At 47.6% G+C, this 118,068-nt stretch overlaps 2 protein-coding genes, 1 long non-coding RNA gene and 1 pseudogene across 4 annotated transcripts; 2 read left to right on the forward strand and 2 right to left on the reverse strand.

The window, feature by feature from the left end:
* Positions 1-885: 885 nt before the first annotated feature.
* LOC137894421 (transcription factor SOX-6-like) lies at positions 886-66,338 on the reverse strand (annotated as a pseudogene).
* Positions 8,738-12,192, forward strand: LOC137894422 (uncharacterized). 2 transcript variants are annotated; one of them, XR_011105483.1, is made up of 3 exons: positions 8,738-8,880; positions 10,674-10,902; positions 11,935-12,192. It is a non-coding gene; the product is annotated as an uncharacterized lncRNA (long non-coding RNA). The 2 variants fall into 2 exon arrangements; XR_011105484.1 differs by having other exon boundaries at positions 10,674-10,930; positions 11,935-12,034.
* Positions 66,339-68,416: 2,078 nt separating the features above from the next.
* Positions 68,417-70,689, forward strand: c5h11orf58 (chromosome 5 C11orf58 homolog). Its single transcript, XM_068738955.1, has 5 exons — positions 68,417-68,562; positions 69,157-69,237; positions 69,403-69,463; positions 69,660-69,769; positions 70,220-70,689. Exons 1-5 carry the CDS (start codon positions 68,509-68,511, stop codon positions 70,409-70,411), a joined length of 498 nt encoding a protein of 165 aa, XP_068595056.1. The 5' UTR covers positions 68,417-68,508; the 3' UTR covers positions 70,412-70,689.
* A 186-nt stretch (positions 70,690-70,875) lies between these two features.
* Positions 70,876-115,611, reverse strand: LOC137893544 (pleckstrin homology domain-containing family A member 7-like). The gene is made up of 28 exons (XM_068738954.1): positions 115,529-115,611; positions 115,331-115,407; positions 115,118-115,175; positions 93,315-93,398; positions 89,711-89,828; positions 88,944-89,048; positions 88,500-88,572; positions 87,286-87,386; positions 82,937-83,118; positions 82,279-82,824; positions 81,644-82,196; positions 80,566-80,649; positions 79,925-80,146; positions 79,055-79,108; positions 77,918-77,983; positions 77,030-77,110; positions 76,597-76,746; positions 76,389-76,490; positions 76,008-76,119; positions 75,734-75,864; positions 75,467-75,661; positions 75,244-75,340; positions 75,039-75,121; positions 74,709-74,918; positions 72,135-72,305; positions 71,900-72,033; positions 71,652-71,785; positions 70,876-71,385 (listed from the first exon to the last, which is right to left on the reverse strand). Exons 1-28 carry the CDS (start codon positions 115,609-115,611, stop codon positions 71,363-71,365), a joined length of 4,029 nt encoding a protein of 1,342 aa, XP_068595055.1. The 3' UTR covers positions 70,876-71,362.
* Between the last annotated feature and the right edge of the window lie 2,457 nt (positions 115,612-118,068).

Genomic DNA, 118,068 nt, shown 5'->3' on the forward strand with positions numbered 1-118,068 from the left:
TTTAAGCAAGAAAAAAAAAACTTCTAACAAATATCTTTTCCTGAAAATAACGAATTTCGAGTGGCCGTGAAACCCAGCAAATTTTCTGCGATATATATTTATAGTGCATATTTATGAAAACCCGCGATAGAGCGAAGCCGTGAAGTAAGAGGGATCACTGTAAATTATCTGCAGGTGTGAATTCTTAACGTAAAAGAGGAAAAGAAGCCAAAATATATCCTCACCTTGAACCAGATTCACAGCAGCCGCCGTCTTGCCGCATTTTGTGCACAATAGAATTGGCTGCTTCACGAAAGCACCAAAACAGTGACATTGAAGAATCGGCATCTTCAATTCTGCTGCTCTGTAGGCGTGCCAGAGCTGGCGGTTCAACCAGAGAGCTAAATGTGTGTGTGTGTGAGAGAGATAGAGAGAACAAGTGTGACAACATCATGCCCAAGCTCTGCCCTGTGATTGGGCGAGGAGGGCAGGTAAAGAGCAGTAGCTCATCAGGTAGAAAAAGCTGATTGTATAAGACTTTTTTGCAGCATTGGAAGTTAAGACTAGAGCGTCCAGAGTGAATGTCGGTTTGGCACATCTGAAATAAATCTATAGAATTTCTGGGTGCTTACTTACTTATACACTTATAAGTAAGTACCTATATTCGTATAATAATAATAATAATAATAATAGTATATAAGGGATTTTGCTCCCGTTATTTGACAGTCTGAAAAGTCTACTTTTTTTTTGTACGAAAAACAACAAACATTCACAAGCTGGCACATCATACCTGAGCAGGGCTATTACAAAACACAGTCATGTAATGTAAGCAGTTTGTCCGGAAAAACAAGTCAATGCACTGTATTCGTAAGAAACAAAAGTAAGACTATAAGATTACAATAGCTATGATTTATATTAAAACTTTCAAATTTCAAGTCCAGCGTTTGTACAGGCAGTGAGTGACCTGTCAGAAATAAACGTCTACGATAACAGAAAAAAGGGAGAAAAGCACAAAAGTAAATACATGATGATGAAAATGTAATCACTCCTTAAACATTTAAGACCAAATAGCTGTTGAAGACCAATTCCTGATGCTTCAAAATCCACCCACGCTCTTTCCAGCCCACACAGCGAAGTGTTCGTCACTCATTTGTTCTTCGTCGCACTCTCTCTCTCTCTCTCTCTCTCTCTCTGTCGTCTAGCTCTTATTCGCTCCATCTTAGATTGTCGAAGGTCGGAAACGAGTTCGTTGTCAGTTGCCCATCGTCACACTGCCTTCTCTTTCTTCCACTGGTTCTGAGCGTTGGCGCTCCGAGTCGTCTCCAGGCTCGCTCTGCATGGCGCAACATGTCCTAAACGGTTGCCTTGAAGGTCTCTGTGATAAAATGTCTTTTCAAAAAGTTATTTTCCTCTCTCTTTTTACAACGGAGACGGCGACAGCGCTCAGTTGGCGCTGATGGCCTCCCGCGTCTCGTGGTCACTGCTATAGTCTGACTTGGGCTCGTCCTCAAAGTCCTCGTACATGTCCAGGTCGCCGTCCCCGTTGGCGGGGTCGCCGTTGCTGCCTCTGCTGCCGGGCTCCGGCTTCATGCCGTACGTACTCTGGATGACCGGGATGGCCGGTTCGGGGCTGGCTGAGTTGCTGGAGCAGTCTGAGGTCAGGTGTGGGGAAGGTGTGGCTGCCGTTGCGATGGTTATGGCGCCTGGGTAAACTCCTACACCCCCAGGGCTGTTGCCGAGAGGCATCGGTGGCTGAGGCCTGAGCAACAAGAGAGCAAGCATAAACACAGATTCTTAATATTCTGCCTGAATCTGACAAGCGATATTTCACAGTCGCGTCAGTCGGACCTCCTTTGAACTGATGGCTTTGAATGAAGCGCTAATTCTCCTCTGGCCGGGCGTGTCCCAGCACGGAGGCGCTATCTAAATAACCTGCTACGGTGCAGATGGAATGAGGGTGAGTGCACATCAGGCCCTCAGCTCCTCAAACCAGCCACGTGAAGCAGGGAAGCTGCTGTCAGGTCGGACTCGCGTTCGCACGGAGGCTCCCAGTAACCGGTTCTGTTCTGGCTCCCGGGAGCTTTTTTTTAGATTGAAAGTCCAGACCCGGAGAATTATTCTTTTTGTTCCTTGCATTTGCGTGACCACACGCAGTGAACGCGGCGGCGTTCGGGCCCGTAACGTCTGCCGCTCTCGCTCTCGTTCCCTCTCAAACATCTGCTTGCATTACGATGTCTGTGTCCAATTTCCAGCGACTGCAAGCGACCAGCTTTGTCCTAATGTAATAAATGACAAGCTATTAAAAATCGCTTCTGTTCCAAGCCGGGGCCTCTGGTAAATCCATCCCAACCAGAGGCCTTTAAACGCATCATGGCTGGTTCCTATTAAGACAATGCCACTGCTTTTGCTTTCCCGGCTCTCTTCAGTGAGGATTTGGCCATTTAAACCTTTTATAATAACGGATTATGAATTACGATGGACAAACCTCTAGCCAACGGATTCATTTTTACATACCGAGGCCCAGCCGGAACAAAAGACTTCTTACAAGGCGCTTAATGGCTTGTGAGATATCTGAACGAAATGCCTCCTGGCTGAATTACCCGCAGCCAAAGAGGGTGTGTTTATTAAGAACAAGGTGAACTGAAAGGTCACAGGTGCAGCAGCCAATGAGTAAAGGTCTTCTCCTGCGATCTGAGCCGAGCGTCCTTCAATGCACGATATCCCCTCCTGAGCAACATGCAGGATAAGTGCCATCGGTCAGGGGTCCCCTCACCTGTACGCCCCATAAGAAGGATAGAAACCGGTACCGGTACATTTGGCTGAAGGGAACTCACCCCACAAAGAACTGCCTCATCTCCTGACGCCGTGACCGCATCATCTGCTTGTACTCTCCGATGCGCAGCTTCTTCCCGTCGATGATGCAGGTTCTCTTGGGCCGGGGCTTGTACTTGTAGTTGGGGTACTTCTCCAAATGGATCTTGCTCAAACGGGCCTGCTCCTCGTAGTAAGGCTGCTTCTCCTGGTTGGTCATGGCTTTCCAGCGAGAGCCTGAAGGGAAAGATTGGCATTTGAATGTTTTTGTGATTTACTGGACTGGATTCAACTCTCACTCCCTCAAGGCTGAAGAAAAAAAATGAGGCATTATCTTCTTTACTTTCTGTTTCCTCTGGTAGGATGAATGCATGAACAGAACCTTTACCTCAGGAACATCTGCGAAGCGCAGACGACCGATGACACGCTTTGTTTATCAAGGTTTATCACAAACTACTCTTCTACTTTTGTGACACAGGAAACAGAGATTTCAAGCCTGCCACCCACTCCCCAGCATCCAGCTGTGTTATTATGTTGGAGGGACATGACTTATACACACACACACACACAAATGCACACTTACATTCTGCTTTCAGCTCCTATTAGAGGCTTGACATGATAGGATAGGAAGTCTGGACGCTTCCTGCAAGCAGGATCCTGATATTTTACTCCAAAAAGGAAATCACTTTCTGACTTTATTTAGATTCAGATTCTGTCTCACATAAATGCAGGAAGCATTTCTTCAAAGACTCTTGCGTCAAGACACGAGCCCGGCTAAGAAACAGCAACGTGTTCTTGTTGCGTTCAAAGTCAGACTCCTGCGTCAGACGCTGGAGCGCCGAAGAAAGTTTCACCAATAATCTGAAACTCGATGCATCCATCACACAGCGTTCCGGGTCCACAAACTAGTCGTTCATGATGCAGCCTGCAGGTAGGAACTAGAAAAGCACGGAGATGGCAGGGAAGCCATTGCAAACCGACTTTCATCCCAGAGTTTTCCGGGGAAAGAAACCGGCACACATTCTATGAAACGAGCTTCTCCAAAAGTCCACTGCAATTTAGCCGTGGCTGGAACGCCCTACATGCAGCGCGTCTATTTCATTCGATTCAAGGTGGAACCGTGTTTACACATTTAGTCAAATAAATGGAAATAAAATTATAAAAGAGAGGCAGAAAAAAAAGACGTTTTTAAATTGCCTTTCATCACACGGATAACGGGAATCGCTATGGCTTATCTTCTCTCGAATCGCAAACATGCAGAGAGAAAGCAATGATTATGTCGCCGTAGCGATCGCCCCAGTTTTTCTCGTGGGAAAAGCAATAAACTAGAAAATGGATGAAACGGTCAAAACGAGCTGTTGCTTCATGCTAGGCAGCGTCAGCCTGAATGACTGCTCTCGTGTGCCCGTTTGGAAGGCGATGACATTGATCGCCTTCCATCTGATCGCTGGACATTGGTTCCAGACGGCGATGGCATCGATGCATCCACGGGAGACGGGCGCGTCCTTGAAGTCTCACCTAAGATCTTGCTGATATTGGAGTTGTGCATGTCAGGGAAGGTCTGCAGGATCTTCCTCCTCTCGTCTTTGGCCCACACCATGAAGGCGTTCATGGGCCTCTTGATGTGGGGCTCGCTGCTGTTCCGGCCTCTCGCCTCCCGGAACACTCGTGCCTCCGCCATGCTGTTCACTACGGGACACGGAGAAGTCATTCACCTTCACACGTCCACCTTTCATATTCTCAAGCTTTAGAGCAGGAAGTCGACGCGATGAGGAGGAGCCTTTGCTCCGTCCTTTGAGGAGAGGATGTGTAACGGAACTATGATGGGAGTTTTCGGATGCCCCTCGGAACGCACACACGATCCCTACTAGACACACCGTAGCGCGTTTACTTGTGATAGCACTCCTATGTTTACTCCTCTGAATCTAAAGTAAACCGCACAGAGCGCTCCTCGAGTCCCCATCGCCTGTAAACAGCGGTTCTTTATGAGCAGCAGGTGGGACACCGGGTCAGCGTCCTTACGGTACGTTCAGCAAAAGAGACTCAGAAGTTCACATCAAGCCAACTTGAAGGAGACTCGAGCTTCTCGTCGCGCACTTGAAGGAATGAAACTGTTTAGCTGTGGAGGATGTCCTTCACCGCAGCTTCCTGAAGAGTGCAATAAATATTTGTATTTGCTGAATACCTGCATGTTCTGGCTGTCTAGAAGATGCTTTCTTCTTTATTGTGGAGGACTGATGCCCCCCCCCCCCCCTAGAACAGGGCCGCTCCTTTGTGGGGCCCACGCAGTGTATAGGGTCATTACTATCGGTTTAGCCTCAACAGAACGTGACCTTTTGTGGTTCTTATAACTCCACCAGCCTCCTTTTATACACCTCCATCCTTCCTGCGTACAATTCTGACTTACCCCGGCAAAAACGTTGTAGACAGTTGGATGAGCGATAAAGGAAGGCTTACCGTCCAGATCCTCCGGTCTTGTTAGGTCAATGACTCGATGGACTATCTTCCCGGCATCCTCCCCGAACTTCCCCAGGTGCTGACTCAGCGTCTCGTAGTGCAGCCTCTCCTGGAACGCAAGCCGTGAAAGATTATATAGAGAGATGAAAATCCGGACCAAACCCGTGTTTGCCTGGCCGGGTCCACAGGGGCTGACTTCAACGGTGTTGATGATAAGTTGCAAAGCTGGAAAATCCAACCCGATATCTCTATCTCCCCACCAAATTTCATCCAGATCAGATCTGGAATGTGGTCAGGATAAAATATTACATTTTAACATTAAATCCCATTTATGGATTCAAGAATCAGGAAAAAATATCAACTCTGATTCACTTTGGCTTTTCATGGTTGATGTATAAAGATACCAAGAACAATCTAAAAACCCTTTGATGATCACCATGTGGACGGTGTTTATCCAGTTAGGAGGGAACGAGCTGCTTGGGGGAGGTTTGTGCTCTCCGAGTGCTTTTCTAGTTTTCTACGGAATCTTTGGGAAATGAGTTGTGATGCTGGTGAGGCGATAAACTAAGTCACAGAGCCTTTCAGGCCTCGCTAATCAGCAGAGACTTCCAAACCTGCCATCTTTATGCGCTCACTCTGACTCCTCCTGCCTGCCAGTCCACTTCTGAGACAAACGGCTTCCACCGGCAGCCTGCCGATGGGCCTGCTAGCTAAAATTACCCGACCATGCTCCCAAGCTGCGATGGAAAACATTCAACCCTCCACACAGCTACCGCAGAGCCTCGCTCCTCCTCTCCTCTCCTCTGCTCTCTCCTCTTCTCCCCCCGCCTTCCCTCCCGTCCTCCCTCTCATCTCGCCTCCTTTTTCTGGTGACAGAGGCATTTTGTTTGACGCAAGAAATGGTTACCGAGTGAAGTCATGCCGCGGTAGCCGCTGGCAGAGTTGGTGGAACTTAGGGCCCGGTGTGTGTGTGTGTGTCTTTATAGATGAGGAGTCGGTGCGGGCCAATGTCAGCACTACAGCGGGGCTGTAATCAGGCCCACCACAGAACATGTGCCTGGGCAGTGCCATGCTCACCGCAGGAAGCAACCGCCTAACAAAGGACTAAAGAAAAGAGAAAGAGGGAGAGATAGAGCGAGCCGAAGAAAAGGGAGGAGGAGTGGAATGGAAAACTGGTCCAGGGACAAGAATAAGGCCTTAAGTCCAAATGAAAAGTTCTTTTAAAGCTTGTAATGCTGAAAATATGGAGGTCAAAAAGAGGTGGTTGGACAATATCAATGTGACTGTAAAATGTTGCAGCATTATTAAATATTACAGCGCTTGATTCCAAACATCTTTAGTGGAGGCGTGCGATTGTTGCTGCTAAATGGGACGGGGCTGATGGAAACTAGCGCAGGGTCGAAGTAGGCTTTAGGAAAATGGACTGGGACTGCATCAATAGAGCTCGACGGATCCAAAATGCAGATTAACAGCAGACCTGGGTCAAAATGTGCAAATAGTCCATGCGGTTGTTCTACTTTCACTCTATTTGAACGTTCTCGTGGCAAATGCAATAAGGAGAAGTCTTTGCTTTGTTTAGTTCGGGATTGAAATCGGTTTGGCCGGTAAGGCGTTCTGGACTGGTCCTGGACGTCGGCCTTCTGGAGACGCATTACAGACAATTCAGTTTTTTAACCTTCTAACTTCTTGAGACTCCGTTCATAACAAACATCCATGTCGGAGGAGTTGCCTGATTAATGTCTTGGAGTCCCTCCAGAGAGAAGAGTGAAAATGGAGCGCACCTTTCAGGAGAACTTTTAAGCACCGTTCCTGAATTGATCCAGTAAAATCAGTGTAACCCCAATTGGAATTGAACCAAAAATAGCACTTGGCCTACAAACCAGCAAACCAATTACCAAGGTCTTAATCAAACCCGGTGGCTTGGCATGAGGTTGGTGATTAATTATAACCAGCTAGTTCACACACATAATCCTGAATGAGTCTGTATGGAATAAAAGGTAGATTTGTAAACGCAACAGTTTCGTCCCGCCAGGTCTCCCCTCGTCTTGGCGTTTGCATCTCTCGCCGTTGCTAGGGAGATGCTCCAAACATTTTTTTTTTAATACCCACGCCGTATTGAGCTCATTACCACAGCTACAACTCGCCTACTGCCAGCACGGCGTGCCTCCAGCTGACCCGCAACCGTTTACTGTCTCCTCCCGGGCCAATCAAGCTTGGCAGCCTCTTTAGTCCCTCTCTTGGTGTTCCCTCTCTCCTCCTCTCTCTCTTTTTCCTTCTCTCTTTCCTGTGCGGCGATAGAGCTGTCAGCTCGGTGCTGGTTTTTTTCCTTACTCCCCTCCTTCTCCTTTTCACTACTCCTATTCATGGTCCTTCAGTCCACCGGCGGCCCTCAAGCCAACAAGTCGGCACTCAAGAGTCTATTTGCAGGTGGCAGACATAGCTTTGTAGTGGACGTTATAAAGGATATCGCTCATGCTTCAAATACAGCAACGCCGCGTCGACCTTTAATCAATACCTGCGGGTGTTTAAGTCGTCAGTTTCACGGGATCGCTTCCTAAAAGAGCCTAACCAGACCGTTCCACCGGCAACTACAAGCATGCCGAGGCACGCCGTGAAACGGGGTTCGGACAAAGACACAGCCGTGTTAAAGACTCATTTAACTGACATAATCAAATGTAGGAGCTGTAAATCGTTTCTTCTTCTGCGTGCATGGGGAGACAAATAAGAGCTTTTGAAGGCTGGTAGTTGAGCTTTAGCTTTTCTTTTTTGTCAATAAAATAGTTTTTTCGATCTTTGTTTTATTTTACAAATCTGATTTAGATGTTATAAAAACTCCCTCTACACAGCGTTTTATTATTTAACATATTCATGCAATCAAAGCTCCTGTACAAAGCCGTGACACGTTTAAGATAACGCCCCCTGCACGCCTCTACACGTTGGCGCTCTGCATGCTAATGAGCTTTCAGCCCAACGCCGTCATATATCAATCACCCTGATGCTGGCTGTTTTCCTCTCAACCAGCATCCAGAGTGTTCTGTGGCTGTTTTGATGAAAAATATGCCCACACACACACACACCTACACACACACACACACACACACACGCACAGTGGCTATTTTGGTGAGCTTTGGCAGCCGCAGGCCAGCTGGAAGCAACGTAAGCGTAAGGCGATACTCAACAATGCCACTAACCGGCCAGGCCTCTCGTCTGTACACTCGCTATAATGACATTAACATGGCCAAGGCCAACCACACACACACACACACACACGCACACACACAGCTCTCATTTCTTGCCTTTGTCGTCGACACTTAAAACAAATGCTTTGCGATAAAAACACACAAACCAAAAAAAAAACAAATAAACATGAACACACACACACACATACTCCGACGTCACGGCGACGGCAGATCTGACTTGCATCAGCTCGAGCAATAAATAGCTCAACATCTGATCCAGATCCAGCAGGCGTCCCCTTCCCTCCCAAGGAGGCCCGATGTGGTGCGTCAGGACCGGGCGGCGCCTTGAGTAACGAATTTATTCGACAAGCAGCAAATAACACACAAATCCAAGGTAAAGAAAAAAGAGGTGGCCTCCTGAGACGGAGCGGGTGAGTCAGTCGACCAGCATCCAGTAAGTTCCATCATCGAATTGTTTAAGACAGAGCAAAGCCTTTTTTTGAGTGATTTAGAAAAACAGACACACAAACTCCTGCAGCTCGAGAAAAAAGTCACACATTTAAAGGAAAAGAGGCTTTGAGCCGCCGTTGTTAGGTAACGAATAACAAGCTGACAACAAACACCGCAGCCTCCTGTCGGCCCCCGAACCGGAAACAATTACTTTGAAACTTTCCAAATGAGCTTTTTATTAGGAGGCATGGACCTATAAACCAAATTACTGCATGGCTTTGGTTTTGTTCTTTTAGCATTGGAAAATATGGAGCTTAAAAAGCATGTAGGGATTCACCTTAATCTGTGATCGCTTCAAAGTTCACTTTGTGCAGAAACCTCTTTAAAAGCACACACTTTGTGGAGTTCATGTATTTTTTGCCAGACCTGCAGCTTATAAAGTACATTCAATCTTAATAAGCACTTTATTAGTTTAAGCTGTAGAATCATTTATATTTATGAGTTTCTCAGTGTTTACTAGTATAATGACTTATAAAAAGAATTGTCTGGGGACCGGGAAGTGAAGCGGAGATATTTATCCAGATTCTGGATGTTTTCCTCCTGAAGATGCAAAACAAACACGTCCAAAAAATTCAAAACAGCATATCCTTGGAGTGCACCAATCATGACCTACTTGGGGTTGGCGGGTTCAAAGTCTCCACCCCTAAAATATTCATGAGCTCCTCTTCCTCCTTGTCGCCCTCCTCCATGCATCGTGGGATCAACTGCACAGGAGACCCGGTTTAATCATGGTCCCCGTTTTACCCCACGTCTGATCCGTGGAATCTGTGATTGGCTGATCAGACTGATTGAAGATGTTTTGGAATATGGATGTCCCTCTGGATATGAGATCCTGGTACAAAGGCCCTGTCTTCCAGCCCAAGGGGGAGGGAGGAGGGGGGAAGAGGTGAGCATGTAGGGGGGGGAGGTCCCTGCTCTGAGAAAAGCCCTTTAATTGGGCTAAAACCCCGAGGCCGGGATACCCCCTCCAGGCCAAGAGGAGAGCTGGACTCCATTATACGCACACACACCAAAACCATCACTTGTCACGGGCCCAGCTGCTCCGTCTTCAAAGCGTTCGGATTCTGGGTGGCCGTGGAAATGAGAAGAGAAGTCCTCAAGAGCTGCAGTGCCGGCCAAACACACCAAATATCATCCACCAATATTCTTCAGCTTCGTAGACGAGCTGAGCAGAAACCTTGAACACTCGGCCAATTAGATTTAGGAGAAAATGGAAGACAGGAGTGAGGATTTGGGATTGTGTGTGTGTGCGTTTCTATGAAGGAGACACGGATCTGGAAGCTACGGATGAGCAAATCCAAAGTAGCCCCTCCCCCGAATTAGAAAATGCACTTCCATGATTTGAAGGAAAAAATAGCGGCACATGAAAATGACATCAGGGGAAACGGAAGTTTGAATTTTGTTGCTTTGTTGTTCCAATAATCATCATTTTGTTGCGTCTTTGTGAAATTCTTATTAGTGAGGCGTTAACAACATTTAAAGTCTTACCTGATCCAGGTATGGTGTGGTGGAGCTACTTTAATCTTTCATTAATCATCGAGTACTTTTAAAGCTGAACAGAGTATCTGACCAACGTAAAGCTGCTGTGTGGCATGAAACCAAACTAAGTGAGCTTTGGCGCGGCTCATGATGCTACTAGCACATCCTGGCGTCTGGGCGGTTCATGCGGACATGCGTTTTAAAAATGCATTCAGAGCACATGCGACCCATCGGGCTGACCTTGTTGCCGTTGTTCAGGCTCATGCTGCTGAGGGCGGACAGCTTGGCCTCCAGGCTCTGCTGCCCCGGCTGCTGCTGCTGCTGGTGGAGCTGCTCCCTCTGGATCTGCTCCCTCATGCTCCTGGCCTCTTGGATCGCCTTCATCACCGCGTCCTGGTCCCCAAACAGGGCCGTGGAGTTGAGGCTGGACAGGATGTCTGGAAGGACAGAACAGGAACGATGGATTTTAAGCTTTACTCAGCACGTGGTGAATATTAAACTCTTCAGACACGCCTGTACGTTCTAAGACTTTAAGTTTATCCGATAGAACTGGGTTTCAGTCTTTATGGACTCTTGCATGAGTTTGATTTTATGTTCTTCGACAATAGGAAACAAATCGTAACTGCAGAAAATCAAGCACTCAGGATGGCTGCGATCACATTTGCATGAAAGATGGTTAAAGCATCCGTGCGAGACTTCCAGTCTTATCAGGAGAAAGCGATGCCGCAGTTGTTTTCCACTTCACATGTGTCTAAACACGACTGAACCTTGTTTAAGGGCTTCGCTTCACACTTTTGGAGCCGAGCCTCATTTGAAGAATGAGGGAAAAAATAAAAATAAAAGGATACAAAGTTTCCGTCGCCCTCCCCGTTTAATTAGCAGACAAGTGGGAAGCCCTGTATGCTTGGGTGGCCGTTAAAATGGGCAGAAAATAGCTCAGCAGTGAACAAAAACGACGCGTCCTCAAAGCCACTCCAGAGGAGCTGGTGAAATTGTTTTGTCGGGGATCTAATGAGAGGGTTTAGATTGGTCTTAATAACAGATAGCAGAGGTAGGGGCATAAAAGGTCTAGCGCGAGCAGACAATGATGCGAGGAAGCTCTTAAAAACCAAATAACGTGTGCTGGGTTTCACTGCTTCCGCTGCCAGGGTTTTCATTGGGGCTAAATACAGGGCTTTGGACTCCTGTAAAAGACAAACACACACACAAATACGCACACACAGGTCCCGTTGCGGATTTGAGGTGTCTGCAATCTACCAGGGGGCTAGGCGACGTTGCTCGGTTTGTCTGTGTGTGGCGGGGAGAAGGATGCCGTTTGGGTGGGAGGTGTTTTGTTTTTCCGGTTGAGGGTGAGGGTGAGGCGCAGTCAGACATTGGATGGAGTGTGTATTTGTCTGGATGTAAGTGCAGTGCAGATGTGAACAATACGACTGTGTGTGTGTGTGTATGTGTGTGTGCGTGTGAGAGTTGACATTGTGAGTTTTATCTCGCCAAAATGATGCTGATGTATTTCCTTCAGGACGTGTAGTCTTAAAGACGGGATGGTACGGTTCTAGTCACCTACCCAGAGAGCTGTTCCTGCCCATGTTGGGGACCGGGCTCGGGATGCGACCCTTGCCCATGCCCAAGGGGCTGGTCTTGTTTCCGGAGAACATATTCTGCATCGGGGACGTCGGGCAGCGAAGCGGCTCGGCTGTCTTGGGTCTGGCTGAGAGGTTCAACGGCTGCGTGGATCCTTCCTCCTGTTGGAATGGTCGCAGCATTTGGAACAGTTTTTAGTGACATTTATTAATATAAAATGTTAATAAATGTTAATGCTTAAACCCCGTGGGTTGCTTTTGAACATGACTAATGCTATGAATTGAGTTTTTATGAGCATTTTATCATGCCGTTGCTATGTGTGAGGCACAAAGATAGACATGTTCATGGGTCGGTCACGTTCTCCTGCTATTCCACTGATGGCCATTAGGTAGCAGTAACATAGCAATGCAGCAAAAATTAACGACGCAAAAGAAGACAGATTACAAGTTAATGCAGATGTAATAATAACAGCTTTTAAATTCTTCCAAGGTTAATTTGAAAACGTATTCAGTGCATTTATACTGGCGGTCCTGGAATCCTAAGGTGGGAACGATCAATTTAAAGATAATTCTAAGTGATACCTTCAGAGACTCGAGCGGATCTGAAGCACTGTTGTCAGAAACACGTTTAAACTCAGTTGAGTAGGATTCGAAAGTCAAATCCATTTCTTGAGATTACCAAACACGATGCTAGCTGAGAAGTTTGCGTTCATGTACCGGCACAGAGCAGTATTTTGTTGAAGCTGTATTTCTGCCAGTATTTCTTTCTCTGGGTGGCAATAATGTATCTGCTCACATGATGGATAAAATACAGTCTGCCATTCAGATGCAGCGCTACTGCAAAAACAATAATCACTGCAAACATTTAGTCTATAAAGTGCAATTATATTGTAGATTTATTCAACATAATAAAGAAATAAAGAGCGAGAGTGTGAGTCACTGCGGCAGGAAATGTGGGAAATCTTTCCAGATGCATGTTTTACATAGAAATACACAAAGAGGCACATTCTACTGCTTACTGCGCTTTAAAAACTCACACACACGGCATACAACAAGCTTATTGGTTAAGCTCTCATGCTAACTTATACGTTCAGCCCGTAGCAGGGTAGAAGGAGGAGCTTGTAGCGTTCACTTGTGCTGAAAACATTTACCCTGAATACAAAATGAAAATTGATACGCACAAAAGTTATAATCTAATCCCAAAAAGTTCCAGAATTCCAGCTCAGACGAGGATTTTATCCCGTACCTGGTGACGTGACGCTCATTGAATTATTTCTACAGGAAACTATGAACCTTGTCGGACAGCGTCTCAGCAGCACCTTTATTTTTGTGATTCCTCTATTTCTAATGAAAGGTTCTCCGCTGCATTGATCCCGACAAGGAATCCCTGGAAACTTTGGTCTGAGTGTGGGCGGGGTTTAGCAGAGGGCGGGGCTCTTGGAGGCCACAGCACTACTGTTTGATTGCGGTGAGCTCTGACGCCAGTCTATTGTGAGGCCGGTTGCAGCTGTGCCCCTCACACACATGGCTTCCATTACCGCCTCGCCGCCGAGTAAAGATGAGGCGTACGCTCTCTGCAGTGAAGGGGTCTGGGTTCCTGCCAAACAGCAGCCAGCGCCAGTGTGTGTGTGTGTGTGTGTGTTTCTGTTAAATAAGCTGTTTCTAATTGACAGGCCCATGTGCAGATTGTTCTTTCAACAACTTCCAAATTTCCAAAGCTCTCACTTTAACTTGAACTGATCATAATTATTATTCTTGTGTGTTTTCCTATCATACAAACTCTGAACTCAGTTTTTCCTTTGTCTTATTATGTTGTCTGTTTCGGCTCGAGACCCGCACACCCCAGTTTGTTTGTTAGCAGGATTACGGAAAAACTGCTGGATACAAAAACATCTGGATTTTCCCATTTACTTATAATGGAGGCTTTATCAAAAAATCCTATCTTGTAAAATCTCCCTGAAATTCACTCACCAAAAATCCCAGTCATAAAGGGGTCTGATATGAACCACCATGAAACATGTCTTCTGGTTCTGATCCAAAATGAGGTCAGGAACAAATATTACATTTTAACATTAAAACCCATTTATGGATTCAAAAATCAGTTAAAAATACACATCAACTCTGATTCACTTTTACTTTTCATGGTTGGGGTATAAAGATACCAAGAACAATCCAGGTAGGTGGGCAATGAGCTGCTTGGAGGAGGTCTGCGCTTCTCCTTTTAATTTCAATCTGCAGGATGGACCGTTTCACGGAGCACGCTAACCTTGATCTGAACGGCAGGACTGGACGCTCGTTTCTCGCTCTTCAGGGCGGACGGGGACAGCGGCCTGGAGGAGTTGGGAGCCGGCAGCAGGGAATTCATCTTGGCTCCTGGGGAGATCTGCATGCTTGCTAGCTGGGCGGCATAAAGCTGCTGCAAGAAGGGCAGAAACCAAAAGCAGTCAGCTGGCGGCGTCCGTCTTTGTTTCTGTCGGTTACCCGTGGTTTTTACTTTTTCCTGTCCCATCTTGTGTGTGTGTGTGTGAACCAAACACGAATAAAACTTATTGATGTTAAGAGCTTAAAAAATTTGAGAGATAAATTATGATCTATAATTAATTAATCTAATTAACCTCTTTTTTAATCTCACTGAAACATTGCTGAGAAAGACCCTCAATTTGAGGTATTTCCATTTAAATTCATTACATTATTGTGGCAGATCAAAAGATTGATTTATAACTAAAAGTAGCTTTATAAAGTCATGTATTGATTTTAACAGACTTGAACAGATGCAGTCCATCCATTTACATTCTGCTGTATCTGCGACTCGTCCTCAGTGCTGCCTGCAACATTTAGTTTCCACCACCAAGGGGAGTATTGCTGTGTCCTGTTGTCAATCTCCAAATAATTACTGGATTTGTTGCTTTTCCTCTGCTTCAGATAATATAAAATAACAGCCCTTGTCCCGCCCACCTACAATGGGAGCCTATCAGCTTGTGCTAACCAATCCAAAATGCAATGACAGGCAATCAATGTGCACTTCAGGGTGTCACTGACTATTCCGCGCCCAACAACTCAAGTACAAAAATTCCAATGCAAAAAACGGATTTAATCAAAAGTCAATACAAAAACATCAAGTTAGAGATTAAAAATTAGATTAATGCAATAATTTGACACCCCTAATAAAACTTAACGTGGAAACAAACGTGCGTGCTCACACACGTACCTTGTTCTGATGTTGACAAAAATGTCCCACACAAAGGGAACATTTGTTTGAGAGGCGAATACGTATCCAGCAAAACATTTTATTTTAAATGACATATAATTCTTCTCTGACACTTATTCTTTTAGCAGATGCCGGGAGCAGCTTGCATATCGATTCATCGAGAAACAAATCCAGACAATAGCTAAAGAATCAGCTATCTGCAAAGAATTGGACATCCAGTACTTATTTCTGTTTGGAGATTCGTATTTCAGACAGCATAAAGCTGCTTTTCTTTATAACTCGGAGAACGAACGAAAGTAAGCCTGTATTTGTCATCTTGGTCCGTTAAACATTTTCATGTATTGGCTCTCATATGAAATTAACTTAAATTATAATAGTCAAATAGAATAACGTTAGGATAGCAAACAATAACTTAAACTTCTTAAAATAAAAAAAAGGTTACTTCTAGCTCAGACAATTGTGTTTATTTTCCCTTCAAAGTCAATCCTAAAGACAATGTGTAAGTCGGTGTAGTCACAGAGTCATTATTTCTAGGCATGAGTTAATTTAATAACACTTAGTGGCGTAAAAATATTAGAAAAGTAAGGCCTGGGAAGTAAAAGCAATCTGGGGGAGGCTTCTGAAAATTCCAGGCTTCCAAAGAAAATCAAAGAGTCAAATGTTCGCCCCGAATTCGAGGGTCTTCTAAATCACAGCTCGCTGGCCAGACAAACCGCTGCCTGCAAACTCTGTCAACTCATGTCTCAATGCATTGAAGAGTCAAAGAGCCTGTCGTTCTCTCTTTCTGCTTTCCTCTCATTCTCCCCGACTCTCACCTCATCTATACTCTCTGTGTTTCTCTCTTACGTTTGTCCTCCTCCCTTTTGATCTCCCCCTTAACTTATGCCCCTGGAATCTGTCTTCCTGTCTCCATCTCTGCTCCTGCAGTAGTGAGATATCTGATTCCTGCATAGTCAAAACTGCAAAACCTCCAGAGATCCAAGAGTAAAAGCGATGGAGAGCGAGCAGACACGCTGATAGACCACCGTCGCATCACCGCGAAGCTCGGCGGTTGGGGCGAGAGAAATTGGCTGGCCCTCTTTCCACTTCTCTCAGAGCGATATTAAACACAAACAGAAGAAGGGGCCTTGCCATTGAAACAAAGCCCTGATGTCATGCTGCTTATTTTCCTTGGAAGGCACCAGGAGTGTTCGGGCCAACCCCTGGCGATATGAGATCCCTGTAAGAATGCGGCGTGAATGGCTGGTGGGGAGGCCTCTCGCGTCAATCAAGCTGACCACAGAGTTACTTCTGGTGATGCCTGATATTCTTACAGCTCTAAAGGGAGCAGACGCACAAGTCTTAGAGGTAAAAACACAACGTTAAGGTCGTACGCCCACGGCAGACACGCCCCAGCACTGATATTATGCTGCTCGCAGCAACTCCGTCAGCACTTGCAAATAAGACAGAACTGTTGAACAAACAAAAGAATGAGAATAAGAGCTTTTACCTTGCTGTTTTATAGACACTCTGAGATTGATTAGCGACTGGGGAGGCTAATGTGCAGCGTAAACAACCCTAACCCGAGATCTTGCCATTCAGCCAAACCCCAAGGGAAGACAATGCCGCAATTTCCTAAATTACAAATTGACAAAGAGGTCCTTGAACCACGTCACAACTGTCCAGGCTGCTCTCTGATCGTCTCTACTTTAATTTCTGAGCCTCCTCGTCATCAGCGGCTCTTGCTTGATACCCCTGGCCCGTTTCGGTTGATATTTTTGTGGTCTGGGTGTGGCCATCTCCTGCAAAGCTGGATAGTATATAACCTGCCAGCAGCCTCCTCTGGGCTCAGACGGGCCAGTCCCATTAGGACTGAGTGGAGAATCCCTTGAGCTGGGCCTCTTGTAGCGTCGATGTGCTATCAATCTCAGGAGTTCAAAAAACAATTGAGGTTTTGCGGGGGGGGGGTTCCAGCGCGTTTTCAGGGGGAGGACAATAAAGAAAAAAGAAATGGCGCAACTGCAGCCGAGCCCTGCAGAGGGTGGGGGGTTAATCACATCCAAGAAACAGAGCCAGAACTATTATCACCCTTCAAGTTCTCTTTTTACGGAACAGATGCGTAGTTTGAGACGCACCATGTCTGATCATTGTCCTTTCGATGACAGAGAAATCCATTCTGCGTGAACTACTGCATGTTGGCAAAGAGGACGGGAACAAGCGCTTGTTTCTCGCCGTCATCGCTGTGCCTCAGAAAGTGAGAGACACAGCGGAGAAATGTCTTATGATTTCAACAAGAATGTCTCCTAAGCAACTGTATTTCACTCTCATTAGCCCCGACAAAGGGGGCCTTTCTTCCACTGGAATCCACTGTTTGTGAAGGGGTCTATTCCAAGGCTCTGGAAAGAATCGGCTTGATCAGGTTCACATGCGATTGTGCTATTAGAACTGTTAGACGAGCCACCATGAGTTGAATATTTCTGCTGTGGATGAGATGTGTTTTGTTTCGCTTCCTGCAAGGCCGTCTGTTTGGTTTACCTGGCCTGTGAAATAAAACTTTTTATTTATTTATTTATAATTAAAGAAAATGTCTTGCAATGTTGCAAGAAAGAGGGACAACATGAATATTGAATATTTGAATATTCAAATCCCAACTGACCTGCTCGCTAATATGCATGTAATGACTAATTAATGGTGCAACTATTAAAATGGTTGTTGACATGAAACAAGCAGTGAAGAGTTTAAAGGTCAAGAATAGAAGCACAAGGCTGTACGTGGTTTTCATGCTCGATAAACCGCCGAGGTTAGCTTAAGGATGTTTTCCAGGCTCTGGGTTTGAAAACATCCAGTCACACTAATTGTCAGAAAACAGATTTTCAAAGTCCCCATTGTCCCTCACTTCCCAAAGGCAGAGCCTATGAAGGCAGCAGAGCCAGAGCTGAGACAGTGGCCGGGGGCATTCGTATTGTGCCGCTAGAGGTGAAATTCTTGGACCGGCGCAAGGCGGACGAAAGCAAATGCATTTGCTAAGAATGTTTTCATTAATCGATGCAAATCTATCGACTCAAGTTAGTCCGGGGTTCCCTGCAGAACTTTAAAGCAGAGATGGGCTTCATTTGATTTGAGTTGAGTTGAAGACCCCACCCCAATTGTAAGAAGCGATTTCAGCAGCACAAGAGGAAAAGCCGTCGTCGACAAGACGTAGCGGTGTTCCTCAGGGAACCTGGAGGTTTCTGACTCACAAACAGCTGGCATGCACGGCGGAATCACTCCAGAATGCAAACTGTTGTATTACACCAGGCCTGTCGCAATAATGATGAGCGATCGATGGGGGGGGGGGGGAAAGAGCATATTTTCAATATTTCCCTTTTTACACCCTAACCCCAAGTCGCTCTCTGGCTTCACCTGTTAGAAGTGATGTGTGTTAAGGTCAAAGGTCACTTCAAAAAGTTGAACCATATCAGTTTTACAAAGCAAGAAGTCATGCAGGATCTTTTATTGTGTCTCTTCCTTCTGGAATCAGCCATTTCGTTTTTTGCAATGTTGCAAGCGCTAGTGTACCGTAGCACAAAGAACGCCACAGGCAAATCTCCGAGATAATTCACAGCTCAAGAAGTACAACTCATAAATCGAATCACGATTGCTTTTGGCATCTGCATTGTTGTCAAAACAATGTCCAAACAAGCGCCTCCGTCTCCCAAACATTCCTCCGATAATCAGCCTTTTCACGCTGCGCCACTCGCTCTGTCTGCAACCGGGTTTCAACCTGCACCGTGATGAGAGGCTTCCTCTTTCATTCAGGTTCCCCTCTGCGTCTCGGTCTCAGGCAGCGTTTAGACGTGAATACGTTTGCATCTCCGACATCATTCATCCTCTTACCTCTCACTCGTGTCGGAGGTAAAAGACTCTTTTGATCATTTCAAAGCCAAGAGAGGAGATAGGCTGCGAATCTCCTCGGCGCAGCGTGGCGCTCTGCTAAGTCAAAAGCCACTAATGAGGCCTCCGATGAGCAAAAAGCACAATTGAGATTGAATAAACTGAGATAAGAATTCAGGAAGCATCCAAAAGCCTTGCTGTGGAAGTGACTGACGTGATGAAGCGATATTGTTTGCCAGTGAAAACGTCTTTGAGAGATTTTGTTCTTCCCGCTGATAGAAGGTGCTGCAGGATCGTGTTGGAGAATTCAATACCGCCTTTAGGGAGCACTGATTTAATTTGTCTTTTCTTTTTGTTTTGTTTCAAGCCGGGATTTTTTTTTCTTTGTAAATATGTCCCGTGATAACCATTACGGATAAGTGCTATTTTCAAACCACAGGTGTCAAAGCAGCAATAAAATATTTGATGAATTGCCCGGACCAGGTGTTGTGCTGGTGGGGCGGAATTCCTCTGTGATTCATCAGAACAGTTTTTGTCCGACACAGCTGACAGGCTGCAGATGAGCGCGCTAGCATGTTAGCGCTTTGTCTTCAACCGAGGCGTCACGTTGGTTTATTAAAGGAAGTTAGCTTCATTCAAATCTATCGAGAAACGAGACTGGGAGCGTTAATGCACGACGGGCCTCCCGCAGCTTGCTTTTGTACCTCACACTCCGTCACTGTATATTTGTGGCAGCAGGATTGTAAAAAGAATCCAAAAGTCTTATGAAGGATTGAAATATATGTTCCACTTCCTACACCTTGCTGCAACTTATTGATCCATGGAGGAAACAATAAGATAATGGCACCGTTGCAGAGGAAAATGTAGAGTTTTATAAAAAATATATAGATCAAATCTCTCTTCTTTTTGAGTCAGCTGCACAAAAGCAGTTTAATTCTATAAAAACATTTGAGTTTTTCTTCTTTCTTTTTTTTGTTACTCGGGGTGAGGTTGGATTAAGTAGGAGTTTTATTTAGTTTGCCACTGCTCCTTATCTTGAGCCTCTTTTCTATTCATCAACCCACTTCTGTGCAATTGTCTTGGGGTCCTGGCCGCCCTCAGGATTAGATCCATATGTACATTCTCCGTGTGCAAACGCTCGACCTCTTTGTTGCTGCTGCCGAGCAGAAGCCGTTTGTTCGGTTGTGAAACGCTCATTCCAGACATCGTCGCAGATAAAGAGCCACTTCTCCAGCTTGCTTTGCTGGCCTTCATTCTGACAGTCTGCAGCTTCAACATGATGTAATCTCTTTTTACAACGCTAAAGATAGCGTGTTGGATGCATCTCCTCCAGTGTAGAAAGAAAATGCTTTGCTTGGCTCATGTTTTGAGACAAGACAGGCAATTTGAGGTTTTAGTTGTGACTAATGGTGAAACGTCTTTGCCAGTCACATGTTTCCTGCGTGCATGTTGGGAAATGAATTGAGGTAAGAGCGAAGCATATCTCACACACAAATACACTCCCATTAACCTCCACACCCATGCAGGTGTGTGTGTGTGTGTTTTTTTCATATGGTAATGACCTTACCTGTAGTTGTAACGGGCTGAGTCCAGATGCTGCTGCAGCCGCAATAGAGGAGGGAATGAACTGCATGGGGTAATTCTCACCTGTCAAAAAGACAAAACGGCACGTACTTAATGGTGAGGTGGGGGAGGAAGCATTCTGCACAAGAACTAACCTGCTCCTCACTCCCAGCCAGCGTCTGTCTGTCTCTTTGTCTCGGCCTTTTGTCTCCAGTGTTTTCCTTCTCTTGCTCTCAGGTTCTTACAATGTAATTTGGGTCACGGGCGCTTTCTAGCACTCATTTACACACTGGTGCCGAGACCAGGGCAAGCAGAGTCCATCGCGCTCTCATTGGGATGCACCCATAAATGCATACCGAGTACCGTTTTTTAACCCCCGCTGTTTGTCTCTAAAAGGCTTTTCATGTCCGAGTCTTTGTTGAAAACAGGCCAAAGTCAAGGGAGACTGTAGAATAATGGCTTTTTTTTTTTTATCTCTGTCTCCATTTTTCCCTCTCTGTGGGAATGTATGTTCATGCAGTAGGAATGAACATGGATTATTCCAAACGTGGTATGGAGGGCCAGTGGTGCGTGGCGTCAGGCGAGCACCATGCAGGATGAATGCATGGAAGAGAGGAAGGAAGCAAGCAGGTGGTGTTTCCACACCTACAGCGAGCAACCGGCGTGCATGAAGTGTGTGTTTCAGCTCGTATGTGCACGTAAGCGAACCCCGTGTGGACCGCTCACACATGCAACACGTATCCGTTTCTTAAAGGTGTGTTTTTGGGAATGCATGTGATTGGTAAGTCCGTGTCAGCCTCACTTGTAAATTGCATGGTCGGCATATAACAGGACAACGTACTTGAAGGCGTGTGTCAGTGTGTGACATGTCATGTTTCAGATGTGTTGTGAAACCGACTCGCTTTCGGCACGCCATGAAAGAGACATTCCTGTCCTCGCTGTGTCCAATGCACTGTTCCTGATGTGAATGAGCAGGGCTTGTAAATCTGTACGCTCATTTCCACAGCATTCCTCTCCGGACACACCTCATTAACATGGCCTGAGATCTCCGTGTTTGTGTGCACGTCGGTGCGTTAGCGTGTTTGAGAGAGTCAAGAGACAAGTGGTTAAACTCTTGGACAATAACTGTCAAATAGTTTGGAGTTTATCCAGAAACACTCAACAGAATCCAATGGATGTTGCGAAATTGTTTATTGCGCGTGTGTGTGTGCATGTGTTTAGCATGCTGTGGGGGTACCTGGCTTGTAGGACATGCCTGGTGGGAAGAGGAAGCCCTGCTGTGCAGCAGCAGCAGCGGCGGCCAGGGAACGCTGGTCATGAGGAAAAACCGGGATCATCAGAGGAGCCATGTGACCCTGAACCTGAGAAATGGGGAGGAGAGAAACATTGTTTTGTATTCAAAACACCTTGATTAATACAATTATTATTATAAACACATTTCAAAAACAGCAGCAAAAAGGAAAAAAGGAATACACAGAAAGACAAATGGGTGGAAAAAGAATAAAACACATGAATAAAAAGAAAGCGAGTGAGGGGAAAGAAGGAAAGAGGAAATTAAGAATGACAAATGAAAATCTCATCTCACTCCTTTTATTTTTCTTCTCTCTTGTAAAAGTGTTTGTCTCTCATGTCTTTCTCTCTGTCTGTCTTTTCACTCGTCCAAGCTGACTGATGGGCTCGTCACACTTTCAAAGTGATATTTCACATCAGGCGTCCTTCGTTATTTCAGTTGGGTCCATTTGCATCATTTAAAATAAGCACATTCATTAATATTTGGATTTCTTAGCAGCAGCCTGGAGGAAAACACGGAAGCAGGAAAAGTGATGACATGTCCAAACGTCTGAATGTATTTACAAAGACATTTTATTTTATTATAGTCACTGTCTGTTGTTTCTGTCGTTCTTCCAGTCCCTCTGGATGTTTACTATCTTCCTCTTAATTCCCGTTCCCTTCTTGTCTTTCATCACCTTTTCCCAGTTTTCCAGTGAATCTCTAAATCTCTTTCTTTTTCTTTTCTCTTCCTCATCAACGCTCCTTGACGCCTCTCTTTCTCTACGTTTCCATCCTCTCCTCCGCTCAGTGCCATAGCTTCAATCATCTCTTTTACTACCAATTCATTAACGACAAGGAGGTTCTGTGTATTCTGTAAAATATTACATTTTAATGTTAAGATGTAATATTTGTTCCTGACTTCATTCTGGATCAGAACCAGAAGACATTTTTCATGACAGTTCATATCGGACCCCTTTATGACTCTGATTTTTGGTGAGTGAATTGAATGCAGATTTTACAAGATGGGATTTTTATAAAAGCCTCCATTATAAGTAAATGGGAAAATCCAGTTGTTTTTGTATCCAGACAGGTATCCGGACTCTTAATGGGATCTAAGTTAGACCAAGACCCATCTTCAGACTTTTATTAACAAAATCCATCCAGTCTTTTGTAATCCTGCTAACAAACAAACGGCATCTGAAACAGAACCTCCTTGGCGGCAGTAAATATGTATAAATGACATAATTTATTTGAACCAATCAGAGTTCTGGATCTTGATTCTGGGGACATCTTTGATCATTTCATTGGTCCTCATCAAAGGGTCAAGGTTAAAATAAGGATCTGTGTGTGTTTGTGTGTTTGTGTGTGTGTGTCACAGTTGTCACATTACATGTGTTCATCACCTGAACAACAAGGTTTTTGATCACCCTCCACAAAAGAACGGCTTGGAAGGGACACGAACACACACACACACACACACAAAGGGAATGAAGAGAGAATAAAATCAAGAATGTGTCTGAATGGCTAAAAAAAAGGGAGAAGAAGAAGAGAAACGTGAGGGTGGGTGGGGGGTCTGTGGAAGTTATAGACTGGGACAAAATGCCCCCATTCATTGTATTCCTCTGGGAACACTGGGACTGACTGGGGCTGCTTCAACCAGCACAAACACACAAAGATCTTCTTTTACCGAGGGGAGGGGGTGCGATGGATGAATGGACTGGAGACGGTGGTGCTGCTGGGGCCCTAAGAAAACACCAGGGCCCCTTCCTCTAACTGCCCACCAAACACATACACATACACACCTAGCACCAGGAGTAGGTGTGTGTGTGTGTGTGTGCACAGGCAGACATACACTCAGAATTAACAGCTCTCTTGTGAAGGGGCAACAGGGCTGGGGGGCAACGAGTCCACAGGTCTATATGTGGTGCATCGGTATGTTGATGTGATCCAGAGAGAGGGACAAAGAAACATATTTACTCAACCGGTTGAACAGTTGGCAGGTAGACTTTGTGTCCCTTGATTTTTGTCCATCGTTTCGCTGGAGGTAGCCTCACCCGCCTCACCCGCTAGCATCCCCCTTCTGCCCCCTGGTGATCAGACTTGACTTGATGCAACTTTATTAACAAAATAAACTTTATTTGCATTGCTCAGTTTGTTCTTTGATCATCCCGCTACGCCCATGTGAGCACAACGGCGCCGGAGGCCATGTTAATTAAAACACACAGAATTACTGTATGCTTGTAGCGTCTTTCCGTGGGCTAGCACACAGGTTAATACGCTGCAGCGAAGAGTTAGCCATTCTCCATAGCTGCTGAGTCCAATCCGCGTTATGGCCTCCCACGGCTTTCCGAATCATTGTGTCCGAGGCGCTATGTGCTGACGTAGGAGCTGCGCGTCTATCTAACCGCCATTTGCCTGCACCATTAGTTCTTATGCATGTCTGTGAGTGTGTGTGTGTGTGCGTGCTTTTGTCTGTTTGCCTTTACGTAGGTTTAGGTCAGCACATTTGATGACGAGACAGAAGCGTCCTTCTTTGGTCCACGGGGGTGAAACGAAGATTAAAGAGCCCGCTGTAAACTCTAAGATGGTTTTATAAGGTTGCCGTGTAAATTGTGTCTAATGGATCATCCAAAGGTTTGAGGAGAGCCAGGGGAATATTCAGTTTGACTTGAGTTTTCTGTCGTTGGTGAGCGAGGAGTGAAATCATTGAACATGATCAATAAAACTGTCGTCTCACAATGACGACATCTCCCATGATGCCTTGCTCCTTCACTACATACGGAATCAAACTGCTGCTAGCGCGCGAGGAGACGGAATAGAAAAGCAAAAACAAGGAATCACCATGCTACTAAAAAAGAGGAGGAGGTCAGGCAAAGGAAGAGACAGAAGAGTTATAAACGAAAAACAGAGAGGAGGAGGAGGAGGAGTGCGGCTTTGCAGTCATTAATTAGCCTGTTAGCTACAGCCCGGGCGGTGCGGTTAGGGCCTGCGCCTTTGTGGGCCTGAAGGAAATGGGCCACATATGAGAGCCATTATAGGAACCGACTTAACAAAGACACATGCCTGTCAGCCGCCGGGCCGGGCCGGGCCGGGCCGCTCTGCCCTCCATCACTGTGAGTGTGTGTCAGTGAAATAAACAACCTGTATACGTGTGTGCATTGTGTGTAGTTGTTGTGTGAGTACACACGTGTTTGTTCCGTGAGTGTTTATCAGAGTGGGGCCGTCGGAAGCGCTTGTTTAACCCGTGGACGTCCCCCTGCTGTCTCTCCACACCGTTTAAAACCACATGACAGGAAACCTGGTTCACTTTGAACCCCCCCCCCCCACACACACACACACACACACACACACAGCACGCCGAAACGGCCATCGACTTTTAAACAGAATTTAAATCCAGCTTTAAATCCATTTCAAAGAAATAAATCAGAAAAAAAGGCTGACTTATAAATCAATCTTGCTGTGAAATTAAAATACATTTTAAAGCAGCAATTAATTAGCAACAAGGATGCGACAGCTGGAATGCGAGTTCTGCGTTTCTACTAAAACCCTTCCTTGCGTTCTGTCTCTCTCTCTTTCTTCTTTCTCCCATCTGGACGGCATTTGGTGTTTCAAATTATGATAGGAAGAACAACAGGAATGTCTGAAACGTGGCTTCACCACACTGAGGCCTATTCTTCCTGCTGAAACAGTAGCGTTCGGTCAGCTCCTCCGAGGATTGTCCTGAGCGGCGCTCGGGTCTGGATTTGATAAGTGAAAACAGATCGCCGCTGCCTGTGTGCTTAAAGCCAACACACATCCGACTGAGCATAAACGGCTCGAACCCCAGCGGCTAAACGCTGCAGCCCGGCCAGAATCATTCAGAAACCCCCCCTTCAGGAGATAAACCAGAGATGTTACTGTTTGAAACAGCCCAGTTGGTCCCGCCCCCAGCCGCCAGGCCTGGGATTTCGAACTCTTTCTTCAGTGGAATATAATTTCTGCTCTTTTGCAGATTTTGGTCATTTTAAACTGCATGGAGGGAAAAGCTCTGAAGCTCCCCGTGATGAGACGCTGCTCCCAGGAGCAGGAGCGTCGGAGCGTGGAAGACGATCTGAGTCGGAGCCTGTGTTTATGGGCTCGCTCTCCCCTGTGGCTCAGAGGCCTAACGAAGTCCGATCCGAGCTTTATTAAGATCCGAGGGTGGGGCCTCGCAATATATATTAAAAAAAAAACCCAACCAAGAGTCCTCGTTAGCTGGTTCTTATACCACGGGAGCACGGGGAGATCCAACGGCTGCGACTGACAACGGGGCAGAGCCCGTCGGATTCTGCTTCAATCGCAAAATACTAATTCAGCCACAAGCCGACCGCTTTGACAAACGAGTTAATAAAATACAAGCTCACTAAGTTCCCACGTGACTTTCAGCCGCAGCCACTGCTGCTGATGCACCGTAGAAATGAGCTGAGGCGGACGACGAAAGGTGAAGCACTCGGCTGAAACCGACGGGGAAGGAAGAGAGAGATGGGGAGGAAGCCTGGGGTATTGATCGCAGGGGGATTGATGCAGCGGTAAATGGTTCAGCATCAACCAGGGCAATTACTGGGTCAGCGTTGTGTGTTATTGTGTGTGTGTGTGCATGCATGCACGGCGGCTTCAATGGTGGGCAGGAATGTATTTGTTGTTTTCCAATCACCGAAGGCGGAAACACAAAGGCAGCAGAAACACAAGGAAGACGGGGACCCGAGCCCACGTCCACCTCACAAACCTGGTTATTGAATTTAGGCTCTGATCAGGTTTGGTTAACTTGATGTTCGGCTTTCATAATTAAAAGTGATCGATCCGCTTCTCTGACACGAACGATGGAATGTGGAAGAAAAAACATATTTTAGAAACAACATGGTCGAATGTGGATCGGATGTGTTCGAGATCAGAACCACGTGTGAAAGGGACTCAACCCGATGAGTTCAGAACCTGATATATCGTTAGTTTGTGTCCATGCAGCCTCAAAATAATAAACAGTGTGAGTCGAGAAAAATCTGAAGGTGAATGTGACAGAGGCAGAAAGAGTGTTTGTGTGTGTTTGTGTGTGTGTGTGTGTGTGTGTGTGTGTGTGTGTGCTTACCTGAATCTGTTGTTGGAGCGCGTTTATCCTGTGCTGCTGCTGCAGAAGTTGCTGCTGTTGTCTGGCAATCTGCACACACACACACACACACACACAGAAAGGCATGAAACAAAACATTTTGCACACCAATATCAGGTTGATTGATTCGGCACTCTTATTTGAATCTTTCTGATTTTTATCTTAATTTCACTTTTTTTTGTCAAAGAATTTCAGCAATAAAAAAATCTGTGTTCAAGTCAGAATACAAATGAATAGAATTAGACATTTCATTTTATCCATCCCGGACCCGTCGACATTCATCAGAAACGAGGTTGCTGTGTCTTCCTCTGATGTGAAATGGATCCCGCCCACTCAGAGACCCGAACTTGCGCAGCTGTCTCTCTCTTTTTCTTTTAGTCGTTTAGTATATTTATTCTGAAATGTAATTACAGGCTGCTGAAAAGGAGGCGGCGCCCCATTTGCACAAATGTCATATTTCATTAAAGGCAGATTTCTCAGGCTTTGTCTGTAGGGCATGATCCTATCAAGTCTCGACAGCCGAATGACTGGCTGATATCGGAATCTGTCTTTCTTTTCCCTCTCTCCATCTTCCCGGCTCCGTCGTGAAAGGTGGAATGTGTTGTGATGGAAGGCTTGGACTTGTCCAAACAGAGCCTGTTGTTCAGCGACCTATAGCAGCGTGCCATGAACGGTAAAACAAAGAGCCGGCGCCTGTCCGCTGCGGCCCTCTCTCTATCTTCCCTTCATCCAAAGTGACGTCAGCATCTCCGCCGTTTTCATGGTCACATTGGTGAGACTCCCAGTTTAAGTGTGACCTCAAACCGGTGCTTCCTCATAAACCGGTCTGCTGAGAGAGTTGAGCTTAAATCAGCCCTGACAGATCACAACCATGCCATGTGTACCTATATGGGAATATGAAAGGGTTCAGCTCAGGTGAACCCGGGACCCAATGGGCCTCTGAGAAGAACCGAGGCGCTTCTGAGAGCGGGGAACTCCAGGGAGTCGTCGCCTACCTGCTCCTGCTGCTGCCTCGCCAGCTCCATCTGTTGTCGCTGCTTCTCCAGCTGCGAGGCGGCCATTTTCTTCTGCTGGTCATGGGCGGAGAGGAGCTGCTCCCTCAGATTGATCAGCTGACCGATCATGGTGGAAAGCTGGCGCTCCTTCTCCTCCAGTGACTCCGGTGTACCTGCAGGGGATGGAGAGGAGCAGCGTTTACAAGAGAAGAATGGGATTAAGTGTCGGGGTGGGGGGTAGCCTAAAGCAGAGAATTGTTTATTCTCTTTATAGGATTGCAAAAAAAAAAAAAACAAGAATAAAAGCGCAGATGCCTGAACGGAACCAGATTTTCCTCTTTTGCTTGAAATCGACGGCTCCAAAACTCACATCTAAAATAAAGGAGCTGAAAAATAAAAAGCTGCCTGGTACGGAACCATTTGGGAAGTCGTACGTTCCAGGTAGCGTGATTTACCTGAGGAGACGTCTCACCTTCGTCCTATTATGAGGTCTAGTCTCGACACGCCTTCTGTGTTCATCACCGAGTGTCTGAACCCATAAACAATAAAAACACTTTGTGTTAAAGGATTTTTAACCCTTAAGTGGGCGTTACAAGCCTTGGTTCAGGTTTATGATTCAGCGTTCAGATGGGAAACGGGCCGGCGCTGCTGAGACCATGGAATTATGCTTTAATTATGGAGTCGACCTCTATCGTGGATCAAGTGGAGCGCCGCTGATGGATGTGTGGCACACGGAAGAATCGGGAGGGGGCGGGAATGTTGTCTGTTCCACAACAGTCAAAGCAAGAGACACGCGCAAAACATCAATTTATGTTAGTTTATTACTTTATTATGAGATAAAATGTCAACATTTGACTTTAGGACATTGAGATCTGCTTTCATAAAAGTTCTGGCGCTTAATTGGACCCGCTTTTCTTCAGCTGTTTGTTCTATCTTCTTGTAAAACTGGTCTCCGGGAGATTTCTGGAATGCGGACACACACTTGGCCAGAATTCTGGTTCTGATGACAAGGCCTGAACACCACATGAAAATTAATGTGTGTGTGTGTGTGTAGGTAAGGGCTTGTCCTGGGGCCATGGAGGGAGGCTGCAGGGTGGCCCCAACACTACCTGCATACTAACAGAGTCTTCATTGTAGTCCTGTCAGGCCTCCATTGTACCCCAGACCCCCCCCCCACCACCACCACCACCACCACCACCACCACACACTGCCCCTCAGCATCCCTGTATCAAAGGCAACATTCTCCTCTTCTTGTCTCTTTTTTCATGCTTTCATTCCTTCTTTATTTGTTTTTCCCCGAACATCCTCCCCATCCAATTCCAGAATCTCCTCTCCTCTCCTCTCCTCCCCTCTCTATCACTCTTTTGTCTTTAACTCCTCCTCGTCTTCATACGAGCATTGCGTTGAAGCAATGTGCTTCATTTCTGTATTTATTAAAGAGAGAGATGCATGGTTGAATATTCTAAACTCACTTCTCGTGCTGTCCTGTTGGAGTCGGAACTACGATGCAGCCAAACTCCTGGCGCTCCAAGCATTGATCCGACCGTCAGAAGATTCCCTGTGATGTTCTCGCGCCGCCGTTATGATGTGCCCACGAGGAGAACAAACCGGTATTCTAAGTCTAAGTTGTTTCTTTTTAAACACGGTTCATTACCTATACTACATTAACATATTTAAGATTTCTAACGGCTGCTTGTGATCTATTTCCTTTATTTACCAGACCTCTTTCTGTCCCAGGACGTTCAGCTTTACCTTAGCGTGTGTGGACCGGCTTATCTACGACTGACTTGTCTGTTTGAAGAGGAACTGCATGCATTATTCTGAATAAGCACCACGAAAGCAGGATGCGGGTCGGGTCGTTCTGGTTTCACCTCTGAGGGCAGCGGAAGAAGAGATTATCTATACACAAAGATATAAACGCCTCACAAGCGTCACACCGCAACCAACACGCCGACGCTTGGATTCCCATCCGACCACAACCGCAGAGACCAATAGAAGCGTGCCGTCATCTCCTCGGAGGATACAACGTCCGGTCGGACTGGCGCTCGTTCACGTTTGGTGCACACAGAAAATAAAGTTCACCGAAATCAAAGATACTGTGCAGATGATATAAAGGTTCTGCCCCAGAATAAACCCGATTCCGAAAAAAAAAACTTTGACTTTATCTCATGGAAGCAAAGAGCACATTCGTAGAATAAATGGAACGTATTGATTGAGAGTCAATTACTGAACAAGTCTTTTTTTATTATTAACATAAAACTGAACGGAGGCGTTAAACAGCTGTTTGTGTGCAACAGAGAGACGCATTGTGCATAAATAGAATACATAACTGTGATGTAATTTACGAGCATGTTGAAGTGCGTTGGTGAACGTTAATAAACTTTCCAGTAAATTGAATTTGTTAAAGAAAAAGGAAGGCGGCGGTCGCCGGTCTTCTTCACAGGTTCGGGTTGTTGTGTGAGGAGACTGACACAGTTGCGTGTGTAGTATTTAGGTCAGACACACAAAGCTTCCTCTGAGCCATCGCACATTACATCTGTGTGTTGCACAGATATGTACATACAGAAATTAATGTACCACACATCCCAGCTTCATCCCAGTCTTTAAGAAGGTTGCAGCCTAGAATTAGAAGTCATTGCCAATAATCAAAAATTAAATCGTCGGCGCTGGGATTTACCACAATGAAGATTATGTCCACTAAAGATTCCCCAAGGCGCTGTGGACCTCCAGTAGCAGTACCGCGTGTTTGTGATGTCACACTGTTACTTACAGCTGCGTGTGTGCATGTTGACTTTTGACCGATGGGCTCGATTGATCCGTTACAGCAAAGTATTGAAGGCTGATCAGTGGAATTTAAGAAGAGAGCATGTAGCTCTCTTTACTTTATTACCTCCACTGAGGAGGTTCTGTTTTTGCTGGTGTCTGTTAGCAACATAACTCAAAAAGTTACAGATGGATCTTGATGAAATTTTCTGGAAACGTTATCAGAAACAGATAATTACATTTTGGTGATGATCCAGAACAGATCCTGGATTCTGGATCACTTTGACATTTTCTGTAACTTTGAAGTCAATGGAGCTTCAAAATGTGTTCCTCAATATCTCCGTTGATTATTGACCGATATTTATGGTATTTTACACAATCATGTAGGGTGGGGATTTCTATCTTTTCACCACATTTCATCCAGATCGGATCCGGTTTGCGGAACTGAATTTATTGATGCTTTAAATCGACACCAAAGCGGTTTTCGTCCTCCTTTGATGACTCATGTGTAAAATTATTCTTATCAGGTTAGATTAGAGCGATGTTAAATAGTCGTTGTTTTCTCATTGCTTTCACATGCTAGCCAGAGAGCTGAAGCGAGGCTAAACCTGTTTGATGTTACTCATTTTCACCCAAAAGTATTTTGACATTTAGCATTTTATGTCCTCATGCAACCCCAGGAATAAAGCATTCACCATACTTAACAGAAGAACAAGGTCATATTGAGATGAGGACGGCCCACAATATGTAAGCCGTTAAGAAAGAAGAGAAGCATTCATAAAGCGACAGCTGCTGATCAGAGATCCGATTTTTAAGTACAAAGTTTCTGAATTACAAATTGTAAAAACTATTTGTCTTTCTCCCAGGTCAAAAAGCAATCCTAAAAATAGTCTTTATAAATGTCTGCAGTTTGCAGCTCCAGAAATGCATCTCACGCTTGACTTTATCTCTGCAACACAGAGGGGCGTGCATGTGGAACGCTCTTATTGCTCCTGCCTCATCTCCAGAAAACGGATCTGCAGGTGTCAGACATTTACGACTAAACATTTCAAGGGACAGAAATTATTTGGTCCTTTTTCTGCTTCTGGCAGCAAACACTTAATGTCACTTAATGTTAGCCACCATGAGGTGGAGGCTTTTCATCTTTCCTACCTTTCACCTCCCCCAGCAGCTCGCTGGCGTTCAGCCTCTCGACGCGCTCCTTCCAGTCCCTCGAGAGGAGCCTCTCCATGCAGGACGGTTCTGCAGAGAGATTTTACAAAGTGCAGTGTCATGTTCTGTCATGCAATCTGACAGTTGAATATTGAGGTTAAAAATAGAAATGTCACCAAGATATTTGGGTTTAACTTTCAATGGAAGACTTCAGAAAAGAAAGGTGTTTTGTATATTTCCTCAAGGCTGAGAATTTTCATGAATTAAAATAAAGAAAACAAAATCAGTTACTGATGGCAAGAAAAGGATGAAAGTGGGCAATAAAAGAAAGAACCGTGAAACTATATGAACTGATAATGTCCAACAACACGGGATCGCGTCCGCCCTCTTTATTCTCCAGCAGCAAACCAAAAAGCAGCAGACTCCTTGTTGGCATCTGTTTTTTCGCCGCAGGATAGCGCGCATCGGAGGCATGTGGTCTCGTAAACGGCATAAGGTCTCATTTGTTCGGTCGGAGGCCCGCTGTGAACTGGATGGAAACGATGGGAACTTTTCAAATTTTGACAGGGGGGGTTGCGCACAGCTTTTTTTTAGTTAACTCAGAATTTCACAGCCCAACTGATGGTGAGAATGATAATCGATTGAGTTTCATTACACGGGTGTCAAGTAAGGATGTTCTGGGAATGAGACAGACAGTGTTTTACCAGCAACAGTGTGCCTTTAATATTTGTTCCTTACTTCCATTGCGTTAGTAATTTAATTCCATTTAATGCACTGGGTTGCGACCGATATTTGCCAAGGCCTCTCTAATCTTTCCATCCAGTTCCTGTTCGGTTCCGTCTCGACTCAAGCAGGATCCGAGCTGCATCCCGCCACCCGAAGCTTTACCAGGAAATGATGTGGCACATTCTGGATGAGACTCATTTCACATGATGCGGACAATAACGGCATTGTTGAGCATCTTCTTTAGTCCTTTTATTACAATAACGTGACCCAACGACTCCCCTCGGCCCCGTGGTTTGAAATGAAACGGGTTTTTTTTTTTTTTATCATTAACACAAACTGTATTGATCACCAATCAGCACAGGTGGCGTCAAATCAGCCAATGATGGAATCATTTCTTTTTAACCTGCGTTCACATACCACACACGTTCACGCTCACGAGACAGCACGAGTTTGCGTGTGCACTTTGATGCCGGTGGGCACAATCATGACCGTTGGAGTCATGGTCATACAGGGGCCTCATGTCGGAGCCTCAGTCGCCAAGGCCGACAAAAAAAACACACACAAAACGGACACATTCTTGTGTGATGTGTGGAAAACATGCCCCTGAAGGCTTGGCTGATGTAAAACGGCTGAGTCGGACAATAGCTCATTTGTGGTGCCTTTATCCTGAAAAAGGCGCTGCAGGCATTCATCAGGGCGCATGGCCCGTTGTGGACGGCTTAATGCTCCGTTGGGCCCCATTGTTTGGTCAAGACACTTCCTCGCTGCGTCCATTAAAGCCTCGCCTGTTTACAGTCGGATTATGACTTGCTAATGAAGTCGCATGGGATCAGCGTAAAGATGGACACAACTTCAAAATAACAGCAATATACGATGGTGGTTTCCCATATTTAGGGAAAAACAGTGGGTATTTCCAGACGGATGGTGGTAATAAGTACAATTTCCCCATCATGCAGTACAATTTAATCCATTCTCAGAGTTAACGTGCGAGTGGCTCCGATGGCTATGTATTTGTCTACATTTGGTTCCTTGGGTTATATTTACAGCCGGTGAAAAGGGAAGCTGGAGGATGGGGTCAGGATTAGATCCAGCAATGCAGCGGGCCTCCTATAAAGCAAAGTTAGTGACGGAGATTTATGGGAGCACTTAGGGAGGAAAATACAACCTGTAAGTCCTGGATGCATCTGCATAAGTCAGCCGCTTGTACTCAGATGCACAATTTATACCCCCGATGCCGATAAACAGATCGGACGCTCGGACAGTAGAGGATTGGAGAGGTGAGGTGAGAGTGGGTTGGAGGAGAGGAAAAAAAGAAGTAGAGAGGGATGAGAAAGGGATGTTTTACCCTAGATGGCTCTCTATCTGTCCCCAAGACCAAGGAATCAAGTGCTGTTTAGATTGGAGGGTGGATAACGATTCCTTCCTTCTGAATGCCGACTCCTTTATCAAGTGGAGGAGAGGAGCAGGGAAACAGCGGATGGATGGGGCGAGGAGAGAGGGAAGGCGAGGATGAGAAAGGCATTCGGAAAGAGCGCAAGTGGGGAAATTAGAATATTCCCGATGGGGAAAAAAAGATATTGATGCGTGTGATTATGGATAATTGTGTTTAATTTCTATTGAACTGTAAAGAAAAAAAAATTGTTGGACGTGGTTAATTCCAGCAGGAAAACGACCGGGAGCGACGAGATGAGTGAGTACTAAAACAAAGCAAAGGAGATCATAAAAGAAGGTGCTAAAAAGGGGATAAAGAAAGACTTGTAAATCGGTGTCAAGGCTGCCGGTGAGCCGGCGAGTGTTTAGGGTAAACACGGTTTTATTACCTGTCTCCACGCCATCCTGTCAAGACACGGAGTTTGGGTTTATTAAACGAGCCACAGGCAACTTGCTTTGTGTGGATGTGAACGTTGGTGATGGGGTGGAGGCAGGCATGAACACTTCCACGCAACCAGAGCCAAAACCAACAGCGTGCCACAGGCTTCCATGCAGAGTCAGCCTCGCTTTGGTGTTCCACGCGCTCCATTTAAACGCTGCTAATGGAATGGAACATGCCCTTAAGAGAGAACGAGCGTATTCAGAGTTCTCTCGACGGCGTAGGGGTGAATTGCTTTTCTTTTCATCCTCGCTTAATTTTTCAGTGTTTGAGCCCCTGATGTGTCCTCAGTTAGCCTCGTGTGCAAAAACTATAATATTCAGCGAAAGGATAAATTAATATTTGTTCACAAACAGGCCTTAAAATGTGGCCTGAGTTGGAAAGGTCTGACTGCAACCATCGGCCAACTCCCTTTACTGCTTTCTGTCCTCGAACACAAGAGGCAGGCCTCTAGAGGCTACGCTACGAGAACGAGAATTCTAGTGAGCGTCGGGCGGTTGTCAGTCCAAACACGGCTGGTGTCTGAACGCCGCTACCTAATGCATGAAAATGGAAGCTGACAGGTACACTTTGCACTTCCAAATTTATGTCAGTGGTGTCGACTTCAGCTGTATACCCCACAGAGAGAGAGAGAGAGAGAGAGAGAGAGAGCGAGAGAGAGAGAAATAACAGGAATATCAAAGAAAGAAAGAAGAGAGGAAGCGCTGGAAAGACGAACAATGACAATAACAGACAGATAGGGAGAGAGAGAGAGAGAGAGAGAGAGAGAGAGAGCAGCTGCCCAAACAGCTGGCCAGCAGGATTGATGTCTCAGTGAAATAAAACTCAACATATGTCCAAACATGAGGAGACAGGCCAGACACACACACACAGATATGAGAACGCCGGTGCACTCTGAGGCCCTCGAGCGTTCGACACACACACACACACACACACACACACACACGCACACACACTGATTAAAGACGCGACTGAGACGTGTAATTGCAGGGAGTTTTGACTTTGTGACACAAACACACTTTGGATCTGCCATCGCGACTCGCTCAGCGCTGTAAAACCATTAAACTGCAGCGCGGTTAGCTCGGCTGCGTGTTAGCACCGTGTCCATTTCACACACACTATTTTCATCTGTCAGATGACACCCAGAGTCTCTTGTCCCAGAACACGGCCTGTGAAAGCAGCCGGCTCCTCCTGACGGGAGAGTCCCGTGATGCCCTCCTTTCGTTATTCTGCCCCTGCCCAGCAGCCCACCCGTAGGGGCAACGGTTCTGCTAGAGGGGGAAGAGGGGTGTAAACTGAAGGCAGTCATCAACTGGTGCGGAGACGAAGCAAGGGGAAGACTTTTATTTATCTCCTCCCGGAGTTGTATCGTCTAAAAGGCTTCATGGCTACATGGCATCCGACAACCTCCAGCAGAACTCAGCCTGTTCTGTCAGAACAGAAACGCAATTTTAGTCGGAGCTTTTCTAATTCCTGCACCTGAAATCTTTTTTTTTTTAAGAGGTGCGGAGATTCAGTCACGAAGACGCCTGATGAGCTTTAAAAACGGGAATGGCGCAGGCTTTCGATGCGGCGACAAGGCCATCCTGGATTCAGTGTGAACGTCCATTCACTGGTTAATGGCACATCCTGCATTTTTAAATAAAGTACACACTTCAAACCTTTTTTTCAATAAAGGGATCCATTAAGTGAAACGTTTGCGTTCAGATCGGATTGATTGAATCTCGTCTACCACGCATTTCAATGCTTCTTCAGATGGAGTTGGAAACCCCTCTGCTCCGCAGCCCAGAACACATTTTACATTTTTCATTTTGAGTCTGAACAAATGGAACCTGGAGTTTCTCACATGCCGGGTGGAAAACTGTCAAACGCAGGATCCAACTCACCAGTTCAAGACACGAGTTCTGGTTCCCCTTTATGCATGATATATGAAACCCCACTTAGCGCATGCACACACACACACACACAGATACAACGCAATGTGTGGTTCAGACACAATAGAAATGCTGTTGTGAGTCGGGCCCTCAGGGGAGCCGGTGGGCGGACCCCGCGGTTCAGGTCACAGAGGAGAGACGGGGAGCCGAGACGGTCGCTGGACAGTCTGTGCCGATCCAACAATTAGCTGACCAAAGAGAAAACCCGAACCTGGACCGCCTCGCCTGCGCCCCGGTCCCCGTCGTGATTCACCGGAAGTTCTTTTTGGACTGGCGGTGAATGTGAACAGTTGGACTGAAACCCGTGTTAAAGAAGAAGAGGAGCGCTTGATAAAAATCACAGTTTAAGCCGAGTCTTTTGGATGACATTCAAAACTGTTCTGGCAAACCGCGTTCCAGGTGCTCCTGCCATATGTCGGCTGGCCTGCTTCCAGAAGGAGAATGCCCCGAGAATGTCGCGTCTCGCTGGCTGTGGCCGATTATTAGCAAAGAGATCCCTATTGATTACAGAGGAAGAGTCCGACGTTTACGGTGCCACCACGTGCTTCTTCACCCGCCGCGGTGCCCTCTCACCCCGAAAATGGACAGGAGGCAAACCCATCCCAGGCCGGGCCTTAATAATAAACCAATAGCTTAATTGCTTTTCATTTATTCTGAATCTCGTCGATAATGTTTTACTGCAGCCGAGGATCAGCGAGGCGTCTATGCGGAATCAGCAGAGGACAGAAGAAGGAATACTTTGCACAGTTCGAGCAGCGGTAACGGCGGCTAGGGTGAACAACGTGAAGCCGGGCAGAATGTCTCTCCTGTCACAGAGGAGCAGGGTGACCTCCTCTTCCAGCTGTGGAACCATCCGGGTGCCCGGCTTTGGCCTCGGCTCGACTCGTGGCACGATGCAGACCGGTCCGGACCGGACGGCACAGATTGAAACACACGGAACAAAAGGCGGCGTGTTAGTTACACCGAACTGGACAGTTCGCCGCGCAGATCGAAATTCCAGATCGGACACTGTGTCTATTTTCACGTGGTGGGAGGTGTGAAGGATTCTGGGTTGTTTGGGGGCGGGGTTATATAAATACTAATGAATGCAATGTATCCTATGCTTTAGTCTGTTGCTCCAGAATTGTCAAATCTAGCGATCGTGAGTCATCAGAGGTGACCGGAGAAGTGCTCCAACATCATCTCAGACAACAACGGACCGGCCCACTTTAAGTATTGCCGGGTCACGTCGGTAAATCACACACAGGTGTCTGGAGCTCAGCGCGGCGGGAATTGAGCCCGATCTCATTTGCAATTGAAACACGCAAATTGTGCAGTAATTCCGGCTGGCTAAGTTGGCATGAATGCGCCTTGCCCATGCCAGGCCTCGTTAGCGGCGGCTCGAGGCCCAGGAGGTTCAACAATGCAGATAACGGTAATTCAGTCGTCCAAGCCGAGCGAGCTGCGTCGTACATCTGCGCCGGTCGAATCCGTCCACTCCTCCCCAACGAGTAAAAATTCAACTTCAACAAAAGAGGACGGGTTCGCAGTCGGCAGCAATGCTCGAGGCCTGTCTTTGTTTAATACAGAATTGCCTTCTCATCCTCTCTATCTCTTATTTTTAGCTGCAAAATGACAGAGGAGTGTTTCCAGAACGCAGGATGCCTGTCAGGTGCCCAAATTTCTTCTTCTGATGTTCCCTCATTATGGCCTTCAACATTTAATTCAGGAACCAGCCAACCCGTTTATTGAGTGCTAAGTGCTTAGCTCAGCACAGAGGACACGTTTTGTATGGAACAAAGGTGCAGCCCAACACAAATGCACAATAACAGAAATGACAGACCTTCACCCACTTGGCTCGCATGCAGTAAAAGTCCAGGCAGGATGTGTTTGCAGTAACTAACTAACAATATGGCTGCCTGACATAATCTCAATGATTTCTTGATAAAGCTTTTAAAAGCTGAGTTGGATGGGGGGGGGGGGGGGGGGGGCGTGTATTCCACATAGCAAAGCGAGGCCATGTCTATTCATTAGAGCTGTCGCAGGCACTTAGGGCTTCTCTGAGCCGCAGACAGCTAACAGCATGTCGGCAGGGGGCGAGCACGACGCAAAGGCTAACAACGGCAGCGGCCGCACTTCAGCTCAGGGCTGCGGCACGCAGAGGGGTCAGCCATGCTAGGCTAAGTGAGCTGAGTGGCTAATAGGGTCTGATCCATTTGATCATAGAGTCAATCTAACCCAGGAAGGATGAGCTGGCTGGACCGGTATCAGCAGGAGGCGGAGGACGCATTGTTCAGGCTTTCATGTGCTTGGAATTTTGAATGCAAACGATGAAATCCGGTCGTACAAAGAGGATTCTGGAGGGAAAATATATTCTAAGAGTCAGTCTAAGATTCTAAGTGAACAAATACGAGTGAAGAGACAGAAAACGCGTAATTAAATTGGATTTTTATGCAGAAGGTCCACATAGGAACCGGTTCAAGCCGAATTACCGGGTCGGCCTTGAACTCACTTTAAACCAGGATGTGGGCGAGGTTGCCTGATAAACACGGATGCCAAAACCGATTTCAAAGGTTTCCTAAAGTTGAATGGTAGAGAAGCAGAAATCCCATCATCACACAATAAAAGTTGTAATCGAAAAGCAAAAACAACATTTCAGTAAATTAACGAATAGCTGTTGCTTAACAGTTTTGGATGTTTGCCACTGAGGGAGGCCTCACTTAACGAAGCACTCAGCTTCTGTCGTCCATTGATCACCTCTGTTTTAACGAAATTCATTAGGGAACAAGCGGAAGCGCTCGTCGTTCTCCGTACGTAAGGAAGCCCTCAGCTCCAGATGAACTGTATTCCCTCTGCGGCGCCTGAAAGGCATTTCAGTTATTCATGCTGCAGCGCTATGATTCAGAGCGCCTGGTTATGCTGCGTGTTCATCCTGCTTGTTTTTCTCTTAGCTACGTGTCTGCAGCGTGATCAATGGCAGCGGGCCTCTGGGCCAGCAGCGCTGCTTAACCCAGCGTGAGTCGATGTTCCCTAAGTGTTTTCTGTTTTATCCTTTGTGGTGAAGGATACTTTGGAAGCGAACAGGAACATCCATTTCTGTCTTCACATGACCGGACGCTTTAAAAAGCCGATTCAAAGCGGGACGAGTCTCGTTCACCTGAAGCTGGAAGAAGACGCGGCCTTCAAGTTGACCCCGGGCGTTTCCTTTCACTCCTGTCGCCTTTGATTTGACAGGAGGGTGTCTCAATACTTTTGAACACACACATGCGTACGGTTCACCTTTCAAACCCGTTTCTCTATTTTAGATAAGAGGCAAAGATGCGTTTCTTTCAACTAAAGAAACTTGAGGCTGTGTTGCGCCTCTGGCTGTCCCACTCTGCCTCCTTCCTTACCGCGTCAATCACAAAGTAAAGGCTTTAAATGAGAGACATCAAGCCTTCCTCTGATATCGTCATGATTACTATGTGTACATAAGAGTAAAGAGTGGTGTGGGGTGGTTTTAGATCTGGCTGGCTGCGGGGCGGGATGGGGGGCGAGCTGAGGCATGCTGGGAGACTCTTTTTGGTGTGAGCGTTCCAGAGGAGAAAGGGAAACCCGTGTTTTCACTGTTTGATATTGTCATCTAACAAACGAGGGAACTATCAGTTGTAATTTTAGATGTGCTCTGAATGGAAAACATAATACCAAATACAGGTAAGGCTCTTCTGCCTTTGTGCGGCAGAGGATGCACGTCAATCAGAATGTAGTTTGTTTTAAAGCCATTTTATGGGCCAGGAAAAAAAACATCGGAGCATCGGAGCGTGGATCTCGTCTTTTCACATATTTTATCCTGCTAAAATGCAGCTTGTGTTGTTGTCACCGCACCGTCTTGTGCAATGATGCAATAACGCAAAATGCAATCAGTACAACCATTTAAAGGCAGAAGCACAAGATGATTCTAGAATGGTACGGGTCCTTCCCGGCCACATTCCCAACCACTCCATGCGGCAGTGTTCCTGTTGCCATCAGACAAACTAGCACATCCATAGACAAACAGCCACTGTTGAAGATGGACGACTCCTTTTAAGTTCCTTTTTTTTTTTACTAGAACTCTATTCTTCTCTCTTTGTGTAGTAAAATGTTCGCTGATTGCTGCTTTGTGCTATTATTCAATCTGATTGGCTGCAAAAACAAGCACTCGATCATTATTCAGCATCCTGTGCTGCTGGAGCGTCTCAATAGAAGCTGTTTAGATTCACTCCGGATCGCAATGCATTCATTTGCACTAGCGGATGCACGAAACCCGAAATCCACCAGAAGCGCACATGGAGAATTGGACCCACCGTCTTGTTCTGTCTTGGTCAGCTCCACGAGTTTCTTCTGTTTCAGTGTGTCGACCACATCCGCCAGGCTTCCTTTGCGGCGCTCCGGCGTTCCGAAGGTGAGGCCGATCATCGGCTCCCCGCGATCCCTGGAGAACTCCTCCGGCTTGGGTGGGGAGGTAGAGTTAGCCCGGTAAGAGTAGACCGAGCATCCTTTACTGCTTTCATTGTCCTGTGAGGAAACAGTACCAGAACCGGGGTCAGAACCTTTGAGGCATATCCTACCTACATGCGATTGTTTGAACTGCTATCTGTGGCCCGGCTCTCATATTTGTCCCAGGATAAATATTCCTGCTGGAGATTTATACACAGCGTTGGAAAGGAAAGATAAAGTTCTGGTGGGGTACGCCAGGAAATCTTTTTTATTCCATCCAAATTGAAACAATTCCTCTTTCAATGAGGTTAACAGGAGGCAGCTGACTGATAATGCACGGTGGACGTATTTGGAGCGGTACCGTCCCGCTGCTGTTTGCGCTGTCGGGCTACCAGTCAAGTGAGAGGTGCAGCCGTCTATATTTACCGAGAAGATAAGCCCTTCAAGACGATCACATTGTCCCACACAACAGACACTTCGGCACAGGTGCTCTAACACCGGGGTTATTTCTGGATCCTTTCTCCTCCCCTTCCAGAGCGGGGGGGATCTCCAAGAACTTTGGGAAGCTTATGTTTCAAAGACAAGGGGCTTTGGCTAACAGCAGGATCTTAAGACGCCCTTGAAACGGCTCCAGGACGCCCCGCTGTGCACTTTGTGTTTAAGCGGAAGATGCGTCGGTAATGAGGATTAGGAGACACTGTGTCACTCGTGGGTTGTGTTTTTTCAGGTCTGTGCGTAAAGACGCCCGGGACTTAAGCGAGTGGCGCGGCGTAGGCAGGGAAGCCGGATGGTCGGATCAGGTTCTGAACCCAAAGGTCACACATTCGGACTCTGCAGAAGACTGCGACCGCCCGTGTGATGTTGATTGATCCCTGACCCGGTTGGTGACTGGACATGGTCACGACTCAGTGTGAAAGACGTACATAGGGAAGAGGAAATCATCTGAGAGTCCGATGGAGTCTGGGTCCCCGCCTCGGTTATCTGTGGAGGCCGTGGACACGGCGAGGATGCTGAAATGTTAATGTGATCCGCCGCAGTGGAGCGTGGAGCACCAGGTGTGTCCAGGTACTCATGGAAATCATTAAGCTTCCATTAAGACTTGAAGTAAAGAACTGTAGACGTGAAATCTAGCTGGGTCAGGGTTAAAAAATATTAGAAGAAAATAAATAAAATAAACAAAAAGTCGAAAATTCAAATTCTTTCAAAAATGAAACAGAATTTTAACTGGAAAGTGCAAATGTATTCCTTCACAACACGGATACCTGAGGAAACTTTATTCTAGGAACTTTCCTGCTTCCTCGGAGGCAGTCAAACAGGCCTCTTCCATTCGGGACCAACACAACCCGGAGCCAGGAAACCGAGACCTCTCCACAAACACACACAGCAGTACAATAAAGGCTGTGGGGATAAGACGAACGGAGGCTACAGCTCTCTGGAGGAGAAACCTCGCTGGGCTGCCGGCAGCACTGCCTGCAGCACACACACCCACCACCAAAACACACAGCGTGTGTGTGCATACAGGCTTTCCCATGTATGTGCATTCAATTGTGCACAAGCATCACTATGCATGAGAATTGGCACACCCTGTACATTCCTGTTTGAGATGTGAGTTACAGCAACATATTTCAAGATCAGATATGGTCGATTCACTTCTCACCATCGCAGCCGGCACCATGGTCTCCCACTCAGCATCCATCAGCTTCTCCCTGATCGGCTGCAGCTCGTCCAGGGGGGGCTGCTTATGTGAAGGAGGAGACGGCGCTTCCTTCACACCTTCTTGTTTGTTGCCGGCCCAGGCGGCGCTGTCCTGACTGATCGCTTCCTCCTCCCCAGATAGAGGGTGGAACGGAGGTGTCGCTCGCATGGAAGACATCATTCTGGAACGGGAGACAGGAAATGGTTTTCATTGGGATGAGAGGAGAGGAGAGGATGAAGAAAGCTAAAGCGACCCATCAAGAGCGTCCCAAAGCTTTCACACGTATGTCAAAAGTACAGTTTTAATTGAGTTTAAATTCAGCCTAAAAGCAACTATAAAAGGACACGTTTGTATTTTATTATCCTTATGCAGTTTGTTTTGTAACTCAGATCAGCCAGGATCATACACCAACGCCACATTTATTTATTTAATCCACCAAGAAATGTTTTTTTTTTAAACGCCTCCTAGTGCACACTAAAGTAGCATGAACAAAATTGGGATGGTGAATTTGAATAGCCAGAGCCATAACTTTATTTAAAAAGCAGATGCATGAATGTTGAGGATGTAATTACAGATCAGTCGCACGCGAGCCGTTTAAAGCACATGTGTTTTGGGCATTTACTAGACTTTACGTTGCTCACACACACACACACACACACGCACACACATAAAACACAACCTGCAATGAGGATAATCCATGAATCAAAGCCGCTCGTCACTTTAGAGCAGACAGGGAAAGAAGAGTTTTCTGCTGCGAGCTCCGGAATCATCTGTTGGGAGTTCATTAATCTCCCTTAGCCTAATTTCACTGACAGGAATGACAACAGGTGTCCGTTAGAGTTTCTCAAACCTCCCCCCTAGGCAGCGGTATGAGGACACGAGATTATAAGACCCCAGACAACCAACAAACAGCACATAACTAATCCACCATTGACTCCTGCAATCCACACTGGAGCGAGGAGGAGCAGAGGAAGGAGAGGGCAGAGCAGATCCTATATTTAGATGACAATATTGCTGGTGTTGTGTTTATGGGCAGCTTCTTGGAACTGGGGTCTCACATGGCCTGGAATGGCCATCCCCATAAATCGCTGCCGCTGATACGGTTTCATCCTGCGACTGTACGGGAGTTTGTTAGTCACCTCACATGGCAAGTTCTGATTGGTCGAGAGCAGGAACACGGTAAACGTCACGCCCTCGTCATGGTAGGAATCACATTTGTGATATTTAGATGAGAAACTCTTTGGAAATCTCTAGGGGTTCATTGCCTTCTGGGCGCAGCAGAACATCTACCTCTTCCTTTTAGAAGTCGCTTTAGCGCACCTGATCTAAGCCACGCCCCTCCAAAAGAGCTTGTGGAGAACATTAATTCATCTTCTGAAACGCTTTGTCCGTTACCGGGTTGCGGATCTACTGGAGCATGGTCCAGCATGGTCCCTCACAAAGACGCAGGAGTGTTCGAAGAAAATAAGCAGAAAATTGTCTTCTGAAAACTGAAGCGTTTTAGAGATTTGGGTTTTTCGCGGGACCAAGGTTCTTAAAACCGACAGTATCAGAGACGCAGGAGAAATTAGGAATTAGAGCCGAAGGCGCAGCTGACAGGACTAATAAAATGAAATTTAATGACTGAATAATCACTAAGTGGAGTCATTCTCAGCAAACATTGACACGCTGATGAGATTCCACTGACAGTTTCTTCTCTGCACGCATCACCTTCTGCCTGTGCTCAGCAACAAACACCAACTCATCCCGCTTCCTGTCGAAGACACTTCGCCCCTCGTGGGCCAAACGGATCAAACACTGTGGAGTGTGCTGTTTGAGAAGTGAATGCTTTTTATCATTTTTATGCATGCAAATCCCATTTTGGGAATCAATCCCTGGAGGTCGGTCCTGAACAGGACTGTGTTGTCCTCCGTCCGTCCCTGCCCGGTGGAATCTTTACAGCCATTTGACAAATAAACTGTAGGTGGTGGACAGCTAGCTAAAAGTCCCTCAGACATGCAGACAGTAACTTAGAATCCCTTTGTGAGTGGGAGAAAAAGGAAAACCAGGGTCGGAATTTGGCAGGGAAGTGTTCAGATCTGGCCTGGAACCTGGCGACTTGGCAGAAACAATCGGGCATTGTGGAGCATGGACGGAGAGGGACCTGTGACAGATGAGAGTGGGAGAAAGAGGGCCCCCTCTTAGAAAAACAGGACACAAAGCCCCATTCACAACCCAGGTCCATTCCGCCACTCGTGGAGCGAGAGAAGGGCTCCAACAAAGGCTTTCCACCGGACCAATTGGGTGTAAAATCTCCAGTCGTCCCAGCTGGATGGGACTGAGGAAGTGGGAAATACCAGAGAGAAAGAAAGAAAGAGAGACGAACCAGAGGGAGGGCTTTCTTTGGAATGCTTGTCTGCTGGACGGTCCCAACAAGAAAACAAAGGAAGAGAGAAAGGAAAGGACGGAGCGTCCGTGTTAGCCCTCCAGCTTAATGAGTGGAAGGAGAACATTAGCGACGGTGTCCTCGCAAAAATAAAATATTCCCTCCTTCCCATGAGCAAGGAGCTGCAGGCGGTCTCATGTCTTACCGCTTGGATCTTAATTCTAGTTTTGCTGTCAGCTGAGAATCTTTGGAGGGAAGAAACAAGAGCGTAATATTTACCGATCGATCTAGAGGTGAAACTCAAGGTCGAACACAGTGTCATCAGCAACAGCTGAAGCTAAGTGTAAAATTGTGGGCAAACCTTTCAAAATAAGATCCAAGTTGTACTAAATTAGAACCACAGAGAAAAAAAGAGAGGTGAAACTCCGAAGCACCGGAGGCCTCGCACGTCTGATCCATCGAGCCGAACCGGCGTTTGACGGGAAAACTTTAGCGTGTAAAAAGAACACGTGTTCATTTACTTTCTCTTGATAAATACGTTTTAAAGTCTCGTATGGGAACGGCTGTCTCGGTTCCTCAATCTTGGGATTGTCCGGACTCTTATTAGATCATCAAAAAGTGCTGAAAACAGAGGACGCTGTCATAGGTCATCCGTGTGGAATGTGAACACACACACACACACACACACTGCCCTGTTTTCTCCCAGAGATTCCCTCATCCCGGCTCTTTTTCCAAAAATAGAAACACTCACTAACAGCGCCAGTCACCCCCAGATCGGCCCGTTTCGTCACCGATGGCAAGAAAATACGTTTTTGTTTTTTCTGAAATTCCGAAGCGTTAACTTGGATTTCATTGCGAAGGGGCGGCTCTGGAGCTTTGTGGCCGACAGTCAACAAGTCGCTGCTTTTTCTCTCCGATAAACAGGAATATTGGATGAGATCCCGTCAAACTGAAGAGCTCTATGTATTTACCGCCACACAAAGTATTTGTGAGGCTCTCAGTGGAGGCGTTCATTCAGGGTTAAAACTCATTACTTGATTTCTCTCGAAAATCCTGCTTCTAAAAAGGAGAGGAAATTCCTCGGCTCTCGAAACTAAACCACCTAAATATGAATGATTGTCTTTGTGCTATCCGGCGTTCAGTCTCCTTCATCGGGACTATCGGAGCAGTTCCGGGCGCTGACCACCGGAGGATTGTCGGCTTTAACTGTAGAGCTTTTGTGATTGAGTTCAAGGTGGATTTAATGTCAATGTCTCTGATTAGACGAGATCAATAATAGAGCCAGTGTGTCGAAGTCCCTTCATCTGACCAGCACCGGCCCAGTACTGTTCTAACTTCATTTCCAAAAAGAAGATGAGTTGATTAGAGCAAATGGGATCATTAATAATAAAGGAATAACACATTTATGTAATTAAGTACAGATGACATCCATAAATGCTCCAGGTGACGACGGCCTGTGTACTGGAGGAGCGTGGAGAGACACTCGCCCCATCCAGACTATTTCACCACCAACAGACATAATTAAAGGATTTTGTCTCTCATCAAACGAACACCTGGAGTAAACGTTGGGTTTTACTTCTCCATTTGTCCCGTCGATGGAAAATCTCAATCAATGCCAAAGATGGAACGCTCGGAGCACGATGAATGCGCCGCTTGTATGCCGGGCGTAAACACGCACCAATATGCTGGGTCTCTATGCCCAGGGACCCGGACCAAAACCGCAGGCCCGTGAAATCAAGAAGCGGCCCTGTTGACCAACACCCTCCCTTGTGCCTGTTATTTTTCCTGGCATGTGAACACACTCCTCGCTAACACAAGTACAGTACACATGTACATTTATCTGCTTCGTGGCACCGATACAGAGCAAACCATTGAAGCAACCATTGAAGAGCAGCATCAACACTCCGGAGCTCAAACGGCCCGTTTGTGCGCCGCCTCCCGCCCGAGGCCGTTAGACGCCGTGGTCAGTCTCTTCATGCACAAAGTGCACCGCATGGTCCGCATCGTAGCGACGTCATCGTCGAAGCAGGATTTAAAATAGAACGGATTTTAAACACTATTTAATAGAAGCAAACAATGGAAGCAGAAACGCGTATATTTGTGTTTTGGAAGTTGAGACTTTAAAAATCCTTTTGTCATCCGTGCATTCATGTTTCCACTGGCCGATCTAGAAAGTCCACTTCTAAATGTGCTAAATAGAGTAAAATTAAAAGCTGCATCAAAGAGCATCCTTCCCTCATCGTCTCTTCCTCCTCACGTCTTTTCACCCCTGATCCATATCAGATTAAAGTTTGTACAGTTCACACCTGCAGCGTGGAAGCGACACACATCCCCACGTCAAGCCGTGATCCTCATTACACCATCAATTACCTTTGACCTCTGGTGGGACGGACAAAAGGCCACTGTGATGCCCAATTAAGCTCTTTACACGGGTTTTAAGCCTCGTCGTGCTTCAACCTCTGCAGATAGATGACAGGTTGGAAACAAGGGCGAACCCTATTATCTTAAGAACGTAGGTCGAACTACGATGAAGTGTTGGCAAGCCAATCAATCAATCAATAAAACAAATATTTACTGCACTTCAAGGATTTAAGCAGATTAAGCAATCAACGCAAGTTTCAGACATATCATCGACAGTGAAGGTTGTTTCAGGAGGACGCCCGCGGCGATACAACAGCTGCCCTCACACATTTTTAAAAGGAAATTGCATTAGCCCGGAGGCTAGCATCAGAAAAAAGCTTTTAATAAGTCATCAGAGGACACAAGGGTCCCGCCACAGCGAGCAGCAGTCTTCAGACACCCGGGTTGTTCATCTCGGGCACACATTTAGAATTCAGTATATCGTTAAACCGAGGGGACGAAACCGCTCTCAAACACAGGAGTGGAGAATTTAAATGTTTACCGGGGATATGGTGAGAAAATAGGCATATTTTTATTTCGTTTGTGTCTGGATTATGTGTTCATGTCAGATTATATCTCTTCACAATGGAATTAAACAAAATTCACGTCAAACTTTGATGCAAACAAAAGAGTCTCGATCAAACGAGGAGCTCTCAGGAGGTGTCAAAGCCTTGTAATCCCAGATTAGGACTGACAAGTCACTTTGCCGGATGTCCCCATTGTAATCCCAGTTGACTGTCTGTCCTCTGACAATGATCTTTATTCGGCGTCTGAGATTTCCTCGGCTTTGTTGGCATGTAGCTGCATTATTCAGAAGAAGGGCGAAAAACAACAGATTTTTATTCAATTATTGACCGCGGTGAATCTGGGATGTGATCCGACGGTTCTGACAAGCCGCCTCAGACCGGGGTTTCCTTTCTACTCGCTTCTGATGTGTTTAACATGCACAACTATAAACGTCATGAGAAACAGATGAATGCATGTTTAAAACATTTTAGTTGTTGATGTGAAATGTTTGCACATTCAAGTACATGAAATGCAAAACTTAATCAATTTCAGATTTTTTTATCAATTTCAAAACATACAAGACTTTTTTTTTTTTTTACTATCTCCAAGGGCAGTTTCATTTCTGCGGCTTTTTTTGCACCCATATTTAATATTTTGGCGATATAGATTTCGCGACCACCAAGAAAACGCAGCACTCGGACTGAATCCGGTTAACACGGACTTGAGGGCAGCTCATAGGAGGTGGGGGAGAAGCGAGGGGGGGCAGCAGCAAGGGAGGAGCAGCGTGAAAACGTCTCCTGGTCTCCAGGAGCAGTTGTCTCGTTTGGCAGTTGGAGGCATCTCAGTGTCCCCCGGCATGTCGAGCTGTCACAATCCTTCCTAATCCTTTTCACGGCGTGTCCCCGGCGAAGGCCGGGGCCCCTCGTCTCAGAGCGTACCAGCGTGTTCAGCAGTACATATGTGTTGTGGGAAACAGGCCGGGCATTCTGAAACGGAGATGGGAGTTATGTCCGATACCGCGGTCCGGCGCTGGCCCTATGTTTAATATTTCATCTGCATATGTAGGGCAGAAATGTGCGGCTGCGTCACAGAAAACACGCAAGGGACGTGTACGAGTCGCACTCTCTCCGGGGCACACACCAACATTGCGTGTAAAAGTGCATGTAACCGTGCACACGGTTGCATGCTTCTGTTTCAAAGCTCAATTTCAATTCATTTTGCCACAGAGGCTAAATCCAGTTATGCTCAACAACAACTAAACCGACTAAAACAGGATGCCACAAACAAACATGTCAACAACAACAACGGTCCAGAAACAACCAATCAGTGACAAATTGGAAAGACGGGTAGTTCTCTCTAACTCCAACCGATTTTTTGACAAATTGAATGTCAAGTATTTAGAAAACAATTGGCATGAGGCAAACATTTCAGTGGAGGAAGGCGGGCGGCGTTTTTAATAAAGCTGTGACTCTTCATGCTCCCGTCTCTCCATCTTTGCTTCTCGCCATCTTTTTTCTTGATGCCGGCGGTTGGCTCGCGGGCACTAAATCACAATTAAGGGTTTATTCATATGGCTGATTTATGAAGACCCGGGGTTCGTCTCTGGGCCGCTAAGCTATATATTAGCTTAGATCTCATACATAGTTATGAGACATGCTGTTTACTGTATGCCACATGGGTCATATGCCAACAGACATTAATTATTGAGTAAGAGTCCATAGGTTAAATTAATAGCACCCAGATGATAAATCATTTGCTGCAATGCCTGCACAAAGCACTCCTGACTCTCTAAGGCCATACTTTTCAATAAATAACGACAAATTGGTGGCAGCATCGGAAATGTGTCCGAGGTTGGAGCGGGAGCCAAAAGATCCTAAAGCCTCGTCCTCAGGCCACGCGGTGCGTCTACCGTTCACCAACGGATGCCGGGGAGGCTGTATGCAAATCGGCTGAACTCCTGTTCCGCTTCTGCCAAATCTGAATGTTGAAGAGCATGACAACACTCAGGAACTGCAATAAATGGCTTTTATTCATCAAAACAACCCTTCAGGAACCGGGAGCGCATCCAACATCCTTTGTTTGTCTGTTTTCCTCTCTAACCTCGGAACGCCATTGGCCCTATCGCCGAACCTCCTTCACTCGAGATTAGTTACGACTTGAATGGATGAGCTCTGACTCGTTTGGGCCTTTTTGTAGTTAGTGTGAAATGCTATTGTTAATAATAGAGGCGGGATTACAGGCACAGAATGGACTGGAGGAAGAAGCAGAGGGAAAGACGGGAGAACGACACATGACCGGCAAACGTCACGTTTGACATCCGACTGAGGTGTCTGACTCTCCAACAACTATCTCGCTGTATAAATGTATTTATAGGTATCTTTTTAAAGTTTACACCATACTTTTCTTAATCTTCTTTTTAAAAAACTGGACAGAGCGAGAGTTTCATCGTCTGAGGTGGGAATCGCATCCGTTCTGCGCCTAACGATTATTAGAATATTACAATTAGTATTTCCTTAAGTAATCGATTAAATCAATTATCTAACAGACGACATGGTAAATATTCCACAATGATTACTTGAAATGTTATCAAATATTTGCTGTTTAATTGAATGATCCTCTAATATCTTCATCTCGACAATCACTTCATGCGACCAACTTCTACAATGCATGCCGCGACTGCAATTCATGTTGAGATGGCAGACGTGCAACCGACGTGCAACCGACATGTAACAGACGTGCAAAAGACGTGCAACCGACGTGCAACCGACATGTAACAGACGTGCAAAAGACGTGCAACCGACGTGCAACCGACATGTAACAGACGTGCAAAAGACGCGCAACCGACGTGCAACCGACGTGTAACCGATGTGCAACAGACGTGGCGATGCTGCCACGGCGACGCTGCCACGGCGATGCTACCACGGCGATGCTACCACGGCGATGCTACCACGGTAACCCCGGGCTGCTCGTCCCAGTGGTTTGGGTCCCCTGAGTTTATCCAGTCCTCGTTTCAAAGCCCATTCTAGAAAGTAAGCGTCCTAACAAAGTAAAAAGGTATTTTATGTTAAGGATTACTCTCCACTTCTTATCTGGGAGGATCATTGCGCCGTTGGTTTTCGGCGTGCAGCCTCTTCATCAGCGTGGCCTCCGATTGCTCGACAGCTCGGTTGATTTTGAAGCTAACCAAAAGCGATGTCATCCCGCCGCTGCCCCTACAATGGGACTTATTGGATTAAATTCGAGCAGGCTTTGTTAAAAGCTGCTGCAAATCTAATCAAGGAAGAGACATCAATTATGCTAGCATATACTTAAACAATCAGATCGCTACAAATGGAGGGGGGGGGGGGGGGGGTTGGACAGTGTAGGAATGCAATTAGCGGCCATTAAGGTTGGTTATTTCTAGCTTTAAAATGAAGTGCTCTAATGAGAAGACTGTAATTATGAGGATGTGATGTTTGTTTAGCTCCGTGAAATAATCCAAAGCTTCTGAGACACAGGTGTTAGCGCCGCAGCGAGGACAATGACGTAGAGGCGGAGATGTGTCTCCCAATCTTTCTAGTTCACTACATTTAAACAGAAAAGAAGCGTTTAAAGAAGTGTAGGGCAAACGCAACCGTCTTCCATCCACGGCACGTCGAAGAATGTCACAAGATGAAGAACTTGTGTTTGGGTGGAATAACAAACTGGATCGCCATAATCTAAGGACCAGGTGGCATCTGCCGAGATTGCAGAGATTGACCCTGACCTCTGACCTCCACGACCCGTGGCCACTAAAACAGGAAGCAATTATCCCGAATATCACCGATGGAGCCTTTCCAAGAGTCCAATCAGAATCAGAATCAGAATCAAGAGATAACAAGACTGCCAACTCTCTTTCTCGTGTGCGTCATGTGCTCCGTCGGGACCAGCGTGGAGCCCCGTCCCGTTCACGAAGAGAAATAGTTTTGAAAAGGTTGATTTTAAGCTTGTCGGCAGAGCATCGGAAGTATAAAGGGTTCACTCAGAGAGGCAGAGGAGGGCTGTCTCCTGATTACTTTTATAACCGCTCTATTACATTGTCCTTACATCACCCCACTCATTTTTTCATCATTAACATCTTAATTAATTAATCTTCAACCTAACTTTGCACCAACAGAGGGTTTTATAGGCTTGGGCATCTTCATTCACCTCAACCAATCACAGAGAGAAAAAGTTCATCTCAACATAAAGAAATTATGATGACGAGCCCTTCATCAATTCGTCCATGGACGCCGCCGTGTGGACAACCGGCAGCCCCCGCCGGTAACCTCGTAGAATGTGCAGTGGCCGCTTGCATCCCGGTCAGAGTAACCTCCCACCGGATAAACCAAAGGTTAAAATCTAGATCCGTCCTCCTCCGCTCCTCCTTTCTCACTCTGCCTCCTCATCTCGTCCAGCATTACCTCATCAGAAGAGGATCCGCCTGAAGCCGCAGCGGTCGCACAACAGACAAAAGCGCTCATCTCCAGGAAGCCGCTGCCACGGCCTGCGGTTTTGGCGAGAGGAGAAGCGAGGGGAAAGAGTGACTCAGCCCCACGGATCCTTTCTTCTCCCGCCGGCTTAGGGATAAACGGAGGGATGAAGTGCAGGCGGAGATAATATTTAGAGCAGGCCCGATTTCAAGGGCAATAGAAGAGAGAAAGTGGGGTATGAGCTTGGGTGGTTTGGGAAGTAGCCACGAGGGTCGGTCTATACCGTTACTGGCAGAGCGCCCCGCACTGTGGATTAACGTGTAAGCGGGGGGGGAAACCACCGCTGGACCGGCCCGGCCCGGCCTCAAAGCGCCGGCTGCTGCTGCTCCACAGGCCTCTTCACAGCAAACCAGATGAGCCCGGGACGGATGTCGATGAGGCATGAGTGTGCAAAACACAAACACGCATGCAAGCACAAACACAAAGAAATTGACACAGACAATCCCTGAAAAACAGCTAAGTACATAAAACACAAGCCTGCACGCCACGCTGGCGAGCCGGCACGCATCAACAAGGGTGCCGACGTGAAGGGCGACTCGCTTCGCCTGCCGTTAAAACTCCAGACCTGCAGGAACATTTCATAGGCGGACAAATCGTATGAATTAACTTAATATCCAAGCTCAAGGAGACTTAAAAGCTCACCGTTAAGATAAGGTTAAGGTTTGTTCGACGGCGGCCATTAGCAGCAGAGATCCGGCTTCCCCTGCACGGCGGCGTAGTTTAGAGGCAGAGCCGAAGTAGAAAGCAGCGAATTACATTGTTTCTATGGAAGCCAAACAGGTAACCTCAGTTAATTAATTAGCTCATTAGCTCGTTAGCCCGATGACTGCCTGCTGTCTGCTCGCTATGCTAACTGTTTGCAAATGACTGCGATTACAGCAACCATGTGTAACTCCGGAACGATCTCTCAAAGTCGAGCACACACAGTTCACCACTGCGTCGACGCACGTGACTTAACGTCCAAACTTGGGACTTCACTCCTCCAAAGCAGAGCAGCCCCACCAAACCATCAGGATCAGGATACGATCGCCGCCCTATGAACGTGTGTTTAATTCTGCCGGGAGGATGTAGTTATCATCTTAGAACATACAATGAGATTTGAAAAACAACTGCATGGTGACCCAATAATGTGATTTCAAGCATTCAGACGAGAAAATGGACTGAAATTTGATATAATTTAAAGTAGGCATAAGACGTCCGGTCACGATATAAAGTCCTCCTCCACAGCCGGGCAGAGGAAATAAAGGAAGGCTTTCTGGTTGAGTCCCATTTTCTAATTGCTGTTTAAAAAATATCTGACACCAGTTGTCAAATTAGTCCAGAGGATCCATTCCAGAAACTCCCACCCACAAATGCTTGAATTATTTATTTCTCTTGTGAACCTTTAATTGGTTTTCGACCCCCAGATTGTATCATGACATGATTTACACGAGCCCAAAATCAAGTCACTGAAAGCGAACCCTCCGGCCGACCGGCAAGCGCAGATGATTTACCGCAACAAAACGCCCGCTCCGCTCTGCCAGCAAGTTACCAGCCAGAATCAAACAGGCCACTTGTTGACCCGGCAGCGACGCGGCTCAAAGGCCGCTAGAGAGGGCCTTCATAAGTATTCTTAAACAGGGGGATTAGCCAGATGGTCAGATCACTCTTTTCTCCAAGCGCTCCCATCTGTACATTTCATGTGTGTCCCTCCTCTGCTGAAACCATTGAGACCTGCCGCCGCGACCTCGCCAGTGTAATTTGGGCTAGTGTTACCTACGGCACTGTTTGACTCCAGATATAATCTTTATTGCTCAGAGAGAGAAAGTCCATTAAAAGGCCTACTGTAGGTCCCGGCGCTGAAAGCTTCCTGGAGTGATGCCTGTGAGAGTCTTTAAAAGACCTCTTTCTTCGCCCAAGTGAAAGCAGCTATTGAGGGAGCGCAGGGCAGAATGCTAACCCGGAGTGGAGGTCTGCATTTTCTGTGAAACAAATCAAAAGCGTTCTGTATGTCTGGATGGATGGGGGAGACGGGGGGAGAGGGGCGGCGGACATGCACAGAGACAGCTACAGTTTGGCTTGCATGGACTAACACACACACTAAACCCTGCATGCCGCTCTACTAACACAATCACTGGTGCAAAACGAGGTGCGTTCAAACGACGGCAAGAGTCGCCGCGTTCTGTTCAGACAAAACAATGGCAAGTTCTGAGGTAGAGACATTATCTGAAGCACGGAGGGGGGGGGGACGCAATCATCCGAAGAGCCAGACAAGAGCAGACGCATAGGTCGGAAATATGAGTACAAGCGGCATCGTGTTGAACAAATTGATTCTGGGAACTCACAGAAATAAGAGCCGTTAATGCCGTTGCCCTCTTCTCACTCGTGGGTAGTTTTGAAATTCATGAACGTCACCTGAAAAAGAGGAAAACAAAAGGAGGCGGTTGTCACATTAAATCTTGAACTCCTTGAAACTCATGTTGAAAGCCCAACGTCCCAACCCCCCCCCCCCCCCCCCCGATGGGCCCCAGTATGACAACAGATTATTGTCAGTTTAGACACCTGAAGGGAATAAGAAGACAAACCGGGCGGCGACGGGCTTCCCAGACCTTCCATAGTCCGGGAACGTTTTTGTTTCCCTGAGAGGAATGGAGCGCTGCCGCAGGAATCGGAATGCATTCTAACCAACACTGAGCAAATTATTCACATCGCACCAACAAACTGAGGTTTGACAAAGTATGAAAATACACATAAGAATTTGGAGCCCGATGAATGCACTCTTGACCCACCTGAGTGGACGTTGAAGCCAGAACAGAGGCCCTGTGTGGAGTCCACAGCGGAGCCAACAGAGGGCCTGTGTGTTTCTCACACAAACAGCGTGCCACACTCGGCCACGCAAACATGAACAAACGACAAGCAGCGGCATTGCTGAACGCACCTTTGAGGTTGAATAGTTGGCAGTAATTGGTCTTAATACAGTTAGCGGTGGCTGTTCCAAGTTCCACTGAGAACTGGACTGCGTTCTGGACTGCGTTCTGGACCGGCCTATTAAATTAAGAGGCCCGCTAATTAAAGAAAGAAACAAACTGGATAAGGAGGGACTCGTTCAGATGTGCAGCAAAACGCAGCAGCGTCCGGACGGCGTCTCTGAACGCAACACAAACACGCCTTTGATTCCACAATTTGAGGCTAATTGAGAACAATGAAGAAGAAAGCCGACCCTGGACCCGTCTGATCTTTTATTCATGTCTTTAATCAACCAAATTATTTTCTCAAGGATGCATTTTTTTTTTCTCTCAGGGCACAATTATAGGAAATTCTGACCAGAAAAACTCAAAGGGCTCGCACACTAACATGTTCCTACCATAATAATGATGATGGCAACGAGTCGGGCAGAAACACTCGTGCGAAACGTCTCCGTAAACATTTTTGCGAGATGCACTTTTTTTTACTTTTTTTTCCATCCATGAAGCAGAACCGCCTGAACAAAATTCAACAGCCGAAGGCTCTAAAAGCCACCTTTTCATCCCCTGTGAGCAGCGTTCACACTCCACAGCTCCCGATGACCCGTCTGAACACGTTCCAAACGTCTGCAGAACCAGTTATTCTGTTCCCATTTCTTTCGTTTTTTTAAACTCTCCACTTTTCCTCCACCTTCCTCCGCTCCTCACGCCCTGCCACTCACCTGCGCACAGCAGATCTGACACCTGGAGGATGCTGGGTAATCAGAGAATAGGCCAACTGCCCGTTACAGTTACTGCAAAATGCACGCGCTCAACAACATTCACATGCATGATTTCTGCACAAACAGCCATGCATACAATGATATATAAATAAATATGAATGCTATACATATATATATATAAATATCTATCGACAAATGCATCTGGAAAGTGCACAGGGTTTGTGCATAGATGAGGGTAAAAACCTTCTTAGATAATAAAACAAATCATGCAGGAGCTGCTGAGGGTGTGGTGGCAGGAGGAATATAGGTTTCAATACTTTCCCCTGTAAATTTTCAAGCCCCTACATGTTGGTATTAACCCTCTGTGGGCTGCAGCAGCATAACATACCAGTTTAGGATGACTTCCTTTAAACCGGAGACTGAGAAGTCTTTCCAAAATCAAATAAAAGTCAGATCTGATCATCTTTTGCTGTTTTCATCCTGTGGCTTCACACAGGATCATGTGATCATTTCATCATGTACTGAATTCATGGTGGAAATAAATGATTCCATAAAACAACCACGACAAAGGAAGCCGCACGGGTTTTTGTTTCACGTACGTAAGTACGTTTTTGCTCTCTTCTGTGCTATTGTGTCGCTCATGGCGACGACTTGTGACAATGGGTTGTTTGATAAATTTATTTAAACTAGAAAATCACTCGGAGTGCACAAACCTCCCCCAAGCAGCTCATTCCCCCCTAACTGGATCTACACCATCCACATGGTAATCTGGATCAGCACCAAAAGGTTCTAGATTGTTCTTGGTATCTTTATACACCAACCATGAAAAATCAAAGTGAATCAGAGTTGATGTGTATTTAACACTTTAACTGTGATTTTTGGTGAGTGAATTGAATGCAGATTTTACAAGATAGGATTTTTTTTTTTTAAGCCTCCATAAGTGAATGGGAAAATCCAGATGTTTTTGTATCTGGACGGGTATCCGGATCTCTCTCAGAATTTAATGGATCTAAGTTAGACCAAGACCCATCTTCAGATTTTTATTCATCCAGATCCATCCAGCAGTTCTTCTGTAATCCTGCTAACAGACAAAAAGACAAACGCCGTCAGAAACAGAACCTCCTTGGAGGAGGTAAAAATGAACAAATAGGACTTTCAGTCTGAGGGGGGGGGGGGGGGGGGGGCTGACATATGAAGTCATTCCAGAGTCTTCCTAACAAATGCAGAAAGTGGCAGCTAGCTTTTGTCCGACGGTCCAACAGCTGTAAAATACCAAATGCTGTCCTACAGATGAGGCCGGGGCAAATCGCACCTGTCTAGGGCAGCGCAGTGATAGGCCGGAGACGTGTGACATCACAGCGCTGCCCTCTGTAACAACAGACATAAGAGATGCGTCGTGCAATCCGGAGACACGAGAGTGATGCCTGCACCTGCACAATGAATGCATGCATTCACACAACTAAATATGCGCAGTCCCAAATGTTGTCTGGCGGCAGCTGTCAGCACCACTTGTGCAGACGCCGACCCGCTGGAGGAAGAACAATGGAAGTCTATGAGACCCCGGCTCTCAATGAGCTTAGCGCCACATGAGGCTCCGTGCCGCCGCTTCCATGTCCGCGCTGCAGGAAGCACAGTACGCTTCCAGCTAATCATGTGGGCAATTTAGCTACAATGAGCTTCCCTCGACCCATAAGTGATTTTACAGCGGGCCCGGCCGTGCTGCTCGGCCTCGGAACGTTTCTGCTGTTGGGCTTCCCAGCAAGCGAGCTGCTTTTTCAAAATAGATTGTTGTTGTTGTTGTTTTCAGATATCAGGCAAAAATATATACGTTTCAGGCAAAAATCCTGTTTGCTATGATTCCAATCCGTTTTGTCCGTCCTTGGAATGGATGACATCCCAAAGACTAATGTTGGCATGTAACGATTTCATTAATGTCATGCCCTTAATTTGAACACATCTAATGTAAAGTGAAGCTGAGGTAAGCCTAAAGAAAGAACAAAGATTTTAGCTGAAATATTTTGCGGTTACGCTGATTTTGAAACATAAAGACACGGTTGCATAGATGCACGTGGGTGGGCAAGCTGCTACTCGGAACACCTTTACCGAGAGGAATGAGGGAAGGGGATGTTTGCATGAGTGAAAAGCCTTTGTGTTTCCCCCACAAAAGGCCGAGGTGAACGCTAAACAGGCTGAAGTGACAACACGCATTCTCTCCCAAGTCACTGTGTACATGAAGTACTGCTGAAGCAACGGGCGGGAGGGTTGGGAGAGGCAAGCGCCAGCACATGCATCTCACCCTCGCCCCTCTGCCTGCTACCCTTAGGAGATTACATTATGGCGCTCGCCATTGTCCCGCCTCTTCAAGACAAAGCCTGTTCCGCTGTGCAAACAGCGCGCCTTGGAAAGATTGTAAAAACAAGAGGTGAATGTCAAAGGCAGAGGTGAATAGGATCTCTCCCTTCTTTTGTCGAGCCGGTGAGGTATGAACAAACACACCGCTGCGTGACAGGAAAGAAAGGCGGGCCTTGTGAAGGAAGGAGCCCAGAAATGTAGAAGCATCTTCACATGAAAAGGCTGATACCGTGAGAAGCAGCCGGGCCAAGTCCCGGGTCGGGAGAAAAGCCCCTCCACAAGCACAAAGAACCCCAAAACACACAGCGCTTTGCTCTACAGACAAAACGGGAGGTCTGGAACGATGAGCCGAAGCTGCAGAGACAAGGATGTTAACGTTGAGAAACATGCTGGGTTCCAGATAGTTTTCTTATTCTACCTTTATTTAACCAAGTAAGTTAATTGGGAACTAATTGTCATTTTCAATAATGACCTGGACCTATGTTGTGTGTTTTTGTGGTGGGCGGAACCAGGAAACCCCAGAGAAGACCCACACAGACACGGGGAGAACATGCAAACTCCTCACAGAAAGGCCCCAAACTGGACTTGAACCTGTGACCTTCTTGCTGTGAGCGAACAGCGCTATCCACTGCGCCACCCTGCTGCCCAGATAAAGGCTTTGCTAAATTCATGCAGCAAAGCTGCGTCAGACGCGTGAGGACCGGACAGACGCTGCTTGAGCCGCCACGGCCCCGGCCCGAAGTCAATCCCGTCACGACCCAAACAAGGCTTTAACTGTCGGGGGCCATAATGAGGGCGACCTCGACTCGCTGTCATTTACAAGGCCAGCGCCAGCCTGTAATTAATTACTGCGTGCATAAATGTAAATGAGTCCACTGGGGGGAGCAGAGGGAGGAGAAGAAAGGATGCCGGGCCAATATTCCAGCAGGGAGCAATCTGCGAGAGAGGGAAATGATTTAGAGGACGGCACGGAGAAGGTGGCTTGTTAGGGTGAGGAGGCGGTGTCAGGGAAAAACCTGCGCTCGCAATAAATATGGAAGGTTTTAGTTCAATCCTGTCCCCAGAAGCTCCACGATCTGCATTCATAAGACAAATCAAACCTAGTTTGTCTCCGCCTGTCCGAGACTCCCCCGCCTCGTTGCATGTGCTGAAATGCTTTCCTGGACAATTAACCCACATATTTTACTTCTTCAAAGACTTTTCCCTTTACTTCATATGTTCCGTAGTTTATAATATTAGTGCATGTGTGTTGCTGCACCCAGCGCCGGGACGGACTTCTCAACCGAGCGCCAGTCCGGGACACGGCTGGCGCTCCAGAAATAACAATTGACGTCACGCGGCTGAAACGTTCGTTTCCCGTTTTAAACGGAGACGCAGCTCGCGCTCCTGGAGGAGGAGGCTGCACGGCTTTGCTGAGGCAGCAAGGTTCCATCCTGCAGCGGCGGACGCCTCCCACGGGGAACCATCGACTGGAGGACCCGTGGCAAAGGCCGCTTTTATGTGGTTACACTCCAGCTGTGTGCCAGGACGACGACATTGCAGGAGTGCATGTGACCCCAGAGGTCGTTTCCCGAACCCAAACCCTCCTGTCAGGCTGAACATGGCATTAGCTTTGCTCCCAAAACAGCCCAACAGGTGGAGCGCCTGGAATTCGTTGGGCTCATCCCGAAGCATCAGCGCCGCTGTCGTTACCATTAAGTTCATCTCGCCTTTCCTCGTGCGTGAAGCCCTCTGGCACAAATGTCAGCGGGCCGCGGGGCCGCCGCCCGTCCCACCTTCTGAAGTGTGTTGGATTACTTGGCAGAAACCCGAGGATCTGAGCTCAGTCAGCTCGATACCTGAGCCGGTGCTGCTCTTCGTCATCGCCGAACGCCACACTCAACACTTCTGCTGATCCAACAGCGTATACAGGACATAGCATGGCGCCTACAGCGAAGAGACGCGAGCCAGGCGTGATTTATGAGCGCGCTGCCGGGCCGTGGAACTTCATGACAAGCGGAGCGGGCCAGCAGAGACCCAGCATCACGCCGCCGCCATCAGAGAATCACCGGCATCTCGTGATGACGACTCGATTAAAGACTTTGTTTCATCCAGGATACCATAGCAACGGCCTACACAGACAAGCTCCGACGGGCGTGACCGACTTATCCCGGCCACAGGGTCGATTCAGAGGCCTCCGGCGGCCACGCCCCATTACTCCAAACCACTACAAGAGATAAAGTGAAGGCCTGCCAGCGGGATGGAACCAGGAACACAACGGAACAGCATCTGGCTCACCGCGCCTGCACCGGCGACAACGGAATGAAAGTCGTGATGATGATGGTGATGATGATGACCTTCACTGAAGGAACGTTTTTAACAAGAACTGCATGGGTGAAGATGAACGCTGGTTTATTATTGAGTTGAATTTATGCTGGAGCAGATTAACCCAAAGAGAAGCCGTGCGTTGTAACGTGTGGTTCTGTTTGCCTCTTTCAGCGGCTCGTTCTCAAAGAGGCTCATGGGAAAAACGCAGCGGGCCTTTTCCCCGCCAGAAACATTTCTGCACATTTCTTTTTTCTTTTTTTTTTCCGTCCTCGAACAGACAAACTTATTGTAAAATTTCAAGAAGGACCGCATCGTCCCTGGAAACAACTGGTATGAGAACGGGTTCCGCTGCAGATTCATGGCGTGCTGTAAAGTCACAGAAATGGCACCTGAGAGGATTCCTGAAACTTTAAAGACAAGCATTTTACTGTAAGGAAATGCAAATAATGTCTTGTGTTTGTTTTAACCTGCAGGGAGGGGCGGGGGTCTGTGTGTTTTAAACTCAGTCAATCACACTAGAGGCGAGTGAATGTATCTTTAAACACTTTAATTTGATTGTCGAAACGTTCAGACACTTTAATTGTCTTACGTTTCAAACCCGACCCGTTTGCAGCGTAGGCAAAATAAACCCAACCTGGAGGTGTTTGCTAACGACGCCCAATTTCCCAGAGTCGGTCCTCACATTTTGTTCAGCGCTCTCCTGGATCGTTTGTACGTGAAAGGAAAGACTCATTTGAGCTTTCCGCTGAACGATAGCCTGAAAATACCTCTCCGTCAACGCGGGGGAGGCAGAAGGACTTTGGGAGGAGGAGGAGACTCTCAAAGCTCTTGCATGTGATTTCCTTTTTCTAGTCAGGAGCAGTGTAATCGCCAAAGCATCTGCCGCAGCAGCAATCCAAGGCTGCAGCTCCTGACTGACGGATGAAGGGCCACTTGAGCAGCGGTAGCCGTGACCCGGGGGGGGGGGGGCACGGCCTCGGTGAGAATGCCACGGGTCTGTTCTCTGAACCGGAGACATCCCAACCAAAGCACTTTCAATCCACGGCAGGTTTTCTGGACTCTTTTTGAACGTCTATTTCAGTCGTTCACGGTAGTGAATAATTTCTTTTGCCATCCATTCATCCTCCTGAAAGCAAAGCAGTAAAGTAGCGGCGATGGGATTTCTCTTTTCAAATGTTAGAAGCACAATAAGGATCATGTTTAAAGAAAGCTTGTTCTTGCTTTCAGTATTCAAATTTCATTTCTACACAACTTTACTCAACAAAAGGCCGATGAAAGGTAAAAATTCATTCTCAACTTTGGGTTTTCATTTTTTTCTGTGAATTTCCAATGACACAAGACTTTTCTCACGTCGCTGGAAAGTCTTTAAAGCTCCCCTCGGTTTTTCTGACCTAATCTAAAAGAGGAAAAGATTCCCAGTGGGTTTTGGGAGCAGATTTTCCTGATCCTTTCGGCTGGGATGTAAAGTGTTTGCCGAGCGCTTGGAGCGCTGCATGACTCTGGACTTGGAGTTATTGCGACCACACAGAAGATAAAGCAGGATTCATTCTGCTCCTCGCTATTATAGCGCCACACAGTGATTCACAATGACCTCCTCTGAGGACGTGAGCATTAAGCCCGACCTGGCCTCCCGAGAGCGCTTGGGCATAAACGGAAACTTGGAAATTTACATCCAGCACATCGACGCTGAAGCATGGCGGCGCTCTGTCGTTCACAAATGACAGAATCAACAGGAAAAGAGCAAACAGGACGGCGCTGCAGGCGACATCCATCAGCAGTCAACAAGTTGGAGTTTGGTTTTCATGTGGCTTTAAGCGCCGCTTGTTATTTCTCTGCAGGCAGGCTGCCAGCTTCGTGACTGTGCTAACAGGGTCGTTTGTTGAAGGCCCTCGCGTAAACCCGCACATTGATAAATCTCGATCCTTTACAGGTACATAATGGTCATTGTTAGTGCCGCAGTCATCAGACAATGGAGACACACCCCGGAGCCCGGAGAGAAAAGGAGGAGAGCAGCCAGAAAACAGACGAGGAAGAGGGTGAACTTCGTGAACTTGAACCCTAACCCTACAGGAACATAAGCCTGACGTGAAGACGTGGACGTAAGACGGCCGAGGCTGCAGGAGAGTCGGCCGAGGGAAGGAAAGGTGGCCTGACTATTGAACGAGAGGAGAATGAAAGAGGCCCTTCATGAAGAAGAAGAACTATCCCCACACACACACACACACACACACACACACACACACCCGTGATGAGGGCCACATCATAAAACACACAGAGGAACGTCACGCCAGAGACGTAGACACGTGTACGTGCACAGGTGTTTTAAACAGCGGATTGAAAATGCACAACTCGACAGATATGAGAATGTGATCAGAAAATCCATAGGCAAACACACACACACCTAAGCTTGCATTGCGGTGGAGAAACTTATGGGCATCTGCCAGAGTGTTTCAAGTGCTCTTTCTCCGGGGCCTCAACCTTTCTTTTTCAGCAGCAAAACTGCAATTTGGGTGTGCCGTTGAGCCAGAGATAAGTATAGGGTGACTAATATGCACTTAGGACCCGAGGAGAAATACTCAGGGAGAAATGTTTAATTTGTGTTTGTACAACACATGTCCAATTTGGGGACTGGTGTCTCTTTCAAAGAGCCAGATGAAAAATAATTACCACTCTTCCGATGTGCCGCAGATTTTAAAAATCATGGAGCGACACTTTTGACATCCTGAAGAAAAACAACACGTGGAAACATTTAGATTTGCAACGCCGTGGTCAGATAGAAGATTTAAGCGTTTGACTCAGAGTCAATAAAACAACAACACGATGATGCTTCCTCAAGCTGCAATGGCACGGCTCATTCCTCTGCAGAGGTCAAAGTTCATCCTCTGGCCTCGCTCTCTTCTCTCAGGCATCTTAATCTCAGTCTTTCTAACTGCTTGTATAACTGCAGAGTAAAAGGCTGCCCACAGCGTGTGGAGAGTTAGGATAACACGTTAGCAATGGGCAGATTTCAAAGTATGAGAATCCGATCCTGGCGTCGGCCTTGCTGCGTCGACGCCGAGATCGGAGGGGAAGTAAGGCAAAACTGAAAAGTCATATTATCAGAGCAAATTCATCTAAAATAACTATTTAGATTTGCTTTCAATGACAGATTTAAAAAAGTAATTAGTATTTTTGTGCACGCCTCGTCTAAGTGGTTTCCCGTTGCTTGCTGCTGACGGGACCCCAACAACGACCCCCCCCCCCCCCCCAGAAGAGGGAGAGAATAAATGAAACCCTGCAGGGCTCCCTCAGACAGCGGAGCGAGCGCATGCAGGCCGGGACAATGTGCTGAACTAGCAGCCTATATATAAGTCTGCCATTTGGACACTCTAATGCCACTTTACCTTATGAGGGAACTTCGACCCGCAGCACCTGCTCATACAAAATGCCACAGCAGCTCAACTGCAGCGGCCCCCACAGCTCGGATTGTTTTTCAGACAGTCACTCGCTTACAGGAGCAGGGAGGGAGGGGGGGGCTATAAATTGTTCTGCTACGGCCCTGACAATTAATACAACTTATTGGAAATTGTGATTTACCGGTACTGCGCAGGCAGGAGGGGGCAGGTCCAAACTGGCAACTTGGAGCGGGGAGCTCGGGTACTTTTACTGTGAAGAGAGAAGTGCTTTGATGCCCAATCAAAAACCGTGCACGCGCAAAACAATTAAATCTGCCGCTGGGAAGAATAAAACAGGAATGATTGCGATGAGGCCTGATCAGATAAGTTATTGATAAGCGACTTGGCATTTCCTGTAGTGGCTTTCAAACTCTGTCAGCCGCGTGTGATGACTGATCTCTTCCTCCGCTCGTACGCCGCTCTCCTCTTATCTCCCGCGGCGCAGCGGCTTATCTGAGCGGGGGAGCGTGGCGCTGAGCACGGGGAACACCCTGCACCGGCTCTATCAGCGCGTCGCAGGCCGTCGTCGCGCGCCCTGTCCTCCCGTAGCCCCGGTCACATCCTCACCGTCAACCTTTCGCTCGGACCGCATGAGAAAACACCGGCCCCGCACGCATGCGTGACTCCGGTTCACACACGCGCAACTGCAGGCGCTGCCACTGTCACGCTGCCCACTAGAAAATGAAAGCGACGCATTTTATCACCCCCCCCCCCCCCCACAAAAAAAAATAAAAATAAGAGCGAGATTATTAAAGGATTTGCATAAAGAAATGGATGATTGTGTTGCAAAAGGGATTTACAGACAATGTTTAACGATCCTGTCGTACCGGAACGCCGCCCCGTGGATCTGCGACAGGGACCCGGGTCCTGCTGGGTCAGTCACCGCCGTGACCTCCAAAGGTGGCCCCTGGTCCGGCGTCCCGGTCGTGTGTGTGTGTGTGGAAACCTCCGACGCCACGGATCCACCGCGGGCCGGAGTGTGTGAGGGCTGCTGCTTGTCCGGTCGAGCGTGAGCCGTTCACGGTAACGGACAGAAGGCTACCGCTGTGTGGCCGCGGAGGAAACTACTGAGCGCGCCGTGGACTCCAGTGGGTCTAACGGGGATGACGTGAGCCCTCTGATTTATCTATCTCAACTAAAAAGGTTTTTTTTTTTCAACACTAAAGTTGAGTCCTTTAATTTTTATACTATTTTACGCATGCAAAGATGTTTTTGCGCCAACCCTCGGGAAACTTTTGAAATAAATATTTCGGGGCTCTGTGTGCGTGAGAAATCTCGCTGCGCCATTTGTGTCGATTTGTGTAGATTGTGCATGACGTGGGGAGGTTGGACACGAGCTGGCGTGTTTTTTTTTGTCTTGCGCAATAAAGTTTCTGAATATCTTTCCCACCTGGAACATTTAATATGGATTGTGACTCAAACTGGGGAAATATTTAGGATGCGTCAACAAGTGTTTGTCAGGCTGCTCATCTAAAAATGAAAGATGATGAAGATGTGTTTTTAGTCCCTCCTCATCAGTGGATGCAAGGGATGAAAAATCACAACTATTGGAAATGTTGTACAAAAGAAAAGTCAATTTTTGATCCTTCCACAGAGTTTCGTCTCGCAGCCGCTTTTCTCTGAGATTAGTTTTGTGCAAATGTTTCTGATCATTTAAATGTTGTCTCATAGAATAGAGATTATAACTCATAGCAAATTCCAACGAACTCCGGAGAGTTTGAAGTATTTTTGTTTTAAATATGAAAACTCTCCGCGGTGTATGAAACAGTTATTATTTTAGTCTTTCGCTGTAACGTTTATAAATGATCACACAGATTTTCTTTGAATTCTTTTCGGTCACACTTTCATACAATACTTTTCCTGCGTGACTTTCCGCGCGTCACGCATCCAGGTGTAATCACGGAGCAGCTTGCGCCACTGATGCGCCCCGAATCTTCTGCTGTCATCGCCGTTTGTTCTGAAGCAGAGACGAGCGAAGCGCATGCAGAAACAACCCGGAGGACGCACCGGGTGACGGTCCCGTTAACGCAACAGAACTTACCTGGATTCACTTGTTCGGCATGAGTGATTCAGACAAACTCGAAGATTGTTGCGGGCGATGAGTTTCAGTGTCGAGAACAAAGTCAGTTTAAACAGCCTTCAAATCCCGTGCGTAAAGTCACCATCGCAGCATGGAGCGCGTCGGAGACTTGGGTAACTCCTGAGTTTGCGCTCCGCCGAGGATCAAAAGTAAAACAAAAGTGTTCAGTGTTGTTGTCAGAGGTGGCGGCGAGTCCGCGGCGCTGTCATGGGGGGGGGGGGGGTAAATCTTTTGGGTTATTTCCTGTCCGGCACAATGCGGAGGTTAAGTGAGAGTGCGGGACAGTGTCGGGTAAAGAGGCAGAGCCGGATAACCCCTCCTCTCTCTCTCTCTCTCTCTCTCTCTCTCTCTCTCTCTCTCTCTCTCTCTTTCTCTCTCTCTCTCTCTCTCCGTGCGTCTCTGACTCACTTTATTTAGGTGGCCTGTCCGTTCAAATAAAAACTTTATAATGTTTTCTCCTCCCGTTTTATTTACTTTCACTTTTTCTGCTCTTCTCTGTCGGGTGTGCGTAACGACCGATAAATGGTAAAATGGCAAATGGACTGCGCGTATAAAGCGCTTTTTACACCTTCGCAGTGCCCGAAGCGCTTTACAATTAGGCCTCAATTTCACCCGTTCACACTCCAGTGGGCGACTGCTGCCACGCAAGGCGCCGCCAGACCCACTGGGAGCGTTCAGTGTCTTGCCCAAGGACACTTCGGCAAGTCGAAGTCAGAGCCGGGATTCAAACCGCTGTCCTGCTGGTCACTGGACGACCCACTACTGAGCCACAGCCGCCCCGATCACCTGCTGAGGGGAGTTTTTTTTAATAAAAATAAAATTAATATTTATATATGTATGTATATAGTTTTAGATTGTTTTACTTTTACCGGATACATGTATTATTATTATTATTATTATTACACCTGCATTGTGTCAAAAATAAAAACATATTTGAATCCAGAAAAAATAATAGACAGAGTCGGTTCATTAATGCAAGAAAATAATAATAATGTGTTTATAAAAAAAATAATTAACGTTGAGTTTTTCCTTTTGCTCAGATTTTGCTTATGATTAGAGAATATTTCTCTTGTGACCATTGGTCATTATAACTTTTGTTTTTAAGTGATTACAAAGATTACAGTAACAAAGTAAAAAAAAAATTTAAAACGGGTTATCTTTTACAAAATGTTTAGGCTTCCCGGAATCACAACATTCTGTCAACTTGAATTTTCTTAATTTTGAGGAAGAAAAATACATATTTTTTTACTAGAAATATTCAGGAAAGTATCTAGGGCCCGTTTTAATAAATATACAAAATATATTGAGGTTCATTTAAGGGGTGGTTTTCTCATATAAAGGTTATCTGCGGACGGTAGAACCTGGGTTTTTGGTTCCTGACGGACCCGTGAGCGCCTCGTGGTTCGGTTTTTGATTGTGTTTACTCTTCCGCCATCTGCTGCCGATGCACGACGGGTTCGTTTTGTACTGCGAACCCAAAAGTGACATCGGCTTAAAAGAAGTAACTAAAAGTAAGTTAATGAGAATAATTAAAATAAAAGTAGAATATGAAGAATAGAGCTCGAATAGAATTATTCCCCACTTCAGAATTATACGGCATCCCTCATAATTTGCAGGGTCTCGGGGGCTGAAGCCTATCCCAGCTGGAGGAGAGGATTCGGGCTACCACAGTTCATCAGCGCACGACAACATAAGAGACACACAACCATGGACGCTCACAAATTCACCCACATTACATGTCAAATAAATAAAAAATGTTGTTATTGGCCTTGATTCTAAATTTGCAGGAAGACATTTGACTGAGGAAAATCCATGCGGAAAGTTATTTTTAGATGTTGTGTCTTTTTCAATGTGTGTGTGTGTGTGTTTTTTTTTTTTTTTTTTTTTTTTTACTGGTGCATCAGCGCAATAATGCATTGTTGATACGCAGCTACATACAATTAATCGATGATTTTCTTCTTCATCTTTCGGCTTGTCCCTTCAGTAGTCACCACAGTAAATCAACCTTCTAGTCGATTGCATGCTTAATTCTGGCAACATTTTACACCGGATGGCATTCCATCCGCAACCCTCTGCATTAATCTGTCTAGAAATTGACCAGACTTCTGTTTTGTTCTCGTTGCCTTGTTCCCATAATGTTTTCTGTGGGACAGGTGGTGTAACACGATCCACCAATAAGAGGCAGCAGAGTTAATTACAGTGAAACCAAACGCAAACGAAGAAGAAATTGGAACCGGAAGTGACGACACGAAAGCTTGTTGACATAAGTAGCAAGCCCCTCCTAAGTGTGATGATATTTTAGTGATCAATTATTAACGTTTTTGACCAAAATGAGTTCTCCAGATGACAAACATGGAACAAAACGTCCAGCGTCTTCAAGTGATGTGAGTAAAATGAAGTCTAGACGTTAACCGTGGACGAAACGTGTTAAATAGTTGCCCGACGTTAGCTTCGCGTTAGCCTGTTTGCTAAACCATATGCAGCGTAGACTTGAAATCCGAATGTTTTTAGATGCAGTCCGGACAGAATTTACTGAACCTTTCAGCATTATTGAAAACACATTTGTACAGAACATTGCACACATCGTCCTATGTTGTAGTAGATGTAATTGTGAGTCCGTGTTCTGCACCGGCGTTACGTTTGACAGTGTTGGCCGTTATTTTTGCCCAGCATGTGTCGCACTTGTTTTTAGTTTCGTACCAAACTTATGATCACATTTAATGTAAATCTGTGAAAATAACAAGTTAGGGTTAGACATGTTGCTCAGCTTTTATATTCTGCTCTTTACGTTTTATAACCATATACTTGCCTCATTTTTGGTTAATAATATTAGTGTTCTTTGATGTAAATCAAGCATCTAATTCAACCACAGTGTAAAGGGATGGCTAGCCTTTTTACTAAGAAGTAGATGTCTCTGAGTGTGATGTTTTTTTTCTGATTGTGTGGGAGTTTATGATGACAAGCTTTTTATTCGTCAGGACGGGTCCCAGTGGGAATCAGCTGATCTGGGAAGCAACGAAAGGAAGCAGAAGTTTTTACGTTTGATGGGCGCTGGGAAGGTTAGTTCTGTGGATCATTGCTCACTAACTTTGGTTGTTTATTAGTTCACACCACTGTGGCCCCTGAATCCAAAGCATAAAAGATCAATTAAACCTAGGCGTTGTTTTACTTGCCTCCGTCACTTTAAAATATTGAGAAGAAAATGTGATTTTCTTTTTTAAAAGAAAGAACGCTCTGGACGCCTCGTCATTGGTGACCACAAGTCAACATCCCAATTCCGCAGTGGTGAGATGCTTCGTTTAATTTCATAGCATACTGTATTCATTCTGTTATGTCATGGGCTGCTGTCCCTTTGATACTTTTCTGTGGTGCAGTCAATCCAGTGTAGTTAACCTGACTTCCCCACTGCGCAGATCTATCCATGCATGGATAGGCCTGTTTTGGCTGGGTGTGCTTGCTGTTACTGGTGTATCCTCTGCAGGGCAGGAAGATAAGAAGATGAACGATCAGTTAGAGATGCAGTACCATCAAAGCATGGATGGCAAGCTCTCTGGTCGGAATCGGAGACACTGTGGCCTGGGTTTCAGTGAGGTGAGGACCAGTCACACCCTAACCGGGAAATTACCCTGGGCTAAAAATAAAAGCTCATGTCATTTTATTAAATTGAATTAATAATTAAGTCAGAATTAGTCATAGCCTTCAAGGAAAGTTCATTTATGTGGCTTTTATCATACAGATAATAAAACGAAGCAGCAAAACTCTTCGTCTTTTCTTTATTGAATTGTTTGCAGAGAAGAGTACAGCTAGAAACAATAGATATCCTCTTCACATGTAAATAATACTCAAAAAGGAAAACTTCTGCCAACAAAGATGTCACAACATCACCTTTATTAAAATCACAAATTCTCCAAGGAAATGACAACATCCAAATCCACCGGAAGGGCTGTGTCGATTTTCACCAAATTGCAGGGATAATCTTTTTAATTTGTGATGTCAGAGAAACAAAAACATCACAATTCATTTTTGCGTTCTCATCCACAGCCAGAGGAGCTTCCGTCCCCACCAGAGGTCGGAGAACCGGAGTCCACCGAAGAGAAAGAACCCACGCAGGACGAGAGGGAAGGCTGCGATCCCGAGCCAAAGGAACGGAGCTCAGACCCGGCCGAAGCTGACTCGGACAGTCACGGTGATCAGAACCACGGCTACAAAATGACCTTCGTAAAGTCGACGTAGGCGTCCAGGCCGGAGTTAGACTTTTGTAATCTCAAATTTGTACATTTTGACTTTCCTTGAAGTGTGACCCCAAATCATATTTGACCCGTCTGTGTAGAAATTCTCCACAGATGCAAAGAAAATAAATAAATGGTGTCATCCTGTGGTGCTTTTTTTTTTTTTTTTTTAACGTTTCACTAAAGTTTTTTTTTTTTCAAACATTTTACTTGAAATTAGCTAAATTGGTTGCACTCCACCGAGGATCAAAAGTAAAATAAAAGTCTTCTGTGTTGTTGTCAGAGGTATGTTTTGTGAGTTCTCATTTGATATCCAATAAAGAAAATCAGTTTTAATGTTTTCCTTTAACAGAGCCGGGAAACAGTTCGATGTGAGAATCCACCTCAACATTTATTTATTAAGCGATAGGTTTTACTCCGTTGTGTGATCAATCATTGTGTGCAGACTGAGACGCGGGTTACGTTTTAGAAAGAATGGATCATTGTATTTAAATGAAACAATCGTTAAAGTTGTTCAAAGTAAGATTTATTTTTATCTTTATAATTCATACTGTGATGGATTTGAGTTGATTGACAGGACCGTGTTCATGATACAAGCATGTTGAAATCAGGCACTTACAGCCAAAACAATGTAATAAATAAATGATTCATGTGAAAATATTCCTAATCTAATCTGAGCACTATTCATTTTGACTAGAAACATACAGACCAAAAAGGCAAAAGGCAAAGCAGGTAACTGAATAAAAAAGCAATTCACTCATGTTATAAATTATCTTGTCTTAACTGCATAAAAGCGGAAGCAAAAAAAAAAAGATCCTATTCCAAAACAAAGAATCATAAAACTTTAATGCGTGTTTTGTTCTGTATTGTAAAAAGTGAGACTGTTTCCTTCTGAATTAACTGGCAGAACGAATACATACTTCCATTGGTCCGTGAGTCTGCTCCGTGGGTCGGGTCAGCACTGAGCAGCAGCTTTAGCTGAGGAGAGGAAAACATCATCAGCACCAAATGGGTCCCGACACAAACCACCGGTACCAACAATCTTCAATTTAAAGGCTGCGCCTGCAGATAACGCCAATATCTAATGCTCCACTTAGATGTGAATGTGCTTCTAGGAGATTTCAAAAGGAGCGGTGACTGGCTGCTCTATTCCTGGGAAGTTATGACATAAAACATTTGTGTGGAGGTCAGGATTGTGTAGGCGGAGGGCTGCTGGGTGCGTTACGCTCATGGTGTGAATTAACCTGCGACCAGTTTGCTCTTGCGTGAGGCTTCGGAGGCCAGTGCGTGGGACGCGTTCATGATCCTCTCCTGCTGCTGCAGAGCCGAGTCGAGCTCGCTGAAGTCCAGCGGTGAAGACGTCTGTCGGTTCTGAACACTGTTAAAGGGACACCAATGTATGACATCACGAATGTGTTCAGCACACGACGCGTTAAAGATGCGCGCCAACACAGCCACAAATAGACAGAGGCGTCATTTCTGAGCCATCTACCTGGATCGGGCCAGGATGTTCTTGATGCGTTCGGCCCGGCGGGACCGCTCCTCCAGCTCCTCCGGGCTCAGAGGCTCCTCGGAGTCGGACTCCACGTAGCGCTCCGGGATGGGAACCTTCTGCGGTTTGGACAGCTGCAGGTGGAGGAGACAGGAGTCAGAACAGACGTGCTGATCGGATCTTCTTCGAGCCGACTCCCTACTTGTTCCGGCTTCCCCCCCCCCCCCCCGTCTACCTCTCGGCTGATGTCCAGGTCGTAGTCCAGAGGCTCCACGTCTATCTCCCGCATGCCGGCCGCCGTCGTCAGCCGCTCATCCGACTGGGTCCTTCCACTCTCTTTGGCTTTGCTCCATCCATCGTCACTCTGACCCTCCGCCCGAAGTCGCTCCTCCCTCCAATCAAACACCTCGCCAGGTGAGGAATCAGGGTTAAACCGTGCGTTTGCTGGTTGTCTTCATCCTGATTTACTATCTTTATCCTGATGTTATGTTTTTATCTTATGGGCATCTTACTGTCCTCAGACAATCCTCAAGCAAAAGTTCTGGTGACAAAATAATCGACAGTAAAGTTACAGTAGCGTTCACTGACGTTAAGAAGAAAAGGATAATCTGATGTAACCGAGGGGTTAAATATTGTCTCCTGTGAGTGGGGGCCTCAGGTAGAGGAGACAAGAGTGTGTTCCTGGAATAACTTCAAAGGATGATTTTTAGTACGATTACCACCGAGCAAACCCAGGAAGGCGATTCGTCCGTGTTTCTGGGATTACACACATGCCACATCCTCCCCGCCTCACACTCCTGCATCTATAAAAATACTCTGACTCTTGTTTACGTGTGCTTGCGTGCGTGTATGTGTGTGTGTGTGTGTGTGCGGTGAGGGGTACTTGTGAGTAATCATCCACGGAGCGTTAAAGCCACACATGCATCCTTCCTACTGACTCCAGCAGCCGGCAGCAGGATCTGAGCGGTCGTTGTTCACATGCCTCGTTGAGCTCAGGGGGATTTGATCGCACACCAGAAGGATAGAAAGAAAGAGAACCATGCAGATACAGATTCATGAAACCCCCCCACCAGGATTAGGAAGAACACAGCCAGGGAGCAGGAGCAAGAAACTCTTTATTGGCGAGTGCAAATCTCTACATGATCAAAAATAAACGGGGAGAATCGCACAGAGCTAGGTGACGATTAGCAAGAGATGTCTTAAGTTTCTCCGCTATATCGTCGGAGCAACTTCCTGGAACTATTTTCTCTCTGGTTTTATGTATTCTACATATCTGTGGAAGGATCAAAAGCAATATGGCCCAAAAACATACAGCAGCATCACGGACGAATGTCGGCGTACAGACAGCATGACTGTTAGTGTCCAAGAGGACAGTCGATGATTGATCGCCTCAACAGGACAAACCATTGCTGTCTCTAGTTATTCTGCGTTATTTGATGAAGACCTTTCCACCACGTTATTGGTGGAACAATTTAAATGGAATAAAAAAACGACTCTGCTCTTACTTTCCAAGTGGATTTCCCACGACACAGCTGCACACGATCTTGTTATTTTTCTATTGCATTGCAGCCCGGTTGCTTGAAGCCGTCCTTTATTATTACGATGCATAAAACAGCACAGCATAGGCCACTGAAAAGCACTCGGGTGTGCGTGCAAACTCGATTCACCACTTTAGTTCTGGCAAAAATCAACCACTGTCAAAACCATAAAACCCAGCTGAAGAGGAAAACGGGGATGTAAACTCAGTAAATGGTGGTGGTGTTTTTTTTTATAGTGAGGATGTAGCAGCAGATTTCACGACATGTATTGCTCAGATACAGGGACAGGTGGTTGCAAGGACTTGTGGGAGATGTAGTCTAAGTGTTAGTCTGAAATCACAATAAACTGGTCGTTAGTATTTGTTCTCTCGATGGAAGACTTTGACATTTAAAATCCAACGATTACTGTTTTCACCCATGCGTGTTAGTGCTGTTAGCATTCTCCACTAAAGCTAAGGACAAAGCTAGAGCATCTAGTTCGAATGTCAAAGTATTCCTGCAGGGTAAAACTCAGTCCTGACTGAATTCACTACTGCGTCAGATTCTGAGCGCCAGCGATTATAATCAAAGCAAATCTGGGAAAGAAAATCATCAGCGAAACAAGGCACTTGGATTTCATTTCAAAGAAGAAGGGATGCGTGATCACGATAATTGCCGCTAGTGTCTCTCTCTGCATTTCGAACACCTGAATACGCACTTTTCCTTCCCCCAAACATTCCCTCTATATATCAAAGCTCTAGAAAATATACCTGTACAACTGTATACTGAAAATATTGCTCAGTAAATAAATAAAAGTGTACAAGTACACATATGTGGATGTTCATCTCTACTTGATGGGAGAAACGGAGAAAAGAAGGCAGACGGATGCCGTTCATTCCTGTTTTCTCATGGATTTACATTCAGAATTGTGTCAGTGAGATCCCGGGAGGGGGGGGGGGGGGCACGAGGGGCTGAAGTGACCCCTGAAACGTTAAAAAATAAAATTAAGTAAACAGGGAGCGACACTGTCCCAGTCCAAACCCATAAACCCCTCTCCAACGGTTCTTAAAGCATCCAAAGCTAGCCAGCCGCGGTCAGTCCTGCCCTTTTAGCTTGTTAGTGCTAACGGCTAATGTCAACAACCACTGATTACACAAGGCGGAAAGCACCAGCGTGTTAGCATTCCTGCTAGGCTATTAAGTGGCTGGGGGCTGCAGGGCTGCACCGCAGCAGCGGTGGTGCTGGTGTTCCCTGTGTCTGCTGCCGCTGCACGGGGGCGGGGGGTAACATACGGGGGCCGGAGGATCTGAGGGCAGCCTGGAGATGGAGGTGGCGCCCTGGCTGAGGTGCCTCTTGCGCTCGCGGACTAGCGCCCTCTGGTGGCGCTTCATCCGCTCCAGCTGCTCCTCCGCAGTCATCCGCCCTCGGGGCTGACTGCTCTGGAGTTGGGGGGCTTCTGTGGGGGACGACAGACGCTCCAAGGCACTCTTGGGTCGCTCCGGCTGGAGGAAAGACAGAATATAGAGACATGGATACAGGAAAGGATGGAAAAGAGGGAGATTAAAACACAACGTTCAATGAATCCGGGATTAGACACCCTGAACATTTCCCCCCCGACTCACCCTGGCTTCGGAGCTCCCGGGGCCTCTCCTCAGGGTGACGTAGGACTCGATAGAGATGGACTGGTTCTGTTGGGATGAGGAGCCTGACAGAATCAACAACAACAACAAATCAGCATCAGTTTGTTTCTGATAAGAAATATAAAAAATAATATGAATGACAATGTTGATCTTTGAGTTGAGGGAAGTAAACATTAAAGTCTGTTACCTTTGTTCTGGAAATACTGGTAGTCCACGTCAGACCCGGCGCAGTGGTGGCTTGTTCCGGGAAGTTCTGGTTCGCTTAAGTAGGACCGCAAGTCGGCCTGAAAGCAGCCAGAAACAGAATATAAAAATAAAACCCAGGAGAACGAAATACCTGCAAGTGAAATGTGAGTCACTAGAACTTCGTTCCAAAAAAAAGACAGTTGATTTTCGGCGGTGATAAATACCTTACAGTCTCCATTGACGCCGTATTGCCCGATATCCCGGTCCCTCCTCCTCTCATCCGATTGGCGTTTCAGCCCACGCACTGACGTATGGCGGATTACCGACGCCTCTTTAGGGAGAGGGGGCACCACAGGGGGCGTCTCCTCGTAGTCGTAGAGGCGAGGCAGCGGCGGCCTGGGAGGGGCAATGTCCTCAGCCTGCACGGTAACGCAGGTCAAAAAGGATCTTCTGATCAAATCCAGCTGTAACTCCTCAAACTGAACACTCACCCCCGTTGGCACGCCGCTGTGAGGCAAAGTGTGGGAGAGGAATCGGGGGATGGCGGTGCGGGGAGGGGGCTGAACCTCCGGGCTGTAAGAAGGCACTGCCGGGTCCGAAACCGAAGGCACTAATTTCCTATCTGGTGGGACGTTTGAAAGTACAAAAGTGAAAAAACGACCTACAGTCACACAAATTAAAGACTCTCCTGAAGACTCCAAACTGAAATGAGATAAATAACTGAAATAAATGGGTAATATATGCCAAGTTGCCATGGTTACCAACCTGGGTTCTGGACCGAGTCGATGGTGATCTTGTAGTTGGCTTTGTTGGCACTCAGTCCTGCCATCACATCCTCGATCCTCCACAGCTCACGTTTCATCTCGCTTTTTTCTTGCTGCAGAATTTAACATCAAATTTTATTCAATGCGTTCCACTTCTGAATTTGTTCAGCTTTTAAAAATGTAATACAATTTGTCTGTAATTTTTGCTTACAGGCAACCCTGGCAGAAATCTTCCCAGAGTACTGCATTAACCAGAGTACTCTGGTAAATGCAGTACCCAAACCAGACCGAACAAAAACCACAGATCCTGCAGGTAAAGGTAGGTGTTGTTCCTGATCTGTTCGGAGGCGGAGCTTTCTGGAGCTGAAACAGCAGGTCTCACCTGAGAGGCGGGGCTTTGGTTCATGTGGGCCTGCAGTGCCATCCTCAGCTGTTCCAAGGACCTCTCCAGCCTCCCGTACTCATCCCAGGCGAGCAGCATCTCCTGCACGCAAACACATCACAGTCTGCAGGACACACAAACAGGCGTCCATCTGCACGCAAACAGGCGTCCATCTTTATTGGGTGCGACGCAGTCCCGGCATACGTACGGTGGACAGGCGTGATATCTGGGCCCAAATGGTCACCAGGTCTTCTTGCAGCAGCTTTTGCTGGAAGGCGATCTTCTGGGCGTGGGCGGGCTGCTGCTGGTACTGCTCCATCTGCTGGTGGGACAGATCCAGGACACTCTCCAGTTTGTCCTGAAAGGGGAGGAGTCACGGAGGCGACTATAAACGTGGACCATCCAGCAGCTAGTACGTTCACGCTACACGTCTCCAGGGGGCAGCGTGTTCGTTCAGCCAGCATCAAACATCTGAGGCTTTTATGCACATACTGGATTATATTAAAATCTTTAAACATTTCTACCGGACCTCAGGCGTTCAGTTCAGATTCTGCATGATTCTGGGCAGGTCGGATATTCGCCATTATGGCTTTTCATAGTGGAATGATTGATTCAGAAGATGCATAACTAGCGGGCCATACCTTGTCCTCTTTCAGAGAACTGATCCTCCCCTCCAGATCCTTGAGGATCTTGTCCTGCTCACACAAGCGACTCAACTTGACCTGCAGGGGGTGACAGAGGGAGAGACTTGGACCCACATGGCCTCACAGATAGAGAATCTATTCTAGTGTGTGTCTTTGTGTCGACCTCGAGTCATACGCCTTTTACTTAACTGCTTCTCAAAATTGGCTTTGCAGCAGCAGATCAATGCCGACGTGCAGCTCGTTTTCTGTCTGAATCTACGTCGCGTGTTTGTACGTGTGTGTGTGTGTGTGCGTGTGTGAACTGCATTCAGAGGCTTCAACTCATCTGTGTAGGATGGTACACTCAGTATTCAGTCCCCTGGACACATTTGGGTATAATTACCACGAGTGGGTTCAACCCACCTGACCCTTTTAATTTCAGCGTCAAAGTTAATCTTCTGTAATTAATCACAGATCAAACCCTACAAGCCTCAAGACAAAGGTTGGGTCGCCGTGACGTCCCGTGGCGCAGCAGCGACTACATTTATGCAATAACACTGCTCATCTGCGTCATTTTTTTTACACTCGGGGATTCCTTTTATACGCCTTCAAATTAATTATTAAGACGGGTTTTGTCTCCACTGCAACGTTGTTGTTGGATCTAATCAAATATTCATTGCAAGCAACAATCTCATAAATTGTTCAAAGTGTTGCACTAGAAGCCGAGGAAAATCAACGTGGGAGTCAGACGACCTCTCCGGAGCTTCGGCATCCAGCTCAGGACGCCGGTGCAGCACATCCTCCCACACCTCGTCTGCAAAATCCATATTCCTAAAAATTCTAAATTCTTGTTTGCTCCCTAAAAACAAGCAGGAAGATAAACCTGGATACAAATCTTCGACTTACATCCGCGTCACTTTCAGCAACCTTGACAGGTTTCCCCGTCTCCTTCAGCGTCTGACTTCCTGCTACCTAGAAACAGCAAAGACACACATTTCTGAATGTTAGTTAAGCAGGAAAGTCAAACGTGAACGTCGGTGCAGCGGCGCTGACAGCGACAGAATACAGAACACAGAGTCCAGCTACAAACCGCAATATTAGGAGGCTGTGGCACGTTCGCTCCGCCTTGTGTGCAACACAAGTCAGATTTGGCCATGACGGCTACGGACACTTTGAAGGCCCGAACAAGTTCATTTCTCCAGTATAGTATTTCTCTAGTATATCACAAGAGCAAGGACAAAACTCTGGTGGGTTTGAGTTCAGATGATCCCGTTCAGATTGACTGGGATTAATTCCAAGCTCCGAATCCATCACTAAATTTCACTAATATCCGGTGAGGAAGGAGGAAGGAGGAAGGAGGAAGGAGGCGCTAAGCTGAGCCCTGTGTTATTGTGTAGGAGGCGCAGCGTCTCAGAGACGATGGTAGAAGCAGCTGGCTTTTCAACCACCGGGCCACATGCACTGCCGAGCCATCCCATGCCTGGGAAGCATCACCATAGCAACCATTACCGCAAGGCACAGGGGAAAGGTCAAGGGTCACGTGGACAGAAGACATGATGCCATTCAAGCTGAATGCAGTGATGCAAGCAGTGGGATGGACCAGAACACGGACTGTCTCATCACACACACACTCTCACACACACACACTCTCTCTCTCTCTCACACACACACACACACACACACACACACACACACAGCTTACGTTGATTAGAGGCCTGAGAGGCCCAGCAGTGCAGTGCAGTAGTAAACTGTGAACTGCGAGGATCAGGGGCTCTAGAGCTCTGATCTGCGAGTCAAAACCAAGAAAGACACAGAACCGCAGTCACAACGTGGCAGCCAGCGTGTGTGAGATGCTTCTGAAACCACACAGCGTTCAACGTCTAAAGGTTATTGATCTCTAGTTGTCAGTGTTACGTGTTAGAACCGGTTGGAAGCACCGGCGCGCTCGTTGGAGCTGGACGAGCCTCGAATCAACCTGGAGGCAAATAGAAGACCAACGACCCGACAGGGATCGGGTCGAACCCGTCCGGCGCCGTGTCTTACCTTCAGGTCGAAATACTTCATGTCCTTCTTCAGCTGCACGTAGGTGTCGTCAGCCTGCAGGGTGGAGGACAGGTGAGGAGGGATTCCTGCTTTAACAAATGACCGTATGTGAATCTAAGCTTCAGGCACGAGCCATCGGATCACGTGACATACGTGTGCATGTGTCTGCCAACATGCACAAACAAACAAACAAACAAAACACTGCAGATTCACGAGACACACCTTGAAGCGAATTCCGCTTCGATCCAGCTCAGCAGGAGACAGAATTATTATGGTATGGCCAAAGAAAAAGGAAAGCGCCACGACAACCAAAAAGACCTCCACTTTGGTTGAGCCAAAGCAAGGGAAGGCATGTAGGCCGCGGAGCGTTAGCAGAGCATGCTACGAACGGCATCACTCGAAGCACGGCATGGAAACGGAGAAACAGGAAGATGGTTCTGGGAGCGCTGCCGGATGAGCCATGCCCAACGACGCACCAACGTCACACCGCTAGGGAATGGGGGCTGCTGGGTAGAGGTTCCCACTGATATGCGTTGCCAGGTGTTTAATCTATGTGTGTGCGGTGGGATGGAAACTAATGCATCCTCAGAAAGATTAGAATCCGTCATCTGAGGACAACGATGCCTGTAAGGAACGTCACGGTGCGCTTTAACGGAAACGGCAGGAGGCTCCAACAGGAAAGCGGCTAAAACCAGAATCATTCGTAGAAAGTTGACATTTATTCGAGCTTTAATTAGAATGCAAGAAGAAGAATGGACGTCATCTAAAGACATCTGGCTCTGGAGCTGTTTGACAGACGGACTGACCAACGGCGGGAAACTCTACCAAGCCAGGAAATGAGGGGTGGGCAGGCAGGCGCGGGGCCCCCACCTGGGAGGGGAAATATCCCAGGGTAGTGGAGCAGCCCCCGGGTCCCAGTTGGGACTCTGGAGACGGGACGGAGCCGAGTAGGGGGCTGGTGCTATTGGTGGCGGTAACGGGGTCGTCGGAGCCGTTGAGCCGCAGCAGCTGCGCTAACGTGTGCTGGCGTACGGAGGCCATCTTGGCCCGATGGCGGCGCAGCTGAATGAGGAACAGGGTGAGCTCCTCGGGCTGTCGCCCCCCCCCCCCCACAGGACATAAATCAAAGCGGACCACGGCAAACGTCAGCGACATAAACCTGCAATCACAGCGCGAGCAGACACTCTGGCCTGTGGCCGGTTAACGGCCCGATCGAACCAACGGAACATCCGTCAACGTTAGGATGAGCGACGGACCGACAGGACCGCCCGGAGAACGACGGGAGACGTCTCCCAGATGTTCAGCAGCAGCAGCCACCGACGACAGACTCCAGCGGACTCGCTTGCTATCGGTTCATCCTGAGAATACTACTGACCTCGGGAATCAAGGCCTTCAACATCACTCAAGTAAAGACAGCCATAATCAGAGCTTTAAACAATTCAGACCTCTTCTAAGGATTCATATTTGCATTACGCTGAAGCACATTTCCCGTTCCCGTTTGTGAGACGTACCGTTTTGCCGTGAAGGCTGGGAGCGCTGACGGTGTGCGTGATGTAACCCGACAGAGGCAGCGAGCGTCTCTCGACAGTAGCAGCCTGACAAAATACAAAATACAGCCTGGAGTCAAGGACGGCGCAAAGAGCGTCCGAAACACAGAACGGAGGATCCGCCGCCGCAGCATCCCCGGTGCTCACAGAGAACGCACTGCTTCACCTGTGCAACGAAACCCCCCATCAGATCAGCAGCGAGGCGCCCCCGCTTGAGTGGGAGGAGCTGCAAATCACTCTTTCAAACCCCATTTAAAAAAAACTCATTTGAGGAACACATTTGCAGAAGTCCAGTTCTGATGGGCTCTGGTGTCATGCTGTCATCGAGTCCCGGGACGCTGAAGGTTCTCGGGTCCGGCGCTGTCAGAACGGCTGATGCCGGTCCGGATAACAAAATAGCGCGTTTGATATTTGACACTTGACAGCGGCAAAGCGCATTAATTAGTCAATCGTTAGAAGAGCACAAACAACAAACAGCGTTTTAAACGAGCCATGCACTGACGACCAATCATATGCTGCCATCCACAGGCTCTGTCCTCCAGCATACCCGCCTTCTTTTACTCCTTTTTTTCTTTTGTTGAATACATTTTAATATTTAATTCTTCCTGTTGGAGTTTATGTTTTATGCTATTTAACTTTGGATATGAGCATGACAACAATTCCAGTGTTAGGACCCAAAATAAAACGAATCACTGTGTCCAGGATGCTAATTAATAGCTCGTATCTTTCACAGACATTTGATAGACTCTGTTTGGACCATGAAGAAGAATGTTATTATTGTTATTAGTGACCTTACTCTGTGTGACCGCATGAAAACCAGGGATGGACATTAAAGAAGTGCATTTACTTCTCCTGCCCTTTAGGCCAAAGTGCTCCCTGCAGCTTTGATTTTTGGTTTAGCCGCGGCTAAGATGAGGAGTCTGTACTCCGTATGAAGTACTGGAGTTGTGTACTTTCTCCACCCCTGATCCAGATCCACATCAGAGTTCTGCTTCTGGCATTGTTTGCGTGATAGTTTTGTTTCCGTCAGATCTTTTCTCACCTTGAAGAGTTGAGATTTGGTCCGGCGGGGGGAAACAGTGAAGGGGATGTCCACCACCGATCGATCGCCCACAGGCCGGACAGTCACCCGTTCGGCTGGCGTGTGCGGCCTCCGTGTGGGCGAAAGGGTTCTGCTGGTTCCGGGCGGTGGCCCCGGTGGAGGGATGTCTGCAGGTGAAGGCGGTACCGACACACAGCGGGGCGATCCTTCAGATCTAGTAGCCGAGGACGAGGGAGGGACGGTGGATGGCGGACGGGGGCCAAAAGGGTAGTCCGGGGCTGGGGTGTAGAGCGGGGCCGTGGGGCTGCCGTGACGGAACTGGTGACGCTGCTGCCACTCGTACAGCTGCCAGACGGCGTTGGATCCCGGCCCGCCTTGCTCAGGATTGAGGCGGAAGTGGCTGAGACGGTCCTGGGCGTATTTGTACTCACCGAACCGGGCCGGCGGCGGGCTCTGTCGGGGAGTCCTCGGCAGAGTTTGGTGTGGGTCAGACGTAAACTTGTGCTGGGTTGGCGGCGTGCGGCGAGGGAGGGTGTTCTCTCTGGATGGGGGGCTGTTGAATGAGTAAAGGATGAGAAAACCGTTTCATCTAATCCTTTTATTTAACGTCTGTGCTTTATAAAACGGGGAATTACCCTTTGTGGTCTCCCTTCTGCACCTGGACCCAGTGCTCCAGAGTGCTCCTCCGGTGCACCTGCTTGTGTGTGTCAGCAGGGGGCAGCGCCGGGGCACGCTGATACGTCCCTGCTGCGATCCCATTGGGCTCCAGGATGGGGCTGGGCGTGGAGACGAGGCCGTTTCTGGTGCAAATGCTGGAGGGCAGTGTCGAGGCGGATCGTGAAGGCGCCCGCGATGGAACCCTGGACTCGGGCGCCGACGTTGACACGTGGTCCGGCTGCGGGAACGCAGAGGACGCCGGGTCGGTGGGGGAGGGATGGGATGTGTGCGTGTCCATTTCCAGGGCTGAACATCCTACGGAGCGCTCCCCCAAGATGGCGGCGGGAGATTCTTTGTGGAAGCTGCAGCAGTCGTCTGTGTCACGGTGTACGGGCTCCAGCAGAACCTCGTGGATGATGGGTCTGGACCTGGACTCCGGGGCCTGGGTCCTGTGGTTGACGTGGTTGGTCTGAGGGACAGCATGTTGCTGCAACGAGCTGAACTTCTCCAACCGGTCAGACGGTCTGTGGGAAATAGAGATCAGAAGGCCTGAAGCTATGCCACGTGTGTGTGTGTGTGTGTGTGTGTGTGTGTGTGTGTGTAGGGGTAGGTGTGTGTGCGTGTGTGGGGCCCTACCTGATTAGCGTGTTGCTGCGATTCGGCATCAGTGTGGCCTGGTTCATCGCCTTCAGCCAGGTGTTCATGTCCTCCTGCGTATCAGCGCTGAAGTAATAGGTCCGCATCCCAGTGTGCTCCGCCTGCGAGCCAATCACAGCGCTCTGCTTGTAAATGTAAGAGCGCATACCAGTGTGGCTAGCCTGCAGGAGACAGAAGAGGCCGGGTCAGCGTCCCGGTCGGATGAGATGATGCATTTACAGGAGCGTCGGTCAAACAGACAGCGAGACATCAAGCACCGACCGATACAAGGAGAGCCAATGAGAAAAGGGAAACCACACGGTAGAAGTACACACAGGTATGCCAGCAAGTCACAACCAACAAAGCCACGACTTCTGACCAATGAGAGGAGGGATTCTTCAATAGGATGGAAAGATGTCGGAAAAAAGTCCCAGGCCTCCTCACAAACTAAAATGCTCAGAAACGACAATCCTACGCAGGAATGTTTCTACCGTCGAATAAATCAGGAGCTGCTACCGGCGAGGATGTTGGTTGAAGCCAGAGTCGGTCCCTCCCGCCGCCGCCGATTCGTCTTACGGTTCCATTACTACTCAAATGATCTCATTATGAAGTCACTGATTACATAGCTGAATAATAATCCATCGATGGGACCCCTGGATCAATAACCGGAGGACAGGGCGTATTGCTGTCCTCGATACAGTTATCTTCATTAGAGGCCCCGACAGGCGGCGCTGCACTCCACCGAGCTCAGCTCTATAAATGTCTGCCCGGCCGTCCTCCCTGGGAGGCAAATGAGAGAACTCACTCTACAACAGATGCAAATGAAAAGCAATTAAGCCCTAAATCTTCACAACCCTAATTCATTCAATGAATAATGAACACCCAGATTCAACTGCAGCTCAATAATTTAACACTGATTTCGGCAGTTTTTTTTGCCGCTGTCGTTGCTCGGTTGCTCAGCTTCTTGTTTGGCACACAAAAACACACAAAGACATTCACCCCTGCTGTTCTATGATTCCAACTCAAACACAATCAAACAAACAAACGTTCCCATAGCGACATCCTTCCCAGATTCCCAACAGCTTGATAAGTTGCCTCCCTGCAGAAATGAGCTCCGTCCTGCGGCTGCACAAGACAACGCCTTTCTGCCCCGTGCTTCAGCGTCTACTTGCCCTGATCCCGGTGCACATCTGAGGGCGGGGGGGGCGGGGATCGCGAGGCTCACTTGACTCGTCCAGATAACCTTGTGAATGAGATTGTTTGGCGACGAGCGGACGTTAGCATGCATCGCTGCACTGATAATGTCTCCATTTGATTATTCATACTGTAAGACTTGTTTTGATGCTGCGATCTCAGATTCCTGAGACTCTGTCATCGCCGCGGGGCATGAAAAGGATCCGCCATCCAGGCGCTCGTCAACAGATCCGCAATCTGACTGTAAAGAAGCACGCCTGTTTTGTAAGGCTGTCGATCTGCTCAGACATCTCAGACGCAGACCTGCCGGGGGACGTTTTACTCCTGGGCGTCCAATCGTTGAGCTTCCGTGTACGGACTGAGTTATGTCATCGGCCGTCCTCGGCTTCCTGGTCTCCTCGCAGGCTTTCTGAGCCGCTGACAGAGCTGGAACGCTGCTGAAATGGAAGCCTGCGGCTCTTTGACCGCGGGGTCGCCGTTAGGAAAGCAGGCCAATCAGAGGACAGCCGGCCTGTCAGTGTCAGGAATGGAGACGTTTGTGTGCACGAGAGGACAGGAAACTAGTTAACGGCCACTTGTCTTAAGAACACATCGGAAAACGAGTCCTGAAAATCCAGAGTGAAGGAATAACAGCATCGCCGGGAAGCAGCTGTCAAAACACGGCGGCCCACCCGCCGCTAGCGCCCGGACAGACGGACGCTCGGACAGACAACAGAGGCTTCTCGATGAGACGGAAAAACGCACCGTGCAGAGAGTTTGGGGGCACGCAGGTGCATCGAACACACACACACACACACACAGACACAGACACACACAGTTCACCATCAGTAACACGAGGACACTCTTCAGCAGGAATGCTGAGTGGGTCATTTCGCTGTGAGTCCGTGACACACCAACACAATGAAGCCACGCACACACAAGGCCTCTTTGTCTGGGGGGGGGGGGTCTGTTTGTGGCCGCTAGTGACAGTTTTAAGGTGTTTTCTGCCCGATACTGTTTTTAACAACACTTCATGGAAAAATACACACAGCCCCTCCCTCCATTTCTTTCTCTTACTTTCCCTCTGACTCCGCCTCTTCCTCTCCAGCTCTCACTTCCTGTCTTTATTCGCCTTTCTTTTCCAGCCCTATCACTCACTCCTTTCACTTAGAAAGGCTCACAATAGTATCAGCACCACACACACACACACACACACACACACACACACACTTTATCCAGACACTATTTTAAGAGTCACTGTGCTCATAAAGATAACGCAGAGCGCCATGAGGTACATTCTCCTCGATTTGAAGTGTAGAAATTACATTTTACACTGAAAAACATCCTACGGGAGATTTCAAATATGCTTGCTGCTGGGGAAAACATTTTGTTTCTAACCTGTAAAATAATCCAGCTTGAATACACCGGCTTCCTCTAGTTTAAAGATTCAATACGCAGCGGCCGCTTTGGGAGAATCACAGTCTCCGTGACCGAGGGTCACATTGAAGGATCTCCTACAGCTTCCGTAAATGCTTCCAGCGCTCCGTTCCCGGAGCTGGAAATGTGAGGTGGCGTGGGTTCCGAACAGAATGAAGCCTGCATGGCGGTACAGCGAACAGAGGGAGGAGACGGCGAGAGCAGCACACAGATGGATGATCAGCCCCCACGCCAGATGAGACAGGGACTGGTTTATTGAGAGAGAGCCAAGGGCAAAACAAGGACGAGAAGGGGCATTAAGACAGAAAACGACAGCCACGAGGACGTGTTACTCTCCAAACATGCAACCGACAGAGGAATACACGCAGCTGCTGTATATTCTGTCGTATTTAGACCCCAAAAACACACCAACGTAGAATACAGGGATATACATGAGAGGGTGGAGTACCTATTTATGGGATGGCTGTCACTGGACGACGGGACACGCTCACAGGAAGTCCCGGTCGGGGCAGCCAACCAATCAGAACAAGAGAGGGAAAAGGATTTGGTGAAAACGGGAAAGGCGGGAGGGGGTTCGGAAGGTGGGACGCTGTCGGAGCTAGAAGGCTGGATTTGATGATAGTCGGGTGTGAAGTGTGACCTCACACCACGGTGATGTCACACTGAGGCGATGGAGGCGTGGTGAGAGGTCAGCTGGAGGTTGGCAGCTGGATTAATTCACAGATTACCAGACACACGTGTGTGTGTGTGTGTGTGTGTGTGTGTGTGTGTGTGTGTGTGTGTAAATATTCCCACATTATGGAAGTACACCGTTTGGTCACGCCTACGCCAGTGTGATCTATAAATACCACGGGAACATGGGCGGTGTGCGGGCACGCCGCTTGTCTGACGCTTTACTGCACACGTGTTGCGCTCGGCTAAAAAAGACTTCAGGGAACGGCGGCTTCGTTCCAGAGTAGCGTGTCTTTCTCATTAAGGACGCCGTGGTAATAAACGGCGCTACAGCAGGTGGTGAGTGCTCGCACAAAGCTTAATGGAGGCTGGAGGGGAGGGGGGGGGGGGGTCCACGCAGGAAGCTATTGATGCGTTTTATTTACAGATCTCATATATGTCTTCCATCATTGGCGGTGATTGCTGCATCCGTTAGGCGGCAGCCGCTACATGTTCGGAGTCAAAAGATGCAAACTTCTTTTAGCGTCTGTTAGACGGACCATGACGGATGACCAATCGCATCCTGCCGTCGTTTATGATGCCTGATGTCATCACCAAGGAGGCGCCACGGACGAGTGCACGAGAATGCAAACGAGCGGTGGCATCCGAGGCGGCGTGCGCGACACCTCGAGATACCTCCAGCATCCTTCCTCTTTACCCCGCCGTGTTTACAGTCTCTCACGGGAGGGTAAAAAAGTTTCACACGCTCTTTCTCCTTCCTGTCAGAACCGGAGCGGCCCGACACGGTGCTGTCACCGATGTTGGGAGGGGCTACCGTCAGACTGGACGACGGCGCGTTCATTCATAGCGTACGCTTCACTCTATTGATCTAGGGGGAAGCCAATCAGCTGCTCCCTCTAACGAACATCTCCGGTTCATCTTTAGAGGTAAATAAAAGTGCTGAAAACAGCATGGCACAAACAACATTCCATTCCAGCTCCTTTAACTGTACGTTTCCGTGGGTGCGGTCGGAAGCAAACGACCAATAATCCAGCTTGGATTCTGTCAGCAAGACAAAAGGGACGTACCTTGAATGCATACTTGCGGCCGATGTGGTCGTCGGGCCCCACGGGTGAAATGACATAGCTGGGCAAAGGAATACTGCCGAGAACGGATTCCTCTCTGCTGTCTGGAGGAGGAGGAGGAGGAGGAGGAGGAGGAGATAATCAGGGTGAGGAAAGGAAAGAGAATAAGTATCACTCATCACCTTCTGACTGCCTCCAGTATCGCACTCTAGTGTTCTGCCAAACGGTGAATGAGTGGTCCGGTATCTGAGTGTCACCGAGTTAAAGCAGGTTCAGTTGGCAGCCAGCCGCCATTCCATTGTGCCCCCCCCCCCAGCAAGGCCATGGCGGGCACACACCTTCTTGTGTTTCTTTTAATTTAACCTGAAGTGTTCGCTCTGGAGCAGCCGTCTGGAGACGCTACGAACACATCGGTCCAAACAAAGACAGAAGCCGTCCAACAAAGCATCGTCGAGGCAGAAGACAAAACGTCCCGTCTGAACGTCTAAAAATAAGCATGAGCTTCGTGCCAGCACGCTGCAATGAAGGCTGAGCGCACACAAAATGATTACCGCCATGCAGAATCTAATAATGGCATGAAAATGTGTGTGTGTGGGTGGGTGTTTGGCTGAGGACCGATAAGGCAGCCTGTGGATTAAAGGGGCAATTGGTTAAAAATAATTCAAGGACTTTTTGAGGCGGCATTCCCTCAGTGGCGGGCGAGACGGTGACGTCCATTTATCTGCTCCGTCTCAGACAAACAGGAAGTAGACATTTTATTTTCTTATCCATACTGAGAATCACTCACATTCCTACACTCCGGTGTGACTAGGAAACCAGATTAGAAATATTCCATCACTTATTTCTCCTGACAGCTGAGACATGATCTCTGTCCTGGTTTTCGTCAAGTCACAATCAGCTTTGAGTCGTCAAACTAACGCGACAGTCTAAAGCCGCAGCGCTGGTTTGTCCTATTGTTGGTTTGTCCTATTGTTGGCTTGTCCTATTGTTGGCTTGTCCTATTGTTGGCTTGTCCTATTGTTGGCTTGTCCTATTGTTGGTTTGTCCTATTGTTGGCTTGTCCTATTGTTGGTTTTTCCTATCCGGCTGCAAAGTCCTTATTTACACAGCAAAGGTTCGGAATCTCGTGTGCTCCAACAAGAAAGGAACACCTGAAGAAGACAGTGTGTAGTTCGTGACGTTTTTGACGTTGTCCCATCGACTGAACAAAGACTCACCTTTGTAGTAGAACAGACAGAAGTCGGCCAAAACGAACCACTTCCTCTTCCAGAGACGCATCCCGGAGCTGTCCTGCAGAGAGAGAGAGAGAGAAAAGAATGAATGAACCCGGAGCCGGAAAGCCGAGCGGTGAACGGCCCGTCGCATAGGCAACGATGAGGGGCAAGAAACAGGAAGGGGGAACGGACCGAACAGGAAGAAGGATGGAGCGATCGTTTGTCTCTGTTCGCCGGCTTGGTACCGGCTGCTTTACCGCTCGCTCGGGATAAATGGTTGCAAGAGGAGCGGGATGGATGGAGTCACCTCTAACACGGACGTACAACTTCCTGTTCGTTTGTTAAATTTAAATATAATTATATTAATACAACGCTTAGTTGATTAGTGGAGACTGAAGCCACCTCCTGTGTGTGTGTGTGTGTGTGTGTGTGTGTGTGTGTCCCCACCTGTTTGTACAGCCATCCTCGAACCACCACCGGAACGTTGGGATTCCTTCTAATGGATTGCTCTCTCTTCCCAAAGCTGTGCACCTTACCGCCTGACCGGGAGCCCTGGAAGACAGTCGGATACGAGAGACGGTGTCAGGTGACGCGACATGGACCGGGAAGACACGGCGTGACTCCAACGTACGGTAGAAACGGCCTGAACAGAACGGCCGGCGATGTCGTTAATAACAGCGTTTACTACGACAGACTTAATATCCACGCTTGAACCGCAATCTTTATTCTCTCTGGCAGAACTCAGAGGAACCGAAAGCGCCGCACGCTAACTCGTATTTGGACGTCTAACGAAAGACGTCCAAATACGAAATGGACATTCGTAGTTGTTCGAAGACCCATTATTAGAGCGCAGCTAATTTCCTAATGGTCCTCTGTGACAATGTCTGCTGTGGTTGCCATGGCGATCTGTCTGCCACGGACAAAACCTCCATTTATCAGGTGATATCTTGTGACCCGACAGAGCAACATGTGTAGATTAACTCTTTCAGACCCGCCCAATCAGAGGTCGAAGCATATCTGATTCAGTCACGCCGTCATTCTTCTGACTGTAAACATACAACCGGAGACGTTGATGTCAGTTCAGCTCGTTCCACGGCACAATTATCGTGTGTGTGTGTGTGTGAGACCCCCCCCCCCCCCCCCGGCAACGGCGCAAAGGCCTTTGTCATGCTTTTATTGTAAAAGCAGACCAGACAGACAGACAGACAGACAACCTTGGAAGCAGGGGTTGTGTCCACCGTGGAGGAGGTGATGGTGGTGGAGTCCTCGCTGATGGTGGCGTTGGACAGCTGTTCCCCCGCTGGTTTGGACATGATGTGAGCCACCGCCGTCCTGGACCAGAACACACGGAGAACATGGACTTATGTTTAACACAAAGCCAAGAGATTCGCTTTTCACACGGCGGCATGTGTAGCATGTTAGCATTCCAGAAGCAACACACAGATTCTAAAGAGAATAATAATAATGCGTTGGTTTAATAAAGACACTTGGTGGTGGTGAAGCTACTATTGTAGCCATAGCTGCCCTGGGATAGATACAGCTGGGGCAGACTGACAGAAGTGATGCTCTCCTGATCACCGACATTCACTCGCCCGAGCTGGGAATCGAACCACCAACCTCCCGACCACAGGACGCCCCGCTCAACCACCTGCGCCACCGTCACCCCGAAAGCTATTTTTTTATCTGTCACCTTGGACGACGAGCAACAATTTTACGGGAGGTAACAAGGATCTTGGCAAAAGAAGCTCTGATGACGCTTTATTGAGAACGACGGTTCATTTCTGTTTCATTTCATTTCATTTCATTTCTACACAGCAGAAATCCCGCCAGAGACGACATCCGAGCATCGTCTCTTTGGAGGATGACAACGCCGTCACGCCGGCTGTCGTCACGCGGCGAGACGGTTGAGACGCGCTGCATGTTTCATTTCCAACTGACTGACGTGAAGCAGAGCGCATTAATCAGCTGCAGGAACACGGCGTGTTCCTCGGTGACACACACACCCTCCATCAGTGGCAAATCAATCTGCACTCTCACAAACTGTGTGTTTTAGAGGCGTCCCCACAACAGCGACAAATTCTGCTCTAATTTGTTTGATTTCTATTCAATATGTATCGATCTGTCTCTCTTCCATTTCCTATTCTTCCATCTTTGTCTCAAGGTGTTTTTCTGCTCATGTTTCCTTCCTCTTTTCATGTGACCCACCGAATGCACTTAAACCTTCAACGTAAAAATGCATTATGTAAAGCTCCGCAATGTGGGGGCGAGAGAGAGAGAGAGAGAGAGACATCAGCTGCTTTCATTACTTCGTCAAAATAATTTCATGCAAACGTTTCAAAGAGCAAAAATGTAAATGGTTGGACTTTCATCACAGTCAAAATGAAGTGTCGATGGTAAAGTCAAACTGTTTGGGGGGTTTTTGGAGGTGGGGGGGGGGCTCCTTGATGTTTTGGGTTCTAAAGATGAAGCGATGCTCTCAGTGAAATCAATCAGAACGACTTTACTGAATAATCCTGAGAAGAAAGTTGATAAACGATAGAAAGAAATCAGACGAGAGAAGGAACAGAAGACAAGATGAAGCCCGACGAAGTGGATCCGCTGTGTGCGTGTGTATCTGTGTGTGTGTGTGTATCCGTGTGTGTGTGTGTATCTGTGTGTGTGTGTATCTGTGTGTGTGTGTATCTGTCTGTGCGTGTGTGTGTGTGTGTATCTCTGGGTGTGTGTCTGGGTGTGTGTGTGTGTGTGTGTGTATCTGTGTCTGTGCGTGTGTCTATGTGTGTGTCTGTGTGTGTATCTGTCTGTGTGTGTGCGTGTGTGTGTGTAATTGTGTGTGTGTGTCTGTGTCTGTCTGTGTGCGTGTGTGTAATTGTGTGTGTGTGTCTGTGTCTGTCTGTGTGCGTGTGTGTAATTGTGTGTGTGTGTCTGTGTGTGTATCTCTGTGTGTGTGTGTATGTGTCTGTCTGTGTGCGTGTGTGTGTGTATCTCTGTGTGTGTGTGTATCTGTATCTGTGTGTGTGTGTGTATGTGTCTGTCTGTGTGTGCGTGTGTGTAATTGTGTGTGTGTGTCTGTATCTCTGTGTGTGTGTGTATCTGTATCTGTGTGTGTGTGTGTATGTGTCTGTCTGTGTGCGTGTGTGTGTGTATCTGTATCTGTGTGTGTGTGTGTATGTGTCTGTCTGTGTGCGTGTGTGTGTGTATCTCTGTGTGTGTGTGTATCTGTATCTGTGTGTGTGTGTGTCTGTCTGTGTGTGCGTGTGTGTAATTGTGTGTGTGTGTGTGTGTGTGTGTATCTCTGTGTGTGTGTGTGTCTGTATCTGTGTGTGTGTGTGTCTGTGTCTGTCTGTGTGCGTGTGTGTGTGTTGCCCTGACACATTTTCCTGGCAGCTCGGACAAGCCTGCTTCACACCTACGCAGGTGCTGATGAGACAGATTCATCAATAACACAGGAAATGCAACCCTTCCTTCCTGAGGATGAAGTGATGGACAGAATCAAGGGCAAAAGGAGGAAAGAGAGAAAGTGTAGATGAAGGAAAAGAGAATAGGTCTGATTCCCATTCATCACGCCCCGAGGAGCTAAACATCAATAGTCAGCATGAATTCGGATCCACATCGGGGTCTGTTCTGATTCAGGATTCGTCTTCCCAGCAGGTCTGCTGCAGATCCGTGGAGCAGGTTCAGACATCCTGCTGACAAGCGCGGTTACAAACAAGTCTGAAAGAACGATCCAGATATCCAAAATCTGAAGGTGAAAGTGGAGAACTGCTGTTCTCGTGTGACAGAAAGCGTCTCACAGCGCTGACACTTTCATTTCTGCTGCAACGAGGAGGATTTCTGCTAAACAATGAATTGTATTGCATGTTTTTCTTCTGCGAGCTGACAGTGAACTGTGGCTCATCGCCCACAGCTACGTTGAAGAAAAGCTCAAAGGAATGACGGGCAGGGACAACAATCAGTGGATGGATTCGAGTTCTCGACAGTGGAGCGGCAGGAAAAAAAAAAAAAAACATCACCGCCAAACAGAAATCTGCATTTTCCGGTACATTCCAGGTGGCAGGAACAGGAGGCGGAGCTCAGGCTCTCACGGAGCGCCACTGCATCCTGCCAAGACGCGCAGCTCAAGGCTTTGGATCCAATTAATCCAAAATTAAAAATGTTCTTATTTGCTTTACAAATTCGAATGAAATGTTTGGGTGTCTGTCTGCAAGCTGAAGGAAATGCTTAAACAATAACCCCACCTGACCTTCGGACCTTGAGCTCTGTGTTCGGGAGCCACCGTCGAGGCGACCGAATAACCTTACCGGAAGCTAATGAAGCCATCACGTACTACCCGAGCGGCCTGCGAGAAGGCCGACACCTGGAGGGCAGGCAGCAAGCGATGCTAAACGTCCGCCGCTGCTCCCCCCCAGAATGCAGAGCAGCTTCTTCCTGCAGGACGCGAGTCCTTAGAGCGTCTGCTCCGCTGTAAGAAGCTGCAGGAATGCATCTAACGCTGTCTTAGCTTAGCTTAGCATGACGGCCAGAAAAAGGGACGCATTAGTCCTACCAGCGACTCCAAAGCTCAGTTTTTAAATTAGATTCTGTTTGTTCTGGTTAAAATGTGCTTTCTTTTTGTTCTTTCTTTTTGTGGTGTTTTGGAAAGCTCCACTCCTTCTTTGTGCTAAGCTAATGCTAACCTGCTGATGATGATTTGATTGGTTTTCCGTATTGTTTAACAATTTAGCAACTCCTACAGAAATCCTTACTGGAAGCTGGAGAAGCAGACATCGAGCCATCTTTTTATTTCAACAACCAAGTTTAGACACAAACTCAGTAACTCACTGTTCCTGCAGGATGAAATCCACGTTCTCCGGAGCAATCTGTCCCGTCACAGGATGGCAGAAGGCTGTGCTCCTCTGGTTATGACTGAATCACAGAGGGGGGAGAGAAAGGAGATCAAGTTAGTGACTTCTGCTGCAGCGTGGAATCTGGATTCTCAGTCCGACTGACGCGAGCCGACCAAGCTTTACAGGCTCTGTCCAGCCTCGCCACCCTGATGGGCCTTTATCCCTGGCTTTCCCAGCCCCGTGTAGAATGTAAGGGGCGGCTGCAGGATGCACACCCCACCCCGATCAGTCACCCCCCCACCCCAACCGGCCCCGGAAAGCTTGGCCACCAAAATGTCAGGCTCAGCACTAAACGCTGGAGCGCGCAGACGCGTGCCTCCACCGGTTATAGACCCAGTCAAGCAGAGGGTGAACGCATCTGACGGCATCAGCAGCTCGCCGTGTGTGCGTGTGTGTGTGTGTGCACGTGTGCGGTTTCCATTCACCGGCAGCTCACTTTACTCACGCTGGATGGACGCCCGCTTGATGCAGCGGAAGAGCAAATCCGTCAGCCTACGGGGTTTCCCGGGAGACCCGGTGAGACGGCAGCAGCGGGGTTCGTAACTGGCGACGCCATTATTAGCTCACAGCGTGACACATCCACAGAGCTTGTCACATGACACCGGTCGCATCTAAGCGACTTCACACGGCTTGTTCTCAGCTGTTGGCGTGTTCCCTCGCTCCCGTGTGAAAAGAAAGGGCCTTGAATCTAGAGGCGGACCTCGCCACTGCGTGCAGATATTACGACCCGATTCTGGGTTGATAATAATTTGAGATAAATAGCTGCTCGTGTTGATCTTTATTCTGCTGTGGGTTCTGGCAGCTGAATGGGACGATGCGTTCAGGTGCTAAGCAGGATGAAACGTCCTGAGCCCAATGCAAGGATTTTAAACTTCCCCTCAGGTAGCCTGGAGGGGGCCGTACTCACATTTACACACGAATGCATGTCAGGTTCCATAAAGAAATCTCTCCTGAGTGAACTGTGGGGCGCTGTGGGCGGAGTCAGGGACTGTCCCTGGGGGCACGAGCTTCATGGTTCAAACGAGGAGCCCTGCAGGCCCGCTGGAAGAATTAATAATTGTCTGGAGAGGATGGAATTATAATCGATCAGTTGTGACATGAAAAGGAAAACAGATCGCCTCGACAGGCCGCTGAAGCCGTGACTAATGGCTGAGACGGCGTCCTTTCTGCTGCTAAAGATTCAGCACGGAGGACTGATGGCGCTTTGCTGATAAACCGCTTCCTGGGTCCAGATGATGTCACCGCCCCCACACGCCATCCGTCTGCAGATGAACGTAACTCAAATGTGTTTTCAGGACCGCACCGGAAAAAAGAACGTTACTCAAATGCGAACCCGTTTATCCTCATTATTCCTCTGTGGTGAATTATATTTAGAATCGCACAAAGAGGACGGCTTAGCTGGATCGTGAATTACAACAATTACAGAGAAAGAATGACATGAACAGGCGGCTTAAATTGCATTCCCAGGAGATGCTGCTAACAGGATTATTACTCGACTAACACTACTATTAGATCAATCAATCCGCTAAAAGCGGTGCTGTTCATGTTTAACGCTGCTGCAGAGGACGCGGCCTGAACGTCTGCACCCCCCCCCCCCCGTGTCTCCATCAGTATGGCCCAAAACACACAAGTTCTAAACTAATAACGCCAACCACGCCGTGACGACAGCCGGGAGCCACCTTCACACAAACGTGCCAGGAGTGGAGGATGCACGCCGAATTCATAGCGATGGTGTGAAATTAAATCTGTTCAGCCTGATCTCTCCTGAGCCCAGCATGAAATTCACAAACCGATGGCATGTAGCGTCCCGCAGAGCGGCCCAAGACAGTCCAAGACCTAATGAAGAGGCGGGACGACGAAGGCCAGAGCTGCAGAGACAGCAGCACTAAAAGCTGTAAATATCACGCTTTTAACGACACCCACCAGCGCCGCGGATAAAAGGCCGCTTCACAATGCAGCTTTCATCTGGATCCATTTGCTGGAGGTCCTTTTTCTGCTTATTTTTCACTCTCTTACGCTAAAGTGCATCGAATGCAGCTTTAACACATGCAGGTAGCATTTTGTGCGTGTTGAAAAAGAAAGGCTGAGAGGAAGCTGAGAGGACTATTGTGCGTTATTTCAATGATGAGAGATTCAGAATAGAAATCAGCACGTATCACATTAGCATCGATGTTTCCCCTTTAAATAGGGCCACCGGAACGCAACCGTTGAAAAGTTGAGAATGTGAGACAGACGGCGTTAATTATTCCTACTGTCTCTCTGCAGTTTAATAATCCGAGTCACCCATTAATGTCAGTTTGACTTCTCAAATCTGAAGGAGGACAAATTCTGCCTCAGAAGCGACCGACAGGAGACGATCGGCCGATCTCAGACATGCTCGTATTGATTTGTTGCACCCGTTTCAGCACCGAACAAAATAATCATCCAACGAGCGCCAGTGAAAATTGAACCATCACACAAAGCAGATCTTTTTTAAAGGCTCTGATGAAACGGGCAATTCCAGGCACCCGTGTTTTTAATTCAAGGCAGCCGTGACGTCCGGGATTCGAACCTTCCTGCCGTCAGCTGCATTTGACCTTCTGTCCCCGTCCCTGTCCACGTGACATTTATGACGGACGGCCGGTAAACCTCCGGGGGTTAGGTCAACACGGCCCTGTCCACGACAAGCCTGGCAAACCACGCCTCCTCTCTCACGCACACACGCGAGGTCGTTCGCATGCACGCCTAAACACGCCTGCACCTGCTGCATCACATGACATGGGTGTCGCTCTGTTTCTCCAGGAACTACAATTACTGTAGTCCTGTTTGTCCGTGCAGCCATGTTCCACTAAAACAAACTGGTTTGTTGGTGATTCCTAACTGGAAATGAATCAGCAACACATCTGGTGGATTATTGTTCAAGTTATAAAGCAAATAATCCTCACGGCGTGGGCTCTGCATGTCTACTTCAGGGGCCGTCGGAGATGCGTGCATCCCGGTTGGGCTCTGCATGTCTACTTCAGGGGCGTGGTCGGAGCTGCGTGAATCCCAATTTCTTTTTGACGCAGTCAGGAAGTTAGTGTTTTAAGTGGAAGTTCTTGATTGCAGCAGTCATTGAACACGAAGCAGACGACCTCCTGAGCGGTGGAGTTGTTATTATGTAAAACAGCGTGATCAAGGATGATTGAAGCCGCCGAGCTGCGGCGCTTAGTTTGTATTCAAGGCTAAAGTTATAGTGTTAATGATTAACTGAACACCACAAAGGCTGCTTGGATTCTTTAATCGGTGACAGCCTGATCAATGTGTGAGTGAACTGCCCCTCCTTCGTGGATGGCGTTTCCAAAAGCAGAGTATCTGGTTCTGACCACGGCCTCGTTTTCACGGACGTGGATCAGACGCCGTGTTCCTCAATGATTCGAGTGTGCGCGTTCTCTGAGTCAAAGGTCACGTCTATTTAAAGGCTCTTCGAGATGAAAAGGGTTTGAAGTGCAGCGTGGTGGGGGGGGGCTACGGAAATACAGCAAGGTCATTCCCTTTCACAAAATGCCACACCAGTTAAAGCAGGTATGTGCGAGTGCTTTGTGTACGACCTCACTGAAGGTACGAGCAAGGATTCAAAGATAGAGGAAAAGGTAGAGCGCTCAGGGTGTGTGTGTGTGTGTGTGTGTGTGTGTGTGTGTTGAATGCAGAGCCCATAAAATGTGCTGTCTGTTAATAATAATGTGATTTAAGAGCCAACCTTTCATTACTCAGGCCATAAACTCTACTAAGTGAGAACTGACTGACACTTTGGCCAGCAGAGCAGCCCACCGACGAGTAGAGCGGCCCGTCGGCCACTAGATGCTGCTCATATTTTTACAGCAGCTCAGACTCTCAAAGCACGATCATAATGCATCAGTGGGAAAACAAGCAGTCGATGCATCGATTGGTTCGCCTGCTGTTTGCACCGTGTGACACATGAGCTAACGACTGTCATATAAATCACTGTGATTGTCCTTCTTCTGTTTATTTCATCCCAACATTAAATAGAAATGACTGGCCTCACTTTTTTTTCCCGTCCGTTCGGCTCCGTGTTTGTCAATAAATTATCCATGTTTGGCTGGCGGTGCTAATGGCTAATTTAATCATTCACATGTCACAAAATAAGAGCAACCAAGTGACAACATAAAGACAATTGTCAGTTTTGAACTTATAAACGAGAACTAGACTGAGATCGCCCCGTTCTGCAGGAAGAGCATTTTTGCTGAAATTTATATCAGGTAAAACTACAAAACGATGCAAGAAGCTTCCTCGGCATTGGAACAGGAAACCTCCCACACAATGAAGAATATTTATGGTACCTGCGTCCAAACGGTCACTGCTGTGGCTTCATCGATTTCCCTCCAGCGAGGCGAATGCTGCATGTGCTGCACGCGTTCTCTGTCTGAAACCAACATGCTAACGGCGTCCTAAAAGTGGCCGAGGGGTAGAGACACGGAATACAACCCGACCACCACACACACACGACGACCAGCGCACACGTGCACACACACGTGCACACACACATGTACACACACATGACACCCAGCTGGATTCCTAGCAGGCCACTGCTGCCAGTAAACTCTGTCCTTGGCCCGTCTCTTGTTCATGTTCCACCGATACGTCCAGAGCACATCACAACCCTCAACTCTTCCATTTTCTCTCCCACGCTCTCCTTCCCTTCACACAAACATCCAGCATGTGTGAAGTCCACCCAGGTGCTGGCGGGTTAAGTGGTATAACTAGAGGCATCGGCACATGTGGCAGCGCGGGAGCTGGATTCTACACCGATCACTGAGATGAGAATGACTCCTCACCTCTATCCGGCTGATTAATAATCCCTATTATGAGAGTCTTATCTGCCTTCGCTGCAGCGGACACGGTTCCTTTTTTAGTGGTGACGGATAAGCTGCAAGTCGATTGATCACAAATGACTTTTAGTGTCAGGCAGGAGGGCGGAGCCAGTGTCGATTAGCGCAAAAGGCTATAGCTCATCCGATTGGACGCTTCACCTGTAGAGGACAACCACAGGTGTCCCCAAAGTTTGAATGATGCGATATTCTCTTCATCTCTGCCTCGTCTCTCGTCGCAGAGATAGGACATGCAGGTAAGACGCCATCGTGGATGACCTCGTCAGGTTCGCTTCTGCGTTCTGAGGCACCTCAGCGTTCAGTGACCCAGAAAATAAAGAGCATAGGAGAAGAGCTGGGTCCGAAAGATGGGGGGACACGGTGCCATCGCCGCGGGACGCAGCTGTGAGACCCCAGACTGCACACGCGTGTGGATGACGACATGCTCTGGGTTCTAAACCAGCGGGTCCTCTGGTGGACGCGCTTTCAGCACGTCTGTCTTCGGCATGCTTGCATCGGCGTCCCAGAGGCTCAATGATCCACGTTATTGAACCCATTCTAATTATCGGATCCACATGCAGAAATCACATCAACGCTTGTTCAACACATTCAAATGCGCCGTGGCGTTTTGGCCTCCTTGCTTCAGCACCACAGCGAGTCTGATTACGGACGCTCTTCATCGGGCTGAAGAGCAGAGTGTCCATTAAATATGTGGTTGCTCAGAGAAGAGAAACGCTTTGCATTTGCATAAACACAAATGGCCGAGGGCTGAAGGCCTGTGATGAGGAAAGGACGTACAGTAAACGAGTGAATGATGCTGCAGCGTGATAAAATGACACAAAAACAGCCTCCACAGCCTGGAAGATCCATTCTGAGCCCATTCGGAGTCTGCTTTGGAGATGCTTCATAGCAACCTGAGGCCGAACAAAATGAATAACTCCTGTGGTATTTCTGTTTCAGGTAATTGAAAATGAGGAGCGACTAAGATGAAAAATGAACGTTAACGTGTGCGTTTCTGTGAACGCGAGCCCGTCTTCCTCGGCCCGCCGCTCGTACATCACGTCTTCACTTCTGCAGGGCTTCTATTTTACTCCCTCCGTGTTTTTCCCCGTCGCTCTCTCGGCTGTCAAATAGGAAATTAAGTGCTAAGCTGAAGAAGAATATAAAATGTAAAACGCCTTCCCAAGTCTCTTTGGTTCTGATCCATAAATAGCACCGATGTCCTCTACAGACAAATTCATTAGATCCATTTGGAGTCGGTATACTTCCTTTGTGATCCTTAAAGAACACGTAAAGGTTCCACCACGGTTCTGTTAGCCCATACACCGCCTCAGGGCTCACGCGTCCTTTGGCGCGTCCTCTCCGCCAGAACCCCGGGGGGGACGGGGGGGGTCTATTTGTCATCATTTCTCTCCTACATTTGCTTCAACATCCTGCTTTTACGAAACTACATCTGTTTGAATGCAACAATGGCTTCTGCTCAAACTGAAAGCCTCTACTTCATCCTCGCCGCCCCCTCGCCATCCGCTGCCGACACACGGGTTATAAAGCAGCGCTGACAGCTAATTGTGGCTCCATTAAGGAGCAGGTTTGGGATTTTTCAGCCCTGATGAGCCGGTCAATCCTGATTGTGGCTGTAATTCTGGTGGGGGGCAGGGAGGCGGTAGCGCCTTGGCGACATCCATCACAACCAATCAGAAACAGCCGATAGACTAGCATCCATCTCTGTTGCTACCCGTGATTCCACATGACAGAGGCAACCCCCCCCCCCCCCCCCCCCCCCCCAGCCCTCAAGCGATTGTTTCAGGACAATTTGTTGCTATGGCAACATCCTCAGGAGGCCATCTTTGGCTTTAAGTAAGCCCCCGCGTCAGACCACTGAAATAAATAGCGTTAAACATCAGTGGGATTTTATGGCATTAAAGTGTTTACCGCGAGCGTAGCCTCCTCCGGAGCTGTGTGGACGGCGAGGGACACTAATGAAAGACAAACACCTGACGGACCCAGTCTCAGAAAGGAAAGGTGAATTTGTGGATGTCTGTAAGAACTTGGGAGTGAGTGTGGAAGTATCGGCAGAAGTTCGATCAAAGGTGAACGGATGCATTCTGGGTCACAATAAATCAAATAACCATGTACCTGGAGACACCATGGCAACACGGTAGGAGGACACGTGCTCACACACACACACAGGGCCGACGAGCATCCTGATGAGAAATGTCACGAAATGGGTTTGAAATTACAGCCTCATCAGACGTTTCATGTGCCTGGATCAAAGCACGGCCCGTCCTGGAAAGCAGGAAGACATTCCACTCATAACGACAGACACGGCAGGGTCCGACGCATCCGATCCTGGTTGACCCGGGTCCGACTTCCCCTCCGAGCCCTGGAGGCTGAAGCGAATACTAAGAAGTTCCAAAAGACAACCTGAAAATAAATGCGTGCAATAATAAACCTCTTATACCAGTTCGGCTGGTCCTTCTGTCCTTTACCTGATTTAACAGCCTGAATAATTCAGCGTGTACGGAGGAGCGACGAGGGAGGGAGGCAACAGCACTTTACTCCTCATTAGGAGGTGTGGAGAAACCCACGGTCCACCCACTGACAGGTCTGAATCGGTCCACCGAGACCGGAGCCAGACAGTTTGTTCCGGTTTGGATCCGAGCTTGTTTCCGTCTTTGGGATTTGATGGTTACATTCAGACCCAAGACGGTACGAACACAAGAAGTTCCACTCAAAAACGGATGGAGAACGGAGAGACCAGACAGAACCCGGCACCGCTCCGGGATATCTTACAAAACCGTGCCGTAATTCACGGCGAGTAGTCCACAGCGATCCTTTCAGCAGCATCCACACGTCATCTGATGAAAGCGGCCGGGACAGAGGCGATTACCGTCAGCGCCAACGGCCTTCTGAGCCACCGAACCCCCAGAGAACTCCTCCCGTCCCTGCTCAGGACAGCGTTGGTGTCGTCCCGCATATTTCCCACGAAGAAGCAGGCCGGTTGAGACAGGGACAAATCTGGCATCATAGGATGAGGGGGACATTTGGACACGTGTCCCATCTACCTCCCCATCCCAGCCAAGACGAGCAGACGGCAGATGAATTAAGTTAACCGGGCTAATCACTAAATGTCAGCAGTGGGTTTTTTAATATTTGAAATGGAAATGAGTTAGCATTTTATTTTCTCCATAAGCTGAAATGATTTATTGTCCCGTTGACTGACATGGAGAAAACGCTCGGCTTCCAGGTCCAAACGAGCAACGACGTTTGAAATGTCGACAATCTAGAGATCCAAGACGGACGGGCCCGGCACTGTGGGGGCAACCCAGGGCAAATGAAAAGTCCCCCCAGGGGTATGAGTCAAAAACCAAGCCTGGTTCACATACAGGAAATAGAAACCTCTGAGCTGGAATCGTTTTGTCCTGTGGCGTTTAGGTGAAGAGAGACCGACTCCTCTGGCTGAGCATGTCCGTGACCGAACACGGCGACACGGATGGAAGCGGCGTGCTCGCATTTCTCCCCTTTACATGTTTATTTGTTTATTTTAACCGACAGAAGCTCATTACCCCCCCCCCCCCCCGAGCCAGATTTAGTTATTTTTGCTGGATAAAACGACAAGGCTCAACGGTTAGCCATCATTTACTCGCCACGCCACAGGAAAACTGCATCCCTGACAGAGCTTCCCCTGCTTAGTCCATCCTCGTCCACCGCCCGGCGCTTTGTGGCACGAGGACGCCTTGAGAGTGACACGTAAGGAATTCATGGTGTCAAAGTGTCGGCAGCATCAAGGATTCATTCCCAGAAGAGCGTCAACACTCAGGAAGAAGCGGAATGAGCGACAGATTCTCCTGGAGAATCCCAAGAGCAAAAACCCAGACTGATTTTTGACAGCTTCCTCTTCCCTGCATTATTCCGTCTTATTCTGCAGTCGAGTGTGTGTGTGTGTGTAAAAAGATCTAAATGAGCTTTTGGGCATATTTAATCAGATTTTTCGGTTCAACTTAACATCTAAGATGTGTTTATTTTGCTTCTCAGCCTGCAGCTTCAATTTGAGAATCCAAGCGGGGCGAATTATTCCTCCTTTGTTCTTACCCTCCTTCCTCTTATTTCCAGAATATGCTCTCTGATAGCGTGAATCTAAATATTATATTTCAGAGTTTTGTGATTCATTTTCCATAACATATTTAAAGAAGGAGAAGAAATAATAATAATAATAGTAAAGTCCAGACAAGTTTTCTCAGTTTAAATTTATTTTATAAACTGTCGGCTGCTCTGTCAATAAAGTTTCCACCTGACATTCCATCCATTCCTCTCTTTGTTGCTTCCAGCCTCTCTCATCACTGCCCCCCCCCCCCCCCCAGCCAGTGCTAATTAGCCTTCAGATGAAGTTTAACACTAAAAAGCTCATCTTGGTTCCTTCGCTTGTATTCCAGGACGTAAACTAAAGATGGCAGGGAGGGGACGGCTCCGGACGATAGATCAATAGATTCTCCTCTTGAAGGGTTTTGTTCGTCACACACACACATTACTCAGCCCACGTTTGAAGAGGAGGAGGCAAGAACACACACACACCCACACACTGGCAATTAAATAACTGAGCAAGGTTAAATTGGTTCTAAAGTCGAACTGGAGTTAAACATGAGTTAGAAGTTGAATTATGAAAGGTGTGTGTGTGTGTGTGTGTGTGTGTGTGTGTGTGTGTGTGTGTGTGCAGGGCTGCTCTAAATGGATTTGGGCCAGTGCCCCAGTAGGGGGTGAATGGAGCAGATTGTCTGAAAGCCTTTGACTCATCCTTTTACACACGCACACGCACACACACACACACACACACCGACCCGGGTCATGACATTTGCCAAGTCTCCCCCCGCCCCCCCAGATTCTAACCAATCAATACACAATAAACGCTGTAACATACAACGCTCCATAAACATACACTGCAAGAGCTCTAAAGCCAGAACAATTCAGAGCAGCTAAACAACACACACACCTACATTCACACACACGCACACACACACACACACACCTACATTCACACACACGCACACACACACACACACACGTAGGCCCTGTTTAAGATTTCACGCTCACCTCAGGTGCCTGTCGCTGCTTGACGACGGATTAACTGCAAAAACAACTTCCTGGAGCCGAGAACGAACACCTCGTCATTTGAACGTAAACACGCTGGATCAAGCAGCAGAGGAGGCGGAGTCTGACCAAACTATTGACAGGTGAGGTGATCATTAACCGGAGCGGCCCCCACGAAGGATCACCAGCTTTCACTGAGGTCACAGAACGAGCTTCACTTGGTGCACACGGCATCGATCGCAGGGGACAAATTCATTTTCAGTTTCTGAAGCCGTTTGAACCGCAGAAAATATGGATCCATGGTGCTTGGACTTTTACTAACCTTCACCGCCCGCTGTCGATTCTAAAATGACAGAGGCTTCTCCCTCATTATTGATGAGGTAGGTGTAATTATTACAATAAGGAGGGGTGCACAAGTGAAGGTCCCTCAAAGAACTGTCAATCCCAAAAGAAGATCAAGATGAGAAGATGGGAAACAAACAGAACCTGACTTCAGAATAAAAGCACTGAAAAAGTCCCTCTCCTGCAGTTTTCCACTGCATTTTGATAATTTATGCAGAATAAAATCTAGCTTAACTGGAGCTCATGAAGTGATTGTGCTGCAGGTGAAACAGTCTCTGTGTGACTCAGACTTTCACCATGAGAGAGTCGAGTAGGAGTGAATCATGATGGTTAGTCTGTTGTGGCTCTCAAGAGCACTTCCTGGATCTCTCTCTCGCTCTCGCTTTCTCTGCCTCACGGTCGTTCTGATAGGTCGTTGACCCGCCCGCCGCTCTACGGGATGACTCACCCATCGGCTTTAGACCTGTATTCTGGTGGTTGGAGCGTGTTTAACGGTTGGAGGCTGGAGAAAGAGGGGCGTCGAGGGAGATCTCTTCTCCCCTCGGGGGAGAACGAGGATCGATGGTGTTCATTTGAACACCGGGTCACATCTGAAACCTCATGATAAATGCAATGATGTCAGTGCACTCGCAAGGGGGGCGACAGGGACTTAAATCCGGTGAATGTTTGGATTTGTTCTGGTATGGTTAATTAGCCCGACCCCCCCGCATGTCGGTAATAGATCGGTGTTTTCACACAGCTGTACTCCAACACCGGGGTCCTAATGACACCACAAACCTGAATATTTACTCTACACAGGTAAAACCAGTTTCCTGGTGAAGCAGCAAAAAGAAAAAAAACATTCCTGACAAACCCGTTTGGTCGCTGAGACAAAAATGCTAACCTCTTGGCTTCTTTGTCGAACCGTACAGATTAAATCAATCAGACGCTTTGGATCAAAAACTGTCTCAAACGACAACACCAACACTTTTAACAGCGGTCCAAGCATCGACTCCTGAGGGACACCAAAGACAGAAATGCTCCGAGTTGCTTTTCTTTTCCTGGTGTAACAGCCATAAAAGCCGCATGAAATCAACTCAACACGTAACTGCAACTGCACACAGATCAGAGTTGGGATCCGTGTTCCGGTCGCGACGCCATACCTGCAGGGCGCGTTGTAGAAAGGATATCCACCGTGAGGTATGTGGTTGCAGTATCCGGACTGATTCCACATGGCGCTGCTCTTGTTCCACGTGATGAGTTTACAAGCGCTGCTGTCGCTTCTTTCTCCTTTCTATTTGTAGTGCTGTAGAATCTACCGCCGGCTGCCGGGAGCCACATTCATCAAAGTCTCTCCTCTCATCTCTGGTTGCGTCTCCATGGAGGCGGTGGGCTGGAGAGCGCAGACGACTGGGACGAGGAGGTGAGAAGATGAGTAAAAGGGGGGCCGAGTCCAAAACGAGAGAATGGATGATGTCAGGTGAGTCAGGTCTGGTGTGGTTTACACACCTGGAATCGAAGGTGGCTCCAACCGCCCGACGAGGACTCAGCAGAGACTCAGACGAGCGCTCCAGGTGGAGTCTGACATCACAGGATCCTCTTTTAATCTCGCCTCCAGCCAGTCATTTTCTCGTCGTGTCTCAGGTGCAAACAGGTCGTTACAACAGACGTCTGAGGCTAACCGCGCCAGGCCGCGTTGAATCGGACGTAATAACCCGTCTCCACCTGAACGACGCGGCGATCCGGCTCACGGCATCGCCGAGGCACGGACCGACATCAGCGAGCGTTCCACTTTGATTTCAGAGTGCTCCATTTCTCTGGCGATCCCCGGCGCCCAGCTCTTAGAAGTGCAACGCATTCTCTCTAAAGTTCACCGGCAACAGAATCCATCTCTTCCTGACATGGAGAGATTAAAATCCACAGCCTCTGCTTCACCTTCCCTGGATCTACCCGGTCTTTGAGATAGTCAACTCCGGAATAAGCTCCTACCCCCCCACCCCCACCCCCAAATGCAGTTTTTCCCACTGGATCTCCGGTCTCGACAAAAAACGGCAGCACACGGAGCTGAATGACCGAGCGAGAGAACGAAGGAGAGCGATAGAAAATGAGGAAGAGGTAAACAGAGCAGGGCTGCATTCCTTTTCCCGCTCATCTGGCAGGACGCAGAGAGAGAGAGAGAGGGAGAGAGAGAGAGAGAGCAAAGTGGTGAATAAGGAGGACGAGAGCATGACGCTATTTACATGTGATTTAACAGCTGAATAGGAAGCTGGCAGAGCTGCAAGAATACTCGACATGCGAGTGTTCCGAGACACGAGCAAACCTGCGAGCTAAATGTTGCTTCGAGATAGTAGCTTCCAGATGGTGGCGCTGTGTTTCATCTCCTTGGAATCGCTTGCCATGTCTGCAAACGATTCCATTATCGATTCCCTTATCGTGCCCCCCCCTCGTGGAAGCACACACATAAACATGGGAGGTAGACAATCTGCACAAAGATGAAGACGTGCATCTGCACCTCCATGTATTTGGTTTGTTAATGATCCAACATGGGCCAAAAGCAAAACTGTTCCAGCTTGAATTTAACTTGCAGCGCTTGCCATTTGAAAATATTTTGTCGTTTCTCACTTTCAAATGTTACGGGTCAACAGCAGAACATTTCCCGTTTCCTCCACACCTGCTGCAGAGACCGGGTCGTTCTGGGTCGCTGACCCGTGTCTGCGTTAAGATCTGCTTTCACTGCACATAGAAGAAGATCCAATAAAGAGGTCCGCCGGTGACATCGCTAATCCTCAGTCCATCCATGGAAGAGGTGACGAGGTTACCCTCCGTCGCGTCTCGACGCGTCCCTGAAGGAGGCGGCGGCAGACAAAATAAAAGGGAGGAGCAATGACATGAGAGGCGGGCCTTCATTGGTGCTATGATGAGCCTGTTCGGGGTTAGCATCCGTTGTAACGAGGCGTCCACCATTACAGCCAAACGAGAGCGAGCTTCACGCATCAACGAGCGGCAGGAGGACATTTAATGGCCTGCAGGAGCAACAAGAGCGTTTGGCTTTGGAGGGAAGGCGAGGGAATTCTCCACGCGCTCTTCTTTTTGTCAGCACCACCCCATTGTCTGGAAATGTCACCCGGTGAGACCGTGAAGGTCAACGGTTGACCTTTAATCGCAGGGAAATGGAAGCAGCAGATCCGGACTGGAGGAGTCTTGGTTCACTGATTTAAATGTCTTCACGTGTCCCCAGATCTTTTTTTTTTGTTTACCCCTGGGTAATTTTTTAGGGGTAAAAAAAAAAAAGGTCACCTGCTACTCTTTGACTCGGTGACTCGCTAAAGAAACTAGTGTTTAGTAGTTCATGCAAGTTAGCCATCAATCAATAAATACAATAAACCAGCCTCAGCGTCTGCTTCTTAAAGCTCGTTCAAATCGTCTCTCTTTCAGATTTACATTAAATCACGTTTTAATTACGACAATAGTCGTAATTAAAATAGTCCCCTCAATCCCGGCATACCTGACTAAACACCTTCAAAGACTTAGTGACAACCACAGCCACAACACTAGAGGGAGCTCAAACAACAACCTGATTACCCCCTCCTATAGGACTAACATGGGTAAATCATCTTTTTACAATACGGCCACCCAGGGGTGGAACGGTTTGACTCCCGCCCTCAAAACATGCACCTCTTTGGCCTCCTTCAAAACGGCCCTAAAAATACACCTTTCAGGGGGGCAGAAACGGAGATAGTCATCACGACTCTCTCCGGATCAATTGTTATTGTTAAATGTCGATGATTTACGTACGAAGGACTTTCAACGGAAACAAGACCGCAAGGGCTTTTTTTAAATGCTCCTCTTAGACAGGATGTTTGACTGTACTTGTACTGTAATACATGCTACTGTGTGACTGTACTTGTACTGCTCTAACATTCTATCTAATAAATATATTCATCATCACCATTTGTTCACAACACACGACATCTGTATGAAGGATTTCCATTCGTGATTATGATTTACATGTGGAATCACCAGTTCGGCATTTATGTCCAGACTCTAAAGGGAAAACACAATCTCATGACGCCCTTCAGCGTGTCCATCGAGTCCTGCTGCACCAGATCGCTCCACAAGTCCTCTTTCAAACAGACCATTTTTTACCTGTTTTTAATCTGAGGAGGTAAAATTATTTACTATAGCAGAGTTTCTATTTCGGGTTCCTGGTGCCTCCAGGGGATCGGACCAAAGTAGCCCTTCTCACTAATGCACTGCTTTTCACTGCTAACCTAATTCAGTCGAACACACGGCGCTCGGTGGCAACCAAACCGCCGGCATACCAAACAGGCCGGCCAATCAGCAGACAGACAGGCAGAGGCGCTGACAGACGTGCGACTGTACGAGCCCCCCCCCCACCCCCCCGGTGGCGATTTGGAACGGCGTTCATGAATGCACAAATGCTTCTATCGATGCTGCAATGCTAGAAAAAAAAATGGGAATAAATCATCTGCTGTTGAGCTTCTGGAAACGCCGCCCTGCATCGATTGAGCACCGGGTCCACATTGATCATTTTAAATGGAACTCTATATCATATTTACACATGATTTTACACGACCACACCGGCGATCCGCTCTTCTTCTGACGGGTACACGATGTGTAAAACGCAACTATAATTATCAAGTAAAATAGTTTGATGATTTGCATGCTCCTTTTTGCACTTCCTCTCAGTTGTCCTGTAAATGAATCCCGGCGTTGGGCTGCAGCAGGAATTCGGCAGCACCCAATTAGGAATTAGAAATTAAGTCTTTCCCATTTCGATGTCGAAGTATTCGTCCACAGTGTCCCATTAGGAGAGCGTTGAGCAGCTTAATACAATCCCAAAAATCACCGCCACAAACGCTGACAGAGCGCGAATCCCAGCGTCGGGAGACTCCCGGGAAGAACGAAGCGTTTGGTGTGGAACATGAAGACATCTAGTTCAGAGCCGACGGCGATGGCCGTCCTGTGACGCTGCCGATTTACAGGGAAGGACCAGAAGGAACGTTTCCTGTGATGGACCAAGACACATCCGTCTTCCTCATCTGACAGCGTCAGTATCTTTGACAGCCGCTTCATTGCGTGCCAACGGGGCCGGAGACAAACTCCTTCCTCCTCAGAGGTCGGGGCTTACAGCTTTTTCAACGTGGGGCTTACCTCGCGTCACGTGTCAGATCCCACGTAGAGAATTCGTGGTTTTCCAGGGCGGCGCCGGTCGTGGCCGTCCGGGGCCAAACAGCATGTCGTCTGACTGAAACCAGCTCGTAGCCGGCGTCGGGCGCGGCGTTCCCGCCGCAGCAGGCGCCCATTGTTCCACGACTAACAAACGCTTCTCCCGGATGATGACAAATCAAAACTTGCCGGGCATTCTTGATTTACATTCCCTTTGTCCAGACTTTCCTCTCTTATGAATACAATTCCATTTCCTGTTTAAGTTTTACACTTAGACGAACACCTTCCGGAGTGATGGAGAAGCGCAGGAGACATTGAATCTCTCCATGTCACCGATTTCCAGACCTTCTCAGTCCCTCGCTGGCCTCTCGCTCCGTCTTCCTCCGACCTCCACAGCGTTCCTCACATGATTTCTCTTTCTCCCGAGCTGCATCTGTGTTTCGGAGGCCCGGCCCGGCCCTGGCAGCATCAACCTCCGCCTTACTCTGACACAAGCGTTTCTGTCTCCCAGGACGGACCGGACAGCTACAGCGTCCCATTAGCATCTTTTTTGCCCTCGCCCGACGTCCCTCAATCACTCCTTTGTGTCTGTCCTCCTTTCCTCCTTGTTGCCACCCCACAGTTTCCACTCGACACGCTTTTCGTCTGGTCCACAAACAGCAGCCATTTAGAGAGCGGCTGGTCCTACCATGGCGGAGATGCGTGGGCTCACAAAGTGCAGCATGCTTCGGTTTGTAGGATCTCCATGAGTGTTGCACAGCCGGCATTTTGAGAACCGATTTAAAAAGTGGAAAACTGAACCAGGAAAAGACTAAAGGATGCAGGAAATACGGAAGCAGAAAAACGGTGCAACAATTGATTGAAGCGCAAAATAATAATAGCATTAAGGGTTAACTCGTGTTTCCCCAACGCATCGGTTCTCCCACACTCTCCGGGGTTTTAAGAAGCTCCTCGCTCACCAGGATTCTACAACTTGTCGCTTCCCAGCGGGCGTCACATTTCTATAGGCCGGTCCATTTCCATACGGAATCTCCGTGGGGTGATTAGAGGTCGCCGGGGGCGGTAGGACGTGTGTGTAAACTGACATTGAAGAAAAAGGACCTCAACAGTTTCATCCTTTCCCTGCTACATGCCTTCTGACTCAACACTCACAGACATGACAACGGGTTTATTGTTTGCACACAGAGAGCACTAAAACTCCTCCGGAGGATAAGGTAACTGTTGAAATGAAGGAAATAACATGCATTCCTACGCGGCTGACATGCAGACGCTGAACTGCAGGCGCTGAACTGCAGCTGGAACAGCTGTCAGGACAAACGCTACCCCGCTCACAAATTAGCATTTATTTTCCTTTCATTTCGATACACGCTGCGTGGGGAGAATGCGGAGCGACGCCGAGCTGAGGTGCAATTTGACAGAATCTACTTTCATAAATGTCTGCTGGTCTCCATTAGAAGGTTCCGTTTCAAACGAGGGAGTGGAACCAGTCAGCCTTTGATCCCTTCATTACCGCCGCCAAGGTGGTTCCGTTTCAGAAAAACTGCTGGATGGATCTTGATAATAAAAACCTGAAGATGGGTCTTGGTGTAATTTAGATCCCGTTACATTCTGAGAGCGATCCGGACTCCCGATACAAAGAAATCAAAAATCAGTTAACACTTATTCACTTTGACTTTTCATGGTTGGTGTATAAAGATACCAAGAGAACTTTTTGCTGCTGATCCAGATCACCATGTGGACGGTGTAGATCCAGTTAGGAGGGGAACGAGCTGCTTGGAGGAGGTCTGTGCACTCCCAGTGATTTTCTAGTTAATGATGAAAATGGGCCGCACGGGTCAAGATGGAGAAAGATGAGAAATGGGGGGAATTAAAAATGAAGGTATAACCAATATAAAAATAAACTAGATCTATATATATATATATACATACAGAGAACTATCATCCTTCATACTCCTGATTTATATTCCAGTGGGATCAAATGGAATTAAAATATATGAAATTAAAATAAATGAAATAAAAAATACATCCATGATAAATACAGACTCTTCTAGAGCTGTGTCTGTTATACAGATTATAACAATGACTTCACAATGGTCTCACTCAAAGGCAACCAAAAGAACTTTGTTGTGATGTTAATCTTTTATATTATAAGGTGTTTTTTTTCCTTTAAAACTTGCACACGAATCATTTACTGGCATTTGTGAGCTCCTAATTATATTCCAACAGATTTTATAGGAAAGACTGTTTGTCTGGTGCTCCTCTGCTTTATCATGCAAATAAACAACACTCGATCGGGTCGGCCCGTGTCGTCAATGCTTCTGATCCGACGTGCTCCCACAATGAACCACGTATCAGCCTGACGGATCCGCACTTGGCCCAGATTCTCCTGGGAGCCACTGGGATATGCTGCAGCCTGGAGGCGAGGTGAAATATTCAAGACGTCCATTTTAAGACTTCAAAGATGAGATTTAACACACACGTGCACACACACACACACACACACACACACACACACGCGTGTGTGATGCACCAGATTGACCCAAAAGAATAGTCTATAACAATGAGGAGAGAAAAAGGCTGCAAGACGTCTCCAGAAATAACAGCTCTTTGGAAGACGACCAGGGAGGTGAAATATCCTCATGTCAGGAAGTACAGAGGATTAAAGAACACACGTCCACAGCTCCACGACAATGTAGAAGCAGCGTAGGAGTAAAGCCAGAACCGGGATTTAAACCTCGCCAGAAACAAAAAGGGGAAGCGTTCCAGTTTTATGGAAGTCGGAGGGAGTCGCCGTCTCCTGCCTCCGACACGGGGCTGCAGAACAAACACGCAGACGTTATCAGCCTTATCCGAATCCCAGCAGCAAAACAAATAGGAAAACTGGGTCACGACCGAGCTGCTACCAGAACCCGTTAGATAGATGGCGTTACAACCGTCAGCCATGGAGATCAGCTTCCTTACAGTCACACCGGAACGAGCAGCAACTGTCAGAGGAATCCGGACCGGCACAGAACAGGAAGTAAAGGTTCCCCTTGATAGTTCCTGATCAACACGGAATTCCACTCAAAGCGAATTATTCCTCCAGGCGGACCCGCAACGAAGCCGATGTACAAACGTCCGAAGTGTGTCCCAATTAAGCATTCCTGAGCGCTGATGCTTAAACAGAGTTTATCATTCCCGGAAAAGAGTGCAGCTCTGAGGATGGAGCGGGGAAATCATTTACATCCGACGGCGCCGGAAGTGACTCATTTACTTCTCTCCCGATCTGCTGTCAATGAGCACGTTTGAAACAACGAACTGCAATCATTAAGGGACGACGTTCCTGAAGGGAGGCGGCTACCTAAGCGTGGAAGACGCCACCGGACAGAAACTCTGTGCTTGGGCCGACATTTACAAGAAATAATCGTTAACGTTCCTGCAAACACACAATCGGGTCGCTTCCAACCGATGAACGAACAGAACAGCCATTGTGACGGAGCTCTTTCCTGCAGCCTTCGTTTGTTTGCTGGGGGGGGGGGGGGGGAACCGGCGGTTCTTCGGTTCCGCCTCGGCTCCACATCAAAACAAAGCCTCTTCTTCTCAGGAGGACAAAGAGCGCTGGACGGGGAACACAAACCTGCCCTATGTTCTCGGACCCTTAATGTGAGCCGGCGCTTTTATTAGCAGCGTCCCAACGACCGTTCCTCAACGGGGAACACGAACGCAGCTGCCCGGAAGCAGGACCAAATGGGAGAACGTTCCGGCCCATGCTAGCCACGCTAACACTCATTTTGAAACGAGGATAGAAACCGCCGCAGCTAGCATAGCGCTGAGCCTCGCTAGGACATACTACCAGCTCGGTCGGCTTTCTGCCGGGAACGTTGCCTTAGGAGGGGAGTGAGTTTTATTAAATGTCCTCAAAGAAAGACGGATTTCTGCAGAGAGGACAAAAGGGCGGGCGGCGTCTGAACTGGAAGCCACGCCTCCGCTGCAGGTGGACACGCTAGCAGCTCTTTAGCAGGAGTCGAGGACGCGTTGAGAGAGACGTGAGCTCATCAGCCACGAACGCAGGATGTTTATCCCTCCTCGGATGTGACTGGCTCTGCTGCCCAGGTGCCCCGGGTGGGCGTGGCTACAGGGAGGAGGAGGAAGAACCACCTGGAGGCCCCTCACAGGTAAGAGTGCTTGTGTTTACACAGGTATGAGTGCGAGCGTCACGCGGGAATACTTCTAAGGTGTGTGACGGCAGCTTTAGCTCTGAGGAGGTCGCTAGCTCGCGTTCGCCTCCCACCTGTCAAAGGGTCAAAAGGAGGAACCGTCCAAACAAGTTCAGGCAAAGAAACACTGGGAGGCGACGGTGAGGTCATCAATCGGTGACTCACAGAGGTGCAGTGGAAAAGAGCAGCGTCTGCGTCTGGAACAATGTCGATGATTCACTTTTATTCTGCATTTCTCCAGTGGTTTTAGAACCAGAACCAGAACCAAACGGTAACAGTAACCAGAACCAAACACTAACAGTAACCAGAACCAAACGGGAACAGTAACCAGAACCATACGCTCGATACAGCAGGAAAACGCTTCCCCCGTCAAGCAAAGTCCGAAGTGTTGAGAAAGCATCTTTTCCACAAAGAAACGCAGCGATAGATCCGACGGCTGACGGCTTGATGGCCGTTCCATGTTCAGGAGAATGAAAGGCTTCATTTAAAAGGGGAAGCTGATAATTACCGGTTTCATCTACTTTTCAACCATAAAATCAGAATTCATTTTAGACAGCAGCAAAGAGACGCAGAGTCCCAGCAGCATCGGGACCGGGATGGATTCTAATAAGCCTGAAGTCCAGCAACAGCCGGCGGCGCCCCCGCTCACTCTGTTCTTCCAACGTGAACGACCTTTGACCTTCCTGATCTGCAATGCCATTTTAATCTCTAACAGCACAACAGCTCAGCAGAAGGGAAGTCACAAAACGCTGCACAATATGAGAGCATGTTCTGAATATTAAACAGTCAAAGAAATCAATTATCCGACCAGGAGTCACAAACGTCCACCGGTTCCAGAAGGGGAAGGAAGCCGGTGATGCCGAGACAGGATCCACCAAAAAGCGGTTAAACACCGTATTCGTATTAGAGTCCCAGTGAAGACTCCGGTTTCGTCTCTGCACCATCAAACGCACCCTCCTGCTCGTCATGTGACGCCGCTCTGAAAGGACGCGGCGCCGCATTGACGTATTCCCAGCCGAGCTACAATGGAGACGGTTTGTCATTTCCTTAAAACCGCAAGGTTGAGAGCAGGAGCTTTTTATTTGGTACCATGCACATCTAATCTGTTCATGGACACTTCAGGACAGAGGTGGGGGGGGGGGGGGGACCGCAGCATGACGGGGACCGGCTTCAAAAGACCAGAATGCAATGCAGAGACGAGGCGTTACTTACTTCAAACACAGTGACTCAAAGCAGAAAATGTGAATTCACCTTGCTGTTCAGAGCCGGAACTCTCACTGAATTTAGACGCCTTACTTGTTTGTGATGACATCATCAAGCAGCGCCTGGACAGGAGAAGTCCAACGGCAGACCTGCATCCGTTGATGATGCATCCATAGCAACGATTGTTTCCCATCGTTTTAATGTCAGAGGAATAACAATCTGATGCATCAACACACGCCATACGACATGAACGCTGACCCCTTAACTAAACCCCATCCACAGAATACACGTCCTGCACAGACGCAGCTGCTTCCGCTATCGCCCAAAGGTTGCGCCGGTCCATGAGGAGGAAGATTACAGTTAATTTTAATTGTAAGAATATCAGATTAAATACTTAAAGCATGGGCGCCGATTTTCAAACAGTTATTGAAAAAAATTGACTATTATTATTATTATTACGTGTACCTGGGTGTAATGCGCCGTTTCTACCAGACGGTGGCGGTAATGCGCCAGCGGGCGTTTGCAGCCGCTGTAAACAGCAACAAACAAGACAACTCTACACAATCACATTAAAATATTAACGCGACTCTTTTCGGTGGCGTTATCGTCACGTCATTGTTAAATAAACAATAAATAAAAAATACTGAGACAAGAAAACAACACCTTAGAAAGTTTAACCCTTTAGAGTGTTATATTATAAAGCAGACACATAAATACTAATAAATAAAAGGTAGAAATCTGCGGCGGGGTCATCAGAGGGTCAGATCAGTCCCGATCACACCCCGTTTAAATCCGAACTGCCCCCCCCCCCCCGGTGGTAATTAGTGCTGCTGCTGGAGCCACGGTAAGCTGCCCGGCCCCGGTGCAGGTGCATTAGCGACACGTTCGGTTCTTACTTGATGAAGAAACTCGCCCCTGCGTCCATGAATCCTTCCTCCCATCCCCGGGGCAGGTCTGAAATACAGGGAAACACACCTGTTGGTCACACCTGAACTTTCCTCCCACCCCCGCAACCCCCCCCCCCCCCCGGGCCTCGAACACCGAAGTTGGCACCGACGATTAGAAAGTAAACGGGTCAAAAGCACACCCAGCTCCCACGGCTAGCTTACCTGAGCGGATCATGTGTCCGGAGTTCACCGGTTCACCGGAGCGGGGATGGAGCCAGGTAGTCGCCCGCGTCACGTCGCTGCAGCGCGGCCCGAGAGAGAGGGGGGGAGAGAGAGGACACCTGTTACACCACCGGGAAGACAAACACCAGCAGACAACTCCCGTTAAACCGGGAGACGGTGCTGCGGTGTCCCGCTCACTTGATGAAGAAGACCCTCCCGTCCCTGCAGACCCCGTAGGACCAGCCTCCCGGTAAGGTGTCCCGCCCGACAGTCGCCGCCATGATCCGGACCGAAGTCCTATTTCATCGCATTCCTTCTCCGCGGAGTCTCCCGGGAGCTCGGCGAGCGACGACCGGGCCGGCGCTGCGTTCAGGAGCTCCCTCCGCGGCACGGACATCCGAGCATCGCAACAGCCAGCGCGGGGTTCTGAACCGGAAACCTTTTTTATTTGCAGTCTGAGTTGGTTTTGTAAAACAACATGTGAAATATATTACGTTTGCTGAAAATAGGACTTGGAAAATTGTTTCAATTTGTCTTTGTTGAATTCAAATCGAATTCATTTTATTATTATTATTTAATCCAAACACAAACGCCTTTGACAAGTCTCTAGCTGTGAAATGTAATAATCTTACACATTTACTTTTTAGTCGTCGTCCCCCCCCCCCCCCCCCCCATCTGCAGTCACACACAGTTTGTTCTCAACCTCTCATCAGGAACTCTGCACTCACTGGAATTTGCTTTTTCCAGGGTGGCTCCGTATCCAGGGGGACGTGTGGCGACGTGCTTACAACAACACCCTGACACGTTTTCCTCGTCCCTATTATTCCCAAAGCCACACGGAACACTTCACCTGACTCCTTGTTAAATTCAGTCTGCAGGATTTTCCTGCGAAAGCAGCAAATTTTCAAATTGCTTGTGTGTGAATGGAAACAAGACGTTGACATTCATCACAGCATCTTCAGTCAGACCTCCCACACCCTGTTCCACACGGCGTGTAACAATAGATCACTAAACCACACTGAGGAATGTTGAACAGCCCTGAGTCTATTCTTAGTTTGCTTGACGTGTCATGATTCGATACTTTCTTCTTTTCACCAACCTCTGATTTCATCTTCCTACATTTTCTTTAGGTTTATTTTAAGGTGAGAAATCTTTATATTCCGGTCACATGTCTGATTTCTTTACTTCCTGTTTGGGATCAGGTGGTAGCTGCCTAATCGGCACACAAAGGAAACTCCCTGATGAGGTAGACAAGCTGAAGGTCAGGTAGAGGTCAGCCGAGCCATGACATCACCGGGTTGCGCATCATTAAATCCAAGATAAGAGCGCTGCAGTGGGTGTGATCAGGTGTCCGTCATTCACACCTGAGCAGAAGAGTTCAAACCTCAGGTGTGCAGCATAAGAGCCGATCGTATTTAAGGAGTGACTTAACATCAGGCAGAAAAGAACAGCGAACGCAGTGATGTCACTGAACCACTGAGCTTTTCCAGAGGTGTTTAAGTATAATCACGTTAGAAGATGAGCCCGCCCACCTGTCGAAGCAGTTCTCCTGCTCTGTGTTTAATGTAAATGGTGCATGAAAGTTTTATGTAGTGAGGAAAAGTTCAGTTATTGAAATTCTCAAGGAAATAAAAAAAATAAAAATACAAGGGTGATGAGAACAAACGTGCCAGGAGGAACGCTGTCATCCAATTTGTCACCAGTTCACCACAAATGGAAACAGCGATTATGCCCAGGTCTTTATTTACTCAATTAAACAGCTGTCTTGCCTTGTGAGGGGATTCTGAATGCCACTAATGCCACCTGCGTCGATTTAACGATGTGACAAACCCTTCCAGCCTTTGATAAACAAAAGAGAAAGAGACAAATTTGCATAGAATCAATCGCCTTTTGCATCTGGTCACCGTCCGCTCTGACGGTAACGGACAGCGGGGACACGGAAACGACCTGCAGGCCCGGTGGAGCTTCAACTTCCCTGTGAAATGCGTCACCTTGTGGGTTCAAGTTCTTTAACCTTTGGACAAAATGCTCCAGAAAAACTCTAAAATGTCTGCATAGATTGAGACGTATAATCCTCATCTCAATCACATCAATCACTTTCACTACCTGACATTCAGATAAATTACTTGAAATGTGTGTACAAATACTGTGATGGTTACAATCAGTGTATTACTGTTGTACTTTATAGCATATGCACACATCCAAGCGTCAATGTGGAGGTTTTTTATTTACCTTCGTGTAACTGTCATATGATAAACTCAAGATTTATTTTGGGATTTGGATTTCACTATTTAGCCTCATTGAAGATCAAAACGTTCAGGAGAACGTGCAGCTACCTCAAAATGTAGGGAATAAAAGTGAAAAGGTCACACACATTAATTAAAGTACAGGAACCAGAAGACTCAAGACAACAATGAAGTAACAATTTAAAGGTGCTTATTATATTCCATTCTTTAATTCTGTTTTTATTTTTGTGACAGAGAAACATGGAATTGTCTGCGTCACTCTGTCTCCCTGTGGTGGGAGATATGTGTCGTCATCCGCAGAAGTACAATACTTATTATTCTACCAAAGTAATGGCTGAAAATGAAATACAGAAATACAAACTACATTTATGGAACCTTCGCCATGTTTGTAGTCTATCTAACTCCACCACAGCTCCTGATGGTAATATGTAGAAACAGTAAACTTCTAGCCAGCAGTGCACAACGTGGCCTGAGCACACTGGGGGTCTTTAT

Source organism: Brachionichthys hirsutus, chromosome 5 (assembly GCF_040956055.1).
Source record: "Brachionichthys hirsutus isolate HB-005 chromosome 5, CSIRO-AGI_Bhir_v1, whole genome shotgun sequence".
Classification (NCBI taxonomy): Eukaryota; Metazoa; Chordata; class Actinopteri; order Lophiiformes; family Brachionichthyidae; genus Brachionichthys; species Brachionichthys hirsutus.

Coding starts and splice junctions, on each gene's coding strand:
- c5h11orf58 (XM_068738955.1), top strand. CDS start 68,509: ATGAGTTCTCCAGATGACAAACATGGAACAAAACGTCCAGCGTCTTCA. Junction 69,464..69,659: donor AACATCCCAATTCCGCAGTG/GTGAGATGCTTC, acceptor TATCCTCTGCAG/GGCAGGAAGATAAGAAGATG. Junction 69,770..70,219: donor GTGGCCTGGGTTTCAGTGAG/GTGAGGACCAGT, acceptor TCTCATCCACAG/CCAGAGGAGCTTCCGTCCCC.
- LOC137893544 (XM_068738954.1), bottom strand. CDS start 115,611: ATGGCGGCGACTGTCGGGCGGGACACCTTACCGGGAGGCTGGTCCTAC. Junction 93,399..115,117: donor GGGGCGAGTTTCTTCATCAA/GTAAGAACCGAA, acceptor TCTGTGATTCAG/TCATAACCAGAGGAGCACAG. Junction 76,120..76,388: donor ACCAAAGCCCCGCCTCTCAG/GTGAGACCTGCT, acceptor TAAATTCTGCAG/CAAGAAAAAAGCGAGATGAA.